At 43.9% G+C, this 123,200-nt stretch overlaps 4 protein-coding genes and 1 pseudogene across 9 annotated transcripts; 2 read left to right on the top strand and 3 right to left on the bottom strand.

Moving 5' to 3' along the window:
- Positions 1-11,777: 11,777 nt before the first annotated feature.
- On the bottom strand, positions 11,778-16,393 carry B2M (beta-2-microglobulin). The gene is made up of 4 exons (XM_080931067.1): positions 16,310-16,393; positions 13,394-13,672; positions 12,882-12,910; positions 11,778-12,021 (listed from the first exon to the last, which is right to left on the bottom strand). The coding sequence occupies exons 1-3, from the start codon at positions 16,374-16,376 to the stop codon at positions 12,897-12,899; spliced, it is 360 nt and encodes a 119-aa protein (XP_080787193.1). The 5' UTR covers positions 16,377-16,393; the 3' UTR covers positions 11,778-12,021; positions 12,882-12,896.
- Positions 16,394-19,413: 3,020 nt separating this feature from the next.
- On the bottom strand, positions 19,414-23,389 carry LOC308431435 (large ribosomal subunit protein eL19-like; annotated as a pseudogene). The gene is made up of 2 exons: positions 23,337-23,389; positions 19,414-20,007 (listed from the first exon to the last, which is right to left on the bottom strand). The product of its transcript is annotated as a large ribosomal subunit protein eL19-like (transcript).
- Positions 23,390-37,550: 14,161 nt separating this feature from the next.
- Positions 37,551-41,860, top strand: PATL2 (PAT1 homolog 2; the record flags this gene model as incomplete). The annotated part of the gene is made up of 9 exons (XM_080931068.1): positions 37,551-37,655; positions 37,997-38,117; positions 38,208-38,305; positions 38,477-38,536; positions 38,631-38,761; positions 38,886-39,045; positions 39,475-39,615; positions 41,131-41,225; positions 41,707-41,860. Exons 1-9 carry the CDS (start codon positions 37,566-37,568, stop codon positions 41,858-41,860), a joined length of 1,050 nt encoding a protein of 349 aa, XP_080787194.1. The 5' UTR covers positions 37,551-37,565.
- A 2,526-nt stretch (positions 41,861-44,386) lies between these two features.
- SPG11 (SPG11 vesicle trafficking associated, spatacsin) lies at positions 44,387-104,186 on the top strand (the record flags this gene model as incomplete). 2 transcript variants are annotated; one of them, XM_080931366.1, is made up of 40 exons in its annotated part: positions 44,387-44,634; positions 47,702-47,883; positions 49,257-49,481; positions 51,487-51,679; positions 55,923-56,060; positions 56,277-56,725; positions 59,847-59,992; positions 62,297-62,426; positions 65,850-66,005; positions 66,481-66,656; positions 68,301-68,477; positions 68,985-69,056; positions 69,942-70,069; positions 70,311-70,486; positions 71,008-71,218; positions 73,781-73,984; positions 75,024-75,130; positions 77,418-77,563; positions 78,809-78,970; positions 80,496-80,562; positions 81,827-81,992; positions 84,599-84,804; positions 85,499-85,607; positions 86,231-86,390; positions 86,683-86,937; positions 87,302-87,502; positions 88,242-88,349; positions 89,352-89,514; positions 91,966-92,180; positions 92,946-93,693; positions 97,611-97,750; positions 98,359-98,557; positions 98,808-98,945; positions 99,094-99,227; positions 99,770-99,877; positions 101,332-101,500; positions 101,627-101,715; positions 101,875-102,030; positions 102,785-102,936; positions 103,267-104,186. In XM_080931366.1, the coding sequence occupies 40 exons, from the start codon at positions 44,387-44,389 to the stop codon at positions 103,445-103,447; spliced, it is 7,290 nt and encodes a 2,429-aa protein (XP_080787492.1). In that variant the 3' UTR covers positions 103,448-104,186. The 2 variants fall into 2 exon arrangements, with proteins under 2 accessions (XP_080787492.1, XP_080787491.1); XM_080931365.1 differs by having other exon boundaries at positions 101,332-101,715.
- Positions 104,187-104,315: 129 nt separating this feature from the next.
- On the bottom strand, positions 104,316-122,560 carry EIF3J (eukaryotic translation initiation factor 3 subunit J). 4 transcript variants are annotated; one of them, XM_080931367.1, is made up of 8 exons: positions 122,424-122,560; positions 122,237-122,340; positions 112,443-112,497; positions 111,988-112,079; positions 109,986-110,100; positions 106,753-106,932; positions 105,622-105,719; positions 104,316-105,387 (listed from the first exon to the last, which is right to left on the bottom strand). In XM_080931367.1, exons 1-8 carry the CDS (start codon positions 122,470-122,472, stop codon positions 105,256-105,258), a joined length of 825 nt encoding a protein of 274 aa, XP_080787493.1. In that variant the 5' UTR covers positions 122,473-122,560; the 3' UTR covers positions 104,316-105,255. The 4 variants fall into 4 exon arrangements, with proteins under 4 accessions (XP_080787493.1, XP_080787495.1, XP_080787494.1 ...); XM_080931369.1 differs by having other exon boundaries at positions 105,622-105,695; XM_080931368.1 differs by having other exon boundaries at positions 106,753-106,914.
- Between the last annotated feature and the right edge of the window lie 640 nt (positions 122,561-123,200).

Below are 123,200 nucleotides of genomic sequence, written 5' to 3'. Positions count from 1 at the left end.
TTTTCTGCAACAACATTAAAAAAAAAAAAAAAAAAAAAAACAAGTGTGACTATGTATTCCTGTAACCTCAGTGCTGGCAAAGGAGGGGACATCCATGGGGCTTGCTGGCCACCAGGCTAGCCAGAAAGCGGTGGAAGACACCGTCTCAGGGAATAAGGCAGAGAACAATGGAACAACAGTAAACCTCCTCTGCCTGCCTCCATCCACACGTACACATATGTATACTCGAATACACACATACATATATGCATATATTCACATTCACACACACTGTGTCATTATGGCGGACTGGGAGTACTGCTCAGTGGTCAGGGTACTTGCCTAAAATTAGTAAGAACCTGGATTCAGTTGCCAGCACCACAAATATAATCCCAGAACAAATAAACAGGCTTTATACAAAAGATCACATATTTTATGGTTTTGTTTATATATTCAATTTAGGTAAACCTATTGGAGACAGAATAATTAGTGCTTTCTAGGGCACATGGGAGAAGGAAAAGTGGAAGTGACTGCTTAGTGGAAAAGGGATTTCCTCTGGGGATGAGAACATTTCAGGAAATGGAGGTGGCTGTTGTACATTGTAAATGTACTAAATGCTACTGGAGTGTACACTTTAAAATAATTTGTTATATGAATGTTATCGTAGTTTTTTAATAGGAGGTATTTGATTCCAAAGCCCGAATTTTTATGCTGAATGAGAATGTTGTATTATACACTACACCAGACATGCTATTATTTGATAAAGAGCCACCAAAAATTGCTTCAGTGTCGGCCCCTTGGTGCTGACACTGTTCATAAGCACCCAGGGCCAGCTGTGTCTTAGCTCCTGCCTTCCACTGTATCAGAGTGTCAGCAGCAAGCCACCTGGCTAGGGACTGGGGTTAGCCAGCGGAGTCTAGGGAGCCATGAGCCACCGAGCCACTGAGCTATGCTTTCAGTTTCTTTTCCTGAAATACCCACTGGGTGGGCATTGGAGAGCCTTGCTGACCTCCCATTCCCTTGTTCATGTTCTCTAGTACAGTGGCTCTCTTCCTTTGCTCTGAAAAACTTTATCCCTTTCTTGTTTTATAACTGCCACTAACTTTTTGTGTATATTGGGGGATGAGGGATGGGGTGGTGCTGAAAGAACTTTTAAGTGTCATCCTCAGGAAAGCAGTCTACCTTCTTGAGACAGCGTGCTATTGTCCTGGGGCTCACTGGTTAGGTAAGGATTTTGTGCACCGAGCCTTCCCTCCAGCCCAGTTTGTTTCTTCAAATATGAGTGAGGGAGGTGAGTTCTTCCTGAGCCCGGCTATTTAGAAAAGACTTACATGAGCATGGGGGCGGGGCTGTAGTCAGGGTTGTTGAGAGTGTGCACACGAGCTCTCCCCACCAGGACCAGGTACTGCCGTTTGGTTTATTGTGTCTCCTTCACTCCACCTCCCCACCAGGTAGACTCTTGCATCTTTGTGACTGTGGGTCTGGGAATGCAACTTGTCTGTTCTTATGGTTGTTAGTTACCTAGTGAGATGAGGCACTTCCTTTGGAAAATGGCGTCACTCTTTATGCAAGGTTTGCATTCCTCATCCCTCCCACATTTTGTTTGGCCTTTATTGTATCTGTAGTCTTTCCTAAGCTGCTACCCAAGCTTCTTAAAGTCGTAAGGGGGCTGTCTGGCATTTTGCTTTTTGTTTATCCTGTCTTTTTCATTCCCCTTGAGTTATTTGTTTGGTTGGTTGTTTGGGACAGGAACTCAAATTATAGCTCAGGCTTCCCTCAAAACTCAAAAGCTTCCTGCCTGTTTTTTGTCCAAGTGCTAGGATTACAGGCATTTGTCAGCACACAGGGTTCCCTCATCACAGTTTTAACTTTACAAAGAAAGGAGAGGTTCTTTTGAAGGGGAAACCATTGTTTTTTTTTGTTTGTTTGTTTGTTTGTTTGTTTGATTTGTTTTTTGTTTTACCATTCAAAAACAAAGGCTTAATTTTCACTAGCACTTTATCGAACATTTGTATCCATTTAGGGAAAGATATGCATGTGTGTGTACACATGCCTATGTGTTGAGGAGAGAGTGGTGGTGGAGGAGGGTGGATTTCAGTGTACTACACCACTTTGACAAGACAAGTAATGAAAGCAGGGCATCCAACATCCTTCTTCTAGCCTCTGTGTGAGCACACACGTATATGCACCTGAACACTCACATGTGTCTGTGTCATCATACTCTCTGTGGGCCGTTTCTCAAAGAATATAAACTGAGTTTCTTTGCAGCCCATAGGAAAGGAGGCTCAAACCCAGCATTTATATACAGAATAGTTATAAACAATTCTATGCTATTCTTTGTACACCTGACTTTTAAAATTAAGATTTCTATTCAACGTCTACTAAATGTGTTAATTTAAAATAACTGCCATCCCCAGAGTACATGCTAAAGGGTCAGGCCTGCATATGCCAAGTGGCTTCCACTTCCTTTCCCAGGCCACAAGCGGACTTCGCGCCATTTCATAGGCTGTCCAGCAACTGTTACCTAATGCAAAAGGTGACTTTGCAAACCACAGTTTCCCATGACTCTGAAAACAAACAACAGAACGACTGCTGAAGGTCACCATGAGATGCGGGTAGGACACATGCTTGTCTCCAATCCTGACGACCCAGATTCAGTCCCCAAGAGCCACATAGTGGGAGGAGTGAACCTAATCCTGCAGATTGTCCCCTGACCTCCACACATGTGCTATGGTATGCATGCCCACACCTGTACACAAAATACACAAATGTATTTCTTAAAAATGTTTAGCTGCACCTCTGTTGTAAATATAACATACCAAAACCTATAGTGTAAAAATGTTTGTGATTAATAAATTTTCATCTAAAGATAATAAAGTTAATTAATAAGGAGGTAAACTTTTGCATAATGTTTGTCTTAATTATTTTCAAAAGGTTATGGTGGACTTCCTTACTTTCTTACTCACATCTCTTCTGTTTATCCAAAGGCCTAGAGAGAGTATGGAAGGTAAAAGCCATTTGTTAAATATTTTCTTGGTTTCCCTTCTTGATCCACAACCAATACCCTGTTCCTGTTTTCCACCCTGTGTCTGGAAAACCTGCTTGGTTGTTAAGAGGAATAACTAACCTCCATGAAGCTTGGCCACCAGGAGGCAGAGTCAGGCAACTTGGCTTTGCTCAGTGAGCCCAGGATGGCTGCAGACCAAGAGTTCTGGGCCTGTTCGTATGCTAGGAATGGACTCGGAGCCCATGAGAGGAGGAGAGAGAAGAGAGTTCAGGAGCTGGAAAAGACAGGCAACGCCAAAGAGAGAGATCGGGCAGGTTCCGTGACAGTTTGTCAGTTGCTTTGATCATATTGGAGTAAGAGATAGACGAACTTTGAACGGATTGGAATGGCCCAGCAACCCCTTTTATTATTTTATTTGGGATGGGGTTCTTTTAAATTTCAGGTGGTAACCTAAATTTTCAGTGTTTAATCTTGTGTGTGTGAGTGTGTGAAAGTGTGTGTGCATGCGAGTGTGCTGGCACTCACATGTGTGTGTCACGTGTGGAGGTACCCACAGAGGCCGGAGAGTTGGATCTAATTCCCTGGAGCTGGAGTTACAAGTAGTAAATTACCTGATATGGATCCTGGGAGCCAAACACTGTCCTCTGCACGAACCATAAAGCTCTCAATGGCTGAGTCGTCTCTCTGGCCCTGGTAATGTAATGTTAAGGTTTTCAGATCTCACTTCAGAATGAGGCTGCTCGAGGAAGGAGGGGAAAAAACAAAAAAAGCAACATCAGCTGTACACCTGACTCAAGAAGCAGTACTTTATCCTAGCTGGACCTGTCATCTCCAGACACTGAGCCTTCTTTGGGTAGCTATTTCGCTCTCGATGGCGCCTCTTGGCATCTACGGAAGCAGATCTGACCAGGTAGCAGGGTCCGGAGTTGGGCCCTGAGGCGGCAGGGGGGAGATGCTGTTCACACAGCTTTCTCTAGCACTTTTAGCTTTTAGCTTAGAGATTCGTAGCTTAGAGACCATGCATGCTCAGTTCTTGGAGCCAGCAGGTTTGATGTTTTGCTTACAGTAATTCTGACTTGTGTGGTTAGTGTCTGTCTGCTACCCAGCCTTAGCATGTACAACAGCATACCAGAGTTAAGGACTACCCACATATGCCTTGCTGCTCTGGCTTTGCACAGGCTGTCCCTTCTGCTAAGGGGATGGCATCTGCCAAGAGAGTTAACTGAGAAGTTAGAGCGAGCTCTAAGCGGCAGCACCTAGCAGATGTTTCTATCATTGCTCTGGTTATATTGTGTTATTTCTTTCATTAAACCTATTTGTTTCTAATCTCTTTCCCTAGAAACTGAGCTCCTGTGAGGAAGAACCATCTTCTTGACCCCCAGGCCTACAACAATATCAATATGAAAGAAACACTGGCTGGGTTAGTGAGAGGCCCCCATGGGTGATCTATACATTCTCCTTCCTGTTTGCTTGTTTTATTATATTTCAGGGGTTTTGTTGTTATTGTTGTTGGTTGGTTGGTTGGTTGGTTGGTTGGTTGGTTGGTTGGTTGGTTGGTTTGGGTTGGGTTTTGTTGTTTTGGATTTGTTTTGGATTTCTGTTTTCAAAACAGGAGTTCTTACATAGCCCTGGCTGACTTAGAAATCACTATGTAGACTAGGCTGGCCTCAAATTCACAGAGATTTCACCTATATCTGCCTCCCAAATGCTGGGATTAAATGTTCTGCATGCATGTTTTGTTTCTGTGTTTGGTGCTAAGATTACTACTTTGTATGTGCTAGAAAAACACCCTAATCGCTGGCCTACCCCAGCCTTCTCTCCAGCGGAAGATTGAACAACGGCTGCTCTTCTGGCTTGTTAGGGATAAAAAAGATGAGAGTGGTTCAGTCACAAAAAGCAATCTCCTAGCAGGAAAGCCAGGGTGCATGGTAACACCACACTGCCAGCCCCTCTGTCTTCCATGGACAGGGCCAGGGAGACTGGTGAAGCCACATCTGAGGCCTCATGGCTTTTGAATTTCACAGAAGAAAGGGGTATGAACCCCAGGAACTGTTCATTTACTAAAAACTAGGAGGGGAGGAAGGCTCTTCTCTCCAGTGCTGCCTGATCAATGTCTTCTGTAATTCAAGGGTTATCATGACACTGGACCATACAATAAGAACAAAACTCCACATTTTCTCAAAATCAGAATCGACCTTCATGATACCATGGCACTGAACTGTGAAATTAAAGATGCAGGAAAGATGCACAAGGCTGACTTTAAAATACTATGCTCTGCTGGCATAAAATGCTATGGGCTGCTTGGCGTGGTAGTGTAAAACCTATAAAGCCAGCACCTGAGTGAGAGAGAGGAAAAATCACAGTTCATGGCTAACCTCGAGTACAAAGTGAAGGGGCTCAAAAATTCTTGAAACACAACAAAAAAACTGCTGCCCCTAACTTCTAACACTTGTTTTCTGTCTTTCTGTCTTTCTATCTGAACTACCCAGTGAAAAGCTGAACATGGTGGTTCATGCGTATAACCAGCACTTGGAAGTTGGAGAAAGAAGGATCTCAGTGAGTTAAAGCCAACCTCCGCTATAAGACCCTATAGTAAAACACGGTGTCTGGGGAAATGACTGTGTGTGAAGGGTGGTCACCCTGCAAGGGTAAGGAAGTACCTTCCCATGCAAACTGAACCCTTCATGTAGCCAAGTAACATGTGACTTATTGGAATCCTGTGAGTTAAGTCACCTGCTCCAGGCAGAAGATGCTCACAGGTAAAGCCAGATGCTTTACTCTCCCAGGGCTCTGTCAGTTACATCCAAGGCCATGCCAAGAGTTAGCATTTTTCTTTAGATGCAGGAACTCTTGGGCTTGTCTGGAATTCATCCACGGGGCTGCTGGAATAGAAATGCATTCTTGTATTTATTATGGTTTTGGATTCGGTAGGAGATTTGCACCAAGGTTTAAAGCCAAAGTAAAGGCCCCTGCATCTCACAGCTGATGGTCAGTCCCCGCTGATTTACAAAAGAATGTAGAGCTCAGGCTTTATGCAATATTTGAACTCTGGTTCTGGTTCCTGAGCTCTCTCCACCTCCACACTCATTGCACTTCAGCAAGGCAAGGCCAGCTCAGTGTGATTCTGCTTTGTTTTCGGAGACAGGGTCTCACTGATCTGATCTAGCCTAGGCTCCACTCACCTTCTTTCCTCTCTGTCTCCCTAGTGTTGGGACATCAAGAAAAGGGGCATTTGCTCCCCAGAACCCACATGATAGAAGGAGAGAACTGACTCTCTCAAGTTGTCCTCTGCTCTACACACACATGCTGTGGCATGTGCACCCATGTATGCACACTCAAGAAAAAGCAAATAATTAAATAATGTAAGACTAACAACAGAAATGGTGACTGGCCCCCAAGGAACAATATCCTACGTCATCCTTCAGCCTCCATGTTTGTGCTCACATTCACATAAACACTTGAGAAATAAGTGTAATTTAAAGCTAAAGATTTAAGATTGATACTAGTATAAGGTGTGTGTGTGTGTGTTTGGTATGGGAAATGCATATTCAAAAATTTTAGTCATGGATTTTAAACTGTGCCTCTCCTACTTCATGTTGTGGAGGTAGTGGGAAGACCATGAATCCACAGACACTTATGTGAAGAGGACTACAGCTTGTTTAAACACTGGCAAAACAGTCTAGATAGCATTTTGTTTATTTTTATTGCTAACAGAAAACAGGCAGGGTGGCTGAGTAGGTAAAGCATTTGCTGTTAAGCCTAATGATCTGAGTCAGACCCCTGGGTCCCACACAGTGGAAGGAGAGAAGAGACTGACATGAATGCCTATATTTCTATACTCAGGAGGCAGAGACCAAAGAAGGAGTGCAAAGCCCCCGGAGCCATCTCTTCAGTCCCCAGACAAAACCCTGTCTTTAAAAAAATAAAATCTTTAGGGCCTGGAAAGATGGTTTGGCACTTAAGAGTTCGTACTGGCTGTTTCCTCCTGAGGACCTGGGTTCTCACATGGCAGCTCACAGCCTGTTCTAACTCCAGTTCCAGGGGATGCTCTGGTCTCTTCTGGCATCTGAGGGCATTGCATACATGTGGTACACGTAAGTACATACAGGCAAACACCTGTATACAGAACATGAAATTGTTAGAAAGCTCTTTATGTGTCTGAATTTCTAATAAGAAAAACTATGTAGTGTATTTGCTGTTTCACTAGCCCAGAGTTCTCTAAGAGGGGTTTTGAAGAGTTTTATCCGAAATTTTGTTCTAGAGAGTGAGATGAAGTTTGAGCCTTAGCTATACCACTGACCCTCTTGGGTTCCATCCCCAGATCCTGCATGAGGGCAGAAGTGTTGGCTCCAGCAAGATGTCCTCTTACTGCCACGTGTACACATGCCCCCACTCAAGTAAATGAACACAACTTGGATAAAGGGAATGTCAAGATAGGAAGATTCAACAGACTGAGGAATAATGGTTTTCTAGGACTAGAGGGTTTAGGGGGAATGTGGAGAGCCCGCTAACTGGAACAGGATTTCAGTGGGGAGGGCGTTTCAGTGTACTGACTGTGTGGTTGTGGCAGGGATGCTGCACAGCAGCGTTACAGAAGCAGTCTGGGTATAAACCACAGAGTCTCGTAGACAGTTGGAAGCCTAAGAAGGAAATTAGTGGATCCCAGGTGTGGACATTGCACCTAGCACTTCAGCATAGGCACCCACCCATGGATCCAGACAACAGTGGCAGGCTCTCTTCTCTCTACCCTGCATCTCACAATCATAGGCCATGGCTATAGTACACTTTCTTACTCCAGCCAGGGAAAGGGAGACCCACCAGTGAGGCCCGGCAGCTCCAGAAAGCAGAGCCCACCATCACCTGGTCTCCATGCAGGCTCCAGTAGCCCACGTGAGACCTAGGTATTGTGTCCTTCTCATCTACTTCCAGGGTAGCTCATGGGTAGAACTAGAAGCATGCACTGAACATGTGCTGAGCTGGCTACTCTGGTGGGACAGGAGGACCTCACAAGGCTGCACAGATATTGAGAAATGTGGAAAAAACTATCACAGAGACGCCCCAGGTTGCAGAGTGGAAGCCATAGCGCAGGTTGATAAGGTACAGACTCCATCTGGAGTTCCAGTCCTGCTGTTAGACCCTGTTGCCACTGTTTCCCAAACAGGTTTCACTGTGTATGAGCTACCCACTCAAGAGGGTTGCCACATCACCAGGCTGTGGGCAAAAGGGACTCCCCTCTGCCTCTTAGTTTCCTTTTTTTAGCCAAAGCCCTTTACAACAAAGGGGAAGAAGAGTGGTGGTTCTCCACATCTACCTGCCCACAGAAATTAGATCAGCAATCCTTCCATCTAGTCAGTCTCCTAGTGAGGCTTTGAGAATTAATTAGGACACTCTGTCTGCTCTGATGGTGACATTATTTGTCTGTCCAGAAACTGAAGGCTAGCGATACACAGGTCTTTAGAATCAGAATTTACTATTCTTGAAAGTTGACCACTTGTTATGCTAGGCTAATTAATACAGCTGAGCAAGAGTGAATCAACTCAAAGGGTGCAGTTGGGGGTTTCTGTTTGTTTGAGGAATTTTATATAGATTGTCACCATTTCGGAAAAGCATCACAGACCCAACAATACTACATTTGAATCAGAGCCATTGTTAGGGCTCAAAGCAATCTGGCAGTCTGGCAGTGTGGTGCTAAACACACACACACACACACACACACACACACACACACACAAAACCAGGTTTACTGTTCAAGGTTTAACCAGTAGATACAGGATGTAGGGACAGGAAGTTGGAAATATCCTTGGTCCCAAGGGTTCTAACAAAGTTCCATCTGGCCAGAAGGGAAGGGTTCACTTCTCCACATCTGTAACTCAGCAGCCTACCCTAAGGTCCTTTCCAAGGTGGAGGGTGGGATTCTTTGTCCAGGTCCCTCACCCAGGTTCTTCTTGAGCTCTTGGCTGCTGCAGGTTGGAGGTGCAATTCTCATCTTCTTTCCTTCTACTGAGTTCCTAGGCTACCAGTGCAGTCTTGTTCTTTTGATGGCTCTGTGCCACAAACCTTTGCCTGTCTTGTAGGTTATAGAGGAGCTTCCTATGAAGTTTTCCTTATGCAGCTTATGCCCAGTAGTAACACAACCATCTTCAGCCCTAGTGAAACTTCACTAACCAAACAAGATGAAACTTTTCACAGACGAGACTGAAAATCAAACACTATATGTAGGACCCCAAGGAACTTTACCCCAGGAGGTTGCTGTCTCCTGTGCCCATCTACATCCCATAAATGTCATGGACTGGGGACCTAGGATGCCTCAGTCTTAGGACCTAAGGACCTGTTTCAATCCTCATCACTCCCAGAAAAGTTGGGTGTGGTGCTATGTGCCTATAACACATAGGCACATAAGTGCTGGAAAGGTAGTAACTAGAAGATCCCTGAGGCTGGATGGTCAGCTACATCTCCAAGCTTGAGGTTCACTGTCACTCTCTCAAAATGTAAGGTGGAGAGTGAGGAACAGCAATTGGGGAAGACATCTAGCAGCAACTTGTCTTCCAATCCAAACACACATTCATGCACATTTGCAGGGGCCCGACATGGGCCTCCATTTGTGGTGCCTGCACCACGAACAGCTACTCTGAACCTGGCGAAGGCCTAAGGGTTTGAAAGAAAGACACAAGTCCATTATTCATGTTACCAGAAAGTTTATTCCATCTTGGACTGCAGTCTCTCAGGACTGCCTGTAGTCACACTACACAGACTGCGGTCCCAGTATTCTGCACTCAGGTAATTACAGGGGAGGTATGCAAATTCCCTAGCTGCTGGGTGTACAAGTCACCCCCTAGGGTGGAGTCTGTAATTACCTTTGAGCAACTGGGAACAGGAAGGCCAGGTGTGGAGTGGCTTGTGACTGGGCCAATTAGCATAGCAAAAGGGGGCTGTGTATCTATCTCTCCCAGAGTTGGGACACAGAAAGCAGGCAGTGTAGCTAACCCTCAGTGGATGGGGGGATTGGCATGGATATTCCAACACACACTCACACATAACTCTCACACACACAATACATGCACAACTCACCTATACACACACACACACACATGCATAAACATACATGCACCGCTACGTTCACACCCTTACATACAAACATATATACACATGCATGCCCCCACACATATGCACCTCACATACACACACGCGCACACACACACACACACACACAATAATTGGAAGGCTTAGCAGTTAAAAGAACTGGCTGCTTGTCCAGAGGACTCAGGTTGAGTTCCCAGCACCCACATGGTGGCTCACAACCATCTATAACTAGTTCCAGGGGATCTGACTTCTTCCAGATTACCTCTTTGGAACTTCATAGGCAACAAGCATGCATGTGACATGCATGTGTGCATGTGTCATACACAAAAATAAATGAATAAATCTAAATTTCCAGTAATAACAATTGTGTGAAATAAATAAGCTTCGGGATACAAGGTAGATCATCCCAGTTCTGGGTTATGGCTACTATTAATCAGTAATTGTTATGACAAAAATGTTTGATACAAGCTACCTAGTAAGAAGAGATTTATTTAACTTAAGAGTTCGGAAATTTGAACATGTTAATGATAAACACAGGCTCTGTGCCAAAGGTTCCTCTTTCCCACCAACAGCAATGGAAGATGCGCATCAGAAGTGAGCAAGTACTTCCATGCTCGAGCAGCAGAAGGGCAGAAGAGGCCAGGCTCGGAGAAGGAGCCTCACCCCTTAACATGACCTCCCACTAGACTCCCTCTTATAGCTCCCACCACTTCTCATTGTCACTACCCTGGGGACTAGACCTCCAGCCACAAAAGGAGCTTTGGGGACATAATTAAACTATCAAAACTAAAAGCTCAAGTCAGGAATGTTATAGTAACTTTTGTAAGATTAGGATTCAAACTTAGTTCCAAATTGACTAGCATTCCCTCTATAACATTAGCTGAAACGCTGAACGTGGAGTGGGGATTTTAGACTGTGTGTGCTGCAGACCCAACAGAATTGAACAGGAAACACAGTAGTCCCTGAGGCTCCACCTACATCCAGCAGGAAGAACCAGATTCTAGCCTTTGCATAACATGCCACCAGTAACCATAACCTGCACCCCAAAGTATCTGGGCTTGCATCCTAGCTTTCAGTCCTGTGGAGCCGGCATCAAGCTGTGCACCTTGCCAAGATAAACTTTACGATGTGATCTTTGTTCTAGAGCTCCCTGTGGGAGCAGCACACCTAAAACTCCTACTCTTCTTTTGGTTTCTTCCTATTCCCTGCCCTTCGTCAACTGCCTCCTACTGTTTTCTGCTTTGGAGTCCTTTCTTGGTCACTTTCCACTAGATGCTGAGTTGAGGAGCCTGCTTCTACGAGAAGCTTCTAACAGCCACTAGATCTTCAGGTGATAACATCCACACGTGGACTGGCAGACATTTAAGGCTACCTAGAACCACTTCCTGAAACACTCTACCAGTGCCTGGAAGCAGAAAGTTTTTGTTTTCTATTTTTGTTTTTTTGTAAAAATAACAAAGCAGAAGTAGCCATCGGGTTGGGGGGTTAAACTGCTAGGCTACTAGGTACAGTGACAGACTTTAGTTAGGCCTCTTTGTGTTACCAAAAAGAAAATACCTCAAGTTTCTTCACTTGATCTTAGCCAAAAGGCCGAGAAGCAATCTCAAGTTTCTTAAATAAAAAAAAAAAAAAATCACTTGTGTTGTGATAGACCAAAGATGAGTAACTGTATCCAACTAATGAGCAGGACAGAGGGTCTGACATATGATCAACCATTGTTCTTAACTACTTTTATTGTTCTGATCAAAATACTCATTGAAGCTTTTAAAGCTTTATTTTTTTTTAGACATCTAGGAATGTTTCATCTCCAATTTTTTAAAAACATGCATAAAACATTTGAAGTAAGACATAAAGAAGATGATGTATACATTGCTATTTCTTACTGTGTGCATAAACTTTATGGCATATTAGAAACTGCAATTGAGAATTAAACTGGTCCAAATGGATCTTCAGAGCTGAAAAGAAAAAGGGAAGGGATGGAGGGAAGGAGAAAATTAGTGGAACATTACAAACCTCACCATCAAATGAGTTTGTCGTATGACCACCTTCTTAAAGGAGGTGAGTCCTGGCTCCACCATTTGGTAACTGCCTGTTTGAGCAGATCACCCATCCCCCCTTCATCAACTCCCCTTTCCAAGACATAAATACAATACAAGATTTGACTGAGCTTTTGGCCCCAGGGTCCCTGGATTTCACTTAAAAGCTGGATTTTCTAACATGAGACGCTCCATCTAACAGAGACACTCGCATTCCCTTTCACGCTCCTCAGCTTCTAATACACCAGTGGCGGTCCACGTAATGCTGTCATTTCTTTCCTTGAATGTCTGGAGGCCTCCAGAAGGTAAGCTTGGTAAACCTAGCACCTACCAACTAGAGACTAAAAGGGCTGAGATGTGCTGCAGAGCTCTGTGACTTCTGGCTGAAGAGCAAGGTCATTGTCCAAGGCCTTCTCAGCAGAGCTGCCAGGGTGGAAACAGGTGGACCAAACCCACCTCCTGCCGGCCTCGCTGCATACACAAAGGTGCTGTTCTCCCTTTAGAGGGCTAGCAATATGGCTACATGCCTCCTTCCTGCCAATCCACAGGATAAAGGAATCGGATCCCAAAGGATTCTTCTGTAGCTACTGACAAGTTACCCCAGTTAATGTCTTCCATACAGTGATGCTTATCGTGTCTGAGCTGTCTATAAACAGCACCTAGGACAGTGAATCAAACAAGTCTCTTCCTGCAGTGCTGGGACCAGAACTCAAGGCCTTATGCACTAGGTATATGCTCTACCCCCCAAAAGGTCCATTACTTAAAGTCAAGAAACCTACCTCCATGATGCTTGATTACATGTCTCGATCTACAAAAAAAAAAAGGAAAAGAAAAAAGAAAATGAAGACAAAACATTACTTTTATACTGAGTATTAACAGACATCCAAATGTTGTAAGCAATAAGGCTGGTAGACTAGGTTGTTGTTGCTAGCCCTGAGTGCTTGTTGAGATCTACCCAGAGATCCACTTCTGTCTACAAGTTTCTAGCCAAGGCACTGGAACAGGAGGGGCTGCAGGCCTCGGCCTGTCCTACCCAGCATGCTCTTTGGCACTGAGTGTGCATCAGGCTGCCAGGAAAGCTGGAGGAAACACAGAGAAGAGGTCTGGGACAGTGGGTGGGGCTGCTGTTTCTGTGCTCGCCCACAGCAGGGAACTACTGGTTCAGGGCTCACTGTGTAAGTCTCTGCTGGCACCACCCATCTGGGGGTATTCTCTAACAGTCTCAGTATGCAAGTTTGTGAAGTAGCAAAGCAGTTTTAAGCTGAAAGTAAGGAGGAACTTGAAGGCTCACCCCAGGTGACAATCTTGGGCTCCTTCAGAGTGGGGTGTGTAACTTTGCAGGCGAACGTATCGGTCGCAGTGGGTGTAAATTCGGTGTGAGCCAGGATATAGAAAGACCAGTCCTTGCTGAAGGACAGATCCGACATCTCTACTTTAGGCATCTTCTCTCCGTTTTTCAGCAGCTCAATCTCGATTTGAGGCGGGTGAAACTGTGAGACGTAGCAGTTGAGGAAGTTCGGCTTTCCATTCTCTGGTGGGTGTCGGGAGTACACCTGGACTTGAGGGCTTTCTGAGGGCCACAGGGAAAGACAGATGACAACTGTAGCTCAGTCCGCGCCATGCACCATCTTACATTTGTTCCTCTGTTTCTCCCCGTCCCATTTCTACTCTGGACAAGTGACTTGCTTCCCCGAAGGGCTACCTACATTTTGAGAACTTAGTATCTTTTCTTCAACATCCTGAGCACACCTTCCGATTTTCCTACCTAGCTTTTAGCAGTGTCTTCTGTCACTGGAGACCTCATTCTGCACACCCTCAACAGCATCCACATCAAAGCCTGCAGTTCTGGTGGGCTGTGTCAGCCCCTCTCGCTTTTCTTCATTTTTATTTCCTTTTGTTTCGCTTATTGCTCCTCCCTGGACTTCCCAACACATACGTCTGTGCAGAAAGCCGAGCAATTACCCCTCAGGTGGCAGGTGTTGGTATCGGCTCCTCCCTAATGAGGTTCCTAAGCAAGTCAACCCAGGGCACAGTCCTATCACATAGTTTCCAAAGACAAACCTCTGCTTTCATGAACTAGAAAACAGACAAAATGTAAATACCACCGAAGCTAGCAAAGGCTTTAGGTGACTGAGTAGGGAGAAGTGAGGGCCGTGACGGGTGAGAACGCACTTGGCTAGAAGTAAGGGGAGCAGTGTATATGAGGGGAGACTGTTTTCTCCTTCTGTCATGGGTTCCATGAACTCAGGTGGTCGGGTTACATGGCAAGTACTTTTAGCTGCTGAGCCACGATGCTGCCGCCATCTTTGAGTTCTGTCTCTGCTTCTCATCCAACATGACAAGAAGTACCACTGTGTAGAATATGTAGATTTAGGTATCACTAACAGATAAATCTATTTTCTTTAAAAAAAAACTATTGTTTTCCTGAGAGTACGTGTGCATGTGTGACTGCGCATGCACACACTGTATGTAGCTCATGTGTGGATTTAAGAGTCAGTTTTCTCCATCTGCCAAGTGAGATCTGAGATTAACTCAGGCTTAGTGGCAAGTGCCTCTACCTGTGGAGCCATTGTACCGACTCTTTCTGCTTCCCCCTCCATCTCCTTACATACTTGTTCATTATTTATTTGAGATAAAGTCTGACTCTGTTTCCCAGACTGGCCTCAAACGCCTGTCTCAGCCTCAGATCACAGGCATGACTCACCACACGTGACTTGTAATATACTTTCTTTCTTTCCTTTTCTTTTCTTTCTTTTTTTTTGGGGGGGGGGGTCAAGATAGTATTTCTCTGTCCTGGACTCACTGTGTAAACCAGGCTGGTCTTGAACTCACAGAGATTTGCCTGTCTCAGCGCCTCCAGAATACTGGAATTAAAGGTGTGCACAACTATGCCCAGCTATAATATACTCCCGGATACACATCTCTTCAGTGTGCATGGTCTCTAAAGAGCAGACACTTATCCGCCCATGGAAAGCAGTAGGGAATGAAGCTCTGAGAGGTGTGGCCAGCTAGAGTAAAGGTCTCAGTAAAGCTTTGAATTCTTTTGTTCCTGTAAAGTTAAAGTAAGGATAAACCACAGATTTCCTTGCATTTGAGGTTTTGGTAACAAGAACAGGCTAAATACCACAGAGGTCAGAACCCAGGTTCATCCTGCCTGGAATCCTCTGGGCAAGAACCATCTCTTCCACAATTAAGACCAGTGTTGGGCCGGGTTTAAATCTGGATTCTGCCATATTTTTACCTCCATGCATAAGGGAGTTACTACTTATCCTCAGGGGTCTTGGTAAACCACACTGAAATGACCTCTGCCCCAGCGTTCACAGCCTCCTGACTAAAGAAGACAACGTCTCCGGTTTTTCAAAACTGAAAGCAGAGGCTCTATCTCGGAAAGAACCAGGCAGCAGTGCCAAAAGGGAAGCTCTGTGTGAGGTGCCAAGGGCCCAGGGCATCCCAGACCGCTTCACAGACTATGACCCAGGAAGGCCTGGGCACTTCTAGAAACAAATGGAAGTTACAGCCCAATAGCTCAGCCTCATTTCCAGCCCCGACTGCCATTAGTCCATTGTGTGAAAAAGTTACTTTAACTCTCATTGCCTCCTCTAGTCCCCTGTCTTAAGACATGAGGAACCATAACGTTTACATCATAGATGTACTTTCAAACTCAGGAAGCACACAAGGTTCTGAGCATTGTAAGCTATCATACCTAGCAGCCTTTACGGTTTTTACTAAAAGCAACACAAACAATACAAAGTTAATGGTCAGAAAGCTTTGGAAACATCGCAGAGTCTGGGACCCATGCCCATTTCTCCCACCTTCCAGCTCGGTAGGACCCTAGGCGCTCTGCAAGTGCAAAAGAAGCTGCGCCGCGGTGTTCTGACTTCCCGATGTCCGGGCCCCCCCCCCCCCCCCCCGCTTGCCGCGCCCATAGCCCTCCACCCTGCACTTTCGGGGCAGCCCCACCCTCCTGCTGTGCTCAGGGAGCCTGGGGGCTCGCGCAGGGAGAGGAGCAAAAGAGAAGCCTTCCCCACCTTCAGCGCTAACAGTCCCCACACTGAGCCATTTCCACCCTGTAGCCTCGAAGCAGTAAGAACCGAGCGGCGGGACGCCCACTCCTTTCCCGAGAGACCAGCCCTGGCCAACCCCGTCCGGGAGGAGAATTAAGGAGAAGTCAAATTTTAACGCCAAGAGAGGGGGAAGAGGCACTCACTCTGAATAGCATACAAGCCGGCCAGGGAAACAAGCAGCAGAAAGAGGACGGACACCCCGCGAGCCATCGTGCGAGCGTGCGCTAATCTGCTGAAATGAGAGCCAGCCTGGGCGCGCACTCTTATATAGTCCCTGATCTTGCAGCCAATCCGAACTCAGATCCGGAGACCGTCACCAGTCTCCTAGCTCATGATGCCAAACTAGGTTACAGAGGGACTTTCCCATTTTCAGTTTCGTGTTCTTATAAAGTCCCGTGATGTTTGAAACAGCCTAGGCTGAATGGACCCTTCATGCCCTACGATCTTGGGTGTGCTCTTGAGTTTGGTGTATCTGATCGTTCATCCTAGAGATTTCTAGCTGAATAAATTAATTTTTTCTGGATGAAGAGATAAACCTTGAGATGCATCCCCTTGGGGTTCCTGCTTATCGGTTCGGAAGACAAAGGCTACCGTAGTTTTACTCTGAATGTGAATTACATCAGTGGACCCAGCAGAGAAGCTAAACTCCTGGCCAAAAGCCAGGACAGAGACAGGCTGTGAGTGTCCCGAGACACTACCACCACAAGCAGCCAAGGTTAGTATGGCTCTAGTGAGGAAGGGGAGGAAGAGGACATGGGGTACAGGGACATGAAGAACAATCTTAGAAATCACCATGCTTTCTTTCAGTTGAAGGGACTTTGGCCATGGCTTCCCCGAGGAGAACAACAACATAACTTCTGGGTTTCTTGAACATATTTTTAAAACCTTTAACAATCTCTAGTGTGGAGGCTGTGTCTAAACTAGAGAAAACAGACCTTCATGAGCTAATAAACAGAGACCCGATCCTACAGTGTCTGCCCAGCATATAGTATTTTTATCCACTAATGTTCAAGAATTATTAACTATGTTATTTTGTTGTCCATTTCTGTAACTGAAATATCAAGAGTATTTTATGCAGAAAGTTGTGAGTTAAGATAATTCATCTAATTAAAAAGAAAAACTCATTTAATACATTAAAGAGCCGAGGTGTTAATATTAAATTATGCTAAACCCTGTGTTGAACTCTACCAGGAAATGCCTTAAGAAGATAGAACACTGCACGGCTGTTTTGTTTTGTTTTGTTCCCGATTTACTACATCACAGAAAATAAAACTAAATTTAAGTTTATTAAGGATAAAGCCTGTTCTAGTCACTTATAAAACCAACTTTAAAACCAGAAAGAAGTAAAGCACAACGGAGAAGCCGAGAGGTGGTACATACTCTCCTCCCTGGCACTGGGGAAGCTGAGAGGTCTGCTTCAGACCAGAGGGTCAGGAACGGCCTAGACAGTAGAGAAAGGCCCTGTCTCACATAAGAGCCAGAGGCGAAGACGTACTTCCAGCTCTCTGCATGTGGGGATTTCTGTGTTTTCTTGGACTTCCAATTATGACTTATCTGGGTAACAAAAATGAAAGGAAAACTAAATTGTCAAGAGTGCGGGTGAGACTACAGTCAAGCCTGACAACCAGAATTCAGTCCCCGAACCCACATAGTGACAACTACACACACACACACACACACACACACACACACACACACACACTCAAGCATACACAGCCAACAAATAAATTTAAAAAGAACAGACAAGAGTCCTTTAGTCCTTAGACAAGTGTGTCTAAGGGGACCAACTTTGGCAATCTACAAATATGACAATTTAATAATATTGTCTCTCCCAAGAGAATAATTAAATAGTAAACTGGAGGCTTCCTTCTCTCTCTCTCTCTTTCTCTCTCTCTCTCTCTCTCTCTCTCTCTCTCTCTCTCTCTCTCTCTCTCTCTCTCTCTCTTACCTATATGATTGCCTAAAAGGGTTTCTTTGCTGTCAACACTTCAAAATAGTAAATACTGCTAAGAATCCTTTCAGGGGAACTAGAATTTTATGCTCTCCTGGAAGCAATGTCAATGATAAAAATACTTTGAAAAACAATATAATATTTTTATTTAAAGCCAAACGTTTGGGGCCAGTGAGATGGGCCAGTGGTTAACAGCACTGGTTGCTCCTGCAGGAGATCGGGGTTCAATTTCTAGCAGCCGTATACATGGTAGGTCAAACCACCTGTAGCCCCAGTTTCAGAAGATCCAACATGTACACACATAGTGTGCATACATACGAGTAGCCAAAATGTTCATACAAATAAAGCAAAATAAGTAAGTCTAAAACGGTATTTTTAATTAAACCTTTAAATTTAAACTTGTAAAAATTAAAAGTATTTTTAATTAAATGAGATCTATTCTCTGCACTCAGTGACCCCCACAGAGAAAACAAATGCTTTTTTTGTACAATGGCTTCTACATGAATGTTCACGGCAGCTTTGTTTGTAAAAGCGGTAAACTAGAAATAATCCAGACAAGTTAGACTCCTTGTGAGGTAGACCTGTCAGTGGAATACTTACTGTCAAGAACAAACAAGAAATCAGCCAGTGATACAAGAACATGGACTGAGTAACAATTCTAGCAGAAGCCACACAAAAGAATATACTCTGTCTGAGTCTGTTTACATAGAACTCACGAAACATACATTAGTCTTGAGTGGAAAGCAAGTGAGTGATTTCCAGGGAACAGAAGGAGCATCAGAGGGAATTGTTGGGGACAAAAACTATTAATTATTTAGAGTTTGATGGCAGCTTAATAGATGCGCTCATGTATTATTATTCACTATATACTCTTATACATCTATGGTGTAGTAATTACCGTGGTTACAAAGGTAAACCCCGGGGCTGGAGAGACAGATCATCCCAGCACTGGGCAAGTGACAAACACCCATAACTTCATGTCCAAGGGATCCCACACCCCATTCTGGCCTTTGCAGGCACAAGTACAGACACACACATACAAATAAAGAAACTTTTTTAAAATTTAACTTGTATTTGTATTGGTGTTATAAGACATGGCTTTCCTGGGTAGCCCAGGCTATCCTAGAACTTGCTCTGTAGTCCAGGCTGGTTTCAAAAGATCTGCCTGCCTCTGCCTTCTGAGTGTGGGGCTTGTGCCACCCCTGCTCGGCAGAACTCTTAGAAAGACCAACTCTGAAAGCATCGATCCTTATATCATTGCTATATTTTATTTTATTTTTTAAGGCTTGTTTTATTTTAATGGCTGATCCATGTGAAGCCACAGCCAGGCCACTCTGTACCGACATGAGGGAAGCTTTGTTTCTTGGTCTCTTCCTCCTTGGACAGATCCTCCTCAGCCTGGAGGTGCTCCTCCCGGCGCTTTCGTGCTTCCTTGGTCTTAGACCTGCGAGCCTCAGCCTGGTCAGCCAGTAGCTTCTCCCAGGCCTTGCCTGCCTTCGGTTTGTGGATGTGCTCCACGAGAATCCGCTTGTTTTTTAATACATTCCCTCTGACCTTCAGGTACAGTCTGAGATGCATACAGCAGTCAGTCTTCTTAGATCCCGCTATCTCCTGAGAAGTCAGCGAGCGTTGGCGGTACCTTCCCCTTCCCTATGCCCATTTGCCTGCTCTTCTGTCAGGCCAAGGTGTTTTTCAGGCAGCGAGCCCGGGAATGGACAGTCACGGGCTTCCGGATGATCAGCCCATCTTTGATCAGCTTCCTCATCTGCCTTGGCAATTTCGTTGGTCTCACTGGGGTCCAACCAGACCTTCTTTTTACCACAGCGGAGGACACTAGAGGCAAGCCTCTTCTGTAGCCTGAGCTGCAGGCGAAAGGAAAGAGCTCCATTGCTAGATTTAAAAAAGAACTAAAGTGTTTGAACAGAAGGAGAAATAAGCTATCAAAGGAGAGACAGAAACAGGTTAAAAGTTCACTTGATTGGACCTCTCTGTGGTCAACTGTGCCAAGATCTTCCAGATTTTGTCCTGAGTCCCTTGCCATTCAAAGTATGATCCAACATCAGCACCATCAATACCTGGGAGCAGTTAGACATGCAGGCTCTTGGGTCCACCTCAGACAAACTGCAGCAAAATCCCCTTTTACCAGCATCCCAGTTGGCTCATATACACACGAACAAATGTAAAGCTGGCGACCCAATCGATAGGACTGCCTTGAAGGTAGGCATTTTCATGTACAGATAGAACACTGAAACAGGAATAGTACATATATGGGGGAAGAAGTTCTACAACATTGGGATAGTCTCATCTATGCTCCTTGAATTTGCTTATTTTTACTTTATAAAATTAGGTAGTCTCCCATGTCGTTCTGTTATCTGTAAGCTGGCTGGAGCTTGCCTCTGCTCAGGCAAAGGCAAGGAGTAGCATTTCCAGTGTTGGTAATCCCAGACAGTCGAATGTCAATGACTAATTCGTGGGCTAGGCCACCAGGTTCAGAGACATGCACTTCGAAGCTCTGAGAGCTGGAGACTTCCGCCTGTGGCTCCAGCAATGTGCGGCTGAGAGCTCAGGGTTCTCATGTTGAAAGCTTAATGCTCTGGTTTTTCATTGTCAAAGGCTGTTGTACTTAGCATCTAATGAAACCCTTGGTTTACAACAGCAGCAGCCACCAAGCGTTCCCAGCAGCATGTGATGGTTCTTAAGCCTTTGGTATAGGGAGGTTCAATCTTGAAGGCTTGCAGTTGGCTGGAACTCTTTCCAGTGACCGGGGCTCATCTTAGCAACACAGGTCTCCTTCTCCATGCTTCCTCCTCATTTGTCGTTTCTGCCCACTGCTCTCTGGAACTCTCTAGCACCTCCTTACAGCAGTCACACCACCACTACCACTGTCTTCGCTTCATAGCTTTCTTATCATCTTGGCACAAGCTAGAGTTATTTTGTGACTCAAGAAGAGGAGCCTCAACTGAGAAAAATCTACAATGGATTGCCTGCAGGCAAGTGCCAGGGCCTTTTGATTAATGGCTGATTTGGTTGGGCTTGGCCCAGGTTGTGGGGCAGTGTCACGCAGGGCAGGTTGTTATGTAAGAAAGCAAGCTGAGCTAGCCCTGAGAAGCAAAGTAGGAAATCTACAGCCCTCCATGGCTTCTGCTTCAGTTTCTGCTCTGAGTTTCCTCATGCTACACTGTTGCTTTGGGAGTATAAAATGAAATGAACCCTTTCTTCCCCTAGTTGCTTTTGGTCATGGTCTTTATCTCAGCAATAGTAACTTAATTAAGACAATGTTACCAGTTCAACCTGCTCCGCCCACAAAAAAAGACCTCAAGAAGGTAAGGAAAGACCATTCAGAAGAGGTCTTCTATTAAAGCTCCCAGTGTTACAGCACCAGGGAGCAGCACAAGAAAATGGCTCCTGGCCCACTCAAAAACTGAACCACCTGGTTATATATCTGAGGGGTGTGGCTTGCAAAGGAAGCATTTATATTAATCACAGCACAGCTTTTGGTCCCACCCATCACAGCCTCACACAGGGACACAGGACAAATCACCAATCTCATTGCCCCAATCGCTGCCTTCTTAGTGAGTTACTGAAATTCCTCTCTCCACTCTGGAGTGCGAAAAGCTTCAACACTACTTAAAGCTCCCGGCTGCCTTCCTCCTGACATACATTACCTGACAGCCACTGGAGCAAGGCCTTCCAAAACAGAGCTTATATCTTTGGCAGCTGCTCTCCTTGGAGTGCTCTCAGAACAATTTTAAAGTGTCCAAAACAATTGGGTTACCTTGAGGGCAGTCCAGCCAGTTGCCAACTGCTCAGCAGATAGCTTTCTATGCCAAGCAGCCAGGTAGAAGGGAGAAAAGTAGGACAAATGGCAGCTGAAGAAGGAAACCAGGTGTGGTGGCTATCTTGGTTGTCAACTTAACTAAAACCTAAGGAGTGGGTACATCTTTGAGGGACTTTTCCTTATTTGAGTCATTTTTTTTTCTTTTTTTAAAGATTTATTTATTTAATGTATATGTATACGAGTACACAGTGGCTGTCTTCAGACAGCCCAGATCTCATTACAGATGGTTGTGAGCCACCATGTGGTTGCCGGGAATTGAACTCGGGAACCTCTGGAAGACCTTTTGGTGCTCTTAACCGCTGAGCATCTCCGATCTGGATTTTTTTTTTTTTTTTTTTTTTTTTTTTTTTTTGGGACAAGGTTTTTTTTTTGTGTATCCCTTGCTGTCCTGGAACTCACTCTGTAAGACCAGGCGGGCCTCAAACACAAAGATCCAGCCGCCCCTGCCTCCCAAGTGCTGGAATTAAAAGAATGTAGCACCACCTTAGCTCATCTTAAGTCTGTATCTTTTAAGGTGGAAAAATCCACCTTTAATCTGGCTGGCAGCCTTTGTAAAGGACATGGAAGAAGGAAGCTTGTTCTCTATGCCTGCTTGCTCTCACTCTTGCTAGCAAATCTATTTCTTCACTGACATGAGAGCCTACTTCTTCAATATTCTGGTGTATACTGAAAACCAGCTAAGATTTCCCACCTTGTGGACTGAACAACTACTGGATATTTGGATCTCCTGTTGGTAGACTGTCTTTGATGGACAAGCTGGACCAGAGCCTGTCTATATGTTCATTCTATACATTCCCGTTCCTCTGGAGAGCCCTGACTAATACATCAGGCAACAACTTAATCTCTTTATAGGAAAATTATATATCAGAGGATGTTTACAGCCAAGAACTATTGCCCTGTCTTTAATTCATCCTAGTACTTAGGAGGCAGAGACAGGTGGCAGATCTTTGTGAGCTCAAGACCCACCTTGTCTACACAGTTCTAGGCAAGTCAGGGCTACACAGTGAGGCCTTGTCTCAAAAGTACACACACACATCAGCAAGGACAATAAAAATAACTTGTTAGCTTTTCATTTTGTTTTGGGGGGCAGTTGTTGTTGGTGGTGTTTTGTGATTTGGGGAGGGATTGTTTGTTTGAAACAGGGTTTCACTCTGCAGCCTAGGTTGTCCCTGAAGGTTGTAGATCAGGCTGGCCTCAAACTCACAGAGATCTACCTTCCTCTGCCTGCCATGTGCTGGGGTTAGAAGCATGGGCTACCACACTGCTTTTAGCATTCTTAGCAGCCCAGTACCCTTCAGGAGCATGGGCTCACCTCTGTATCATTTATACACAGAACTGGATTCTAAAGAATAATGTCTTTGGACTATTCCCCACATCGTACCTTGTCAGACAGAATAATGCTCCCCGAATCTCAGCAAATACATCTGTCCCCATATCTGGAATCTGTGACTTTGTATTCTAAGATATAAGGAATGTTGCTGATATAATTAAGGTTGAGAACCTTGACATGAAATTACTGGGGCTGATCTAAGAAAATCTATTTTCATTGCGTGGATCCTCAAAAGAAGAGAGGACTTAGTGGTTAGGAGCACCGGCTGCTTTTCCAGAGACCCCAGGTTGATTCCCAGCACTCACATGGTGGCTCACAACCATCTGTAACTCCACTTGCAGAGGTTCTGACACCCTCTTCTGGTCTCAGCCGGCACCAGACACACACCTGGCAAGCATATATACATGCAGGCAAAACATTCATAGGCATAATCTAAATAAATCTAAGTTGTTAGTTTTAGTCAGGGAACTATTTTGTGACGATGTTTAGTAGGGAAACAGCTACTAACATGATCATCAGTCACAGAAGCATCAGGGAGATGCCCTTGGCATTGTTAAGACAAAGGAAGAAGCCATGAATCAAGAATCGAGGTAAGCCTGAGGAAGGCTGAAAATCCCCTAGAGTCTCCAGAGAGCACTGCTTCCCACCAACACCTTGGTTTTGGCTCCGTTAGTCTTGTGGTAGACTTCTGGTCTACAGAAGTATAATGCATGTTTTTGAATGAATGAGTTTTTAGAATAGAAAGCTAATCCGGCCCTTCCTTTCCAGAAGCATACAGATTCGGACCTACCTACCAAGAACTTAGTTCAGCACAAACGTTTGCGTTTCCAAAGTCTAGTTTGCCTTTTGACCAAGCAGGCTTTGGCTTCGCAGGGCATTCTGGGTACTCTGTGTTGAAAGCAGTGAGTAACCTGCTTTGTGCCTGATGGGGGTTGGAATCTTTTGTTAGAAGCTTGGGTCCTTCCCTTCTCCCACCACCACTCTCCTCTGAGCGGGGTCAGCTGTGGTAATGTGTGCCCAGCGTGAGAAGGAGATGCCCAGGCAATTCGCCTCATGTACAATAAATACTTCATACACACCGCATTCCAAATGGACCCGCATCTGTGCCTTACGTGAGGTTTACAGCGTGAAGAGGAGCCTGAGAGTTATAAGAGGGGACCTCTAGACCAGGACAAAGGTTTCCACCGCTTTGCCTTTTTTCTTAGTCTGTACCAAATACCTCCACCGTCTGCCCCAACTCGTTCATCTAATGCCGGTGCCCACACAATCAATCAACAGTTCCTTACTCAGTTCTGCCACCTGCTAGGCACTGGGGAAATTTTCCCCAGAGGAGCTCAGGGACTGCAGTTTATAGACCTGTAAATAGGTCGTGATACCAGGACAGCAACTAACTCTCCTGGGAGTGAGTAAGAAGGAGCCAGCTGAGGACCTTTGAACCAAGGGAGAGAGGAGTGTGAACTTTTCCCTTTGGACTGTGACGAAGTGCGGGCAGAGGCGCATAGGCAGGTTTTTAAGATTAGGTTTTTCTATATAGCCCTGTCCTGGAACTCACTCTGTAGACCAGGCTGCCCTCAAACTCACAGAGATCTACTTGCCTCTGCCTCCCTCAAGTCCTGGGATTAATGTCCATTAATTAAAATCCATGGTGTGTGCCACCATGTCTGGTTGAAACAGGATTTCTTACTTGGTGTTTTTTGCTTCTGGTCTTTGAGATTTTTCTTCTTTTTTTTTGGGGGGGGGGGTGTTGGGAATCAGACTCAGGGTCCCATATGAGCTAGCTCTACCACTAAGCCACATCTCCATACCCCTTTTCTCTAATTATAAAATCCACAGCCATAAGAAAATTATAGACAGTTTAGCTAATATTAAGTATAATATTATTAATATTAATATGATAATATTCTAATAATTTTCTACCTTCTAAGATATCCACAGCTAGTACACTGGTATATTCTGATATATTTACACCTGGATTTTATCTACCTATACAAACATGTGTGTATGGATACATGTTAACAAAAATCTTATCTTGCATATATTTCTCTGCAAACTGGTTTTTTTGAAGCCATATGTCAAGGATAACTATATCTGTTTGTATGACAGTATACAGATGTGTCTTCATATTTTCATAATATTTTATTATGTGAACACGCCATACTTTTATTTGGAAAAGATGGCTTCTCCTATGGAAGGCCATGAATGCTCAGTCTCTCTGGTGAGCCACCTCAGTGCTGGGGTCATGGCTCTCTGCACCACACACAGGTCATACCACGCTTTTTACTCAACCCTGCTTCTCCCTGCTAAAGACCATCCTATGGGTCATGAAGCTGTCTTCCATAGAGTGTGCTTCAAGCTACGTCTCCCACCTTAAATGAAGAGGTCTACTTATCTCCTCACACCTTCCCCTGAGGTGGTTATTGCCATTGAAAATTGTCTTATTGTCAATCTTTAAAGATGATTGAGTTGAGCAACTTCTATATACTCTGTGTTTCTGTTTGTGAATTCTCTATCTGTGGTACTGTTAGCCAAAATCCTTGGGTCCTGGAAATGGACACTGGTGTGTGTGTGTGTGTGTGTGTGTGTGTGTGTGAGTGAGAGAGAGAGAGAGAGAGAGAGAGAGAGAGAGAGAGAGAGAGAGAGAGAGAGAGAGAGAGACTCATACAGTACAGACTGGCTTTGAACTGATCTTCTAGCCTTCATCTTCCAAGTGCAGGTTGTGCATGTCTCATCTGGCTCAAGTAACTCTCCTTTTCTTCTTCTCCTCCTCTTCTTCCTCCTCCTCCTCCTTCTTTTTCTTCTTCTTCTGAGACATAGTCTCACTGTGTAGCCTTGGCTGGCCTAAAACTTGCTGTGTAAATCAAATTGACCTCAAATTCACAGAGCCCCACCAGCCTCTGCCTCTGCCTCCCCAGTGTTGGGATTAAAGGCAAGCACCCCCACTGTTGGGATTCTGTAAACCCCACCCCACAGTTACCTGGCAATAGCCAAGTATGCTCTGTCCCAGTTACCTGACACTATAAAGGGGGCTGCTTGCCCTCTCCTCTCTCTCTTGCCCTCTTGTGCTCTTGCTCTTTTGGCCTCTTGCTCTCTCCCCCTTATCCCTCCTCTCCCCATCCCCCCCCCCATGTGCTCATGGCCAGCCTCTGCTCCTCTCCTCTCTTCTCTCTCTCTCTCTCTCTCTCTCTCTCTCTCTGCCTCTACTACCCTCTTAACTCTCCCCACTACCTGAATAAACTCTGTTCTATACTATACTGTCGTGTGGCTGGTCCCTCATGGAGAAGGGATTCCCAACATAGCCCCCCCCCCAGGCATCTCCCTTGCCCCCATGCCTCACCACACCTCTGTGGGCCATGCCCCCTGCCCTTCATCTTTTTCCTAACATTGGTGCCAAAACCTGGGACATCATCTCTTTCCTTTTTATATACACATCAAACACACCCAGCAAGACACTGTGATATAGCACAAAAAGAGTTTATTTAGAGCATCAGCGATGACAAGAAACAGGGCGGGGTACGGAGGAGCACTTTCGTTTTCTGTGCTTTAAAGACACACTTGTTCTCTGTATCTTAATGGACGACTGTTTGCTGAACTAACCACCCACAAAGCTCAAACATCCACAGAATGAGAGAAGAGCTCAAGGGACAACAGCAAGACAGGCACAGACATCCCAAGTCTTAGAAATGTTGCCAGCCACCTGACCAGGGCATGAGCAAACTCTAGAATGTGTGGCTGCCTCTGTGAGCCTAGCCACCTGACCAGGGCATGAGCGAACTCTAGAATGCTCGGCTGCCTCCGTGCCCGCCCACCTTCTCTCGTGGACTCTGCTGCCTGGAGGTAAGAGATAGGACAGTTTTATGGTCTTAACCTACTGCCTTCTCAAACTGCTGATTCTGAACAAAGCCTGCCCTAATAAGTCCTGCCTCTGCTCATTAACTTCTGTGCTATCAGGCGTTGTGAGCCCTAGTCTTCAGGTTCCATATTCTGGAGACTTCTGGTAGGACTCTGGGATTTCTCCAATAAGTTACTGAGTTAACAGAGAGTCCTGATCAGTACCTGGACTTGGGGTTTCTGGGGTTCCAGGTTGTAAAGTTACCCAGTGATTTCCCTTGAGGACTTTCCTTTCCTATACTCTCTGACACTTGACATGGTTTGCTCCTGACCAGTTGAATTATGACACTTTCAGTTGGTTCCTTGGGTAAGACTTATCTGGCTTCTGGTCTAAAAGCCTTTTCTGTTCTGTTCTCGTCCCTGGCTTTTGGCCTGTATAGCCTCCACTATAAAAATCCCTTTCTGTTCTCTGGTTTATTTCAGAGCTCTGATAGAAAGGATGGTGCAACCTCCCTTCCTGGGGACAGTCCCTGGAGGCATGTTCTGGCTCAACCGAACATTGTGGTTGTGCTACAGTTAAAACAAAAACAGCTCCTCTTCACCCTCCCTTTGCCCAGCTCTGGGGGGGGGGGGGGGAGATTCCTTTTGTGCCACACAGTCCGAGATTAAAGAGTGTGTTTCTCTCCCTCACCCCACATATGTATATTTATGTAGTTGACTGTGTGAGTTCAGATACACGTACACATGGGTGACCACTAGAGTCCTGAGGCGGGGGTAAGATACCTCCATCAGTCTCTCACCATATTACATATCCAGGCAGGATCTCTTATAGAGCCTAGAACTCATCAATTCCAGCTAAGACTAACCACCCAGTGTGGTAAACTCTAGCTCTTGAGGAAATGTAACATTTTATACCCCTCAGGCTTCTGTGAAATGAAGAAAACATATGTAAAAGAGTCTTTTTTTTTAAATCCAAGCAATAATGAAGTCTGCCTAAAAACTGGAAACGGATAAGAAATGTATAGCTTAACAATGGGCAGACAGATAACCTTAATTCGTTATAGTGTGTCATGAGTGTTTTTGGATCCCACTTGCATTCTGTCTCGACTTATTTCAGACAGAAATGTTTTGGAGATGACCCACCAAGTAACTGCTGTTGTTTGTATGATATGCTCTGATGTGCATAACCATGTACCGTAGAATTCCCTCACTGGTAATAAATGACACTGACAATCATCTGAGGGCACGGTGGCAGGATGGCACCTTTCCAATAATACAGAGATTGTAGCTATAAGGGTTAGGGGACAGGAGGGACTAAATATGGGCATGCTCTGTATTATAGAGACCCAATTGTACTCCATATTGAAAACAGTATCTGTACATACATGTTATCTCTAGGTTAACATCTACATACTGTTAACAGTTTATTCAGAGGTAACCACTTCCCAGTCCAAATGTTCCTGGAGGAGTACAAGGTTGGTACCAGACCAAAAGATAACTATAGACTCACATTTCAAATAACGCCTGACCCGAACATCCACAGAGTGAGGGAAGTGGCTGACCACCTGTCCAAGGCAAGACACAGATCTAAACATGATCAATTGCCTCTACCCCCACCATCATCCACCTTCTCCCTGTATACTCTGACAGGTCAAGGTGAAAGCCATACCTCTCTATATTGCTGTGATAAAGCACCATGACCAAGGCAACTTAGAAAACATTTAATTGGGCTTATGGTTTTAGAGGGTTAGAGTCCACGATGGTCAAGTGATGGAGTGACTGTACTGAGGTAGGAACAGCTGGAATTTTACATCTTAAACCATGAGCAAGAGGCAGAAAGCCCCTGGGAATAGCATACCTTTTGAAAGTTTAAAGCCTGTTCTCAGTGACATACTCTGTGGGCATCTCTGCAACCTCCTTAGACAGTGACAAGACAAGCTGTAGGCTGCAGGAAGGGGACGCAGCAGGCGATGGTCCAGACTTTGGAAGTCTGACCCTGAATTGTTGATTTAGGTATGTTTGAGCTCATTACAATTTAGTGAAGCGCACAACAGTGCATATGTAAATCTACTCCAACAAAGTAAGCTAAATACAAACTAGACATAAATACATAGAACTCTTCGTAAAGTTCATAAAGATAGATTATGAGAAAAACAAATTTATGATGAGAGTCTGGGAGGGATCCACTGCTGGAAAATCTCCAGCCACACAAAGCTTATCAGGCTGGTCAGCATATCTGTTCCAGTCTTCTGGGCACAGAACAGGTTTTGCCTTCCTTCCCTTGACATCCAGATTTTCCCAGTGCCGTGGTTCTCAACCTTTTTTATGTGCAACCCTTTAGTATAGCGCCTCATGTTGTAGTGACCCCAACCATAAAATTAGAAAACTCTCAAACCACCACAGCAGTTTTTAGGATGGTAACCTGCCTACTCAGTGTTGCTGCCTCTGCAAAGGGTAGCAAAAGGTTTAACTCCTGTCTTTGCTCATTGCCTTCTGTGGCAACAGTCCTCATGAGCTCTATCTAGCATTCTGATTACATTAGGCTGTTAGAATTCGATGTAAGCGGGGTGCGAGCTGGGGAGAAGGCTCAGTCAGTAAAGTGCTTGTGGCTAAAGGATGAAGACCTGAGTTCAGATCCCAACACATACACAAAAGCTGGGTGTTGCAGGGCATGTCTCTAACCCCAGGGCTGAGGGTGTAGAGATGGGCATGTCCAGGATGCCTGCTGGCCCGGCAGGCTAGCCAAAATAACAAGCTGCAGGTTCTGTGAGAGACTCTGTCTCCGGAAAAAAAAAGTAGAATGTTAGATGTCAGCCTGTGGTCTCTACGAATGCATACATGGGCGTGTACCCACCATCCCCCTGAAACTCATACACATGCCCCAGAATCATAAACATGAAGGCGGGGAGCAGTTCAGTTGTAGAGTACTTGCCTAATATGCATAAGACCCTGGGTTTGATTCTTAATACTAAAAAGAAGAAAAAATAGGTTAATTTAATCACTCAGTTTTCTGTAGAACTAAACATTTGGAGGAAGAAGGCTTTAAGGAACAGAGGTTGAGGAGGCCATGATAGTCTATGATTTAACTCTGATTTTAGCTGGTACTGTGGACTAAGAGTTCTCTGTCAACTTGGGCAAATCTACCTCTTCTAGAATAGGATCAGCTGGCAGATGGACCATGAGAGCTGCTTCTCCCTGTGACAGTAGTTTTGTCCCTTTGCCTGCCATGGTGTTCTAGAACAGTGACTCCCACTGGCCAGACCTCCCACAGCCTCAGTGGAGATTAACTACCAAGTTGTAGGTAGAACGAATGGGTTTCAAGATTTCTATGTCTGCAGAAAGCCAAACTTCCAGGCCAAAGTGGTGGTGGTATGTGCCTATAATTCAAGTATTTGGAAGGCTGAGGCATGAGAGTCCTGAGTTTAAGGCCAGCCAGGGCTACATAGGGAATTACAGGTCAAAGTCAGATCCATGTCAAGACCCTCTATCAAAAGCAAAAGATCCACGTGCCCAGGGCTTTTGCAAACATAGTAATTAAATATTGATAATAAAAAGTTTTGGGGCTAAAGAAATGGCTCTGTGGTAAGAACATTGTGTGGAAAAGTAAGAGGATCTGAGTTCAAATCTAAATAAAATGTGGGCATGACTGCATGTACCTATAACACCAGTGTTGGAGGTTGAAAGAGGAAGATCCCAAGAGCTTACTGGCCAGCCTAGCAGAAATGCCTAGCTTCCGGCTCAGTGAGAGACCTTGTCTAAAGAATCAGAGAATGAGAGATAATGACACCCAACTTCCTCCTCTGGCTTCCCCATGAGCACATGCATCTGAACACACTATACAAATACAATTTTAATATGTTAAGCTAAAAATCATAAGAGAATTACATGATTGGGTATTGATTCAGGTTTGGAAAGCAATACATCATTTTTTATCAATATATTCACCTTTCCTATACTATAACTAGAAGCATGTATTGAGGAAAACAGTATCACCTTTGGTGGCTTTGGGGGGCCCGAGGCACATTGCTTGTTTGTTTTGAGATACAAAATGTATCTCAGGCTGTTCCTCAGCTCTCTGTCTAGCTATGGTGACCTTTTATTCTCAATCTTGCCTCCTCTTCCAAGTGCTGGGATTATAGGTGTGGACCTCCATGCCTGGATTTGAGATTTTTATAACTCAGGCCATGTGGGTGCTAGGCAAGTGCTCTAACAACTGGGCTACACCTCCAGCTCTTTGTTAATTTTTAAAAAGAATGTTTAGTGCTTGCATGCATGCCCTGGTGTATGTGTGAAGAGATCAGAGGAGAACTTGCAGGAGTCCTTTTTTACCTTGTGGAATTCAGGGACTGAACGGAAGCGCATCAGGTTTAGTGACAAGCACCTTTATCCACTGAGCATCACCGTCCTCCCAGAGTTTAGTGTGCTTGAGGTTTTATTTATTTAAAATCTTTGCTTTATCTGGAATTTACTTTGACATAAATATCTTCAATGTTGGTTCCCTTTTAAAAATGAAATCTGTTTGTTTGTTTCTTTCTTTCTTTCTTTTGTAACTTCTTTATACTGAAGGATCATCATTATGTTCTTAGAATGCCCCGGGGAATCACAAAGAGGGAGCTGTGGCTGGAGTATGATGTGTGTGTGTGTGTGTGTGTGTGTGTGTGTGTGTGTGTGTGTGTGTGAGTGTGTGTGTGTGGGGTGCAGTTGTAAGTTGGATAATAGATTCTCCAAAGACCATGAATTATCTGGGAGTAACTTTGCAATAGGAACTTTCAGACCAGTGTAAATGATGTGAGTGTTTAAGAAGGCTGAGGGAAAGGGAAGAAGGCAACATACAAGACACTACCTATGTATTAAAAAGCAATCCTTACCTACAGAGATCAGTCAAGCAGTACATTGGTCCACTGTTGGATGGACAGTTGTTAGGCATCTCTGTGCTGGGTTGTGGTCCAGTCAGAATCTTTTGGTATAGTTAGTTTCTCTTCTTCCTCTTCCTTTTCCTCCTGGCCCACTCCTCCATTTGCTTGCTTTGAGACAAGGACTCACTTTACTATGAAGCTCAGGCCTAGAACTCACTATACAGTCTCAGCTTATCTCAGACTAGAGACAATCTTCCAGCCTGAGCCTCCCAAGTGCTGGGAATGTAACTCTGGTAGCAGAGCACTCAGCTAGCACATATAAAGCCCAGGTCTAATCACTAACACACACGCACAGTAACAAATTATAGAAAATACAATATAACAGATAATAATAGTAATAAATAACAAATAATGACAGTGCTGTGGCTACAAAGAAATAAAAAGCCATAAGGACCAATGAGCCCACATAAGGAGAACACATTCTGGAGCCAGGAAGAGAGTGTCTGAGATGTCCTGGATAAGGCAAAGTTTAAGCTGAGCTTTATTGTTCCATCCGAAGAATTATTGTATTAGAACGAGACAATTTAATAAAGCACATGAAATCACATTCCAATTCAGACTACTTTCTTTGCTCTTGAGTCACCGTGAGCAGCATATGTTACTTGCTAGGATAGTTTTAATATCACTGGAAAGAACGAATAGTCGGGGCAGTGTGTGTGGCATACCTACAGCCCAGCAGTTTCTGTTAGAGTAGCTGAGATGTAAGTTTGTGTTGTCATGTGCAAAGGTATTCTTTGAGATCTGGCTTCTGAGTCTACAGGGCCGAACATGAGTGACAGCTGGGTGAGTTAGCTAGTTGATGCAGCCCAGTGCGGTTCAAGCATCCCCAGGTGACCTTCCCAGAGGCAACCTCTCCAGGATATATCCAGAACTTTCCTCTCTAATTAGGCTGGAGTAAAACCAAGGCATGCAATGAAAGCAAAGTTATTCACAAAATTCCTAAACCTTTCTAAAAGGATACCTTTTTAAAGCATGTGCCCCAAACATCAGCCCTAATAAATTGTACTCACGGGATTAGGTGCTTAAATGGACAGTTTATTTCTCTTCCCCAATCAAAAAGGATTTCGTTTGGTTTGCTTTATTTATTTATTTATTTATTTTAATCTTTTAAAACAAGACCAAATTCTTGAGAACAAACTAACTTGGAATTCACTATGTGACCCAGGTTAGCCTTAAACCCGAATCATTCTTCATTTCCTAGCATCCCAAATGCTGGACCACTATACTCAGTTAAGAGTTTTCTTGTTTGTTCTTGTTTTGTTGTTGTTTGAGACAGCCTTGTGAAGGCCAGGCTGGCCTTAAGTTTCCTAGGTAGCTAAGGCTACCCTTGAACTCCTGAGCCCTCTGTCTCCATCTCTCAAGTGCTGGCATCACCGGCACAAGCTGTGCTTCCACACCTGACTAAGGATTTTCCTTATTAGAGTTCTCATGCTTCTACCCCGCCTCGGCAGTGAAGTGTACTGGCCCTTTAACAGGTGAGCAAGAGGCAGACCTGAGCCTTCAAAAGCTAGGAGAAGCAAGCAGGCTCTGGCTCGGGCTGCCATGGTTAATCTGTGGGAAGGACAGCAGCAGTCAGGTGGTGGGTGCCCACAGCAGGGTGTCACTGTGCATAGAAAGTGGCTGGCTGGATGCTTAGCCTAATCCCTTACTTTTGTCCTCCTTGGAGCTGAGTTTGTGGGATGAGAGGGCTGGGGGTTGTGCTGATCTGAGAGCCCAGACTCTCACTTCTTGGGGTCCGATATTCTCTGCGCACTCTGCTGAAAGGAGATGTTTTAGGGGCCATCCCATCTTTATTGGCTGAGAGAGAGAATGGCTCTGGGTCTCTTCTCTGTCCCAGGTCCCCCCTTCAGAGGCTTCTCTATCTGTGGAGGACACAACTGGCAAGGGAGCCCACAGGCTGCCAGGATGAAATGCCTTGAAGGTATTACCAAGTGGGCTGGGGTCTACAGAAAATGCCCAGAGGTTCACAGGCAGAAGGGATGCATTGGCGTGGTTAAGAAACCGGGCTCACTCGCTGTGAAAGCTCTTCTACTTGCTACCGAGACAGAGTTTTCTGGGCTTTTATTTTCGTTGCCCCTGTGGGAAACTATCAGTAATGGTCCTGACTGCTCTGTGTGACTTTCCAGCAGTCGAACAATGTCAAGTATCCAGCACATGGGGTTAAACCACAACGAGTTGTGTCAGCTGAGACTAGTTCCTTTAAAGAGGTAACGGAAGGGCTTGTTGGATTAGGAGGAGCAGGTGAAGGAAGAAGCCTGTGGTATCCACTCAGATCACTGAGATGATGTGAAGTGAAGGCATTTGGTACCTGCCAGGTGCCATTGTGGATCATTTGGGAGATTCCCGGAAGAGGCGGGGCTAAGAACGGCACAGAGGTAGTTTTTACAAATGGTTCTAGAGATAGCTTCTGAATGGTGTTTCCGCCGAGTGTCAGCCTGTCTAGGTAAGATTTCTCTCACCAGCGTCTCCATCTTCCCTCAGGTCTGTATTTTCAGCCAACGCCGAGCAAATTCTCTGTTCCCTTGGCTCCCGAAGAAGGCTTAGTATATGCCTTCCAACTGGAGGGAGGCGAGAGGGAGAATGAAGAGGAATTTGTGTGTTCAGAACCGGCCCCAGAAGTGAAGGAGGAAGGGAATGATCTCGGGGATCCAGCCATATTGAGCACCATCCAAAATACCCGAGTACCACAGCAGGTAGGGACAGAGAGAGTGGTCCCAAACTTATGCCACTCGAAACTCCTCATTGCCTCTACTTTGCTAAGACCCATTTTGAATTAACATGTTTTATCCCAGGTATGACGCTGACTTAGGGCTTTCCTCCCGTCTCCCAGGTTAAGTTTCTACAGTTGTCTTTTACCTCAAATCAGATCCCAGGCCAGGTACAGAGATGCACATTTGCAATCCTAGCACGAAGGCTCCTGAGGTAGAAACATAAGGATCATGACTTGTCTGTATTAGATAGAGACCCATTCGCAGACAGACAGACAGACAGGTTGAACAAAGAGGGCAGACAGGGCAGATGGACAGCAGACAGGAAAGAATGGATCAGATTGGACTGGACCGGACAGATGGATGAACAGATGGACAGGACACACACACACACACACACACACACCAAAGCAAAGTCCCACAAGACTGGAGTGATGGCCTATTTGGTAAAGCCCTTGCTTTGTAAATGTCAGGACCTCAGTTCAGATCCCCAGAACGTGTGTGGTATCCTGGATCCAGCAGTGTGTGCCTGTAATCTCAGCCACTGCTTGGTGGGGAGGTAGAAACAAAAAGGTCCTTAGAAACTTAAGGCCACCTCTCCCAGCCTATGTGAAAAGTTCCAGGCTGATGAGAGAAGGCAAAGGTGGAAAGAGCTTTGTAAATCAACATCAGAGGTTATCCACATGCACGCCACACATGATAATGCATGTGGATATACAATGCCAGCAGGACTATAGGGTCCTGTGTCTCCCATAGGTAGTGGCACCACTATTGGTGAGTCACTTTTGTCTCCGCCAGTGTATCGGCAGCCATTCCTTAAACTCCCATTGCCAGCGGGGGAAAGGCAAGGCCTTCCCGGTATAAGTGAGGTGATTTAACCCTCTTGTGACCTATTCCTAAACTGTTAGTCATCTTCTCAGGAAGAAGGAAGATCCTGGCCTTTTTAGCCTTGAGGATAAAGGAGGAGGCCAGGCTGCTCCTGTCCTGGTGGTTGAAATGATTGGCTTTTGCTGCTCCATCCTTGTTCCCGTGGAAACAAAGGAAGAAGACCGTGTGGTGGTCATGGGGTGGTCCACTTGAGTCTAGCAGTTCTTCCTTCTCTGTTCCAGAGAGGGCAGCACAGTTCCCCCAGAGCCAAGGCCTTGGGGATGTCACCAGCCTCCCTGCATTGCCTGTGGCAGGTGAGTTGGCTCTAGCCTCCATCCAGAGAGGAGGTGATTAGGTGATGAAGAGCATTGTGCTCCTGAGGTCGAGTGTCCCTTGCTTCCATTATGTTGTCTCCCCTTCTTCTTGCCCTGGAGATGAAGAACCCCAAGAGAGGTGTCGGTACAGGGTGGGCAGCCACATCATGGAGAAGAGCTTGGTGTGTGTCAGGTGGTGCAGGACGACCTTAATACGGGCTTCTAGAACTGCCTCTCATACTAGAGGGGACATCCTTGATCCAACACCCTAAAATATGTCGGCAGATGATCAGCTTTGACTTAGAGCAGGAAGACAACCGCCATCCACGAGTTACATTAACTGAGGGGAGAAAAAAAATGAAGAGCAGGGAATCCTGTAGGGGAAGCAAAAAGGTAATTAAGCTCCGTTAGATCTGAGGAGAGAAGAGGCAGAGGAGCCTGCCCTCAGTGGCTAAAATCAGAGTACCCCTATATGGTCCCCACCCCTACTGTAAATCAAACACTGAAAAGGCATCTCCTAAGAGGTAGCTAACTGTCAACAAAAGCAGGAAACAGTCTCCATAACGGCCTTGAAGATGCCCCCAATGAAGCAAAATATTGGCTGAAATTATTGAGGGGAAAGAGGCAGGTGAGAAACCCAGGGACAGGAAGTGACCTGAGCCAGGCAGCATTCTCTCCTCTCTGTGGAGTGTCCCCCGTCCCCTGGACTGTGTATTGCCAATTCCTTTTCAGTCTGTGTTTCCAAGAGCCAGTTCTCCAACCCATCATTTTGGACCTCAACAGCCTTTGCCAGATCCTTTCCTGTTCTACGGCCCACTGACCACGTGGCCTCCTAAAGTCAGGTACCAATGACAGGCTGCGTTATCAGGGCAAGCTGAGCTCTTCCTATAGTTTATAAGACATTGTGGCCAAGGACCTGCCTTTTACCAGTTGCCACAGAAAAACACAGAAATTTGCTAACAAAAATCAGAAGCATGGTGGGGTCTCTGCTCCCTCACAGATAAAGAAACAACCAACTTTGGGAAATTAAAGGGGTGAGGTCAGCTAACCTGACAGAACTGAGAACTGCTAATCAAGCCAAAGGTTGTCTATTGTGCCTAGATTGTCTGCAGCCGAACTGTATCTTGGGCTGGGTTGGGGGAATGAGGAAGGACTGTGGAGTTTTCTGCTTTTTGATTTCGGGGAGGCATATAGATGTGCCATAGATGCTAACCCAGTCTGAATGAACGGGGGATTGGGGTGCAGAGTAGATGGTTTCCACTCTGCTGGTTTCCTTTTAAGCCTTCCCAGTCATCTGACCCAGCTCCATCCTCAGCACCAGCAGATCCTATTGCAGCAGCAGCAGCAGCAGAGTCAAACAGCAAGGTAAAGCCCCAATGAGAAGTAGGGTTGATGGGGGGGCAGTCTATGTATACTGTGTATTTCCTTGTGACTAGCCCTCTTCCCCAAACCACTTTATAAACAGTACTCCATCACTATTGCCCAACACTGCATCTGTTCCAGTCCTTCCAAGGACACCCCTCTGCCTCTTCACCTCTCCTTTGGAAGTCACTATGACAGGGCTGGCCTAAAAGGATGTTTCTGCTGGCTAGAAGTGTCCCAGCCCAGAAGCCTTGGTCTCGCAAGCCAGATGCCTATGCTAACCTCATGACCCAAAAGGAAAAGGACTGGGTGTTAAGAGTGCAGATGGTGCAGCTTCAGAGTGAGAACCCCCGCCTGGATGACTACTACTACCAGGTGGGCTCCCGTCCCTAGTCCCAGCTTTTGACCTTGACCTTCTCTGACCCCCCCCCCTTCAGCCCTCAGAGGCTACATCTGTTTAGGTGTTGGCACAGTACTCCAAGATAAGAATCCATCTCTCCTAAAGCTAGTATCCCAGGCTCCTTCCCTTTTCTCCTACACTTTGGTCAAATGGGGTTATTTACTGCCTTCTAAGTACCCAAGATTTGTCTTCATTCTTTGAGACTGTTCCTTACCTATCCTGGGGATGTAGGCACGTCCACTTCTGTACACTTTTTTTGAGTCTTAGAAATACCTTGTAAGTGCCCACACACTTTGCCTGTTCCCCGGACTCTCAGAAGTACTATCAGAATCTAGAGAGGAGACAGGCAGGCAAAGAGCTGCTTGGACAAAGGAACCAGGCTGAGTCTCTCAAGCTGGTCACGCCTCACATCCAGAAGCCTGAAGTTTATGAGTCAGGTATGGCCAGGCTGCTGGTTTGGGCTGGATAATCTGGGTGGGTGCATGCACCTATAGGAAAGCGTGTGCCTTCTGGCTCTCTTTATACAGTGGTACGAATTGAGGGTTCCCTGGGCCAGGTAGCTGTATCAACGTGTTTTAGCCCCCGCAGAGCTATTGATGCTGTATCTCACGGAACTCAAGAGCAGGTAGGAGTATGTGATCATCCTAGGAGGTTTTCTGCCCCTCTGTTGTCTAGCACACATTCATGTTTGGGCTTAGATCGTGAAGTAAGAATGAGGAAGCAATGTAGTCAGATTGTGTCTAGCCTTTTCCAGCTGCACTGATGTGACTGACAGCCAGGGCCTCTCTGTGCCTAGGACACAGGCACAGGAGCTGCGAGCAGCCAGAGGCTTCGGGTATTATCCCAGATTGAGCAGGTGAGCTAAGCTCACGGGGAGGTACTCTCGACCAAATTCTCAAGGATAGAACATTGCTCAATTAATTCCATCCCCACCACTGTCGAATTTCCAGATGTTCCTTCAGTTACTAAAAATAGAGGAGGGCCAGAATGATGGGTTCTCACAGCGCTGCCACTCGTGGGAACAGAGCAACGAAGTTGAGAAGCTTTTTCAGGCCTTAAAGACCCAGAACAACAACCTGGAGTGAGTAAAACAGAGTCCTGCCTCAGCCTCAGAAGAGACGGTCCAGCAGGTGTTGGCCTTGCTGCTGGCATAAAGCCTCCTTTCCTGACCCAACTCTCACACCGTTCTCCCCTCTCCCTCATAGGGAGGCAGCAGACAACCTTCTGCAAGTGCTGTCTGTGAGGAAAGGGAAATTTTTGGTGGCTCGGCTGCTCCCCTTCTTGCCCCAGGATCAAGCTGTTAGCCTCCTCCTATATATCACCTACCATCTGCCTCTCCTGATCCAGAGGGACATGGCTGACCAGGTGCTGTGGCAATAAGTAGCAAAAAAAAAAAAAAAAAAAAAAAAAAATCTGGATGGGTTTGGGATCTGTCCACCCCTCCCTTCCCTCCCTTCCGAGGGATGCCAGTAAGATGGAACAAACAACCATAGGAACAGCAGAGCATCCTCAGGTATGATGAAGGCTGTACAGGGATGAGCGTCCCATGAGTCTGAGGGGAGATGAAGGGTCCTCTGAAGGGTGGGTCTCACATCTGTATCCTACAGAAAGCCAGTGTAAAGTAATAGGTCAGTATGTTAGGCCTGTTAGAGAGAGTTATGAGCAGTGTTAGCCCTGGCAAGGAGCCTGACCAAGAAGATGCCTACGCTGGTCAGACAGGAAAGGAATGGAGAGGCAAAGTATGAGATGGAATGACAGTAGAGTTGGGAGGAATGATTACTGATCTTCTTGCAGGGTCTACACATGCTGTTCAGACCTCTGGGGAAATATATCAGTCATTTGACCTTCCGTCAGCTCCTCCATGCACTGCAAGGCCTAATGTTGCTATCGCCTGACTCCCCAGAGCGGCCAGTCTCTGTGGTACTTCAGAATCAGGTAATATATTTGGGACACCTTTCTTTCCACGGATGGCTTTTTGTTTGTTTTGATTTTCTTGAGACAGGGTCTCATTTAGTTTAGCCTGGAGTAGAAATCTCCATATAACCAAGGGCACCCTTGAAGTGTGAATCTTTAGCATTTAACAGGTACATGCTGGTGTGTGTTGCTATGAGCAGCCTCCCATAAATGGCTTCCAAATGGCACCACTAGGAAGAAATAATAAAGAGAGAATGGTCTCGTCTCTACACAAACCTTATTCTCGGCAGCACTTCCCCGTGGCTAGTGAGAATTGGTCACGGTGTACTCCTAGTACTTAGGAGGCTGAGGAATTATGAGTTAAAGATCAGCTTAAGTTGCATTGCGAGTGTTAGACCCCACTCTAAACCTGTCTCAAAAACAAACAACCCCTGTGTGAGCACAGGATCGTCTGGAGAGAGCTTATTAAACACCAGCTCCTTGCGTGGTAGTGGGGGGTGTCTGCTTCCCCCCATTTCCTCTTTCTCTTCTCTCTCTGTCTCTTTGTTTCTTTGTCTCTGTCTCTCTCCCCTCCCTCTCTTCCTTTGTTTCCCTCTCCTTCTTTCCTTCCTTCACCTCTCCATTTTTCTTCTTTCTTCCCATACTGTCTGGCACTGTTGCTCAGGAACATGTAGTGAGGCTTGTGGCGAATGCCACGAAGGGAACGGCATACAGTACAGGACTTGAGGGGTGGGGAGGGCATACCTCAGTTAATAGCATGCTTGTGAGGCATGCATGAAGTCCTGGCTTTGATCTCCAGCACCTCCCAAGTTGAATGTGGTGGTTCCTACTTGTAAGATAAAGTAGAAGCAAGGGTATCCGGATTTCAAGGTCTTTATGGTGAGTTCAGGGCTAGCCTGGACTACCTGAGAGATGGGGAAGCACATCTTTTCTGACAAGACTCCCTGTGGCTGCAGGTGGTGTGAGCTTCCACATTGGAAGTCTCCAAACTTTTTATTGTGTACCCCTTAGAGAAAGAAAATGAAATAGACACCCCATGTGTCTATAATATTAGGTCCTTACTAAAGGAAAGACAGTCTTTTTTTTTTTTTCCCCTTTGTGCTGAGCATTCAGAAAAGGCTCGTGTCTACTTAGCACTTTCTGTACCAGCCCACAACGGCACGTTTTTAAGTATGCTACTCTACATTTGATCATCTCTGTCAATCTCTAGGGCGTTCTCTTGTGTGCTCTTGTGTGCTTAAAGCGGTACTTCTGAGACAGTGGCCCACAGACCACCTGCACCACAGTCCAGGCTCCTAGTTCACTGACTGATTCCCTCATCTTGTCAGCTCCCAAAGAACTCATGGGAAGTTCAGAGCAGTGGTTCTTTGAGTGTGTTAGAGTTCCTTGTTTAGCTCCAAAACCTGGCTGCTCTTGTATATTGCTTTCCAGCTGTACTCTCAGGCCTGTCCTTTGAGCTGGAGGGAGACCACAAAGCCAGAGGAACACAAAAGGCCTGGAGAACTCATTTGGTCTTGAACTGTCTTTCATCCATAGTTTGGGATATCTCTGCTGTATGCCTTGTTGAGTCATGGAGAGCAGCTGCTATCTCTGGATTCTTCCCTGCGGGCCAGCAGTGACTGGGCGGCTTGGTAAGATCATAAGGGCCTTATCCATACATTCCGATACCCTGGGTGTGTAGACACCCTATGAAAGAGCTCCTGAAGAACATATTCAAGTACCAAAAGGACATTGGGCAAAACTGTATCTTCTCCCGCCCTACACAGTGTCCTGTGTTGGAATGTTGGTTTCCCACAGGGGACAGGGTCATAGTAGTTAAAGAAGATACATTTAGAGTCAGACATATCTACCTATTGCGAGGTAACTTTGACACACTTCACTTCTTAGTCTGTCTCTTCATCTGAGAGTAGAACTGTTAACTCCTCCCTAGAGTTAAAATCAAATAGGAGGGAGGATGAATAGGCATCATCAGGTGTGTACCAAATGGATAGATGTTACCTCTCAGTTGCTGTCTGGGGTGGGATCAGTGGTGGAAGAGCAAGACTTTGCCTGGGTATCAGTTTCCTGAGTAAATATAAAGGCTCTGTTAGGCTTCTCGTTTCTGTCCCTTAGGACAGACTTGGTGATTCTGATTGCCTGGGAGATAGCTCATTTGCCTGCAGCATCCTTGGCGGCACCCCTAGCCTTCCCCAGGAATCTGCTACCCCTCTTCTGCCACCACATGGACAAACAATTAGTTCAGCAGCTGGAAGACAGAATGGAGTAAGTGCTTACAGAGACAAAGTCTCACACTTGTCAAGCCCAGCCCAGGTTTGGAACACATCTCTTGTAAACTGGGATCATGGAAAATAATAAGCTTTAGAGAGAGTTCTATGAGCCAGGCATGGTAATACATGTCTTTGATCTTTGATCTTAGTGCTTAGGGTCAGAGGTGAGTTCCAAGCCAGTCTGGTCTACATAGCAAGTTCCAAGCCAGCCAGGACTACATAGTGAGATATGAGACTCTGTCCCACAACCCCCCCCCCCAAAAAAAAAAAACAACAACAAAAAAACACAAAAGCAAAGTTCTTGGGCTAGTGAGATGGCTCAGTGGGTAGACTATATGATGGAAAGAGGAAATAACCTCCAAAGGTTTACCATGGTTTGTGTGTGTGTGTGTGTGTGTGTGTGTGTGTGTGTGTGTGTGAGAGAGAGAGAGAGAGAGAGAGAGAGAGAGAGAGACAGAGACAGAGACACAGAGAGAGAAAATGTAATAAAAAATATCAAAGTTGCTCTAGACACTCAGGTATTTACAGTTTACAATCTGGACTCATTAGGGTCCTGAGGACTGTTCGGCCACAACTTTGTATTTATTCCCAATGTTTGGTCATTTGGAGGTGCTGTTTCAGATCTGTAATCTGAAAAGTTGGATAACTAATTCATTCAAACAATAGTTGAGAGACTATTTCAGGCTATAAGAGAAGTAAGGGAACATCACTGTCCTCAGAATTTATCAGCTGTTAGAATGAGCCAAGCATGGATTAAACCATAAATATTTGTAAAATGGAATTGTGTTTGCAGTTAACTCTTGTTCTTTGTAGGCTTGCCTATATCTACTGATGTATTAGTTCTGGAACTTATGTGAGAAGTTGAAATATCAGAAATGAAACTCCGTCACCTGTCTACAGTGAAACCGTTGAGGCCATTTCCTATGCTTTGTTATGCTGGAGAACCCTGCCACATTGTCATATCCTTTCTTAAAATCTAGGTGATTTGCCTAAAACTAAGGCATGACTACTTTAGGTATAATTAAAGGAATATCAAATATGTTGAAACTTGTTTGTAAGTTTGGAATTACAATGAAGGCCATTTTGCTGTGAATATGTTGAATATCCTTCCTAATAGGAGGAAAGGCCTTGTTCTATTTAATAAAAGTCTAATCTGGGATGTTGCTTCAGTGTTGCCAACTTTATGTAAACTAAATGGTTTAGCTAAGGCTGAGAGATCTGGATATAAGCATCTTCCTGGGCACAGGAAAATACGCAGCTGCATTTTGTCAAATGAAGTCTTGCATTCGTCAAGGCACTAAAAGTAACTTTTATGAGCTAGGCTGGGTTTTAGGCAGGAAGATAACATGGTACACAAGTTTACAGGTTTACATAGAGATTGGTCAGTCAGTAATCGACCTAATTAGTCATAATTACTATGGGAAACATGGCGTGATTTGAGAGTGACTGGAGTATAGAGAGCCTTTAGACCGAGTCAAGAAGGCATGTTAACAGGTGGCAATTAAGCCAAAATGTTCAGACTGTAGAAGTGGTGTGTTACAAAGGCACCGTTAACCAGGCGTGGAGGCATAACCTGTATTCCTTAGTACCCAGAAGGCTGGTGAGGGAGATCAGGAGTCTAAGGCCACTAGGGAACCTTTATCAAAGAAGTAGCCTTTCAACACCTCTTCTGTATAGGATTGTACTTCCCTGAGAAAACCAGAAGAAATTGAAAGGTGAACTACTTCCCCATATCTCCATTGTATGTATCCAGGATATCTTTTGATGGCTATACCCATGTTAACCTTCATGATTGTAAGAAAGGGTCCTTGGTGGAGGTCCACAAAGAATAGATTGCTCAAAAGGAGGTCTGTTGGTCTGAGAAGTTGGCACCCTCAAAATCCTGTTGGTACCCAACCTCGAAGGGTCTAAAAATCAGTTTTTTGTAGTCAGGAGGAGGAAGAGCTTGGCGAATGCCTTTTCAAAACTACTTGATTGGGGAGATGAGTCAGATTGTCTGTTTTTTCAAACTGAGGTCCCATGCATCTGATGGAGATGGCTACTTTGCTTTCCAAACTTTGGTAGGGGCAGATTTCTCAAAGCCGGGGATGGGGGTCTGTTTTGAAACTCCGCATCTTTTTTTTTTTCTTTTGGGTCGTGTTTCTTGTGTTTTATTTATGAAAACAGTGGATATGGATAGAGGGTTCTTTAATAATTCGAGGCTGTTAAAAGAGTACTTGCTACCAAGAAAACCTCACGACCTGTAACCAAGCAGCAGAAAAAGGAAAGAGTCAGCAACAGGGTTTCCATGGAGTAAGAGGCACCAGGCTCAGACGCCTTTGGAAACAAGGTCAGGAAAGGCTCCGGGGTACGTAGAATAGAGCTGACGGGGAAGGCGTGGTTTTGCAGGATTTAGTTTAGAGCCCCCCACCCCCACCCCAAGCTAAGACCGCCTTTCCGTTCACGTGAGAGTCACAAGGTCCGAATCACTGCGCAGGTCCGTGACGCATTCTGGTGCCTCTACCGGAAGGAACGCCCGGGCCAAGATGGCTGCCAAGCCAGGGCCCGGAAGTGCTTCCTCCCCCGGCTGTGCGGGAGCCATGGAGCGGGTTCTCCCCATGCTGCTGGTGCGGATCCCTGCCGAGGAGACGGCGCAGCTGGGACCGCGCGCGCAGCTGCACCGAGAGCTGGAGGCCCTGGGGAGCCTGACGGCTGCGGGCGGTCTCCGAGTGCTCTCCTTGGCGCCGGGCAGTAGGGGTGGAAGCAGCTGCTGCCTCCAAGGCCCCTTTAGGCAGTAAGTGCTGCGGGACAGCTGCAGAGTGTGGGAGGAGTCTGAAATTCGAGCTGCTCCGGAGGGCAATCCTCTTGCCGTGGGTTGGAGGGAGAGGATGGACCACTGGGGAAACTCATCTGGATCCAGCCCCTTTCCTCTCGGAACCTTTCCCAGACTGAGGTGAACTCACTACCTCACTTCCTGGGTGGACAGAGATGTCTCACTCCTCCATAGCCCCTGCAAACCCTGGATGGGTCTCAGCACAGGTTCTGTTTCTTTAATTCAATACAGATTGTCACCGAAAGTTCTGAGTCTGCCTTCCTCTAACACTTCCTCCTCTTCACTATGTAACCCTAGCTATTCTAGAACTCGAAATATAGACTATTCTGGCCTGGAACCTGCAGAGATCCACCTGCCTGTGCTACCAGATTGAATACTTTGTTTTAAAAAACAAAACAAAAACAGATAAGCCTTATTTCTAAATCATTCCAAATGCCATTTCTTTTTTGTCTCTAAAATAATCACTCTCACCCCTGCTCCTCTTTAAATTTGTCCACTTACTTATGCAAGTGCTCTGAGGTCACTAAACTATATTCCAGCCCTACCTTTTCCATATTTGAATCATATTCTCAAGATATATCCTGACTGACTTGCAATTTATGATTCTTTGGCCTTACCCTTTCTAATGCTGAGATTACAGGCTTGTATCTGCACACCTGGTATGCCTGCTGTTTCTAGACATGAGGCTCCCGTGGATTGAGAAGGTAGAGAGACAGTTGCAAGAATATACTGCTTTCCACTTTTCATAAAAGTTCACATCATAAAGTTTAGAAGTACCCTGAGTAGATGCTGATCTTTTTAATAAAGAAGTATTTCAGGATCAGTCTGTATGGAGACCACAGGTATCTCAGTCTGGAATATCCAGGTTCTGCAACAGCTCTATATTCACAAGACTAGTTTGCTAAATCAGCAGGTATTTTGACACGTCTTTTCCCCTCCTTGAGGTGAGGTCTCTTGGAGCTCAGGCTGGCCTAGATCCAAGAATGACTGTGAGCCCCCGACCCTCTCACCTCCACCTCTCCAGTGCTGGAATTATAAGTATGTACCCCGTCCCCAGTTTTCTCGTGTTCTTGTGTCTGGCGTGTTTAGAGAGCCTGTGTGTTTCTTCCGGGTATATAGAAGGTGGAAGTAGGAATTGTCAATCTTTCTAATAAGGTCCTAATAAAAAAAAGTTTAATATATATAAAACGTACTATTGTAGAAAAGCAAAGTTTTTTTTTTTTTTTTTGTTTTTAAAGAAGATGAAACTATTAGAGTGGGGTAGCCTCATCTCTCTTAACTATAGTGTTTGCAGAGTTGGGCCCTACTGACTGATCTTCAGATCTTTCTCCGTAGCCCAGGCTGGCTCCAAACTCAATCTTCCTGCCTCAGCCACAAAGAAAGCTACTACTATTGGGTCATCAGATCTGGATCAAGTGTATTAATGGTAGTCTTGCTCTGCTGCTTAGGCTGTCCACCTCATGGGCTTGAGAGACCCTTCCTCGGCCTTCTGCATAGCTAAGACGATGGGTTTGTGTTGCTATGCCTGGCTTGGACCGTTTTATTTTAGTTTTTAACGTGTGTGTGAATCTGTGCATATGTGCATGTGGAAGCCTGACGCTGACATGGGGTGTCTTCTAGATTTTCCTCCACGGTAATTTTTAAATTTCATTTATTATTATTAATGATTGGGGTGTGCATACATGCTCACAAAGATGGCAAAGCACAGATTGTGGAGGCCAGAAAACAGCTATGGAATTGGTTCTCTGCATCCATGGACTCTCGAGATCCAACTCAGACTGCGAGGCCCATGCAGGTGCCTTTCCCTGCTGAACCATTGCTGCCCCCCCAACCCCCATTTCTGGAGTCAGAGTCTTTATCTGAAACCAGGAGTTCACGGTCTTCAACTGGTCTAGCTAGCTTGTCCCCAGGATCTTTTGTCTCTTTTTGAATGCTAGTATTACAGGCAGTCAGGCCACCATGCCTCACTGGCTCTTACGTGGGCTCTCAGTATCCAGAGTGCCACTCTCAAACCTATGGAGCTAGCTTGTTAGCCCCTAAGCCACTTCTGTGGGCCTCGGGTTTATTTTTAAATGTGATGTCATGTAGTTAGTCTCTCTCCATCCTTGTTATCCATTGGTGACTGTGCTGTCTAGTATGATAGTCATGAGCCACATGTGGCCAAAATGGGCTCTTTTTACTGCGGCCGTTCTTTGTGTAGTACCCACAGTGGAGGCGCCTGGGAGTCATATTGCCCACTGGTTGTTAGCTCTCTTGAGCAGCAGTGAGGTAGAACATTTGTGTTATCACAAAGTTCAGTTGAGCAGGGCTGTTCTGTATCCTAACATTCTGGAGTATTCAAAGGTTGCAAATGTAAACAATTTTTAAAATCTGAAACAATTCGATTCAGCCAAAGCCCATTTAAAACATTATTTATTTTACACATGTGAGTGTTGGCCTACATGTATATACGCACATCTTGTACATGGTACCAGACCAGCAGAGACCAGGAGAGGGTGTCAGATACCCTGGAACTCTGGTTAGAGTTGTGAGCAAGTGCTCTTAACCACTTAGTCATCTCCAGCTTTATAAGCTCATTTCACTGATTACAGTAAGTAATATATTTACTTTATAAATATACAACTGAGCATGGTGGCCCACACCTTTAATCCCAGCACTTAGGAGGCAGAAGTAGGTGGATCTCTGAGTTTGAGGCCAGCCTGGTCTACATAGCAAGTGGCAGGACAGCCAGGGAGACCAAGAGTAAGTAGATGTAAAAAAAAAAGATTTTTAAAAAGCTGAAGGTAACAATTTCTTGCTGTGTTCACTTCATACTCCCACTCTTAGTGCAGAAGGGCAGAGTGGGGACAAGAGAGGTGACAAGAAGGGAAGGAAGAGTTGTGACGTGGTTTTCATTCTCTTAGACCGGATCATAGCATTGTTGCTGGCAGTGAACTAAGCTGTTCTTGTTCCACCCTTTGGTCCCCGTTATTGTGGTCAGTGGGACCGTGGGTATAAAAACACAATAAATGTAAACTTTTTTTCTTAGGTTCCTATGGGAGGAGTCTCAGAGCAGCACATCAACAGACAAGCCCAAACTGCTTGTTGCTAGAGAAGATTCTGAACTGCTTGTGTATGAATTTGACCTGAGAGATGGGAGATGTGACGCAGCCTTATTACAAAGCTGTGGTGGGAGGACACTGCAGAAGCTCACTGAAGATCAAGGTGTCAGTAAGTGTCATAGTTAAGTCTGGGGCTTTTGCTTCCCTAAGACAGTGTGACTGTGTAGTGTAGCATAGGCCACCCTCAATCATGTTTTCGTCCTTCATGAGCTGCACAAGTGCTGGGATTTCAGGAGTGTGTCACCATGACCAGCTATTGATGGCCTTTTATGAGAAGTTCTCATCGAGGTGAAATCAGAGAGGGCAGGCTACACTGCTTAATACTATAGCCAGTAGCCGGGTTGGGTTGTTGAGCACTTGAAATGTAGTTAATATGAATAAAATTGTGCCTTTAATCTTTGAAGGTCTGGGAATCAATCCTAGAGCCTCACAAATGCTAGGCAAGGCCTTGGTGCCTGAGCTGCATCCTCAGCCTAAAAATGTGCTTTAAATAACAGAGGCAAGTGAGGGGACAATAGATACCTGTAATCCTGGTATTTGTGAGGCAGAAGCCAGAGGATTTCAGTTTGATGCTAGCCTAGGATACATAGTAAGACTGCCAAAAAGGAGGGAAAAGGTGAGTGGTGAGGAGGGGGGACTCTTACATCCATCTTTCTTTTTTAGAGAAATACTGGGGGTTGAACCCATGGCTTCATGCATACTGGGCCATTGAGCTACATACCTAGGTCTCCAGGCCTTTCTTGCTCGTATTTGAAGACAAGAGTATCACCAAGTTACCTAGGCTGGCCCTGGATTTAAAATCCTCCTACCTCTTGAATAGCTGGGACTATAGGCCTGCACCTCCAGTCTAGTTTTACACACCACGTTTTGAAGCCTTTGCATAAGAAAAGTAAAGTAGCTCATTAATACTCTTTGTGTGAACTCCATGTTGGAGTCATATTTTGTATGTAATGAATTAAGTAAATTAAGTAATTAAAAAAATTAAATTGATTTCACGTGTTTTTGGCTGCTGGTCACGTTGAGTCATATCTGTCTGATGGATTGATGAGGCATGTATTTTAATTGGACAGTGCAGACCTAGCTAGACTGCTTGCATAGCTGTTGAGTGTCTTAGCCTGAGAATCTGCAGAAGGGAACAGAAATCTTAAGCTCCTGGACCTCCAATTTTAATACAGTAACGCCCTTTCTAACCGTGACTATGAGGTTCCTGCTTTTTCCATAAGGAAAAAAATCTGATTGTTTTTACGTGAGTCCACGGGTAACTTGGCGTTCTTGAATCCTCCTTCTGGTGTGCTTTCAGACTTGCACCTTAAATAAAAAGGACCCTGGGACACTGTCTGCCGTCTTTGTTCACCTTCACCTACCTCATAACAAATGTTCACACAGATGCGTTGGAATAAGTGCAGTTTCCGTTTATAAGGTCACATTTACCAACTGTGAAATTGTGGACGATGATTAAGATAATATTCTTTTGCTTAATAGGTATTTCCTTCAGGTCTTTGAGGATCCTGTCATTTGACAACAACACGTCCTTACTGCTCATCAGTAGCTGTCTCGTCCTACGCGTTGTGTTTCTGGGGAGAGAAGCTGGGATTCGAGTGCTGGACTGCCTCTCACTGCCCTTGCCTGCACAGGCGGCGGACTCCATTATTGATGTGCAGCTCTGCAAGAGACTTCTTTTTGTTCTGAGTACATTAGGCTGGATCTGTATCCTTGACTGTAAATGCTGGTTAATGTGTAGGGGGAAGGACTGTGTAGAAAGGCGAACTTTCAATTGAGGGAACTTGAGCAGAGGGAGAGTGGTTAGATCTCAGTAAGAATTTTCAGGGGAAAACAATCTCAAAATGCTCAACTATATTAGTTTATGTTTTTCAGTGTGTAGAAATATTCTTATTCTCATAATAACCTTGTCCATATTTGTATTCTTTATTTATTTAAACTATACCTAAGTGCCTATTAAATACATCATTGCTTATAATGTGACCTAAGTCTTTTCCACATGGATATGACTTATTTTGTCCAGCGATGTTTCCATCTTTTCCTTTCTTTTTTTTAAGGCCTCAAACACCCACATACTAGAATCACCGGTACGCATTACCAACCCATATAATTCCACCATTTTAGTGAATGTTTTGCATTAACACTTTTGAATATATTATACTTTGTATCTAGCAGTAAAATTATTTTGAAGTTTTGAAAGCCTCTTATTATGGTTTTGAGTACTTTATTTACTTTATTTCTGAAGTAAAGGGATGATATTTTCTTTCTTTATGGTTTTGGGTGTTGGACCAGAGGCCTCGTATGTGCCATTCAAATGTTCTGCCACTGAACTGCAATCTCTAGCCATGTATTTGTCTGTCTGTTTGTCTGTCTACCCATCTACCTACCTACCTAATAAACTATCTCTTTTTGAGGCAGGTTCTTACTATGTAGCCCTTGCTAGTCTAGAACTCACTATGTAGACCAAATTGCCTCCAACTCACAGAGATCCCCTTGCCTCTCTCTCTTGAATATTGATATTAAAGGCCTATACCACCATGTCCTCTTGTTTTGAGCTTTTGAAACAGGGTCTCTGTAGCTGAGAACTCAAATTTTTAGCCCAGGCTAGCCTCTAACTCAATCCTTCTGAGTCAGCTTTCATAAAGTAGTGATTTTTCTTTTTTAAATATAGTTTTTGCACAAAAATACTATGAAATACTAAATTGAGTTAATTTTTATTGCCAAATTATAGAGCTTTCCTGTCTACTCCAGTAGATGTCATGCATGTGAGGCTGCAGAACATTTGAAATTATCTAGGCATGTGAATACATAATTTTATTTAATTAGGTTTAAAATTTGATACTTTGTTCAGTTATTAGAGAGCTTAAGTATATTTAGAATAAACTTAACTTGTCAGACTTAAAGAAAACAAACAAGCCCATCTCATGTAGCCGAGACTGGACTTGGACTCAGTATTTAGCCAAGAGTGGCCTTGAAAACCTGACCTTTAATCTTCCAAGTCCTGATGACAGGCTGGTGCATTATAGGAGCTGAGCCCAAGGTTTCATCAAGCAAGATAAGCAATCTACTTAGTTTTATCTCCTGCCCAGTTTCTCTTAGCATTCCAGCTGTCACTTTGTGGGGTCTAAATAGGGGTCAAATGTTTCTGATGAAAACTTAGGATTCAAGCACAGTGGTGGCAAGCCTTTAATCCCAGTGCCGGGAGACAGAGGTAGGAAGATCTCTGTGGGTTTGAGGCCAGCCTGGTCTACAGATAGAGTTCCAGGACAGCTGGGTTATACATAGATCCTGTCTCAAAAAAAAAAAAAAAAAAAAAAAAAAAAAAAAAAAGAGAGAGAGAGAGAAAGAGGGGGAAGAAAGAAAAGATAATTCTAAGTATAACTTAGATCTTATATTTTGGTGGCTTACAAGAAATGAACTATCTCAGCTTTTAATGTTGGTTTCAGGTTGAGACAATATTTGGGTATTGGCTGATATATAATGTTAAATTGGGTTTGCCCTGGGATACAGTATCTTGAGATCTGGAACAGCATGGTATGCAGCGGATTGGAAGAACCGTGCATCAGCCTGTTAGTCTTGTGCTTACTGCACTGGGGAGTGCCTCAGTTTCCAGCCCTCCCATTGTACCTACCAGGTAGTAACAATCAAGACAACTTTATGACTTAAAGGTCCTGTATATTTGTAAACTGACACTTCTTTAACTCTGACTCAGATATTTTTGACACGGTGAATGGAATGCATGTAGCACACGTGGACTTGGCTCTTCTCAGAGAAGATTCTGAGCAGCAGGAGCCCGCCAGCATTTCTCCCTTTGTGTCACTCAAAGTGTCCCGGGACTTAGATGTTTTGGTACTTGTCAGCTCATCCAGTACTGCAGTTGCTCTTAACCTACAGTTGTATTTCAGGTAGGCAGATGGCTAAAATTTCTTATTTGAGATAAATAGACCCATAAAAGGGTTAAAATATATTCACTAGCGTTTTTTTAAGCCTCTTTTTTATGCACTTAGATCTCATTATGAATCCCATAGTAAAATGCACAAGATCGCGTGTAAATGGTTGAGTCTGCCTTTGTATTTTGGCTTGTGTATCAAAGGTTTGGTTTTGACTTACATGGTATTATATGGTGTTCTATCATATAAATAATCAGAACTGTACAGTTTAAAAGCCTCACTTTTTATATACCACCCCTACTTCTTGCAACTTTAAGAGCAGAAGAGAATGGAATTTACCTGTTGTTGGATTTGCTGGGCTTGTGGCTTAGGAGCCTTGGCTGCACTGGGGCTCATGTTCCTCTTAAAGGAGGCTGAGAAGATACAGTTAGCCAGCTGCTCCCCCGGGGATTCCTGTGGGCATTTCCCTCTGAGGAACTGACCCTGTGGCTACCCTAAGAACCTTGGCAATGCTGACGGTTTGCCTATGTGGCTTTTCCATTAGCTTGCTTGCTGCTCTTGGTTTTATAAGCTCCTCATGTAATTCCATGTTATGGAAATAGGCCTTTCAGCATTTTTGAGCTGATAATGTATACAGTCATTCAAAATCATTTAGTCTTTCAGTTTCACCTTGATATGAATAAGTAAGTCTCTGAGTGGTTGGGGATGTTTTTAATAAGTTTTATTGCTTATTGTTTGGTTCATTAAAAAGGGCAGGTTTATTTTTATATACCTGCCAGGTGTCTTCACAGTTATAATGTTTTCTCTTGGGGCTAGGGATCAAGACCAGAGCCTCAGTCCTGGTCAGCAAGCCAGCAGTCTACCACTAACAGACCCCGAAGCCCAAGTTTGTTTTAAACAGCTATTTATGTATTTGTGTTTTGACTTTGTTTTGAAAACAAGTAGACATTAATGGAATTTCCCCTGAGGGAGATGGTGTGATCTCATTTACTTTTTTGTTTGTTTTCGTAATACAAGGTCTCACCTGTGTCTTCCAGGCCTGCTCCTCAAACTCAGATCAGCCTCCTGAGTGCTAAGATTACAGGAACAGCCACCTGCCTGGCCTTGGTTTTAAGTCTTTGAACAGGGAGCTTAGTGTTTCTGTCTTATTTCCTGACTTTCTTCTCTTCCAACTTTTGTGGCACTTCTGCTCCTGAGCCAAAGTTTAGTTCTTAACTGTATACTTTTAAATTATTTCCTGTTTCTCTCTTTTATTTTCTTTTAAATAAAGTTTGTAAATGCTCTTTGAGAACTCACCTGACAGTTTGTTTTTTTAGTCTTTCTCTCTCTTTTGGAATGGGACCTTGCTGTGTTATTCAGTCTGGTCCCTGAGCTGGGCTCAAGTGATCTTCCCAGCTCAGCCTCCTGAGTAGCTGGGTCTTGTTCTTTGGCTTCACTGTGAGTGACTTTTCCTTCAGTTTTTATCTTAGCTGTCCACTCTCGTAGTCACACTCTGGGCTTTGTCAGCATCCTAAATACTCCTCCAGATCATTACACCACATGGAGCAACGTAACTTTCCAAACTTTTTAGCTGGTTTTCTCAATTACGTGTCGTCTGACCTCACTGGGATTTCCACCTCTGACCTTCTGTGCTTTCCTCTCTGCCTGTCCCCACTTCCCACTTCCTGGGCATGCACTTCATGATCCATTGTTTTAGTCAGTTTCTTGCAAGCACTCTGAAAGTACACTTTTGTTCCATGGTAGCACTTGGCCTGCCAAAATACCAACCCTGAATGAAATGCTGATTCTGCCTTCTCAGTGCCTACATCCAACACTTGTGAGAAATCTACAAAAGCACTCCTTGCCAACCCCCTTTCTGTGGTGTTTTTTGAGACAAAAGGTTTGCTATGTAGTCCAAACTAGCCTTGAACTCCAGGGCTACCTGCATCTGCCTCCCAGGCTAGATTGTAAGTGTATACCACATACCCAACCTTATAAAAATGTTACCCGACATTTCCTCAAACCTGCTTGTCTCTCTATTCTTCCCTTTTCTTAAATGGCCTTGCCTCCTGCATTTTAAGTGAAACAGAGCCATGTAATGTCTAGTGAGACACCTTTAGCTTTCTGGTTCCCATCTTTGATGATGTCTCATCCCTTCCATTCTCCCCAGGGACCTTTCCTTCTTTGTCTTTTTCGTATTGGGTCTGTGTGCAGCTAACGGACAAGTGGCACCATGCACTCCTTGGTGCTCCCTCTCGCTGTGGGCTTTTCTCCCCTCTGTCTCTACCCCAAGCCTTGGCTCTTGTCTTCTTACTGATCCCCAACCCAACTTCTCCAAAGTACTTAGAGTGACATTGTATATGTGCCTATGCTAGGAGGTCAGATGCCTCCCTCTCCCCAGCTATATTCTGCATATGATCATGTTGCACTTCTGCTTAAAAGCTTCTTGGGGGCTGGAAAGGTGGCTCAGTGGTTAAGAGCACTGACTGCTCTTCCAGAGGTCCTGAGTTCAAATCCCAGCAACCACTTGGTGGCTCACAACCATCTGTAATGAGATCTGATGCCCTCTTCTGGTGTGTCTGAAGACAGCTACAATGTACTTATATATAATAAATAAATCTTTAAAAAAAAAAAAAAAGAAAAGAAAAGAAAAGGAAAGCTTCTTAACTGCCCATTTCTCCTAAAGATGAAAGTTAAACTTCCTCGACGGCCCGCAAGGCTCTGTCTGTCTGTCTGTCTTCTGCCAGCTTTTCCAGCCTGGTCCCTCGCACTGTGCTTCTCACGTGCTGTACTCTGGTTGCCACAGTCCTCTTTCTTTCTCTAATGTGACACCCTCAGTCTACACAGCCGGCATCCTCACTCACACACTTTGCTCGGTCACGATCCTGGCTTAAATCTTCTTTTGTTGTGGGATAATGAGTTATTAAAACCTTAGCTTTGGGCTGGAGAAATGTGATTTCCACATGTCTTCTGTGGAATGCCTGAGCCCTTCCTAACCCCAATAAGTAAACAGATGGAAAAAGAAAATTCAGACCCCCAAGCTTTATGGTTACTTTAGACTGGCTCAGTGTTTCTCTTGAGCTTTACTGTGTTTCTGTAAAGTGGGTTGTACTTCTTTCTGTAAGGTGTTGAAAGGCTTAGTGGGTTGTACTTCTGTAAGGTGTTGAAAGGCTTAGAGTTCATGCAAGTCAGCATGGCCCCTGCAGCACGCTTTCACTTGGTGAAACAAACTGCTCTATACAGTCAGATTCTTTTTGTTGTTAAAAACGCTTTATTGTTTTTGTTATTTTTGTGTATAAGGGTGTTTTGCCTGCTTGTATGCCTGTGCAATGTGTGTGGGTGTGTGTGTGTGTGGGTGTGTGTGTGTGTGTGTGTGTGTGTGTGTGTGTGTGCAGTGCTTGCAGAACCTGGAGTTATAGACAGGTACAAGCCACACTGTGGCTGCTGGGAATTGAACCCAGTTCTCTTGGGAGCAGTCTGTGCTCTTAACCACTGAGCCATCACTCCAGCATAGAGTCAAATTCTTTTTATTCTTTTTTAAACAGGACTTTTTTAATTCCTTTCACAAAGTGGAAGCTACTGTGAGGGTGGGGTCTTGCCCTAAGTGTCACATTCCCCCTGTTCCAGTTCATATCAGGCTTCTCTTTAATCTGTTTATCTCCTTGAACACAGGACTTAGCTCTGGCTAAGGTACACCACCAGCCTTGAATTATTTTTTTAAAGATTTATTTATTTATTGTATATGAGTACGCTATTGCTGTCTTCAGGCACCAGAAGAGGGCGTCATATCTCATTACAGATGGTTGTGAGCCACCATGTGGTTGCTGGGATTTGAACTCAGGACCTCTGGAAGAGTTGTGAGTGCTCTTGACCACTGAGCCATCTCTCCAGCTCCATAGAGTCGAATTCTTGATTTTTTGACTTTTTCACTGTTCTACAAGGATGCTAGAGAGACTGCAGTCTTGAAAATATTATATTTGTGCCATTCCTCTCTGTATCCGTGTTCATTTTTATGAAAAAATTTTATACAATATATTTTGATCATATTCCTTCTCCTTCTCAACTCTTCCCAGATCTGCCCCACTTCCCTACCCACCCATTGCATGGTCTTTCTCTAAAACAAGAACAAAAAACTTTCACAACAAATTTTTTTTTAAAGGATATTTAAAAAAATACTGAAACAAAATAAAAAGCACACAAACCCCAGAAGTACTTGTGATACGAATTTGGAGTTGTTCATCATCCTTTTTGATATGACTATCATTCTTTTTCAACGTAGGCAACACCCAGAGCACCTACTGTGTGAAGAAACACTGGACGACCTTCCTGTTGAAGGGCCTGCAGGAATAGATGAAGATGACCTTGTCAATTCTGTCCACAACATGAAACTGACCAAGGTGTCCTTTCGAGTTGATAGGTATAAGCGTTCTTAAGATCTCCTTCACTGTTTGTTCATGTTTGCTGACAAGGTCTTACTACGCAGTCCTAGGCTGCTTGCAGCTTGCTGTGTAGAGCAGGTGGCCTTGAATGCAGTGACCCTCCGCCTCTCGTTCTAGAGGGGTGTCTTACCCCAGCTTGTGCTTGACTTGTTGCCCTTACTGTAATGGGTGCCAAGTGTTGCCTTGTCTTCCAGGTCCTGGAGAGCCCAGCTGTCATCATTGAATGACTCAGTGAGGAGCTCAGAACCAGATGTTTCCTGCTCTGCTCCGTGGTTCCAGGGTGCTTTGCGTTTGGAGTCCCTAGAATCTGATAGCCAGTCCCGCATTGTACCAAACCACGGTTTCATTCCAGGGGATGTCCCGCATGGCCAGTATGCTTTTCCTCAGAAGGAGAACAGCAAGACCAGTGATCCAGGAAGGCCGTGGAAGACAATACACCTGAGGGAACAAAAGCTGCCTGCAGAGCTCAAGTGTCTGTCTGTGACAGGATTCACTGCACTGTTTACTAGGGCAGTAGGAACGACCAGCTGCACCATCGTTCTCTGGGACTTGGAGACCCAGAGCATGCAGTGTTTTTCTCTCGGCCAGAAGTGTACGCCTGTAGACATCAGCGGAGACCAACAGCTGTGCCTTGCTTTGACAGGTGAGCATGCAGTATCTCATTGGAATACTTTTCAGAGAGGTATGACTGCTTTTTAAAATTATACTTACTTGTTTCTCACACAGCCTCGAGTGAGTGTGTGAGTGTGTGTGTGTGTGACCGAATGCCTATGCAAATGCAGAATGCCTAAGCACTCTTGCAGAGGTCAAGGACAACTTGTGAGAGTTGGTTCTCTCCTGCCACCATGTGGATGGATCCTAGGGATTGAACTCAGGTTCTTCAGCCTTGGAGGTCTTTTTCCCCACTGAGCTATCTTGCCAGCCCAAAGTGTGACTTCCTAAAAAAACTCACTTCTGCTGCCTTGATACCAGCACCTGCCTAGTCTTACTGCCAAGTGGTGCTTATTCTAGGAGGAAAGTTGGTGTTATTCTTTGTAACATTGTCTTGTGTGTCTTAATTTATTTGATGTGGGTGAGTGTTTACTTTGCATGCATGTCTTGGGCCTGCAGAGGCCAGAAGAGGGCATCAGATCCCCTGGATACAGTTTCTGAACTGCCATGTGGTGCTGGGAATCAAACCCTGGCTCCTCAGAAAGAGCAGTTAGTGCTCTTAAACACTGAGCCATCTCTCCAGCCCTGTGTTTAATTGAAATAATTTCGATTCAGCTAAATGTTAAGATACCAGATAAGATAGAGTAATAATATAGGCTGAGTTTTTAACTTGGAAAAACCTCATTTGACTTTAGTCTACACATGCAGAGGTTTCAAGCCATCTGGTCATGGGCCATACATACGCTGCATATTTATCTTAGTGGGAACTGACTAGGATTTTGTTTTATTTGGCTTTTAAACATAGCCCCTGCTGACCTCAAGCTTGCTGTGGAACTGGTGCTGGTCTTAACCACCTGACCCTACTGTCTGTGCCTTCCAACTCTTAGAACTGCAGGCCCCGCTACCACACACCTAGTGCAGGCTTTTAAAAAGAGAACAGCATGAATACAGAATGCGAAAGTGGGAGAGATTTATTCAAAATCTAGATTTGTAGCTGGCACCCTGAACCTGCATCTCTGCATAAAAACTTAGGGGTTGAAGTGAAAGTTGGGTTTCTCTTCAGTAGGCTGTTGTGTTTCTGGCTTGTGGTTTTCCAGTAGGCTGTTTGTTGTTTTTCCGTTTTGGGGTTCTCTCTGGGTTGGTATATATCTCGTTTGGGGTTCTCTCTGCTGGGCTGCTGTATGTTGGTTGCTGGTTAGACTTTTGTGCACTTCCCTGACCTCTCCTGCCCCTGTGCTGCAGACATAGAGCAATTTCTATACAAGATGCATGCATTCAGTACAGGTGCTAGAACTTCCTCCAGTGGTTGAATGTGGGAGGGACTCAACAGCTTGTTTCTTCTTCGGTGACTAGTTTTGTGCTCTTGCTTTTTAAAGACAGACTCTCGCTATTTAACCCTAGGCAGTCAGGAACCTGCTATGTAGACCAAACTATTCTTCAACTTGTGGCAGTCCTCCTGCTTCTGTCTCTCTAGTGCTGAGATTACAGAAATGTACTACTATACCTGCTTTGGTTTTTGTTTGTTTCATTTTGGACAGGGTCTCTCTGTATAGCCCTGGCCAGCCAGGACTTGTTCATGATCTTGCTTAGCCTCCCAAGGTATGAACCACCATTATCAGGAAATGGTGACTCCCTCCCTCCCTCCCTTCCTTCCTTCCTTCCTTCCTTCCTTCCTTCCTTTCTTTTTGTATTATGGCTTGAACCCAGGATGTTGTACATGCTAGATAAGTGCTCAACCATTGAGGTACAGTCTCAGCCTTAATATAAATCTTATGTTTTGTGTATCCAGAGACATGTTATTTACTTGTTTTATTTTAGTAAACCAGATCTGACATTTCTATAAATTATTAAGGTTTTCAAGTATTAAATGTGCAAGACAACATAAAGTATAAATGCCAAGTGTAGTGTCATTTCATAGTATGCAGTTTTTGGTGTTTTTAACTGTAGTTTTTGTAATGCTGGGACTCTAATCCAGGGCCTCATGCATGCTAAGCAAGTGTTTTATTACTACGGTACATCTCCAGCCCTAATGCACTGTTTTTATAAAAATGAGACTTGTGTGATCAGTGTTTTAAATATAAAATTCTTGGGCAGGCAAGATAGCCTGTTGGGTAAAGACTTTGCCACCAAATTTGATAATTTGAGTCCCATCCTGGGAACCTACAAAGTAGAAGCTGGGAACTGACTCCTTCCTGTAAGTTGCCCTCTGCCCTCCACTCAGTGCACATGCGCACACAATAATAGATAAATGTGATGCAAACAGAAATCATCAGTCCACTCACACCATAACAACTCAGGGTGTGTCCAGGTTGATTTTTTTTTTTTTGTCAGCTTGACACGGCTAGAGTTACCCATTGTGAAGTTGTTCTACAGAATTGCTTACAGGCAATCTGGTTGGAGGCATTTCCTCAACGATTGATTTATTTGATGGGCCCAGCCCACTGTGGGTGGTACCTCCCCTGGGAAGGTGGTGCTGGCTTGTTCAGAAAGTAGGCCAAGGGGTGAAGTGATAATTCCAGTTCCAGGGAACCCAATAGGCCGGCACATGGTGTGCAAAACGTGCATACAGGCAAAATCACACACATAAAATAAACTAAATCAAATAAAATTAGAAAGTCGGGCTGAGTAAGTCCTGGGGAGCAGGCCAGTGAGCTGACTCCTCCACGGCCACTGCCTCAGGTCCTGCTCCAGGTTCTGCCCTGGCTTCCTTTCATGAAATGAAGTATGGTAAATTTTAATGTAAAATAAACCCTTTTCTCTCCCAAGTTTGGTCATGGTGTTTTATCACAGTGTGTGCACACATGCACATGTATACACACACACACACACACACACACACACACTAAAAAAATTTTTTTTTGAGATAAGGTTTCACTATATTACCCCTGACTGGCCTGGAACTCACTTTGTAGACCAAACTGGCCTAGATTTTGCAGAGTTTCGCCTGCCTCTACCTCCCATGTGCTGGAATAAAAGACATGCATGCCCATATCCAGCTCAATATATGTATTTTAGGTATGGTATGGAAATATTAGGTGATTAGAAATTACTTTCTAAGCCATAATTCTAAGTCCCTACTAATTTACTAATGCTGACTTTTATTTTTTCCATAGAAAACGGTCTGTCTCTGATTTTGTTTGGCTTAACTCAAGAGGAGTTTTTGAACAGACTGATGATCCACGGCAGCGCCAGCATTGTGGACTCGCTCTGTCATCTCAACGGCTGGGGACGGTGCTCAATCCCCATCCACGCCCTAGAGGTAACGAATCTGTCTCCCCTTCACTTGTGGGTGTGTGCCCTGTGCCATGAGGGACAGAGAGAATGAGATGTTCTCGCTGTCTTCTCCGTTCCTCTGTCCAGGGCTGACTGTTTATCTCCTTATTACTCTTACTGGCTCTGAAGATATGCGATCACAACAGATGTTATTTAGGAAAGGTGATGTGGCAGAAATGAGACAGCGGTAAGCCAGTCTGATGAGAAGCCAGCTGCAGAGAACGGAGCAGAGACACTTCATTTCTGTACCCTGCCGTGCAGATCTAGAAGACAGAATCTGAGTTTATACAGCATTTTATAGTTCACACACACTTTCATATGCATTATCTAATTCAGTACTAAAACAATCACATGAACTACCATCACTGAGTAAATTTTTTTCTTCTCTCTCTCTTCTTAATAGATGAGAAGTAGACAAAGAGTGGCTGACCCAGTAACCATAGCGCACAAGTAAAGAAGGGACTGGAGTGAAAGTCAGGGCATCTCTGCCTCACAGTGCAGCCTCTGAAAGGCTTGGCCTTGTTTGTTCAGACAAGAGTGCCCCAGGCTGGTCTCAGACTTGATGTGTATCCAAGCAAAAGTGTGTGTGTGTGTGTGAGAGGGAGAGAGAGAGAGATTTGTGTAGTTATATGAATAATGTGTGTGTGAGACACACGCATAAATGTATGTTATATTTAATAACTCAGTTTATTTTAGAATCTTTTCTCACATATATCTCTGAATTTAAGGTCAGTGTAACTGTGAAAGTGTACTGAAGTCACCTATGCTTGTCAACAGGTTTATGAAATGTTTGATGAAAGAGTACTAATGAACATATCATATTTAAGCACACCAACATAGTAGGCCTTTTCTCCCAGTTTTTAAAAAAAAACTTTTTACTTCTAATTTTGTGTGTGTGTGTGTGTGTGTGTGTGTGTGTGTGTGTGTGTGTGTACATAAATGAGTTCAGTTGTCTCTGGAGGCCAAACACAGATATCCTATCCCTGGAGCTGTTGTCCCAGGCAGTTGTGAGGTGCCGTGCGGTGCTGGGAACGGAACCTGGGTCCTTTGCAGCCCTCTCTGCAGCCTCAACCCCTGAGCCCTTTTCCAACCTTTTAAAAATTTTTAGTTTTCATACCTCACCCAGTTTATGACATTTGTGTTGCCTGTACATGTAGAAGTCCATATTCATCCACTGATCACAAATAAAGTACATTCAAGGTTTCTGAAGATCATTAAACTTTTAGAGGCAAAGTCACTCAAATGAGAACAAATACGCTGAGGAAATGAGGGGGAGTCAAGAGTAGAAAAGATGATTGACAGGTTTCTAGCTCTTGTCTTTTATGATTTTGTTTGTTGAAGCAGGGTCTCTTTTCTTAGCCCAAGCTGGCCTGGAACTCACGATCCTCCTGCCTGGCCCTTCCCACTGCCTGGCCCTCTCCAGTACCTGACCCTCCCCAGTACCTGGCCCTCCCCACTGCCTGGCCCTCCCCACTGCCTGGCCCTCCCCAGTACCTGGCCCTCCCCACTGCCTGGCCCTCCCCACTGCCTGGCCCTCCCCACTGCCTGGCCCTCCCCAGTGCTTGTATCAAATGTTACCACAACTACCTCATCTCTTGAATATACAAGTGTGTCTTTAAGGTTCCTCCATTTTTAACCAGAGGGCTGCCAGGACAGATTGCTGTGACCCTAAGAGCCTGGGGTAGAGGGCTGTAAAGCAAGCAGAGGGTACCATTGGCACTGGCCACACACCCACTACAGGCAGAACAAAGTCAGTGCTGAAGGGCTCAGCAGCTGATCTGGGTCTGGAGGTCATTCCTACCTAATTGTGTTCCATTTGCTTCGCATTTGCTCACTACGCCACTTTATAGTTAGAGCAGACTAAGAAGTTCATTTGGTCCCAGAATGCTCAACTCTACTTCAGATTGTCTGACTCAAGCATTCTTATTCTTCTGAAAATACAACCAATTTCCTCCTCTCATTATTTTTACAATAAACAGTAAGTCAGCTGAAGAGATGGGTGGGGTTTGGGCATCACCACCTTTGGGCACAGGCTTGTTGAGTGAGTTGCCAGCTTGCGGTGGACAGGAGCAGGTAGTAACCCTCTCCAGAAAGGACCTGCAGCACCCAAAACTGGCGGTACAGCAGCTCAGCGTTGGAATCACATAGGGATCATTAATAAGGAGTTGTTTCTGTGGTTCATAGCTCCCAGACATCTCCATTTTAGCTTTGGAAATTGAAAGAATCTGCGCTCCCAGCCCCCAGGCCACATGGGGGACTCTTCTTCGGCTTCCTTCCTCTCCATGCTTAGGCTGGCATAGAAAATCGTCAGCTGGACACAGTAGATTTCTTCCTGAAGAGCAAGGAAAATCTTACTCCGTCTTCAAAATCTCCTGCTCCTGACCAACAGCACTGCTTTTCATCCCATCTATACCTGAGGCGTAAGTAAAATATTGCACACTTACCATTTTAGGCATTTTCAGTTTGTTACTGTTTGTATAATTTATGCATGTTTGTGTTTGTGTGTGTGTTCCCACATTTGTACAGATGCCTGGGGACACCCTAAGAGAGATCTTCTGAAACTAGAGTTACATGGTTATAAGTCACCTGATGTGGGTCCCGGGAACTGAATCCCAGTCCTGTGAAAGAGCAGTAAATGCTCTGAAGTGCTGAGCCATCTCTCCAGCCCATTACTGTGTCTTCTAATGGCTTCCTGCTTGTCACACTCATTTACATGCTTATGTGCTTTGAGGAAAGTTGTCAAAGTCTATAAATGTTCTTCCTGTCGGGGCTGGAGGAGCTCAGTGCAACAGCCCCTGTTTGTTACTAGAACAGCACCACCCCATGGTGTTGACTGTTGTCACCCTGCGCTCTGCTCCGATGGTACTCAGAGTCAAGAGTGTGATGTGTGAGGAGGAGTGAGTCTCCTGGAGTCAGCCATCATCAGACTGAGCTGAGTGTGTGACAGTCTGCGTCTCTGAGTTATACAGGATTGTAAACTGGGTTTGTTAGGAAAGTTTTCACTGACTTAGGTTCTTTGCTCCTTTAACAATTCTTCAAGACTTTGGCTTTCTTTTTAAAAAAAGATTTATTTATTAATATTTATTATATATTAATATATGTACACTGTAGCTGTCTTCAGACATCAGAAGAGGGCATCAGATCCCATTGCAGATGCTGGGAGTTGAACTCGGGACCTCTGGAAAAGCACTGCTCTTCACCACTGAGCCATCTCTTCAGCCCGATTTTGGCTTTTCTTAACAAATAGAGAGCCTAACATTTATTCTTGAACCAGGCGGACAAGTTACTGCTTTCTTTAGAGCAGTGGTTCTCAACCTGTGGTAGCCACACCTTTGGGGGCTGCATATCAAATAATCTGCATGTTAGATGTTTACATTATGATTCATAAAGTAGCGAAATGACGTCTATGAAGTAGCAATAAAATAATTTTATAGTTGGGGTCACCACAGCATGAGGAACTGTAGTAAAGGGTTACAGCATTAGGAAGGTTGGATGCTTTAAAGGAGCTGTGTAATGGTGTTTCCCCTGTATCTAGGATTACAAGCTGCTTGTCTTCCTCTTATCTTTGCATAATAATTAGGTTATTGTAGTGGCCTAGGATTTCTTTGTATAAATGATTATTGTGACTTACCCAGCCAGATTCTTATTAAACATTTAGATTGATTGCAGTTTTTTGAGATAGACTGTGTCTCCTGAGCTAGCCTTGAACTCAGGAAATAGCCTCTAGCCTGTGCCCTTCATGCTCTAGCCTCTGCGGCCTGAGTGCAGGAGCGCGCCTGTCCACACCGGCCCTTTGTCTTCTCAACAGTATAGTATAAGAATTCATTCTCTCTGTCTGTGTGTGTGTGTGTGTGTGTGTGTGTGTGTGTGTGTGTACTTATGTAGAATCATTTACTTGGGATAAATTCTAGATGTGGAATGTTTAGTTCTAAGAGTATTGCTATAGTTTGAGGCAATATGCAGCTAAAATTGCCTTAATAATTAGTCTTCAGGCAAGTTTTATGAATCTGTACTCTAGTTACATGGAAAAAATGACAGTCTTTTTACTGATGTGTGCTCTTGTGAGAATTGAAGCTTTTCTTTGTAAGCTTAGACTAGAGAGATGGCTCGGCTGTTACAGAGCATATCCTTCCAGAGAACCTGAGGTCAGTCCCCAGCACCCATGTCAGGTGACTCACAACCACCTGTAACTCCAGCTCCAAGAGATCAGACACCTCTGGCCTCTGATTAAAAATAAGAAAGAGGGGCTATAGAGATGGCTCAGGAGTTAAGAGCACTCAGTGCTCTTCCAGAGGTCCTGAGTTCAAATCCCAGCACCCACGTAGTGGCTCACAACCATCTGTAATTCCAGTTTCTAGAATCTGCTGTCTTTGTCTAGATGCCTTTGTGTATGTCCACATGGTGCACATGCACACTTGAAGGCCGTGAGGAAAGCCCTCATAAAATAAAATGAGGTGCTCTCAGAGCCAGACATGGGGCCGTATGGCTGTCATTCCAGCATTTCTAAAGGTGGGGAGGGAGGACCTCAAGTTCAAAGCTAGTTTGTGCTGAAGAAAGCTTGTATAAAAAGACCCTGTCTCAAAATAAAATCAGGCACAGGGCTTTAATTCCTGTACTTGGGAAGCAGAAGCAGGCAGATTGTTTACATTCAAGGACAGCCTGATCTACATAGTGAGTTTCAGGCCAACCTGCAGGGCGAGAGAGGGAGGGAGGGAGGGAGGGGGACAGAGAGAAGAAGGAAATCAAATTCATATAAACATTTCCCTCCCTCTCCTCATCTCTCCCTCCCTCTTCCCCTCTCCCTTTACTTCCTCCCCTCTGTTTTCTTTTTGCACTGAGGAGCTTGCGTGGACTGGGCGGGTACTCTGCCGCTGAGCTACACTCCTCACCTGCTTTTGTTGTGATAAGAAGGCTGGTTTTTCTTCTGCATGGATTTTTTTTTTGATACTTCTCAGTTTAAATATATATATAGTTTAGCTGGGCAGTCGTAGCGCATGCCTTTAATCCCAGCACTTGGAAGCAGAGGCAGGTAAATCTCTTGAGTTTAAAGCTTCTATACAGAGCAAGGTTTCTATACAGAGAAACCTTGTCTTGAAACACACACACATACACACACACACACACACACACACACACAGTGTAATTCATAGGAAAAACCTTGATTTGTGATGTTGAACGGTGTTCATCTGCAGTTGTGTGACTGCTGTCCACTTGTCCTGTTGGATAGCTTTTCCCACCTCTCCCTTCTTCCTGCACTGCTTTTGCTCAAAGGTAGACGTGGATCAGAAAGAAGCTGTGTAAGCCTCGCTTACTGTCTCAGACCCATAGTTCTTTCAACATGCAGCTGCAAAGTTGGGCAGATGCTGAGATCAGCAGTTGTCCCATGAGGGCCCTGAAGTGCACAGAGGTGATTCAGGACATGTTACACTCCTGTTCTCTACATGCATGTTGGAGTGGCTTTGGATTCACATAGGCTTAAGTTCAGATTTTGGCTCTGCCATTTTATATACTTTCAAAATTAGCTTGGATAAGTGACTTTTTCTGAACCCCAGTCTCCTCTCATCTATGGAAAGGGAGTAAACATTTATTGGGTTGTTGAAAAGAAAAAAAAAAAAGTTTATAAAGCACCAAGTGTGCAGAATAATGGTAGTAATACCAGTAAATGTTTATTTGTGGGTCCAGTCATTGAAGTTTGTAATAAGCCTTCATAAAGGCACGTGAGCTTGTGAAATACAACATTAGGCCTGTTTATATATTTAAGAATACTGCAACCAACGTTTTGGATGTGTCATTGCAGGGGAGACAGTCTGATGTTTCCTTGTTAATTCTTCCTTTGTTCTCAGAGGTGGAAGAGATGACCCCAGCCCTGGATTTACTTTGCTCAGCAATTAGAGAGAGTGACTCCGAAACCCAAAGCAAACACTTTGCAGAGCAGCTGCTTCACCTCACACTATCTTTCCTTAACAAGCAAATAAGGCAGCTTTTTGTTCACACTGAAGGTAAGAACAAAAGTGAAGGCGGGGCATGCCATTGGTCAGAACAGTGAGGGCGGGGCATGCCATTGGTCAGAACAGTTGAGGGCGGGGCATGCTATTGGTCAGAACAGTTGAGGGCGGGGCATGCCATTGGTCAGAACCAAAGCAGAGCTCACAGGACATACTGCTGTGAAGAAAGCAGAGTGAAGGAGATGGTTTGACCCTGGGAGCACCAGCAGAAAGATCTAGGGATAAGGTGTGGAGAACTCTGTGCTAAACACAGCTACTTGTAGGAAGGAAAGGCTTATTGTTTGAAAATACTTGTTTTGAAATTTGACAATTTCCAGAATTCCTTTCAACAGGTCATGGTATGTTCTCCTTCCCTTTTCTTTCCATGTCTGTTTACACATGCACACACATATGCTCTTCCTCATGCAGCACAGACACACAGGCACACATGCCATGCACATGCAAATTGACACACTGATGTTTTTCTCAGAGCTAGATGAGCACTTACAAAAAGGAGTGGACATTTTGACCCGCTACATCAATGAACTTCGGACTTTTATGATAAAGTTTCCTTGGAAGCTAGGAGATGTCATAGATGAGTCTGATGTAAATGAAGATGTCCTCGCAGTGAAGGAGGGCCAGGCTTGGGAGGAACTCAGCTTTGAGGTAAATCGATGCATCAGATCTCCGCCAAATACAGCGAGCCTAAGAGAATACCCAAGAAATGAGATTAGAGTCTGCACAGTGGTCTGCAGCCTTTGGCCATGGTCTCAGGTTTTAGTGATGTGGGCTCCTGGGCAAAGCTTTGGATCTACATTTCTGGATCCTGCTGATATAATGCCCCGTGTGCCACAGGATCAGCCTCACGGGAAGTGACACTCTCCCCGCAGTCCTGCCTTGGTGGCCTGGCTGGAACTTTGTTTTATTTGTTATGTATTTTGGATATAGCTCTCACTATCTGAGGCTTTCCTTGAACTTGTTTTATAACCTAGGGTGGACACAGCTCACGACCCTCCCACCTCGGCCTCCCACTGCTGGGGTTGTCTGCCTGCCTCTGCCACATCCTCTCCAGGGCGCTTTGGCCTCATACATTTTTTTGACTTCTGGATAAAGTTATTTCTGGCAGTCAGGTCTCGGGGAAGCTTCTGTGATGTCATCACCAGGTCGTGCACTTGATTTGAGTCCTGGTCATTATAAGATCTAATGAACACGTTTGCCAATTAAGTCCTCCACCTGTTTGCTTCTCTTTTCACATAGTAATTAGTTTAAAATGTGCTGCCATCTGTATGACTTGGGGACCAGAGGAGTCCCTTCTCCGTACGTGGACTGTGGTGTTGTAGAGGCAAAGCCAGTGCCTTGGTGCAGTCACTGAGATCAGCAGATTAAAGGGACAGCACAGATTTGGTGTGTCCATGACTGCTGCTGGGGCAGAGGGGCAGGGAAGCGCTCTTACGAAGCTCTGCCCAGAGGCTACTTTTCTTGCTAATTTTTGGCTGTCTTCCAGGCCTCTTCCTGTGTTCCTTTATGGTCCTTTCTCAGGATCACTGATCTCGCCCTCCCCCTTACCCCACCCTCTCCCCACTGACCTCATCTTGACCTTCAGATATTTTCAGTCTCTTCTATGCTTCCTAAAGTGTCTGATGATAAGAAATATGGTTCCATGTGAGCTTCAGGATGAAATACATAGGCTCGTGACCTAATCAGCTTTTTTTTTTTTTTAAAGATTTATTTATTTTGTGTAAGTACAGTGTAGCTGTCTTCAGACACACCAGAAGAGGGCATCAGATCCCATTACAGATGGTTGTGAGCCACCACGTGGTTGCTGGGAATTGAACTCAGGACCTCTGGAAGAGCAGTCAATGCTCTTAACCACTGAGCCATCTCTCCAGCTCCCCTAATCAGCTTTCAGCTTCCCCTCTGTCCCCCAAGTTCTAGCCAGTGCTCTCTTCTGTTATATTGAGTGCTGTGGAGTCTCTGAAGGCTTGCCCTGGTATTTCCTTTGTTATCTCTAAGAAGTCCCAGGCCCTGCCCCACCCCTGTTGTGGTCCTCCATCTTGCTCTGATGGATTCCCTCTGTCTCCCATAGCTGTTGCCACAGCCCACATCCCTGAGGACTGTAACCATGCTGTCTTTCTGTCCCCCATGGTTGTGAGGCTCTAAGCTGCTCACGTCAGCTTCCGTGAGCTCATAGAAGTGGATTTTTCAATCAGTCCCTTAGTGGGTATCTAATGCATGTATGCATTCTGGGTTGGTAATCATCATAATAAAAGTAAGAGGAACTTAAACTTCTACTTTTCTTCTTTTTCCTAGGAAGTTATTGCTGATGCCGTTTTAAATAACAGAATACCAGAGGCACAAACTTTCTTCAGGACTACCGGTCACTCCGCTCAACAACTGGAGGAACTGGTTAGGATCGGCCTAGATTTGGCATTTGAGAGTTTAAAAAAGAACAATGTGGAGGAGGCCTCCAGGCTCTTAAGGAACATGGTAAGTGTCGATAATCTTTTTGCCTCTGATGGCCTAGAACTTAAAGTTCATGCTGGCCTTAGATTCATTTTTGATGCTCCTGCCTCAGCCTCAGTGTGTTGAGATTACGTGAGCCACCACGCCGGCATCTGTTTTTGTGGACATGGTCTCACAGTGTAGGCCAGGCTGGCCTTGAACTCATTCTCCTGCCTCACGTGCATCACCACATCCCCAAGACAGTGCTTTCCATAGAGGAGAAGGGCTTCAGTTTCATAGAAGACTTGGGGTTTTGTCGTCTCAGGCTCGGGCTCCTGGGTTTACCTTAAATTGTTCTGTGTTACCTTTGCTCTGGAAAAGTTGTAAGGGCTTTAGGGACAAGCCATCAATATACAATACCTAGAAAATAAATATTCCCAAGATCACACAAGTAGGACATTTGTCTGCAGTAAAGCATTTTTGCATTTAGCATATTTATGTTCAAATAGGTTCATTGCAAATTTAAATTTTTAAATTTTCCATTTATTTTAGGGCTTCAGTGTGGAAGATGAGTTGCTTAAGATATGCTTTTATACAACTGATAAAAATATTCGGGACTTTTTGGTAAGTCAAGGTGACACTCACTTTGAGACAGAATCTTGATATGTTTATGTTGTCCGAGCTGGCCTCCCAACTTCTCATCCTGCTGTCTCAGCTTTCCAGAATTACAAGCATGCCTGGCTATGGTTTATAGTATTATTAGACCACTTTGCTGAATTTTTTAACTTTAAAATGAATAATCTTATTATTTAGGAAAAACATAAACAAACTTGACAATCCTTACTTGTTCATTTGGTTTGGTTTTTCGAGACAGGGATTCTCTGTGTAACAGAGCACTGGCTGTCCTCAAACTCAGAGATCTGCCTGTGCCTGCCTTCTCAGTGCTGGGATTACCTGTGTTCCCTTGTCTGGCACAATCCTTTTTAATGGCACCTGACATTATGATAAAGATTTATGTGAATATATATTAATGTAAAAGTACAGATTACAAGATTGGAAAGGTGAATCAGCAGATAAAGGCTCCTTCTGCCAAGCTTACAGCCTGAGTTCCACCCAGAGGACCCACATGGTAGAGGGAAGAAAGCAACTCCAGAAAGTTGCCCTCTTACTAATGGAATAAAAAAAAAATTAATACAATTCCCCCCTTATCCCCTCCTTCTCCCTTTTTTCCTTCTTTCCTCCTTTCCTCTCCCTTCCCTTCACCTTTTCCCTTCCCTCTTTCTTCCTCTCCCTCTTCTCCTCTTCTCCTTTCCCTAGTCCTTCCTTCCTCTGTCTTTCTCTGTGGTGCTGTAGATCAGGCCCAGGACCTGAGGCATGCTAAGTGAACACAGCAGGGAACTTCATTTTTAAAATAACTACAGTTATTAGATGGTACTTAATCACATACATTTTGTTTCACAGATGTTCTTGATTTTTGTGTGGTCATTGCTCTAATTGCTTTTATTTAAGGTGGAAATTTTAAAAGAAAAGGAATGTTTTTCTGAAAAAGAAAGAAGAACCGTAGACTTTGTTCATCAAGTTGAAAAGCTTTACTCTGTACACTTCCAGGAAAATGCACAGATACAGGCTTTCCCCAGGTAGGCTCATTAGTTCCTTGGGTGATAATAGGCAATAGGGTGATCATGGGTAACACTCCATTTGTAGTAACTGGACCTAAACATCAGGTGCACAGGAAGGTAAGATTCGTATGTTAAAGAAGGGGGGAATTTTCTGTCATTCCAGCACTTGTGTTAAGAGTTATACTCCACCTCCATCAGATAAAAAGAAATGGCTTTTTCCTTCAAAATTAAAAAAAAATATATAATGTCACTGTTTTAGGTATTGGATAAAGGAACAGGACTGTTTCAAACACAAATCTGTCTTGGACACATTCCTCAAATGTGATAAAAAAGATGAGTTTAACAAACAGGACCATAGAATTGCACTGAATTGGGCTCACTGGTGGGATCTGCAAACACAGGAATGTATCCTTCTCCCCAGAATAAGTCCAGAAGGCAAGTATAAGAAGGTCAGAAGTGTGAGCATATTAAATGGGGACTAAGTTATTAATGTTTTAGTATTTGAGGGTCTTCTCTTTAGGATTCTTTTGGGGGGAGGTTCAATTTTTTTTAAATCCAGTCATAGTATTAAGACCTCTTGCTTATAATGTTTTTGTAGTGGATTTACAGCGTGGTGCTGAAGAAACGTCACATGGTTAAAGGAATGGATATTGTCATTCTGGATCCACAGTGACAGTCTGAGTTTCTTATGTAAAGCACAGGGGCTCTGGAGCACAGCTGACAGGCCGAGCAGTGATAGGTCCTGGAGAAGAGAGCTGACAGCTCCCGTGCCCACTTCATTCTAACTCCCGGGAGTGAGGAACATGCCACTCTTCTGTCTCTAGTACTGGTTATAAACTGAGCAAAGCACAATAAGAAAAATAAAGCATAGAGGGTCTGAATAAGTCACACATGGTATGAATACAAGAGTCAGTAACCATAATTCACCGCTGTTTAAAAGTGTTCTCTTCGTGCAGAATATAAAGCACATTCCCCAGAAGCCCTGTGGAGATACCTCACAGCTCGACATGACTGGTCAGGCATCAGCTTGTGGATGGAAGAATTTCAGACCCAGGAGACCGTGTCACCTCAGCAGAGCAAGTGGCCCCCTCTGAGTGCTGACATCATTGAGCAGAGCACTTGCTGCAACAGTCACATGAGGAATGAGATTTTAGACAAGCTGGCCAGGTACTGTAGCTGCAGGATCAGAGCAGGTGGGAGAGCAGAGGAAGAATCAAACATGGCGTGAGGGGAGACTGCTTACCTGTGGCCTGCCGGCCCGGCTGTGTTCAGTATAATGACACGCCTGTGCTTGTTCCTATGAACTGCCACCAGTCCAGTGCAGAGTGGATACATAACGAACATTCAAGGGGGATTGATCTAAGCTGTTGTTTTGATATCATCTGTTTTTAATGTCCTGGGGTGGTGAACAGATTCTCAAATTGTACATGAGATTGTCCCTGAAACCTCTCATGCCTTCTGAGCTTGCTATGTGGTGTTCTCCGATGCAGGACTGTCAGTAAGACTTAGGTAGCCCTCTGTCAGGTGTCCTGTAGCTGTCTCCTCTTGTGCAGTCAGTCACCACACTCTGCACCTGCAGAGGACAGTGGGGACGAGGTAGAGGGCAGAGGGGCAGGGCTAACTCATTCCTAAACAGAATCCTACTAGTTCTAACTGTGGGAATTCGCCCGTCGTGTGGGTCAGCAGGAGCTGAGTAGTTTCTGTGGCTCAGTCTGATGTCTTCCCATGAGGAAGTTAGGTGTGCACGTCAGCATGCTTCCTCCACTCTTAGTTTGTACTTGCTGAGGTGTGCTTAAGCTCTGCCTGCCTCACAGCCTGCAGACTCGGAGCCAGATCCAGGGGAGGGAAGAGCATTGCCTAAGCCTCTCACTTACAGCTCGGGGCCCTTTAACATCTGGTTCTCTGGTCTCTGTTCTTCTCATTGAGTTAATGCTCTTCTTACTAAAAGTAAGATGTAGAATTTGTATAATCAAATATTTGCCTTAGTATTTGGTTGTTTAAAAACTAATTTATCTGGTTTAATATAAATTGAGAAATTAATTCATGCTGAGTATAGTGGCAGATGCCTTTAATTCCAGCACTCTGGAGGTAGAGGCAGGCAGAGCTTTGAGTTTTGAGTTTGAGGCCAGCCTAGTTTATATAGTGAGTTCCAAGACAGAGTCAGGGCTATGTAAAGAGACCTTGTCTTGAAAAACAAAACAAAACCCAACTAAACAACCAGAGAGAGAGAGAGAGAGAGAGAGAGAGAGAGAGAGAGAGAGAGAGAGAGAGAGAGAGAGAGAGAGGAAGGAGAGATCATGATATCTATTGTGTAAATATTTTTCTATTATGTAAATATATTAAAGGGGAAATAATGCCATTCTATCAGATCCATAAAAATCAGCATACATGAAAAATTCCTTACCCTAAATCATTCTAAATCATTGAAATCTAAAAATAATCATTCTGGCCAACATTATACAAATGGTAACAAAAATACAGTCATTCTCTTTAGATTTGGAACAAGAAAAGCCAGCAGCCAGTCCCTCTTGAAGTGTTCTTCGGGCACTGTGTGGCCTCAGTAGCAATCCCAGCAGGTCTTGGTTTGGGTTTCTAGAACAATCGATGAATTAAGATGTGTGTTTCATTCCAGCAATAGAAACTCTTAGAGAAACACAGCCAATAAACATAAGAAAAGATCTCTCTCTCTCTCTCTCTCTCTCTCTCTCTCTCCCTCTCTCCCTCTCTCTCGTTTGTCTTTTGTTTTATTTTTTGAGACAGGGTTTCTCGTTTAGCCCTGGCTGTCTTGAAACTCACTCTGTAGACTAGGTTGGTCTTGAACTCACAGACATCCACCTGCCTCTGGAGTGCTGGGATAATAAAGGCATGCACCACCACCCAGGTCTTTCTCAGTTGTAACCATGTAAATCTAGGAACAGCTGAAACGACCCACAAAGGTTTGACAAAAAGTGGCATGAAGGAGGATATTGCTGTGGGTGTCACCATGGATGAATGACCAGTGTCAAGTAAAGGAAAGGGGAGAGGATAATATACATTCTCTGTGCTTTGTAAAGTTCAGAGTAGACAAAGTTCATCCCTGTGTTCTTTGAGGTTGGTTATAGAACTGTGAGTTGAATTGTTCCCACAAGCAGCAGGCAGAGGGGCTGCTGTAGATACTGTGGGAAGGAACACACCAGTGGTTTCCAACACAGCCGTCTAGACTCAGCATGCCGGTTACCTGCTACATCTATTCTCAAAACATCTGTAGGTTTCAAATGATTATTTGTATTTCATGTATGTGAGTGTTCTGCCTGCATGTATATCTGTATACTACATGTGATTCTGATGCCCATGGAGGCCAGAAGGGGGCATTAGAATCAGATCCTCTGGAACTGGAGTTACAGATGGTTAGGAGCCGCCCGCCTTGTGGGGGTCAGGGATTGAACCCAAGTCTCTCCCTCCCACCCCTCCTCCCCCTGAAGAGCAGCCAGTGCTTTAGCCACCAGGCCATCTCTCTGGCCCTCATGCAGTGTTTCTTTTAAGCCTCAGTGTGTTTTTCATGTTCTTTCTGTATGGCAGTTGTGATGTGTTCTATAGTAAATATTTAAAAAGTAATATTGTGAGTGCAGGTTCCCATCTTTTTAGTAGTTGGTGTGTTTAAGTGCTGTGGCTTCTTAGCAGTTTGGGAGGAGTGTGTCTGACTTGAAACTTGTGCTTCTTTAATTCCTCATCTCTCAAACTGCCCCACAGAAGTGGCATTTTTCTTGCATCTGAGCTGGAAGACTTTGAACTTCTCCTTCTGAGACTGAGCCGGATTGGGGGTGTAATGCAGGACACCCTCCCCGTGCAGAGGTACAAATCCTCAGCAGGGTTCGACTTTGATTCCCGATTCATCCTCTACTGTTTAGAGCACAGCCTGCAGCATCTCCTCTACATCTATCTTGACTTTTACAAGTGAGTACTGAGCTGTGTTTTGGGGGTGAGTGGAGGCTTAAAGCAGGGTCTTAAAATAAGCTTGAACTCTCAGCCCGCCTGCCTGAGTGCCGGGCCATGTACCCTACATGAAATGCTGTGTTTCTGTGTGTTCTAAAGACAAGGTCTCACCATGTAGCCCCAGAACTCACTGTGTATACAAAGTTGGCCAAACATCACAGAGGCTTACCTTTGCCGCCTAAGTTCTGGTATTAAAGGCATCAGCTGAATTGAGAAACTGATCCTTTTAAAGTGGTTTTTCCCACTAACACCTGGCACATCACAGGTGTGAGTTTTATTGATAATGATTTCATATAGTGTCGATTAGGTTTTGAAATTACTGGAGTTTAGAATAAAATAATGTGTCTGGGGATGGCTGCCAGTGGCAGAGGCTTGTCTGCCATGTGCAAGCCCTGGGTTCACTCACCAGCATAGCACGGGAAAAAGAAAGAATGGAGAGCTTAAAGACAGAGATTTTCGAACTCACTTAAAAGTCTTGATTCTTTAAGAGAACAAAATACTTTAATTCACATAAGATAGATTAATTAAAAAACTCAGGTTTATACAGATTGATACACATAGAATAGAATTTTGTCTGTGGCCATTGCTCATTGTTATTCAATCAGTAATAGCAGTATTAGGTATAGTTTTTAATATATTAACAGTGTGTGTGTGTGTGTGTGTGTGTGTGTGTGTGTGTCTGTCTGTCTGTCTATGTAACCTTGGTGGGGAATGAGAGCTGTTTGTCTTACTCTGTAGTCCAGGATAGACTTAAACTTACAGCAATCCTCCTGCCTTAGTTTCCTGAGCACTGAGATTACAGGTGCTGGATTGTATGGGTTTTTTGCTTTGCTGGAATCCAACCCAAGGCTTACCGTGCCAGGCAAGCACTCTACTGCCGAGGACAGACCCATCTCATTGCTTTTCTAGAGCTAGCTGTCACCTGAGCAAATGTGCTCAGGACAGCCCTGCCACGTGTGCTAACCCCAAAGGTGTGTGTGTGTGTTTGTTTTAAATATAGACTTAATCCTGGAAATTGTCCTTTTTTGGAAAAGAAAGAACTACATGAAGCTCATCCTTGGCTTGAATTTTTGGTTCAGTGTCGGCAAGTTTCCAGTAACCTGACAGGTATTCTGTTCAGTATTAAATACACAATCTTTCTCTAGTGTATTGGTCAGGGTTCTCTGGAGTCACACAACTTAGGGGTAGTCTCTATAGAGGAAGGGAATTTGTTAGTGACTTACAGTCTGTAGTCTAACTCCCCAGCAATGGTCAGCAGCAGCTGTGGATGGAAGTCCAAGGATCTAGCTCAGTACCATAAGGCAGGCAGGCTAAGGTGTGTACCACCACACCTGGATCTCAGAGATCTCCTTGCCTTAGTGTCCTGACATTCATAGCCTCTGTGCCTCAAGATCAGGATCACAGGTGAGCCTTCCAATTCTGGATTGTGGTTCATTCCAGATACAGTCAAATTGACAACCAGGAATAGCCACTACATCTAGGTAAACAGAAAATCTATTGCATGGTATTTACCTTGGGAACTCTTTAAGTAAATCTTTGGCTGTGGTTAAGTATCTGACTGTGATCCAGGCTCACATTTTACTAAATGACATAGAAAACCAAGAAATGTTAGACTTTGGCCTGCCAAGAAAAGTTAGAACTGGAGCTGAGAGCTTCTGTGGCTAAGGCTCCTCCTTCACTCCCACCTTAGGCTCCGCTCTCCACGGTTACTCGCCAGCTGTCACAGGCTCAGTTCCTGCTGTGGTACATGACACCCTTCTCCAAGGAGTAAAATACGTCTGCCTTCTAGATACCAGCTAGGACCCTTCCCTCCTTCTCCCCTTCCTCCTCCCTTCCTTCCTCCTTTCTTTTCATTCATCTTTTTGCAGTGCTAGGGCTCCTCGTATGCTGAGTACATGCCTCAGGCATGTGTGTATGTGGACATCATGCTGAGTACATGCCTCAGGCATGTGTGTATGTGGACATCATGCTGAGTACATGCCTCAGGCATGTGTGTATGTGGACATCATATGCTGAGTACATGCCTCAGGCATGTGTGTATGTGGACATTATGCTGAGTACATGCCTCAGGCATGTGTGTATGTGGAAGCCAGAAGACAACATTGTGGAGTTGGTTCTCTCTAACTGCTGGTGGGTTTTAGGAACTCACAAATCTTTCAGTTTGGAGCTTCAAATTAGAAGGAAAAGAAACTCTGTATGTCCTTGGAGCTGCTAAAGCAGCTGCCCTAGTTATAATCAGACAGGAATGCCTTTTACCCTCAAGCATTCTAGCAATTAGTGTTCCCCAAATCCTGGAAAAAGATACAGGGCAAGCACCATATATACATCAAGCAATAGCAACTTATCAACAAGCAGTCTTTTATCTAGTGCCAGGTTTTGCTGGGGTTGTGGGTGGTGGCACACACTTTTAATCCTTGCACATGGGAGGCAGAGGCCAGCAGATCTCTGAGTTCAAGGCCAATTTGATCTACAGTGAGCTCTATTCCTATAGGGCTGTACAGTGAGGCCCTGTCTCAAACAAAAAGCAGGAAGCCACCTGTAACTCTCAAGTAGCTAACACCAGCATAGATATAGCCTGGGTTTACCGCAAGATGACTGCCCACAAGGGGCTGTTGGTAACCCAGTCAAATTTCCTTCTGTTTCTTTTTTGTCTTTCTAACTACTCTTACCTTGTTCTCCAGCAGGGAGCCTTAGCTCCTGCTTTGTATAGGAGTACTGGAAATGTCTGTGTTTGTAACTGCCTTTGTGTAGTAAGACTTCCCTTGCATCCTTAGACACAGTGATCATTTCAGTGTTGGCACAAGATTTCACTTAGTAAACAGGCCCCACTTAATTTACTATGCTCTCATTTTTGGACAATAAGCTTGTTTTTGCATTTTTTATTATTATAAACAATGGTATTAAATATATTTCAATATAAACCTTTGTTTCATATAAGCTCTTTAGTACATACAGGTTTCTACATATAAAATTACTAGCCAAAAGCTGCTGATGGGATTTATTGTTAGGCCACATTGCTGTTCAGTGAGCTTGTACCTTTGCCCTGTGTCCTATTTACACTGACCAAACAACAGTGGCACTGAATGTTTGTTTTCTAAATCACTGCTGGTGCAGTTGACCTAAGGCATCTGATTTTTGTTTCTTTTGCTCGTTGATTTTCTTTTCTCCTGACTGTTTATTACCTTCGCATTTTCTTTGTTTAAAATCTGTTATGAAGGTGAATACCCCACCACACACACACACACACACACACACACACACACACACACACACTTATACACCATGTCTTTTCGACGCTTTTAAACTTAGGAAGCCTTTTTACTGTGGATAGACTTAAAATTTTCTTTCTCAGAATTATGTCTCTTTATTTAGTGGTTATCCCTTTTATTTTCAGATCCTAAACTGATCTTTCAGGCTAGCCTTGCAAACGCTCAGATTCTGATTCCCACCAATCAAGCCAGTGTGAGCAGTATGCTGTTGGAAGGCCACACCCTCTTGGCCCTTGCTACCACCATGTATGCTCCTGGGGGTGTCAGCCAGGTATGGGTAATACTCAAAATTATTGTGGAGAAATAGGGTTGATTTTAAACTCAGCACAGATAATCCAGATTGTGTAAATCTCAGTTGGTGCTAAAGTGTGACCGATACCAAGTATCCCGGTGAGCATGAAACAAATGAATTTCACAATTGTGTGTCCTGAGCTGAAATGGAATTAGTGCATTGTCCCTTTGATGTATTGTCTATAACTCCAGGGTAGAATCAGGATCTGGCTACTTCTGGGAGTAAATGTATTTTAGATCTGTGGCTTGTGATACATCTTAGGTATTTACCCTTTTAGAAAGTTTTACCTTAAAGCTTAAGTTTTAGCTTTCTCTATAAACTCCTTTGAGGGACCATATGGGGGTATGCTCCTCTGCATTTTGAAGATACAGTGACTAGATAGAGTGAAAACACTGCTAACATCTCTTCCTCAGCAGTTTCTTCCTGGTGATAATTAACCCTTAGATTGCCGTGTAGTCACATGACTAAGCCCCTTACCCTGCTTTTAGTCCCCTGTCAGAGACTAGCCAGAATACTGTAGGTTAACAGAAAGGGCTAGAAATCATCTGTCTTCGCCTTCTTATTTGTTTGTTTATTTTTTGTATTTATTTATACAAATAGTATTTACTTATTTATTGGTTTTTCAATTTGATTTTTTGAGACAGGGCCTCACTGTATAACTCTAGCTGCCCTGAAATTCCATATGCAGACCAGGCTGTCCTCAAACTCACAGAAATCAGCCAGCCTCTGCCTCCAGAATTGGGATTAAAGGCATGTGCTACCACACTTGGCTATTTTATTTGTTTTCTTGAGGTGGGTTCACTGTACAGTCCAAGCTGGCCTGAAAGTCCCTGTGTAACCTGTGCTGGTTGTGAATTTTAGTGATTGTCTTGGCTCAGTCTCCCAAGTACTGGGATTTTGTGTATGCACCACCATGCTAATGTAATAGGTGTGTGAATGTATGTGTTGGGGTTCTTATGATATTGAAGACTGTGAAATATAAACATTACAATTGCTATACTAGTGAGGGCTTGTTTTTCAAGTGGCACAGGGCTTGAAAACAATCAGTCTAGCTCCCTTTCTAACCCTGCAGGAAGCTGAGATTTGATGGTAGACATGTGGTCCAGAGGCAGGCAGCCATTCCATCCTGGAGCAGGGGACTCTTTATCTTCTGATGACTAGTCTTTAAATCTCAAATCCGCACTATCCAGACACTATTCAGCTGTCCTGTGTTGTCTTGCATAGGTCATTCAGAATGAAGACGGCGAGAACTGTCTGAAGAAAGTGGACCCCCAGCTACTGAAGATGGCCCTAACACCTTACCCAAAGCTCAAAGCTGCGCTCTTCCCACAGTGCACTGCTCCTAGTACTCTGCCCTCTGATATTACACTCTACCACCTCATTCAGGTACTACATTAGAGAGCCGGTTCTTACGTGCATCAGCTAAGGCTTTGAAGGAAAACAGAAAACCCTATCTCCTTTAAACAGTGAATACAGAATAAGGAATTGTGGCAAAGAAGAATGGAACTATGTGCCTATGCCCAGAGGGACTACATGGGAACCTGTGGATTTGCTTCTATTCCAGAGGGATTTTTCAGACCCCTGAAGCCTATTCAGGGTCTAGATTAGAAGCATCCTTTGCCCATATCTCAGTTTAGCAGGCTTTCTTCATTACATATATTTTTATAGTATCTTCAACATAAGTTGAGTTGTTCTTTAAGAGATATTAAATCCAGATTCTCAGGATGGACTGATCTGCTTGAAAATGTGATTCACTGATGAGCCAGAACCGATTGTTTCTGCAGTGCCATGAAATTAGCAACTGTGCCTGAGGGCAAGTCTGTCACGCCACTCAGTGTGGTCTTGAGGTTAGTTTTCTGTAAAGAATTTCTCAAAGAATGGGGCTGTGGCTTAGTGGTTAAGACCACTGGATGTGATTCCAGAAAACCTGGGTTTGAGTCCTAGCATCCACATGGCAGCTCACAACCACCTGCATCCTTCCAGAGGATCTGCTGCCCTCTTCTGGCCTCCACGAAGACATACATACAGGCACAACATTCATACACTCAGTCTTAAAGAATTCCTGAGGAAGACAGCCTCATGCTGCCCCAGTCTGTGCCATGCAGAGCAGCACTGTGCTCAGCATCTGAACGAACCGGTGCTTCAGTGTGATGGTGCTTAGCCCAGATTTGGGTCAATGTAGTGATCCTCCTGTCTCAGTGTCCCAAGTGTTAAGGGTGTGGACAGTTCCTTACTTGTATAGTATTTGAATCAAATTCAGACATAAGTCATTTCATGTTATTGTTTATTCCCTTTTCAATTTGACTTAAATAATTTTATTTTGCTTTGTTTTACAAAGCCCTCAAACTCACTATGTAGGCCAGGATGGCTTTGAACTCCTGATCCTCCTCCTCCTACTGCCTCAATGCTGAGATGACTGGCTTGTATCACACCTGGTTGTTTATTTTAAAGCAGTGTCTTGCTGTGTTCCAGACTGACCTCCTTAGTCCAGTGCTCAAGTGATCCTCTGCCTCAGCCTCCTGGATGCTGGGCCTGTGGGCACATAACGTTGTGCCTGTGCCCAGGTAGCTCTGTGTGCACTTTTGTGTCCATGCAGATCTCTCTGAATGTGTGTGCAGGTGCACATGTGAGCCAGGATATGTGGAGGGCAGAGGTCAACCTTGAGTGATGGTCCTTTGGAGCTTCTCTTCTTTTTTGGGTGTGGGAGGGGACTATGTTCAAAGAATTTATGTTTAGAGCAAGAACATTTAATTGCATTTGGTTCTGAAGATTAGGGTCTTTCTTGTATGTCCTGGCAAACATTCTACCAAAGTTGTAAGCTGCAAGTCACCCCGGAGGTCTCCCTGACATTTTGTTTATTTGTTTTAGGGTCAGTAAGGTTTGAAGTCTGATTGCTTTTCCTCTTTTTCAGTCCTTGCCACCCTTTGATCCTAGCAGACTGTTCGGCTGGCAATCTGCCAACACACTAGCTATAGGAGGTAGGTCCTGAGTGGCTTTGCTTTGGAAGCATAGGCGATACTGAGGGTGGAAGGTTTTATATGCACAGTCAACCCCTTCTTCCCAGTGCTTTCTGCTGTAAAGTACTTCTCAGCAGAAGACACTTTGCTGAAGTAATTAAACATGTAAGTGGAGAATCCGCTCATTCAGTTCCTAGCACGGCACGTGCGTGGGAGCGGATCTGAACCTCTGTGGCTCTTCTTCGTCAGAAGCCCCACTTGCCACGTAGTGTCCTAAGTGTTGAGTGTTTGTGGTGACGGCCATTGAATGCTCACTCCACCTTGTAGTGGCTGCCTGACCTTGAGCACTTGTTTTGACCTTTTCATAAGTTTCCTTTAAAATAAGGTGACTAATAATGTCCCTTCCAGTGCAGCGGAAGAAAGAGGATAAGGTGTCTTTGGTGAGTTGGTTAACATGTTTTTGAGACAGGGTCTTATACAGCCCAGGCTGGTTTAGATTGACCTTAGATATCTGATCCTCCTGCCTGTACCTCGCTACTGCTGGGATTACAGAAGTTTTCCATCACACCTGACTTACATGGTTCTGGGAAGGAAAGCCAAGGCTTTATGTATATGAGGCACACACTTTACAATGAAGTTCCAGCCTCTGCCCTAAGAAGTTTATTTTTTTAAGATTTATTTATTTATTTATTTATTTTACATATGTGAGTACACTGTCGCTGTCTTCAGCCACACCAGAAGAGGGTGTCAGATCCCATTATAGATGGTTGTGAGCCACCATGTGGTTGCTGGGATTTGAACTCAGGACTGCTGGAAGAGCAGTCAGTGCTCTAACCACTGAGCCATCTCTCCAGCTCCAGACAAAGTGTTCTAAAGCTCTCATTTACTGGATCCAGGCCATACGCTCTGCCGTCTTCTGTGGGACATAAGAATTTTTGAGTTTAGGGTTAGTGTTCAGTATCATACATGATGTCTTTGTTTCCTTGCTTGTAATGTTAAATTCTATGTATGCTTATGAGAGTATCTCAATGTTTGACATATAGTAGATGTGTATCGAACATATTGACTACCTAAAAGTGAATTTTCTGACCAAGTGTTTTAGCACTGAGCCATATCCTCAAGCAATAAGAAATGAATTTTCTAGTGTGTTTTATAGATTGAAAATCGGATACATGTCTCATACAGTGTATAAAATGATTATGACAGGCTGTTTGCTGTGGAAAAGCTAAGCATTGCACATGCAGTTCTGGAAGCGCAGGAATGAGATGCTTTGCCTTTTCCCCAGACACAGCCAGTCAGCTCCCACACTTCTCCAGCCCTGACCTGGTGAATAAATACGCTGTAGTGGAACATCTGAATTATGCATATTATTTACATCATGGACGCCCATCATTTGCCTTTGGTACTTTTCTGGTCCAGGAGTTAATCAAGAGTAAGACTCCCAAGCAACTGTAAGTGATGAGAGCTTACTTTCTGCTCTTTCTTCAGAAAGCGTGTGTGACTAATGCATTTGTTTGCCTTTGTTTTGTTTTAAATGTATTCCCTGAGAGTTTCATGTGGTGCATTTATATCATTCACCCTTCACCTCGGTTCCTCCCCGGTCCCCATCTTCCTACTGACCCAGCTTCATATTCTGTCTACCTCCCTCTCTCACTGCGTCCACTTAGTGTTGGCTGACCACAACCGAGCCTGAGGCCTGCCTGGGGGTGCAGTCAGGACACTGGGTGTCTCCCACAGCAATCAGATGCCAGTAGCTCCTCAGGCCGGCATGGGATTCTGCACACACCTCCCCTCCTCCAAGCTGGGATTTGGTCTAGCTTGAGTTTATGCTGGTCTGTGAGTTTGTACGTTTCCTGCCATATCTGGAAAACCCGCTCTCTTGAAGTCATCCATCACCTGTGGTTCTTAAAATCGTTTGGTCCCCTCTCCACATAAGAGAGGAGTGTGACATAGATGTCCCAGTCGGGGTCTGAGCACTCGGAAGTCTCTTGGCTCTGCAGGTTGGTCAGTTATGCATCTTTGTGGTAACTGACATCTCGTGCCAGGAGAAGCTTCTCTGAGGAGGGCTGAGCAATGTCCAGATCTGGATTCAGACTTCAGGCAGCCCCTGAGGTGGGCGGAAGGCAGCAGATTACATTTGAATTGTGACTTTGTGGCTTCCATTATGCCCCTCTTTGTCTTCTTTCAAGTTTTTGGCTTTGTTGTGTATAATATTTTCTAATGGAAAAAAAGCCATGTTTAGTCACATGGCAGCTGCTCGGGCCCCAGCAGCCAGAGCAGAGGGTGCTGCAGATGGTGCATTTTGTATTCACGAGCTGTCTTTACTCCACTGCACACAGAATTGGGAGGACTCGATGTAATTGGCAGCTAACTATGTTTCAGTTATATAAGCAACACAGAGACGCATCTTAAACGTACAGTCTGATGCTTTCGTAGTTCAGAAAGGTGAAAGTTATAGACACACTCCAGCCTCCAATTCTTCATCTTAAAGAGTTGGCAATGTCTTGTAGGGCTTTCTAGAAAACTTACAAAGTATCAACAAAATAATTTCTGGTTGGGGGTCCCCACAACATGAGGAACTTAAGTGTCACAGCATTAGGAAGGTTGAGAAACACTGCTGTAGAGCAGTATGTTTCTGGCTGGCAAAATCCAGTTGGATCAGTGCAACTGGGTGTCAAGGAACGTTCTGTTATTTAAGCACAGTGAGAGTAGCTGGGCAAGCATCCCAGGACATTGCAGTGACATCTTTGTAAGGATGGGTGTAGTTTTTCTGCTTCTAAGACTTTTTTTTTTTTTTTTGGTCTTCTCCAGCCTTGGAAGGCTGTTAGCAGCATATCCTTGTGCCTTACATGGCATCTTTGACCTAATTTCTGTGACCAGAACTTGGTTTGTCTGGGATGTTGATCACAGTGACCAAATTAGCAAAATGGACCTTGGCACTCTGGGCCGCCCACACTGTTCTGTCATTGTGCATCTGTGTGATATCCACTGAAGTGCTGCTGTTTGGCTGCCACAGCTCCCACAGCTCCCATGCATGAGTGCTCTGTCTGCATGTACACCTGCATGCCAGAAGAGGGCGTCGGATCCTTTTAGCAATGGATGTGGGTGCTGGGAATCGAACTCGGGGTCTCCAGAAGAGAAGCCAGTACTCTAAATCAGTGAGCTATCTCTGCCCATAACTAACTTGTCTTAAGAAAAATAAAAATTTCTGTAACTGTGGTATTGCCATTTCATGCTTATTAAATTTTCCCAATTTAAAAAAAATTAAAGAACATGTAAATCTAAGGAAATGGTTTATAGTACCCCAAAATAAAAGGTTTCACTAGAACCCAAATGAACACAAAAGGAAAGGAGTTAGCAAACGACCAAATAGAAAGTTCTCTGTCATTAACATAGTTCCAGTTCCTTGTCCTGGTGAGAAGCAGCTCTTAAAATTTTGTTTGTGTGTGCGGTATGTGTGTGATGTATGATGTAAATGGTTTGTGTTGTGTGTGTATAATGTGTGTGGTTTCTGTGTGTGGTGTGTATGGTGTATTATGTACATGGTTTGTGTGCCTGTGAGTGTTTGTGTCTGGGTGTGTATGGTATACATGATTTTTATGTCTGTGTGGTGTGTGTGGTATGCTGAATATGGTTTTTTTGTCTGTGTGATGTCAGTGTGTATGTACATCCAGTTACCCATGGAAGTCAGAGGACAGCTTTTTAAAATAGATTTTATCTTATTTCTGTGTCTGGTGAGGAGAGGCTGTGCATGTAGGAATCCAGAAGAGATGTCAGGGCCACGGGGCTGAAGTTAGAGGTGGTTGAGGGTCTGGTGTGGGTGCTGGGAGCCAAATTTGGGTCTTCAACAAGATCAGGAAGCACTGTTGACTGCTGAGCCATCATCTCTCTAGTCTAGAGGACAGTGTTTGTGTGCTGGTTCTCCACCGTGAGTCTGAGAGAGCAAACCAAGTTGTCGGGCTTGGTACCAAGTATCCTTAGCCACTGAGCCTTGTCCCCAGCCAGTGTGAGAAATAATGCTTATGTCTGATATAATGTTGATTTCTTTATTTTTTAGGATCCAGCAAGTAGGCAAGGAGGCCTATACCCTAGGTCTGTCTTCCTTCCACAACCCTTCAGTAGGGGCTGCCTGTGTCTGCTTCTTAGAATTGCTTGGCCTCAGCAGCCTCAAGCTCAGAGTTGACCTGAAAATGGCAAATGTAATTTTGGGCTCCAAGCGTGGAACTGAAGATGCTCATCCCGGCAGCCTCAGAGAGTCTCTGGGTACAGCACCTTTCCACTCTGCCTTGCGTTGTGTCCACAGGAGATGAGGGTCAGGTCAAAAGTACTAAGGTAGAAATGAAAGGTCTCCCTTTTCTTGTACAGTTCATATTATTTGTCTCACTTGCTTAGAAGTCATTTTAATTGGGTTTGAATGACCCTGAGTTTTATTACGTTAACAAAAATACCCAAGTCTGACATTTTCTATTGAACATGTCACAGATATACACTACATGTACCCATATGTACATTACACATGCACACCACAAATATACATCACACACACACATATATATACTACATGCTCCCATATACATATTACACACACATAGCACACATACATAGCACACACACATACATCACATGCACACATTATATGTCACACATATATACTTCATGTCCCACATGTACACATTGCATACACACATCTGTTAATTTGGTCATGGTGGTGCTGAGGCAGGATAATCACTAAGAACGAGACCAGCATGGGCTACACAGGGATTTTACAGCCATGTTCCCTCTTAATGGCTTGATCTTACTGGGCCTTGCCTTCAGATTTTAGTAACTTAGAGATGGGTCCCACTGTGTTCTGTCAGCGTAGGCTGACCCTGACCTGAACCTCAGCAGTCCATCCGCTCAGCTGGAGCTGCAGCTGCGCAGCTGTGCCCACCTGGGTCTTTCTGCCTGTTTCTTACAGCTGAGAAGCTGTCTAAGCTTGCTGATGGTGACAGGGCGACCACAGAAGAGCTGCTGGTTCTCCTGGAGGAGAGCATCTGGGACAGCATTGAGCAACAGGGCTTGCACAGGTTTGTGAGTCACAGCCCCAGCCTTTAGGAAACCCGGCTGCTCTTCCTGCAGATAGCTTGTTCTTTCGGCCGCCCCTCCAACCCATGCTCTTTACTCCGCCAGTATGGAGTGGACAGACAGTAGCTACCCATGGGATCCCCTGTGCAGAAGCCTGTGGGCAGGAGATGTGGTGGGTTTTTAAGATTGTTTTTATTTTATGTGTATGAGTGTTTTGTCTGAAGGTATATCCATGCACCACAGAAGTGCGGTGTCCTCAGAGGCCAGATCCCTTAGAACTAGAGTTAAAAGATGGAAGCCATAGTTTTACATATTTTATGTACTTTTTATTCTTACCACATGGAGATCAAACTCACAGCCTTATACATGCTTAACGTGTTCTACAACTGGCTGATCCTGCCTACTCACGTTGAAAGGGTTTTTGTTTGTTTTGGGGATTTGTTGTTGTTGCTGCTGTTTTGGTTTTTCAAGACAGGGTTCTCTGTGTAGCCCTGCCTGACCTGGAACTCCCTCTATAGATCAGGCTGGCCTTAAACTTCGGGATATCCCCTGCCTCTGCCTGTGTGCCTTGGAGCTGACTTTAATGATTCCCTCCTCTGCTCTCCATCCCCGATCTGAATTACAGGTTGTCCAGTGAGTGCAGCAGCCAGTGGGTGTTGGTGCCCCAGTTCTGCGTGCTCCACGATCAGAAACTGAGCGTGTCCTACCTCAGAGAATGTGCCAAAGCAAACGATTGGCTGCAGTTCCTGGTTCACAGCCAGCTGCATAACTACCACCCAGAAGAGGTAAATGCTCTGCTCTGTGTAACCTGCTGTCAGGCAAGGGACAGTCACTGGAACAGATGTGGACAGATTTCTAGGACTCTAGGTTGAACATGGCCATTCACTCAAATTTCCTTAAAGACAACCAACTGTAGTGGCTCAGGTATGCAATCTCAGGACTATGGAGACTTAGGAGGCAGGATTGCAAGTTCTAGGCCATCCTGGGTCAGATAGCTAGATGTTATAACAAACAAGTTGGGAAAAGTTTGTAAAATTCTCTATGAAAGAACATTGAGTGTGTTAATCATCATCGTAGGTGGAATCTCTCCTTCAATATTTCAGTCCTGTCCTTCAGAGCCACTTGAAGCTGGCTTCCGAGAAACTGTCATCAGCGTGCATCTCTAGGGACGACAGCTGCCACCAGGAACCCCAGAAAAGGAAGGAAGAAATGAGTGATGTCTTTGAAATCCTTCACCGGTGCTCAGATGAGCCAGCCTCGTGGCGCTGGCTCCTGGCTGAGGCGGTGAAACGCCGGGTTCCCATCCTCAGTGTTCTGGCCTCATGTATCCAGGTGAGGGGCATGGAAAGCCTAAGAGCCAGAAAGCAGCAGGACAGGCAGAGAGGAGCTGCACTGCGGTGGGTGCTGTGGGAGGGAGCTCTGCCGAGCAGGCACCTTCTCCTCCTTAGCACCTTGTTGGGGAGGGATTCTCACAAGCTAATTGCAGCTAGTTAGTAGAGTGTTGTCCTCCTCTGTGGCCTTGGACTGCCACATTTTCAAGGACAGTTAATATATGCCCCTTGCTTGTTCATCAGGTTGTGTCCTACTTGGAAGCTTTCTGAGCCACTTGAACTAAGAAACAGGGTGACCTCTTTTAAGCAGGGAAGCCCATCTGTGCCCAGTTCCTTCACTTTACAACATTCTTATCCAATGGTAGGGCGCCAGTGCTGTCCCCTGTCTCTGTGTTTGGATTATCACCTCTGTGGAGGACAAGGTTGCAGCTGAAGCAATGGGACACATTCAGACCTCTGTAGAGGACCATCATTGGAACCTCGAGGACCTATCCATCATCTGGAGAACCGTATTGACAAGACGGAAGAGCCATACTCTCATCCGAGGTTTCCGGCTTTTCATTAAGGTATTTTACACACACACACACACACATTCACAAGTGCTGGCTCACACACACTTCAGATATTCCAGAACCACAGTGTGTCAACATTCCTTGGCTTTAAGTCAACAAGAGATGATAATGGTAATAGAACTAGTGTGTTTGTGTGTGTGTGTGTGTGTGTGTGTGTGTGTGTGTGTGTGTGTTTAGTATTTGGTATCAAGCCAAGGGCCTTTGAGATACGCTGCATTTATTTAGCAGAGTACTTTATATGAATTGGTTTAGTAAGTTCTCACAATTGTGTGTGTGTGTGTGTGTGTGTGTGTGTGTGTGTGTGTGAGAGAGAGAGAGAGAGAGAGAGAGAGAGAGAGAGAGAGAGATGAAATGGTATTACCCTTACTCTACAGACTAATAACTAAAGCTCACATAATACAAACCACACAGATCCAAGTGCTTTAGTACGTGGGCACACTTACATATCAGATTCATCATTTCTAATATAAAATTCCTCTTTTCTGGCCTGACAACACCACCAAAAATCATATAGTTGCTAACACAGGGACCAGTAAGGTTACTGGTGCTTTTTTGCCTCCAGGAATGTTTGTTGGGGCCATAGCGCTGCCTAGTGGAAGGTCGTAGAGTAACAAGAAATAGATTTGTTGATTTGGTTTTTTCCCAAGAGGAAAAAACACATGAAACTTAATTTGATTCTGTCCTTATTAATAGTATTTGATGTTCTAGATTTTCTCATTTTAACTCTTCAAAGGATTCCCCTCTTCTATTGATTATGGAGATGTATGAACTGTGCATATTCTTCAAGAATTACGAGAAAGCCAAAGTTAAGCTTGTGGAGTTCCAGAAGAGCCTTGAAGCGGTAGGCTGGAGTTGAGTGCTCTCCTCTCCCATAAGTTGGTTGGCAAACCTTCGTGCTGGCGGGTGGTGTGGGGAAGCAGCAGGCAAGTGGTTGTGCCACATGGAGTTGCCATAAACAGAAGTGTTACATCATGTGCTACTATAATCTGTGTCTGGTGGTGTAGCCAAACTTAGTGGGCCAAAGATCAATGGTCCCTGCTGTGGACACCAAGAAGAGAGGGGTGGTCCATGCCACATTTTGTCAAATGTAGGGTGGCTCTTGACAGTGAAGAACAAGGATGTCGTAAGACGCTGCTCTAGTTACTGTGAGAGGAAACTTTTTGTTGTTGTCTTGAACCATTAAGATGGCTCAGCAGGCTTGCCTCAAAAGTTTGACAGCCTGAGTTTCACCCCCCAGAACCCAGGTGGAAAGTAGGGGAGGGGCCTTTGCCCTAAAGCTGTCACATGACCTGCACCACATATCTCTCACAGAGTGAATAAAGTAGGAATATTTTTGATATTTTAAAAAGAAAGAAAATGTCTACTCAGGTGAGGGTTTGTGAGACATTGTGACCTAGAACTTGGAATTCTCATCTTACTCAGCAGAGACAATAAAGTCTTTCTTAAAAACTTTATACTATGAATTTAAAATTTTCTGGGCTCAAATATAAGCTCAGACCCCTTCTGGGAAGCTACCAAGTGAAACATGGGTGGTTAGTTTCACAGTAGTAGCACACAGGAGAATGGATTCTGTTGAGGAGGAATTTAAGCCTGGGAACTCAGTGGTCCCAGTGTTAAGGGTCCCAGAGCCCCTTAACCAGCAATTCCTGCAAAGTGTCAGAGCTGCCCTTTGACCCATCACCGCTTCCTTCTATTCTGTCAGATGCTCAGACACTCCTTTTGTGACAAGCCCATGCGAGTATAAGAAGCCTTGAGAATGATTTGGCTTTCTTGGTCCCAGATTTGGGGGTTCTGCTTTTTCATTCCTGCAAACTTCTCTCTGAGCCTTTGTTGTTTTTTCTAGCTTGACACAGCAGCTTCGAGGGTCCTTCCTGTCATACCTGTCACGTGGATGAAGGACCAAGTGTGTTTCCTTTTGAAACTTCTGCCCCAGCAGTGTGAGACGCAGTATGAACTGGGGAAACTCCTCCAACTGTTTGTCGGGACTGAGCAGCTCTTCTCTGATGGTAAGGCAGTTTTGCTCTGAAGCTGCTGCCAAGTTGTTACCTCTCATATCTTGGAATTATTTTTGGAGGGCAGTCAGAATATAGAATGCACACCAACTCCAAAACTGAATGTGAAGAGGTTTCTGTACCGGCAGCATCTACCATGATGCAACTGGTCCTTCTAAGCAGTTGACACATGGTCTCTCGCACACACATGCATGCACGTGTGCACTTAGAAGCCTCTGTGCATGTCAAGATCATCCTGTCAGACAGGAAACTGTAATATGTCCTCATCACTCATGGCCACAAACCCTGTTCAGAAATAATAACTGTGAGCATTTTAGAGACAGTTTTGTCTGTCTGTCTTTCTGTGGGCTCCCCCAGACACTGGCACTGACTGTTGCCGATTATATCAGACCGATGCTGCCCTTCTCTTTTCTACTTGTTTGAGACTTTCAAGTCATTGTTGAATGACTTGTCCTCCAGTTCTGCTGTTCTGAGATGCTTACCACGGTTAAGTGTCACATTTAACCTCACAGATGTTCAGCCGACCGGCACCAATCTGCACAGAGCACTGACAGAGCTGGGCTCAGGCCACATATTCCGTAGGCCCATGTTTTATGACTGAAAGTAAAAAGGGTGTTTCTGAGAAGCAGCATTATAGGATGGCACTGGGTAGTGAGCGTGTGCTGGCTAGTGACCGTGTGCTGGTTAGTGACAGTGTGCTGGCTGGTGACAGTGTGCTGGCTAGTACTGTGTGCTGACTAGTGACAGTGTGCTGGTTAGTGACAGTGACTGTGTGCTGGTTAGTGACCGTGTACTGGTTGGTGACAGTGTGCTGGCTAGTGTTTTTTCAACCTGACACAATCAAGAACCATCTGGGAAGAGGGAGTCTCAGAGTAATTGCTTGGATCAAATCAGCCTGTGGTCATAGCTGTTGATTGATGTGGGAGGGTCCAGCCCCCTGTGGGCAGTGAGTCCTGGGCTAAGAAAGCCAGCTGAGCCCAAGCCAGTGAGCAGCACCACCCAGCTCTCTGCCTCAGTTCCTGCCCTGACTTCCCTCAGTGCTGGAAGCTTACCTGGGAGTAATGAAATAATCCTTTTCTTCCCAGCTTGCTATCAGAATTTTGTAGCATAGAAAAACAAACTATAACTTAATGCTACAAGCATAGATATGATTTTTTAAGGCCTTTGTTTTACTTCTGTAATTCTTGTTACCTGAGAGGCTTGGGCAGAAAGATCTAAGGCCAGTGTAGTCTTCATAGCAATACTGTGCCTCAAAAAGAACAAGAAAAACACTCATGTTGATGTATGATGCCAGCAAAGATAATATACACACCTGACTGGTGGCTGTTGTGTGGTGTGTCCCTGTCTCTAGAACTACCTAAATCAGACTGCCATTCTGCTAGTAACGCTAGAAAAGTCACACAAAGTATTGGTGGAGAGTCCTTGCTGTGTTTGTCTGTTTTGCAGTGCTAGGCATCAAAAGGACACCAGGCAAAGTGCAGCGGGTCTCCCTGTGTTCAGAAAATAGCAGGTGGAGCTGACACTACTGCACCCTGAACAGTGTGCAGTAGCTGTCAGCAGGACAGTTGCAGCTCCACAGGCTTGCACTGAGGGAGAAAATGACCCAACCTGATGGAAGAACAAATGAGAGAAACACACACACAGAGGGAGAGAAGAGAGGGAGAGAGGGAGGAGCTAGCTTGAGCCATTGTCTCCAAGGTTAGCAGATTGCTGTGATGTTGAAGAGCACCAATGGCTTACACCTATAATCCCAGAGCCCAGAAGGCTGAGGTCGGAGGATTGTCAGGAGATGAAGGCCAGTCTAGACTGCACAGTAAGACCTTGTCTAATAAAAGCCACATGTGTGTAGTAGAGGCTGGTTTCAAGTGCTAATCTTACCTCTGACGTTCTTAGAGCAGGGTGGGCAAGTTAAGCCAGATTTTGACTATGAATATTGCTAGATATACACACACATTCACTCACACACATGTGCATACCTACACTCACATACTACATATACTCACACACATACACACACATAACTGAAAATGCTAAATGCTATATATACATACATATATATTCATATATACACAGGTATATTCATATACATATTCACATACACACACGTTGTCTAAACTGCATTTAGCATTCTGAGTATGTGAGGAACTTCCCTTTTGGCTTCTGTAGTCAGTCATAGGAAATTTGTTTTTGCAGGACCCATGGCGTACACCCGTAATCTTAGCATTTGTAGATATAGAAGAGTCAGGAGTTCAGGGTTTCCCTTAGCTATATAATGAGTTCTAGACCAGTCCGGGCTCTGTGCTACCCTGTCTTAAAAAATAACAAGCAACAACAAAAAAGAAAGGGAGGGAAAAGAAAGGCTTGTGTTTTTCCTTTAGGCACATTGGTGCCTCTTTGTCACACCACAGCACAGCCATGGAACTATGCATCCTCTCTCCTGCACAGGGCCAGACGTGCAGAAACTGTGTCTCCTCAGCCAAGTTCTGAAAGACACAGCTGCCACCATCAGCCCTGCAGTCATTTCCAGCTACAGCACTGAGAATTTTCAGCGTGAATGCACATCTATTTTGGAGAAGCTAAAGGCAGATGGACAGTTTGCTGTGGCCCGGAGAGTGGCAGAGTTAGCAGCCCTGCCTGTGGACAACTTGGTGATTGAACAGGTATGTCTTTTAAGTTACTCAGACTCCCAACAGAACCAATAGGATGCAGTCCGTAGGCAATGGGGCCCTTTCCACACATGGCTTCAGAAGTGAGTATGCTTTTGATATGTTAAGGAACATGTTTTGATGTAAGCACAGCCTATAGAATAGTGGTCCTCAGCCCGTGGGTCATGACACCATTGTGGTTGCATACCAGATATTTACACACGGCTCATAACAGTAGCAAAGTTACAATTATGAAGTAGCAATGAAAATAATTTTGTGGGGGCTGGAGAGATGGCTCAGTGGTTAAGAGCACTGACTGTTCTTCCAGAGGTCCAGAGTTCAATTCCCAGCAACCACATGGTGGCTCACAACCATCTGTAATGGATCCGATGCTGTCTTCTGGTGTGACTGAAGACAGCTACAGTGTACTCATATAATGAATAAATAGATCTTTTTAAAAATTAATATTGTGGTTGGGGGCAGTTGCCATAACATGAGGAACTGTATTAAAGAGCCGCAGCCTTAGGAAGGCTGAGAGCCTCTGCTGTAGGGTCGGCCCCAGCTGTTTGCTTTTGAATGGGATAGCTATAAGGTGGCTTGCCCTTGACTCTCAGATGTACTGAGAATTGTTTTCATACTAGCTTTCCACATTATTGCATTCAGCGCCCTCTGCAGTCCAGGCTCCTCCGTACTCATTGGATTTGCTTGTCCTTAGGAACATTAATGTCTGTAATGATTCTTGACCCAGGCAAGGCTGAAGTTTGCTTTGTTCACTTTCAGTTAACCCAGGAAATGCAAACACTAACACACACTCAGCCGTGGTCCCTGAAACAAGCAAGACTTGACTTCTGGAAAAAATGCCATGAAAATTTTAAGAAAAACTCTATTTCAAACAGAGCAGCCTCTTCCTTCTTCTCTAGACAAGCCCCTGTGGCGAGTGAGCACCCCACTGAGCAGGGCAGTCTTGAGGAGCGCCATCTGCTGCTAACTCTGGCCGGCCACTGGCTTGCCCAAGAAGAACCAGTTCCCGTGGAAGAACTGGAGGAGCTGGAGAAGCAGATTTGGATCTGCCGTATCGCCCAGCACACTTGTGGAAGGGTTGAAGAGGAAACCAAGCCCAGCCTCTCTCCACAGAAGTTGGCTGCTGCTGAACTTTCTTTTGATAGCTCAGCCAGTGAGTTCTCCTTCTCCAAGCTTGCTGCTTTAAACACATCCAAATACTTAGACCTTAATTGTCTTCCACCCGAGAGTATGTGTGAGAACAGACTGGAACACACAGAGCAGGAGTCACTCAACACTTTGATTGGACAGCTGCTGGATGGTGGCTGTGTGCATGAAGCAAGCAGAGTGTGCCAGTATTTCCGTTTCTATAGTCGGGATCTGTCGCTGGTGCTGCACTGCAGAGCCTTGGCCTCTGCAGAGGCCAGCGTGGAAGACTTGCACGCAGAGATCCGTGCCCTCCTCTCAAATGCCACACTGCCTGAGGACCTGGAGAACCCTAGCTTTTCACTTCGGAAAGTCCACAGCAGTAAGTAAAGGAGGCCACACTGTCCTCCTTGCCACATAGTGCTGGTGCTGTCTCCAAAAAGGAGAGACCTCTTAGGATGTCACTACACTGAGTTAAAGAGATAGCAACTTTCCCCAAGTCCATAGGTAGTCCACAACGTAACTCCTGCTTTGTCCTAGCTTAGAGATCGGGTAGAGCGGTTCCCTCCGCTGACGGGTCAGTGAAGTTATGAGTACAGGCCAGCCCTGGAGCAGAGTGTGAGGCCACGCAATGGCTACATCATCAAACTATCTCAGAACCAAACCAGAAACACCAGGCGTGCGAGCTCATATCTTTAATCTCAACACTCAGGAAGCAGGTGGATTTCTGTGAATCGAAGGCCAGTTTGGTCTACATAGCAAGCCCCAGCACAGCCAGGTCTAAGAAAAGAAAAAGTTGATATAAAACACACCTTACAGGGAACCAGTTTGGTTCCAGCACCCATCCAGCCAGGTAGTTCACAACAACCTGTGCCTGAGCTCCAGGGCATCCAGCAGCTTCTTCAACTTTATCCCTACTCACACACACACACACACACACACACACACACACGCACACTCCACACCCAGAATTAAATTCGAATCTTTGTTGTGCTCGGTGTATCATCTGACCTCCTTGAGCTGGGCTGGCTACGGAGACAGTATAGAGAAGTTTTGTCTTTGCTTTATGATGCTGGCTGGGCTAAAACTGCTGCTACTGATCTCAGGAGGCGCGCACTCGGCCTTTACTGCCTTCTGAGTCACCACGGGAAGGAGCTCATTTTGCTCTGAGTTTTATCATTATACAGACTTATTACATTGCGTGTTTCGGCATCTGTTGAGTCGTGTAGTGTCCTTTAAACTATTAATATGATTAGGCATGTTTAATGACTTGGCATTCCCAGGGTAAACTCTTCTTGACACTACCGTTTCTGATTAATATAGCTGTAATCGATTTAGCTCTTTTGTTGAGCTTTTGTTTATATTTATGTTCTTAAAAATATTGTGTAATTTATTTTTTTTACAGGGTTTCACTTTGTAGCCCTAGCTGTCTTAGAACTTATTCTGTAGACCAGGTTGGCCTCAAACTCAGAGATCCTCCTGCCTCTGCCTCCCTAAGTAACAGGATTAAAAACATGGGCCACCACACCCAGCTGTAATTCTTTTTTTTTTAAGATTTATTTATTTATTATATATATGAATACACTGTAGCTGTAGCTTCAGATACTCCAGAAGAGAGCACCGGTTCTCATTACAGATGGCTGTGAGCCACCATGTGGTTGCTGGGATTTGAACTCAGGACCTGGAAGAGTCATCTCTCCAACCCCTGTAATTTACTTCTTAATAGTTTTTGTCTATGTTTCCTCTAAAAATTGGGATAATACTGGTGTCAGGAATTAGAAACTATACCGTCTCTTATTTTCTGGACAACATCTTTCTCACACAACACACACCCTTAATCCCCTCTAAGATCTCATGTAGCCTAGACTGACCTTTAACTCCCTGCATACCTGAGGATAATAGTGGAGCCCTGGTCCTCCTGCCTCTCGAGTGCTTGGATTGAGGCATGAGCCACCATGACTGGCTTAATGTTATAACGCCAGTGTTTAGTAGAATTTACCAGCAGAGCCATCTGAATCTGGATACTTATTTTAGAATATTTAAAATTATGAATTTTTCTTCTTCGACTAGAAAGGTTATCTTTTGGATGAATTTTGGTAGTTTGGTAGAGGAAACCTTTTATTTCCTGCTTTTTGGATTAACTGGGCTGCTGTTTTCTACCTTTATTGTGGGTTTTTTTTTTTTTTTTTCAAAAGTGCATGTGTGTTTCCACTGTGCGTGTAGATAGATAGATAGGTAGGTAGGTGGGTAGGTAGGTAGGTAGGTGGGTGGGTGGGTAGGTGGGTGGGTGGGTGGGTGGGTGGGTAGGTGGGTGGGTGCGTAGGTGGGTGGGTGGGTAGGTAGGTTAGGTAGGTAGATAATCTGTGCACCACACATGTGCCTGGTGCCCAGAGAGTACTGAATCCAGTAGCAATGGAGTTAAGACAGATATGAATCACCGTGTGGATTCTGGGAATCAAACTTGCATCTTGGAAGATCAGCCAGTGTCCTTAACCACTGAGCAATTTCTTCAGCCCTTCACCTCCTTTTTGCCAAGAGGCCTGTCCTAGAACTCACTATGTAGACCACTTGTATATCTGTGTACCGCATTGTATCCGGTGCCCTCATTGGCCAGAAGATGGTGTTGAGCCCCTCGAATAGGAGTTAGGGTCAGTTCTGAGCTGCCATGGGAATTAAGCCTGGGTCCTCTCTACAGAAAGCAATATGGATTTACCCCTCCCGACCTGACCCACTCTCAGTGCTGCAGCCTCTACCATCACTGCCAAGAGATGGCTTGGATGGCAGGGCAGGGGAGAGTGGGCACAGGAGGGGCACTTCCTACCATCCAACTGGCACTAGAGCTTGGGTGCTCTCGTGTGCATACACCCTTGTAGTATCTCTCCTCCCTCAGGGCCCAGTTGTGGGTTTCTAGAGATTCCTAGCTAGGGAGAGAGCAGTTCTGGTCATCTTCAGTTTTCCTGCAGCTGTACTTCTCAGGCTCCTCATGCAGCTGCTGCATGTCTGGGTTTCGTACGGCAGGAGCTGAGTGGGAGGAACAGAGTGGAGTGTCTTACTAGTACTCGACTCATGGGGGGTCAGAGAGAAGCGCCGCGGTCTGAATGTGTGCTTCCTTTCCCTTCATCTGATTTGGTTTTTGTTCTCTGTGTTTTGAGATAGCCCTTGTTGGCCTCCAAGTGGCTAACCAAGGATGACCTTGAACTCCTGATCTTCCTGCTTCTAAGTGCTGGGATTCCAAGAGTGCTCTCCCACACCCTACTTTGCTTTTAAAGTGTATGTTTTTAGACTTAAGCTGGTTTTTTTTCTTCTGTTTATTTGTATCCTTGGCTGGCTTGGAATTCACTGTATGACTGGCAGTGCTCTTGAACTTACAGAGTTCTGGGGTTGCAGGCTTGTAACACCATACCTAGCTCTGTGAAGCTTGGACTAGAGCTCAGGACTTCATGCATACTAGGCGAGCACTCAACTGTGTGACATTGCTCAGTGTAGCAAATGAGAGAATGCTCATAAAGAATGAGAAAACTAAATTAAATGCTGCTTTTTTTTTTTTTGCTTGCTTGGTCTGTATGTTGGCATATGGTATTTTCTGCATGCCCAGCAAGCACATACATGTTTCCCCTGTCAGGATGCACCAATAGACTCTCCAATGGGGAAAAGATTATCTACTGAATAGATGTACCATAGATTAAGGATGCTTTATTTGACAGACAGTAAAATCCTGTGTTACACAAATAGATCTGGGATGGTGGCTCACAACTACAATCTAAGCACTTTGGGAGCTGAAGCAGGAGAATCATGTTGAAGTTAAAGCCAGCCTAGGCTACAAAATGAGTTCCAGACAAGCTAGAGCTGAGAATGAGAAACTCAGAGACACAAGGGAAGAACAAAAGGTGTTAACATAGTCTACTTTTGTTTTTCCCTGGTACACCTTTTACCAAGAAGTAAAGAAACATTTCTCCCATTTCAAACCAAGGCTTTTCTTGGGATTTTTACAGTGCTGGGTCTGAACCTAAGTAAGGCCTTTTAGAAATGCTAGGCAAGCACTGTGCACTGAGCTGAGACATCTTGGTACTGATCTCTAGAGCATGCAGAAAGCTTCAAGCCTGTGGTGATGTGAGATTACTGAAGAAATCATGGATGGATCCCCTGAGGGGTGGTGGTGAAAGACTGAAGTGGGGCTCTGTCAGAAGTGGCCTCAGGTCCAGATGTATCATGGGAATTCAGTTCAGGGAGCTTTTCAGAGTGTGAAGTCATGGGGAGAGGCCATCCTAGAGCTCCCCTCAGACTTGTGTTTGCTTTCAGCTTCAAGTTTGGACAGTCAGTCATTTGCAATGGTACCACCTACTGATGATGTGGCCAGGAATCTCCAAGCTCTCATAAGCAAGTGCCTCCATGGGAAAAATTACTGCCGGCAGGTCCTTTGTCTGTACGAACTTGCCAAGGTATGCGCCAGAGGGGATCCCCAAAGAAGCATTGTCTGAAAGGGAGGTGGGACATTGGGGAGAATGCCACTCCAGTGGAGTCTTGCCCAGAAAGGTAGGGCAAGATATTAACTTCTGTGGGTTCCTGGCTCTTTATAATGGTTTGAAAATGAGTTCCTTCTAGACTTCATGCTTATGATCTTACTTTATAACTTGAATATTACATGTAACATGTGATGCATACAAAGACAGGCAGCAGGTGTGGTTGGATTAGTCCCTCAATCCCAGCACATGATACTCAGAATTGCCAGGAGTTTGAGGCCAGCCTAGGCTGTGTAGCAAGACCCTGTCTCCTCCTTCAACCTTACTCAAAAAAAAAAAAAAAAAATCCAGAACAGACAGAATTTGTGTGTGGCTCTGTGCTGGTTGAGAAACAAAAAGTACAAGAATGTGAGGGAAACAAGGCCGAGCAGTATGTCTCAAAGAAGACTGTGGTGTCTGGAAGCTTTGGCTCCAGGGTGAGCGGTTCATTCTGCTCCTTTACTCTGTATAACTGTGAAAAGACCAGTGTTCCACAAGCAACTGACCTTACTTGGTGAAGGACAGGACTCCTGTTTTCTTCCTCTTAGGAGTTGGGCTGTTCCTATGGAGAAGTTGCTGCCAGGGACAGTGAAGCCATGCTCCGAGCAATCTTGGCTTCTCAGCAGCCTGACCGATGCAGACAAGCCCAGGTCTTCATCAATACCCAAGGCCTTGAACCAGACACTGTGGCTGAGCTAGTGGCTGAAGAGGTGACACGGGAATTACTGACCCCATCAGAGGGGACAGGTGTGCAGTTCTCCAGATCTCACCAACCTCTCAGTGTGTTTCCCATACAACTTGTATGGCTGCCCTTTCAAGGCTACTGTTATTATAAGAAACTCCTTAACAATAAGCTTATCGTTCTATGGTCATGATTATAGCAGTTCTGCCTCTGAAATAATGCCCCTGTCCCCTAAGGCCAGGGCACCATATTCTGGTCCTTTGGCCAGCTCGCTCATGGTAGACTAAGTACCTGTCTCCACATCTTTCTGAGCAGGAGAAAAGCAACCTTTCAACCCAGCAGAGGAAAGCCAGACACTTCTTCAGCTAACTGCTTTGTGTCAAGACCGTACATTGGTAGGCATGAAGTTGTTGGACAAGATCCCATCTGTCCCCCATGGGGAGCTGTCCTGCAGTAAGTCCTTATAAAACTCTTGTACTGCTGTAGTAGGAACATTAGACTGCTTCCAGTTTCCATCAGAGGATGTGTGCTCTCTAGACAGGACTTTCTTCCAGGCCTGTCACAAGTCAACAGTAGGTCTCATTCATGTCCTCCCACCCAGCCACAGAGCTCCTGATCCTGGCCCACCACTGCTTCAGCTTTACGTGCCACATGGAGGGCATCATCAGAGTCCTGCAGGCTGCCCGGATGCTCACAGAGAACCACTTGGCTCCCAATGCGGAGTATGGATTAGTGGTGAGTGGTCCCCTTGAACCATCACCCCAGGCAGCTTTGAAAAGAAACAGACATGGGCCCCCAGCTCACAGCTGATAGGGTCTCAGGATCCCTTATCTACTTGATTACTGGTCAGGAAGTCCAGCCCTCTGTTCCTGGTTGATTAGTCAAAATAAGGGTCTCAAAAGAGCATGATGTTCCCTGCCATATACCAGGGCTATTGTATCTTCTTGGTACAAAGGAAAGTCAACTTTTCTAGGGAAAGAAGGTTCAGGCATGATCTTGAAGGACTGAAGCTCCTTATGCCTCCCCAAATGCTGACCCAGGTTAGGTACGTAAAATGTAGCCCACTGCAATGAGGAATGAAAGGCATCATAGTAGTCCATTAAAGACAAGAGAGAAGGGGTGACAGCCAATGACATCCCAAAGGTTCATTCTAAATCATCCAGGAAGCCCCAGCTGGGCGAGTGGGAATGAGACCGTCTGGCCACTGACCTGCCCTCTGGGATATTGAGTGTTGGTAGTGGTTTGACTTCAACAGCCTCAAATGCTCTCTCCCTCAGGTACGCCTCCTCACTGGCATTGGACGGTACAATGAGATGACGTATATATTTGACTTGCTGCATCAAAAGCATTATTTTGAAGTTCTGATGAGGAAGAAGCTAGATCCAGTAGGTGTTTAGTAGTGGGATCCAGGACCTGAGTCTCTCCTGCTTTTGGAAACAGATGTGTGGGCTCTAGATGTTCAGAGAGATCAGAGACTTCCCCTGGGTGCACAGTATCACCAGTGACTTAAGCTAGAGTTCAGATGGCATTTATGCTAAATAATGAACTATTTGTCCTCCTTCACCTTAGCCTTTGACCCCTGACTTGTCAAGGTACCTCTTCTGACAAGGACATACCTCCTTGGGAAACATGCTGAAAGTAGCTAGACAGGGAAGTCCCTAGAAGTTAAGGAGGAAAAAGAATAGGAATAAAATATATTATATGGAAAAACTTTAGTTCCCCTCCCCCAAACAAATGGAAGCAAATGCATAGACTAGGGCCAAAAAAGACAAGGAACCATTACTGATGACGAGGAAGAAGCCTTGGCAACAGCCTGGCTTGCTCGGTCTTTAGGCTTCTCTATCCCCATTCTGTGCTGTGACATGAGACATGTGGTTGTAGGGCATGAGTTGTTGTCTTTGTTCATTCCCGTCAAAGTAGCTTTGTTTTGTTTTTTTAAATGGACACCTAGCATCTTTTTTTAAAATATTTATTTATTATATATAAATACACTGTAGCTGACTTAATACACACCAGAAGAGAGTGTTAGATCTTATTACAGATGGTTATGAGCCACCATGTGGTTGCTGGGATTTGAACTCAGGTCCTCTGGAAGAGCAGTCGATCCTTTTAATCACTGAGCCATCTCTCTACCCCAACCCTCAACCCCTGGAAAATAGTTATTTAAAAAACAAAAAACAAAAAAAAACAAAACAAACAAACAAAAAAAAAACAAACAAACAAAAAACTAGTGTTAGGCCTTTCAGGACAATCCTGCTGGGAGCAAAAAAGCAAGACCTTTACAGAAGGCTAATCTTGAGGATCCCTCAAATTTTGTTTAGAGGAACTTTCACATTTAAAATTATCTTAATAGCTGATTACAAAAGTAATACAACCTCCATATGACACTTCCTCAATGTTCCCCATCCAGGGACAGCCACTAATACATCCCTTTGTGTATGTACCCCAAAATAAAAAATCACCTTTTAGCAAAATTATATGCTTTAAAAATGAGATAATTGAGGTTCTCCTTTTATACAATGTCTATGTAATCTTGTGTGGCAGAGGCGGTAAAGGTGGTAAAACGTGCTTAGCCCTGTGTTCAGTTCCCCAATAGAGGGGAGGGGGAAGGGAGAGCAGTTTGACCACTATAAAATGCCTTTATTTGGGGCATCCAGGCTGGTTTTAATTAATGCTATTGAGTCTGTTGTCTGTCAGTCAGCTTCACACTGTACAAAAGTCTAGTAGATTATAGATAAGTGTGTTGTTGGGTATTTTAAGCAGTTTATAAAAATGGGCTCCGTTGATCCTCCTGTGGTCCCTGGTTGAGACCTTGACTATACTTTTTTTCCCTGGGCAGACTGGCACCCTGAAAACAGCCCTACTAGACTACATCAAACGCTGCCGCCCTGGAGACAGCGAAAAGCACAACATGATTGCCCTGTGCTTCAGCATGTGCCGGGAGATAGGGGAGAATCATGAGGCAGCAGCCTGCATCCAATTGAAGCTGATAGAGTCTCAGCCCTGGGGTAAGAGCGCTGGGTGGCAGAAAATGCTAAGGTGTCATCCATCAAACCATACATTTCTCACCAGCCTTCACCTGCTCGTGAATATTCCTAGGATGTTTCTCCCATCTAGCCTGTTTTATTCTACAGAAGAGAGTCTCAAGGATGGAACCCAACTAAAACAGCTCCTGCTTAAAGCCCTGACTCTAATGTTGGATGCAGCAGAGAGTTATGCCAAGGTAACCAGTGTTATTCTAGCCTGGCCTCAGCCTTAGCATTGGCAGTATTAGGAAGTACTTTGGCTTGGGAGTGTATAATGAATCGAGCGAAGGTCAGAGAACAGAAGGGATGGTAACAAAGTTCTCCCTTCCTGTGTTTCCTCCACCCTTGCCCCTCAGGACTCCTGTGTGCGACAGGCCCTGCACTGTAACCGGCTCACCAAGTTGATAACACTACAGATTCACTTTCTCAACAGTGGCCAGAACACAATGCTTATCAACTTGGGCCATCAGAAGCTAGTGGACTGTATCATGACCCTACCTCGGTTCTACCAGGTAACAACACTCTGGCGAGTACTGCCAATGTCATCCTGTGGTGATTCACTCTCAGCCCCAGGGGTTGAGTGACTATCTGACATTTCAAGAGCTAGGGACAGAGGACAGAAACAGTTCTTCCAGTTTAGCTATTAGTACCACGAAGAGTAATGGAGATGGATGTGCCTGTGTTTTTAGTGATTCTGATCAAACTGAAGTCTTCACAAATGCCAGGCAACTGCTCCACCATTTAAGGCACCATCTGATGTACATCTCTAGCACATGATTTGGACAAAGGCTGGAGAATTTTGATGTCTGGGAGTTGTGGGTAAACATCCTTTGCTTATCCACTTTCAGATTGTGTTCATGGATGAATCAAGCACTGAGAGTCAAGTCTTCCCAGAGATAGGTTTTAGCCCTTTAAAATAAAAGGGACTGGCCAGGCATAGTGGCACACTTCCCAGTACTAAGGAGCCAGCTTGGTCTCTACTCCGAACTCTAGACACAAGCAAGGCTATTATTATACAATGAGGCCCTATCTTGAAAAAATAAAAATGTCCCAGCATCAGCTTTCCCTGTTCCTCACAGTTGAGTTATAGAAATCACATCTCAGCAGTTTTACAGTCCATTTGTAAGGAGTTTTATGAGAGGAAAATGATAATCAACATGACTTTAAACAACCTGAGTGCCTTTAGCACTCTGTGCAGGAGAGTCTCCTAGATTCTGCCTTCAGTTTTCCACAGCATGGCTCTAATGGTATTCCCATCCTTTAAAGGCGGCCATTGTAGCTGAGGCCTATGACTTTGTTCCTGATTGGGCTGAAGTACTCTACCAACAAGTGGTTCTTAAAGGAGACTTTAATTACTTGGAAGAATTTAAGCAGCAGAAGTTACTAAAACCCAACATATTTGAAGACATTTCCAAAAAGTAAGTATTTAAAGTTGACTGCAATCCCAGCACCTGCCTCAAAAGCCTTAGTGTGTCCCAGGTCAGGGTCACATGTAGAGTTTTTTGTTTTTGTTTTTTTAAAAGAAAGGAAAAATGTTGATTATGAACCAGAAACCCTAGTAGAAGTGCCCTTTACAGTAGTACTAAATTTAGTGGGTTCTCACTAAATCAGTTCATCAAGGTCCAATACTAGTTTGACAATTTCCTAAACTACCAAATCCCAACCTCTGCAGATAGTGGTAATGGAGCTGATCCCCCTCAATGACAATACAGTATTTTAACCTGTACTTTATACATTTTCTTGTGTAGATATAAACAACACCAACCTACTGACAGGGTCACAGAAAACCTGAAGAAGTTACTTTCATACTGTGAAGATATCTACTTGTATTACAAGTTGGCATATGAACACAAATTTTTTGAAATTGTAAATATGCTTCTGAAGGACCCTCAAACAGGATGCTGTCTTAAAGATATGCTCGCAGGTTAGAGGGTCTGAAAGGTGCTTGTTTGTACCTATGTGGCTCTAAGGGATGTGCAATAAAGTGTTTAGAGGTCTTTATTCCCATTTGAGTTGAAAAGCCCAGAAATATACCACACTGCACCAGTTGTTTGTGGTTGGAGGGAATGGAGAAATTAGATCAAATTAGAATTATTGAGATCAAATGCATTTTGTTAGAATGGCTTCTACACCAGAGAAACAGTAGCAGTTAAAGAACACCTGTGCCTGCAGGTTACAGTTTCAAAGCAATTTAATCTTATTTACACAGTTAAGGAACAGGTGATACATTTTCATGAGTTAGAAACTGATCTTCCTATAATAAAATAGGTTTTGATTCAGCGTCATTATTACTGCTGAGGAAATCTTAGCCCTTGTCTGCCTTCAACAGTATTTACTGGAGTTACTGCTGTGTAGTCACACCTTCTATTCATTCATGTCACTTAAGATGGTTGTTTTCCACTTAGTCTACAGAGCTTTGAGGTTACTACTGCCTATGGAAGAGAAATTAAAAACATTTTTTGTTCTGATTGGGGGATGGGGTGCAAGTTTAGGTAAATTACTTAAGATGTAATCCAATTTATGCTTACAAGCAATAACTAAGTAATAGGCTCCATTACTACTAATAAATACTCCTAGGTACTTATTGGGCCTTAGCATCTAAATAACTAATTTCCTAAATAAACAAGAGTAGGAAGGCAGCCTCTGTTGCTCTACAACTATTAAAAGCCCAAGCATTCTTGCTTCAAAGCTGTGACTACATCAAGCATTGATTAGCTTTAGTGAGTACAGAGACGTCCACCCAAGAGTGGTGTTCTGTACTCTTAACTATCTCTTGGGATATAACACAAAATTTAAGTCCTCACAATAGTGATTTTATTAAATTAGTTGCTTTATAAAACATTGCAGATGTCATAATTGTTAACATAACAATTTACCAGACTGTAGTTAACTGGTGCAGTTTGCTGAGCATGTTTTATAAAGAAAAGGAAATGCCAAAACCCTGTTAAAAGTTTTTCCATTGTAGCCTAGAAGAACAAGATTTGTTTCTCAGACACTTGAATCAGGCAAACAGAAACAGAGTTCCCTCCCCCATCTGAAGTCCTCAGCAATATAAACAGGCTGATAAATAACTAGACAGTCAATGCACTGGAGAGTCCACCACTTGCACTGTAATAATGGAGAAGTTTACCTTCTTCAGCTTCAAAGTCAGAGGGTTTTGGTCATTAAAATCTTAAGTATCAAACTAGTACTTTTCAGCCACAGTATCTTCACTCTGAGATAAGCAGTCTTCTTCACAACAAGTTTTTAATATCCTCACCTCAATTTTAAGACAAAGCAATTTTAATACTAGGTGCATCCCACATGCCCTTGCTGCAAACTGCTTTTCTTGACAAGTTATGAAGTAGTTCAAGGAGGTATGGTTAAGGCTGTATTACTGAATGGTGCTGGTAAATACTACACTTTTTTTTTTTTTTTTTGTCTTGTTGCAACCTCTGCTTCCAATTTAGTGACTGCTGTTATGGAATCGGATAGCAACAATGACAACATTATTAGGTTTGTTTTGTTTTTAAACTATGATTTAGTAGCAACTGAGGTTCCCAATTTTAACCCCTTGGCAACAAGATCCAAGTTCCCTCATTTGCACATTAGCACCTGAGTGTCAAGGGGTTAAATAACCAGCACAAAAGACACTGCACTTCTGATTGTAGCATTTGGCAGAACTGAAAGGAAAGGAGGTTGTGCTACATGTTGAAGGGATTGTGGGCAACAGAAAGAAGACACCAGAAGATAAAATGTCACATGAAGTCTTCATAGTCTTGTACATATCCTCCATCATATCCACCATAATCAGCCAGATCGTCTTTCATGGTGGCCTTTAATCCCCCTCCAGGTACCACGCCTTTCTTCTTCTTTTTGGCTTTGTTTTGCTAAAAATGAAGAGTTAAATTCATGAATCTTTAGCTGCTTTGGGTGGTTCATCTGTCAAAGCAAGTACTCACAGAGGTCGGAGCTTCTCTAAAAGGCATAACCTACAGCAATACTGATTTTCTCAGAAAACACAAATGTCTGAATGAAGACAACAGGTACCACGTGGCTGCTCTCTTCTAACACAACTTCAACAGGCTCTTTAATATAGGTCCTTTCTCATACAGGTCCCTTACCTTTTCTTGCTTCTGTTTTTCACTGCAGAGCACAGTCAATGAGTTGGTAATCTTTTTCAAGTCATCAATTTCCACTTTAAAAGAGGGAGAGAGACATACTACTAAACTTCAGTTTTTCAGCATTTTGAAAAATAAAATCAAAATACACATCCTTTAACATATAAAAATTTATATGTCAATAAGCTCAGGTAACTTTAAAACTATGAATTTCCCCTTTACAGAAATCAGGTAAATAACTGTTCAGTCTATGGCTAGGCTTAAATTCCAATGGTGAACTTAATGGCTAGAAGAACTGTAATTATGGACTCTTTAGTATTCCCACTGCTTCTTCCCTCCTCAAAGAGGCAAGAAGACCACGGCCTCCTGTAACATGTCCTCACATCAGCTGTTAACACACAGATGACAAGCCTTCTAGCCCAAGAACCACAACACATTCTGTGGACAATCTGTCCTGTACTTACTGAAATGTTAGGCTTTGCTTAGAAAGTGCCTTCACCCCTCCAAGAAAAATAGTAAAAACCACTATGTATAAAATGAAAACCTTCCTATGGGTAACTGAGAATCCCTTGCTTAATGATCATTCCCCAATCTTCACCCCGATACCTTTGGTGTGGCATGTCAGCACACGCATGCCGGTTCTGCTGGGCAACTTGGGCAGCAACTTAGACTGCCATTTGTAAAATCTGCAGTTTTTGAGGGTTTTACTGAGCCCCTAGTCCATTCCTTTTAAAGACACTTTGTGGCTCCTTTAGGAGTTAATTGGGTTACCCAGTATTTTGTGACCTACTTTATTTAGCCTTTTGGGAAGCTACTATAAAACAATGAAAGCAGCCTGCCACCATGTGTTGAAGAACATTCCAAAAATATTTGCTAAAAAGGAAATCCCAACTCTATATTACATAGCATTAAAGCACTATTTTAAAACTATCTTCCAAAGTATGGTGTTCATAATACAGCTCCCCACTCCCACTAATTTGTCAAGACAGAGTTTCTCTGTGTAGCCTGGGCTGTCCTGGAACTCAGGAGATTGGCCTGCCTCTGATTCCCAAGTACTAGGATTACAGATGTGGAACACTACACCCAGCCATGATACAGATTTATCAAAACAGGCTAGAAATCAGAATCACTTACATGAAATACAGACGTCTCGAACTAAGGCTTCCAAAAAACTGGCATAATATAGTGATTTTTCATATTGTGTAATTTTATCTTTTAGTAACTTTCCAAACTCTGTGAAGTCATCTCTTGAAGATGGGTTCATAGCATCTATTCCATAAACTGTATTATTAACACCTATAAGAGAGAGAAGTCCTGAAATATTAGAAAAAAAGAAACATTTTAAGTTTATCAATGAGGGGCTCACTGAGTTACAAGAGCTGACCTGGAGCCCATGGAAAGATGGGGAGAGAACTGACTCCACAAAACTGTCTTCTGACCCCTACCCATGTTCTTCCCCATAACAAAAATTTTAAATTCATAAAGTTGAATTGCCAAAGTGTGTGTGTGTGTGTGTGTGTGTGTGTGTGTGTGTGTGTGTGTGTGTGTGTGCATGCACACACACTTAACCTACACGTAAAAATAAGACTTTTACTCCTTCCGCCAGTAAGGGTCATGGGGGTCAAACTCATGTTGTCACCCTCTGAGCCAGCACCCCAGCCCTCTGAATCCTTTAAACCTGGGTCAATTGGAGTTCTCAGACAGAATTCAGGAGGCTTCTAAGTCTTTTATATTCAAAATAGAGTTCTAGGCCTGGCAGATACAGAGACTGACACTAGCAACCAACAGACAAATTAATAAAATAATATAGGCTGGGAATGTAGCACAGGCAGTGCTTGCCTAACATGAATGAAGCCCGGAGTTCAATCCCCTGCATTAAAAATTAAAAACAAAATTCTGTGTTATAAGATTTGTTCTGTGATTTAATTTGTTGCAATTTAACAGATTTTCTTTGTTAAAAAATAACAAAGAAATACCACCTTATATATTTTAAAGACATAGTTGAAATCCAGTAAAACAGCTTTGCAAGATCCTCTGTGGGTTCAAGGTCATCCTGGTCTACATAGTGAATTCTAGACTGACCTGGATTAAACAGAGACCCCATCTCAAAACTAAAGACCCACAGAATTCATTAGCTTTCCAAAAACAATGCTCTCAAAGATCTGTTCAAGGACAGAAAGGATTGGGCAGAAGATGGCTCAATGGCTCATTTGCCACTAAGTGTAACCATCTAAAGTTCAAGCACCTGAATCCATATGCCAGGAGAGAACCAACTCTACAAGATGTCCACAAACATCTAGGGTATACAAGCACAATAAATGTCAAAACAAACCAAAACAACTTTTGCTTTGAGATGGGAAAGAATAAAAAAGATGGGTATTGAGGGTTAGAGAGATGGCTCAGTGGTTAAAAGCACTGACTGCTCTTCCAGAGGTCCTGAGTTCAATTCCCAGATGGTGGCTCCCAACCACCTGTAATGAGATCCCATGCCTTCTGCTGGTGTGTCTGAAGACACAGGACAGTATATAAAAATCTTACTTTAAAAACAAAAATGATGGGGACTAGAGAGATGGCTCAGCAGTTAAGAGCACTGACTGCTCTTCCAGAGGTCCTGAGTTTAATTCCCAGCAACAACATGGTGGCTCACAACCATCTGTAATGTGATTCGATGCCTTCTTCTGGTGTTTCTCAATACAGCTACAGTGTACTCACATACATACAATAAATAAATCTTTAAAAAAATGGATATTATAAAAATAATCAGCTGACTCCAAAAGCAGTTTTCTCTCAGTGTTAAAACCTGAGAGAGGACTTAATCTAGCCTAAAAGAATTCTGGGTTAAAAAGCATGTATGCTTCAAGTAAATGACCTAACAACACCACAGATTCAGCACTGCAGGACAAGAAATGATAGTTAATTCCTATTAACCAAAATAATTACTGTGTTAGTGTATTTTTTACTTAATCTGCAACTGGTATCTCAGATGAGGTTTTCTGCACTCAGCATATAAACATGGGTGTCATAAATATGTCAGGAACACCCACAGTCACACCTAAGGAATATGGTCATACTTTCCTAAAAGGGGGTTGGGGGGGGCAACTACAGCAAACCTCTTTTCATCTTTGAGAATGTTTTTCACACTTGGTAATGACAAGTTAGACAACTGAAATAGTCTTGATCTCTCTGTACCTTTAATTCTTACTTGTGCTGACTATTTTTAAGTCAACCAGACAAACTAGAGTCCTCGGACAACAGGGAACTTCAATTTGAAAAATGCCCTCAACAGATTGGCCTGTGGTGCCAATTCTCGATTTTTGATTCATGTAAGAGCACAGCTCACTGCAGGCAGTGATAGCCCTGAGTCCTGGGTACTGTCAGAAAGCAGAATGAAAAGGCCAAGAGGAGCAAGCTGGTAAGCAGCAATCCTTCATTCATGGCTTCTGCTTCACTTCCTGCCTTGACTTCTCTGGAGGATGGGCTATAAGCTGTAAGATAAAAATAACTGTTTCCTCTCCGCCTGGTTTTGGTCTGATATTTGATCACAGTAATATAACTAAGACACTAAGAATATATCCATCTATCTTGCTCACTAACTATAGCTGTAGACATGCCACACATAAGTGATGGCCCTGAAAGAGAAGGTATCAAAAAGGCCAGAAAAAAACACAAATTCAAACACAAGGCAAAGCTAACTACATGGACCAGCATGCTAAGCTCTAGACTTACAGCAGCAGGATGACCCCAAAAACAATTCAGCATTTAATTTCCAAGCTACAGATTGCAAAAGCTATATCCGGCTCATAAATTTTAGGGAAAGTGTACTTTACTGGACCTACTGATGTCTTTGGCATAGGGTTGGGAGGCACAGCCTTGGTATATAGACCTAGCTAGCTTCTGACCCTCCTATATCAGCATTTCAAGTGTTAGGATTATAGCCACGTGTTACAATGATGTCCTAAATTTAATAATCTTTAAGATACTCTATGCATGGGCTGGAGAGATGGCTCAGTGATTAGGAGCACTGACTGCTCTTCCAGAGGTCCTGAGTTCAATTCCTAGAAACCACATGGTGGCTCAAACCATCTATAATGAGATCTATTGCCCTCTTCTGGTGTGTCTGAAGACAGCTTGTGTGTGTGTGTGTGTGTGTGTGTGTGTGTGTATGTATTAAAAAAAATCTTAAAAAGATTTGCTAAGCAATTACCAAAAATCTGAACTTTTTTTTGTATTTGCTGTACTCTCATATATATAAACAAAAAGCTTAAAAATGTTTTATAATTTCAATTAAAATATGTGTCCTTTTACAGGTGGTAAGACAGGCAGAATATTTCATCTGGAGTAGCTCAACACTGCACCCACCATCTTACCAAAAGTTTCTTTTGCTAATTCAAGGTCTGACTCTTCCTGTAATTTCTTTAGCCGGAGTTTATCTGCTAATTGCTCTTCGGGTGTTAGCACTTTAGATTCTTCAGGTTCTTCTAACTAGAAAGAAAAAGAAATTTTTCTTACAAATGCCAAACTTATGGTGGACACAGTATATTTTTATATTGTATGAATTTTATGTCAGCACCTATATAAAGAAGCAAGCACATACAAAGTGATTACTGGTTCTCACCACTCATGTAAACACTTTAGGTGTTCTTACTTCAATTGTACAGCTAAAATACAGAAGCTGGGCAGTAGTGGTGTACACCTCTAATCCCAGCACCAGGAGGCAGGTAGATCTGTGACCAGCCTGGTCTACAGAGTGAGTTTCAGGATAGCCAGGGCTACAACTAGACAAAAAAACCTAGTCTCAACTGCCCCATCCCTACCCCAAAATTATGGAGACACAGAGAGGCTAGACTGCTGCCCAAGGTAACGGGAAGTAACATCTAACGGGTGGCATTTGAACCTAGGAAGGCAGATGGGCAGATGAAATGGCGTTCTCATACTGCCATAGACACTAAAGCACCTTTCTAGGGCAATACAGAAACATGTTCCAGGCATCTTAAAATAGTTCTATGTGCTTTCTGCAAGCCATTCTAAAATATTTAAGAAACATGAGGGCTGGAGAGATGATGTACTGGGTGGTCTTCCAAAGGACCTAGGTTCAAATCCCAGCACACCATAGCAGCTCACAACTGTCTATAATTTCAGTTCCATCTGATACCCTCACACAGACATATATGGAGGCAGAACACCAACATAAATAAAAAAATTTTTAAAGGAGAGATTGTCTATCTAAGAAAAAAAAAAAAAGAAGAAACAAACCTGAGGTGCTGGCTGGTGGCAGTGCACGCCTTTAAGTCCCAGCACTAGAAGCAGAGGCAAGTGGATCTCTGTGAGTTTGAGGCCAGCTTGGTCTACAGAGTTCCAGAACCTGTCTTAAAAAACGAAGGAAGGAAGGAAAGTTGATTAAAAGTATTTCCATGTTATGTATGAAAAGATCTCTACAATAAAGTAAATAAAAGCAAAGTGGAAACCATACAAGAAAAGAAAGCCACTTAGTGATGCATGTCTGTAATCTCACTTGGGAAGAGACAGGAAGAAATCAAATTCAAGGTCAGCCTCATTTACACAGCTAACACCTGTCTCAGAGAGAAGGGGAGAATATATACAGAAATATAAAGATATCTTGAAATGTTTACATTTGAGACAGAATAGGTGAGAAGGAGTTCGGAATATTTTATAGTAATTGATTTGTTTGATTTATGAAAATATTTCCTATTTTAAAAGATTAATTAATACTATTTCTGGATCCTGCTACAATGATGAAGAACAAGACCACAAGTGACACAGAAACAGAAACTTTAATGTTTTGCTCAGTAAGTGACTAGAAACAGCTGCAGGCAGGTTGGGGATACAGATCAGTGATAGAAGGATACTTATATGCACAGAGTCTGAATTTAATCCCAGCACTGGAAAAAGGAAGGAAGGAGAAGGAAAGAAAGACGGGGAAAACTGTAGGCATAGGCAAAAAACAATCTAACTTCTGAATATGAAACAAAATACTTTCACATAGAAGACTTCCAGGTTTTGTTTTTTACAAAAATCACCAATCAATCTGCTTCTGGGACTTGTCTTTTTGTTTGTTTGGTTGGTTGGTCTATCGAGACTCAGTTTTTCTGTGTAAGACCCGGGTGTCTTGGACTTGCTCTGTGGACCAAACTGACCTCAAACTCATGGAGATTCTCCTGCCTCTGCCTCTGGAGTGCTGGTATTAAAGGCATGCGCCACCTCACCCAGCCAGGATGCACTTATGATATATTTATTTAGTCTTTACAGGGCACTTAAAGTTGCTAGGTAATTATCTGCAGTCAGTTCAGGTACTTCACCACAACTGACAATGAATTCTGTATGCATTTTAAGGAAACTCACAGAACTTACCCTCTTTTTAATTTCTTCTTGCCTTTTCTTCTGCTGCCGTTCTTTCTCTTTAATCTTTTCTGCTATTTTTTTCTTTTCTGAAATTTTTACTTCTGAAAGAAATATTTTATTTACAATTATATTGAATACTTTCTAGTTTATGACCAAAGCGAACATGATGCTTGAATACTTGGGGAAAAAAAAAAAAAACAAACCTTCCCAGAGTCATATGGTGATATTCTGTAATTTCTGGTACTTTTCCTTCCAAGTTGGATCCCCAAAGATCCAAATCTCTCTTCATACTTTCTTTAGACAAGGTAAGATCATTCAAATAGCACCATTTCCTCTATTCTTTTTTTCTCTCCACAAGACCCAGCAAATCAGAAACCCAGCAGGTATATAAAATAATCTGATTGTTGAGAAGCCAGAGAGGAAGAGCAGGAAAAAGAAAGGGAAGAATAAGCAATGTGGCTCACCTGGCTTGACCTCTGCTTCCTCTTTATTTTCATCGTCATCATCATCCCAGTTATCCTGAAGACAAGACCCTCCGTTAGTGACTCTCACATGCTTGCTTTTCCATGTGACCTCTAGGGTTAACCTAATTCTACAGAAACAAGTTTGTTGGTATTTTTGGTATTACAGACTTTATAACACTAATAAGGCCCCTAGCCAAGGTTTATCTCTCCATTTTTCCAGTCTATTTCTATATCGGGAATGTTAGACACTTTACATGTGTCTCTTTGGGTTTGGTCCTCATATTGTGTAAATTCGAATGTTGTTGTCTCCTTGCCCCAGTCATGTCCTATAACTAGTTACTTGTATACAGCAAAGGCAACTAGGCTTTGCAAATTAGACTCATGTTCAAATTCAAGGCCTGCCTCTACAAAATGAGTTTAATACCAGTCTGGGCAACTTAGTGAAATCCTGTTTCAAAATTAAGTGGAGAGTGGGGGGAATAAAGACTAGGGAATATGGCTCAATGGTAAAATGCCTGCCTGTTATACAAAAGACCCTAGGCTCAATCCCTAGCACTAATGTAAGCAAGTAAATAAATAAATAAATAAAATTAACAGAAAATTCCAATCTCATCTATTGATGAGAATATTAAAAATAGTGTATAAAATTACCTTCCATCTATGTGTCTAAGATGTATCTAAAACAAAAGAATTTCATGTTTACTTGAGTCTCATCTCTAAGATGTTTTATTTCACATATACATATATATACCTCAAAATCTGAAGGGGGAAAATCCCAAAACAGAAATACTTCTGGCCTCAAGCATTCTGGATAAGGGATATACTATATAATCTGTACCACATTACCTGAAAACAATAGAAAGGGGTGCACTACTTCTTAGCTTTTGAGACAGTTTCACTATATATTCTAGGCTGGCCTCCAACACAGATCCACCTATCTTTGCCTCCAAGCAATGGGATCAAAGACATGAAGGTCCCCACCCCCAGCTTGACTAATCCTTCTAATTGAACTATCTCAATTTCTAGTACACTTAGTGAGCAGGAACAAAATAGGCACCCGTCTTTTTTCTCTTAATAAAACTGTCCCTTGAACATAGTAAAATCTATGAGTCATTGGCCATTGCTACCTCTGGATTTGCATTAAGTTACAAAATCTCACAAAGAGTTTGCCATAGTTTATTCTAGAATCTATATGGTTTCACTGTTTTGTTTTGTTTTTTTAAATTATATCCCTGATCCATCTAGATCAAAAAGGCCACAAATCTAATTTCATAATTTTCTAAATGGCTAGTAAGCTGCCAAGCAGTTATGAAAAAGTCTGCCCTACTGCTATCAAATACTAAAAAATATTGAATTGGCTTCCTATCTTATCCTATCATTAAGAGTCTCTTCATTTATCAGTAATACATTGTAAGTTTTTTAATGTATATTTTGAGATAGGGTCTCACTATATAGCCCTGGTCCTCCTGAACCTTGCAGTGAACCTCCAGCCTCTATGTCCTGAGTACAGAGACTGTAGGTGTAACTAACACCCCATTTAGTACCACACTGCTTTCATTACAGAAGTTTTATGGTATGTTTAATGTCTGCTAGGGGCCATTCCCCCATTCAGGATTTGTAATGTTTTCCAACATGCTTGTTTCTCCATATCCACAAATGCCATAAAAAGCTTATCAATTAAAATACAAGATAACCAAGGTAAATTTGAGTCTCAAAGTCAGGTGATGTCTTATTTTTATTTTGGATGTTGTCTACCCATGTGGCCCAGAATGGCACTGAACTCATGATCCTCTTGTCTTCCCTTACTGCATTTTGGGATCACAAGCATGTGTGTACTACCCCATTGGTTAGCAGTTTATTCATTTATCAAATGGACCAAGTATTCCACTCTCTAGCCAATGAGTGGTTTATTTCAAGTGTTGTTGCTTACACAGTCAATGAATCAAGTTACATAATACTTTTAAGTACTAAAGACGAGTCAATAACTAAACCTTTATAGCTCTGGCTCCCTAAGCTGGACAAGGCACTCTAAGATAGACCTATTATTCTCTGCTTCTTCTTCCCCCCAAACCCTATTCTGTTTTTTCTATGTCTAACTCAATCTCTGAGCTACATATAAACCTATTGTCAAACACCATTTTCTATAGAATTTAGATGATTCCAATTTAATAGGGAATCCAGCTCTCAATTTAAATTAAGCTACAATTCATAGGTAGAACAGGCTCAGCAACCAGCAGGCACAGTATGTATGTCATTTGAAGATGAGCCACCTGAGGGAAGGCACAAGGCAGGAAGCACTGATGCTAGTAGGTGAGGAAAGACTGACTAATATGCCACAACTATGACACACACAAGCTTCTAGCTTTATAACATTACAGATCACAGATCTAACTCAATGAAGGTATATACACTACACCTCAATTAAGACCAAATTTGTATATCCAGCAAAGAAATTAAAAATTCTCCTCCCAATTAAAGCTGCAATGGAAAACAAGCAGAGCAGGAATATATACACGAGTAAATTCCTATTTTCTGTGTCTGGGTATTCTTTCTTCATATATGTCTATACACCATTTGTGTGCCTGTTGCCCTGAGAGGCCAGAAGAGGATTCAGACTCCCTAGAACTGCAGTTACGGTTGTAAACCACGTAAGAGCTAGGAACCTAATCTGCATTCATTGCAAGAGTCAGTGCTCCTACCCAATAAACTAACTCTCCAGCCCCCAAGTAAATATATTTTTATAACCACTTGTCAATTTAAGCCATGATTTATACTTTTAATGACTATTAGTTATTATTTGAATAACTAAGACACCTAGAGTTAAAAATTAAAACATGTTTGTATAACCTTACTATTGTGCCTTACTTCTTACATCAAAACTGTAGTACAAAGAGAATCAAAGAGATAAAAACAAAAGTTAATTACCAGGTATTCTGCGGTCTGCAAATATGCTGCTTAAGCAGCGCTTCTGATAGGAGGCTCACTGTGTGTCTAGGAAGTGCAGAGTGGAAGCTCAGATAATAACAGTATATAGCACACATTGAGCATTTACTTTGCACCCATAATTATGCTAGGAGCTTTTTCATGTTGTAACATCAAGGTTAATTTTCATAATACTCCTAAAAGCAAGGCAACAGCATCTCATTTCCAAAAAGGAAAAATGTGGCCCAGACATAGCCAAAATGTTATCTCAGTGAGAAATGATATAGACTTGCTCTAGACCAAAGTGATACAGAACAAAACTCCCTCTGACACTTGAAATATAAAATAACTGAAAACTAAGTCCTTCCTGCTAAGATCTGTTCTTTCTATTAGTTCTAGAACAAGCTCCCCTATATCATAGGGAATTTCATTTAAAAATCAGTTATGGTACATACTAGTATGTAAAATAAGTCCAGATACATGCAACTGTATGTTACACAACCTTCAAATCTCAAGTTGCTATTGGTAGATTTTGTTTTGTTTGGAAATTTAAAGAAATTGATTTTCAAGCTTCTGTCTGGTACCAAAAAGTCACTGAGAAAATTTTCACTGAATATTATCAACACAGAGAAGCACCTTCTTAGTAGCTCATCCATACCAACTCAGTATCCTCCATTCTTATCACTCTCTGCTTTCCCCAACAAAAGATAAGCCCAGCTCCTATCCATGCAAACAGGAAGCTACTTAGAAATTCTCCATCTTATCACAGATTCCATTTCTTGGGATGTAGTTTTGTGGTGGAGTCTTACTGTGCAGTTTAGACTGGCCTTGAATTCATAATCCTCTTTGACCTCCAGAATGCTGTAATTTGTGGCATGTGCCATCATTCCAGCCAGAATAGATTTTAATACCAAAAAACACAGTTCCTGTAAATAAATTCCAGGCAGTGGTAACATCTGCCTCAGTGCACAAAGAACCATGAAAAGCAAGTCATTACCCTATGACTATTACCCTCAAACACATGCAACAAGCCTGCCCTGACATTACTACCAAACTATTATATTTCTCTTAAGAAGAGAACAAATATAGCTGGCACTATCCAAGAAGGCTAGGTAGCTTTCCATAGGAATTTTTAAAAACTTGGGTCTGTATGAAATTATCAAGACCTGCAAAGTAAATATAGGGTACAGAATGCCTACCACAACTACTGTAGGGAAACTGACCAGACTATTCTGTAAACATGAGGGCCTTGTAAGTGCCGGAATGTTTTCCAGATAAAATGACAAAATGTTGCAAGACACTTAAAATAGAGACAGTAAGCTTTCCTATCACTTCAAAAAAGACCTAAGTATTATTTGGTTCAATATACAACCTATTAATATCCTATTAAAAATATCATTCCCAGGAGCTGGGACTATAGCTCAATTGATGTAGCACTTGCATAGAATGCATGAGGTCTTGGATTCAATCTCCATTACTGAAACAGACATCAAACACTGCCGGAATTTGACTCAGGTATCCTAGTGATTTATGCGTGTAATTCCAGCACTCAGTGTGGAGACAGGAGGATAAGGGGTTCATGATCAACTTCTGTTACCTGTGGAGTTCTAGGCTAGCCTGGACTATAAGATAACAAAAATATTCAGGTTGCCTTCATAAAATGGCCAGCTTCTTTAGAGAAAGCTGTTTATAATTTACTCATGTATATAATACTCATGCCTTACAGATATTCACCCAACACCATTTGAATCATTTCTCTCAAAGAGAAGGATGCTTTTAAATTCAAAATCTATTTCTTAACCAAATACAACCAAGCATTAAAAAGAAAGCAAAAAAGTTAAAGTCATTTTTTAAAAGTTTCCTAATATGTACCTAACAGTTTGCTGGTTGTGCCATTTCATAATACAAAAATGTAGAGTCTCATATACAATGAGAGTAATGTATTTAAGGTTGAAAATGCTTTCCAACTGATGCAATACATATTTATATTGTCAAATGGGAATAGCTTCAAAAGAGCAATTAAAATTGTCTTGCCCAATAGACATAGTCCAGAAATTAACATATTCCTCTCCTCAAATAATTTGGTCTAGCACACCTTTTGATTTTACTTTATTTTATTTTATTTTTAAGGCAGAGTAGCCCAAAGCTGCCTCAAACTCCCTATGGTGATATGAATAGGTTTGACCCATGGGGAGTGGCACTATTAGGAGGTGTGACCTTGTTAGAGGAAGTATCGCTGTGGAGTGGGCTTTGAGGGCTCCACCTATGCCCTCAAAGTAGTAGAAAAGAGCCTCCTGGCTGCCTGTGAGACAGTCTCTGATTCTTGGCTCCTCCAACACCAAGTCTGCCTGCATGCTGCCATTTTTCCCACCATAATGGACTGAACCTCTGAATCTAAGCAAGCACCAATTAAATGTATTCCTTTATAAGAGTGGCCTTGGTCATAGTGACTCTCCACAGCTATAAAACCTAAGACACTCCCTACGAGTAGACGACCTTGACCTTATCCTGAGTGCTGAAATTATAGGAGGGGTACCACTAGCACACCAAGTTTACATAATGCTGGAAATGGAACAGTGGAACCCAGAGTTTCATGTATCTTAGGCAAGCACTCTATCAGCTGAGCTATATCCCCAGCCCACAAGATACCACTTAATTTCTTACTGGAAAAACAACCTTTCAGTACTCTTGTCAATTATGTAGTTTCTGCTCTAAGCAGTTTCAGAAAGCTAGCCTCATTAAAATTCAGTTTTTAGAAGAAAGCTAAATATTCTACCATCTTAAGTCAAAAAATAATTTCAGTAAATTCTACTCCATTTAATTAAGTTTTTTTTCCAGCTCTATGCCTTCTTGTCTTATATTCAATGATTATCAACCTACTTTAATGCCTGGCTAAGCAATATCAAGGGCAAACAGCTGAACACTAGGGCTGGAAAGATGGCTCAGTGGTTTAGAGCACTTACTGCTCCTATAGAAGACCCGGCTCACAATTCTACTCCAGTTCCACTGCATCTGATACCCTCTTCTAACCTCCATGAGCACCAGGCACACACAAGGTGCATACACTCATGCAGACAAAATATAATGTAAAATTCATCTTTAAAAGCCCCCAACCAAACACTAACTAAACAAGTAACTAGTTTATCTGCAATGACAACAACTAGAATAAGTACTTTTCAATGAAAAACATACTTGAGATAATCAATTCTCAGGTTGTCCTCTGACCGCTACATACCATACGGCATGTATATCCACACACAAAAAATAAAGCTAAGTAAAAACTCACTATTTTATAAAAATTATTAAAGTACTAAAATGATTGGAATTTTCTTCACAGTAATCTGTTTAAAGGCCAAACATGGCAGCTCCTTCACTCCTATAATCCAAGCACTTGGGAGGCTATGTCAGGAAGATTGCCATGGGTTGTAAGGCCAGCCTAGGCCAGAGTAGATCCTGTTCCTCAGAAGTGCTAATACTTGAAAGAGATGTCCTTAGTATAAAAGATTTACAATATTAGTTTGGATACTTCATAAAGTAAATAGCTAAGACATGGCTGCTTAGTGCATAGTTTTCACCTGGGTCAGCTCTGAGACCTTGTATAATAAATTCTACAGTGCAACTAGAGAAACACATAGCTGAGGGCTGGAGAGGTAGTTCATTTGATGGCTGGCCCTGGGTTCTATCCACAGGGAGGCAAAAACTGGGGTTAGTGGTACAGGCCTTCAGTGTTTGTTGGCAAGGTCACGAATTCAGTTGGCTAATAGGGTAAGGCCAGCCTTGGGCCAAGCGAGGTCCTGACTAAAATAACTAAACATAAAAAAACAGACAAAAACAAAAAATAAAACAAAACCCCTGAGATAACTAAACACAGCCAGAAGTTTTCTCTAAAAACATGTACACGTTTTGAATGAACCTTATTTGTAACCTGTTCAACTGTAATGAATTTAGGGAATCTGGTAAAATGGCTTTAAAGTAGTGCTGCCCCTGCTCTGAGGAGGAACTCACTCAACCCTCCATCTACACCCTGCAAGTCACTCCAGTTACAGATACAAAGTAAAAATTTCTTCCTGCTACCTCTGCAGGATAGTAGGAAAAAGTGTAAGTAAACACTAAGTACGAATAAGGAGATATACACTCCTTAGTTCTCAAAAGAACAGAGATACCAGATGCCCTGGAGCTAAAGCCAAACAGCTGTGCTGTAAACGCTAGGAATCTGACTCTGGCCCTCAAGAGAAGACTGCTCTTAGGCAGTCTCTCTAGCCACTAGGTTTCATCTTTTTACTGAGAAAAAGTCTGTCCTCACTTTAAGCTCATTTTTGCCACTGCAAGACAGCTACTGAAAAGTCATAAAGGTATAAAATACTAAAAAGGACAGCCAACTAGAACGAGTAACTGAAACAGACACTATAAGCAACGTTAATTATAAAGGTCAAGCACTTGATCCTCACATACAAAGAATACTGTCCACATTTTTCGCCATAGAACCCTCACTCTATTGCCCAAGTCGGTCTTAAACTCCTGGGCTGAGGTGATTCTCTCCCAACGTCTCCAAGGTGCTGGAACTACACTTGCCATCCCACCAATCTCCTGTATTTTACAATCTCCTATATTTTAACTTGCATATTGAACTGTTTAAGGACTACGATAATTTGACTTTATGAAAACTAAGCTTTGCACACTACCATGAAATGATTAAATGCTAAAATATCAGAATTCAGAAGTTTGGCAATATAACTAACTCACTGCTATGCAAAGTGACACATCTCAATTCTAACAAACTTTTGAATGGACAAAAATGTTTGATAACTATGACCTTCCAATAAAAACACAAAATTCATAGTAAATAGACACTATAAAAAAATACAATCCTTCTGGCCTTAGGAAATGATGAAATTCGGCAAAAAATAAACCTCAGATATTAGATTTTAGCAGCGAAAATATTTCTATTAGGATAAAAGAAAGACATCAATGAAAATATTTACCGAATACCTACCAAGTGCTAGGTAGCCCCGCTTAATGCTCATTTAAAACACAAAGTAATTCTGATAGTGGTGTACTCCTTTAATCCCAGAACTCATAAGGCAGAGCCAGGCAGATTTGTGAGGTTCAAAGACCACCTGGCTTACATAGTAAGACCCAGTCTCAAAACAAAACATACAAAAAAACAACAAGCTATGTAATGCAAGTCTCATTATGATTATTTACATATTGATAAAGTGTATCTAGAAAATGCCAAGGTAACATAATACAGTCTGTTTCTAAAACCCAGAGTCAAAAACTATTTTTATATACTGTATAATGAGAAAAGAAAGCAAAATTTCAACACTACAACAGAATGGACAAAACCAGCTTCCAATCTGAAACATCAACTTCAAACATTATGTATAAGAAGTGGTTGTGTGCACAGAAGTTTGCACTGAAGAGTGACTGGACAAAATTGGTCTCTATTTACTTCTAAGTCTCCCCAAAATAAGCTCTTAGACTTATGATGGTTCTCAACTTGTGGGTCTCTGACTATCCTTTCAGAGGTCAATCCGATATTTACATTACAATTCATAACAGCAGCAAATTTAGTTATAAAGTAGCAAAAAAATAATAATTTTATGCTTGAGAGAGGGTAATTACAACATGTTAAATACAAGTTAAAAGTTCACAGCACCAGGAAGGGCCAGAACTACTGTTAAGTGATAAGAATTATGAAGATCAGAATCAACACCATTTAGATTCCATAATGCTAGGTAGACACTACATGGCATCATTTGAAACAACTTTCTGGAAGTTATTCCATCTTCTTAATTTCCCCACTCTTGTTTTGTTTTGAACTTGTTCCCATCCCTTAATTTTAACTTCTTTAACTTTATAAGATGTACTAACCTCTTCCTAGGAATAGTGAAAAATCAAAACTGAGTATTTTTGTGGTGTGGTAGCAAACCATGTCCAAGTGTACACACACAACAGGTTCAAAGCATGTAGTGACAGTCAATACTGTTAGTCACTATTAACTCCAACGTATATAACACTCACTTCAGACCTCAAATTTAGGCTGTCTGGTAAAGTGGACACACACTTCAGCGAACTGCAGGGTAAAGTTGAAAAATCCAAACAGTACATCTAAAGCTGTATGATGAGCCAGTGGGAGTTTTTAAAAACAATAATTTTACAAAATAAAGAAACAAAACCAGTGGCCCCTGGTCTACCACAACCACCAACTCTTTGGTATTTTTCTAGGCCTGTCTGTCCCTGTGTAGATGTTTTTCACAGTTCACAGCTCTGTCCACTAACCCGATGGCTTATCTCCGTGCTCCCAGTTCATCCTCCTTACCACGGGGTGGGGGAAGGGAGAACTAAAAGTTGTTTTACTGCTCCAATTCTAGTTTAGAAAAATCAATGTATTTTCTCCATCTAATCGCTCGAACGAAGCTACCGGCCTTCACAATCATACCTAAGTTACTGACACTTGGTAGACCCGAACTAGGAAAGGCGGGTCTCGCGACTTTCCATATGGGACAAATACTGAAACCGAGTTCCCGATCTGCTCCGCTTGTTTCGGTGAGAGGTTCTGGACTGCGAAGATAGCACGTGGGCCGACCGGACTGCTGCTGTCACTCGTCGCCAGTTTGGTTCCAGGCCAGAGAGCGGACCCTCGGTGAAGGGCTGGGGTCCAGGCGGCCGCCACCCTCGGCAGAGTCCGGCCGGACAAGCTGCCGCCTGCTGCCCACATGGCCGTCCGGCCGAGGGAACCAGGGGACCTCTGGGCCGACGCTCACGCGGGACCCACGGCCCGCAGGCCCGGGCGGCGCCCCGGGGCCCCGAGTCTCCCCGCCCACAGCCGGCGCCCACCCGCGTAGCCTGGCGCCCCGGCCCGCACCTACCTTCACGTCCTCGTCCTCGTCCTCGCCTTCCCAGCGGTCCCCGCCGGCCGTGCCGCCGCCCGCGACCTTCCGCACCGGGTCCTCCATAGAGAACGTGTCCGCGTCTACGGAAGAGAGCGAGTCGCGTTAGTACACGCGTGGGAGCGGGGCCTCCACAGCCCGCACTCGGGCCGGAACTTCTGCTCACCCCAGGAGTCTGAGTCCCCCGCTGCCGCCGCCGCCGCCGCCGCCGCCATCTCGAGCCGGGGGGTGAGCGTGTGTGAAGGGAAGAGCTGCGAAGAGTTAGCGCGGCAGAGGTGAGTCACTGGGCTGGCTCTCGTTGGCCCGCGCGGGGCAGGCTGGGACTGTGGCTGACTGGGCGCCCGGTCGAGGCTCCGCCCACGTGGGCGACGCGCGCAGCGGGGCGGGGCGGGGCGGGGCGGGGCGGGGCGGGGCGACGCTGAGCTAGTGGACGCGGGCCAGCCTGGGGCCTCCCACCCCACTTCCCAGAAGGAAAAGGAAGTGCGCACGCCTGAGTAGGGCGGTGCGATCTTCTAGTGCTGGTAGACTGGGGACCAGCAGGTGCTCATTGAGAAAGAAGAAGACCGGGCAGTCTTCCCGCGGCCTCCTATCATTCGGACATGGAGATCGAAGTCTACCCCGAGTCTCCCGGGTTTTCCTTCCCTGTGGTCACCCGGAGCACAGCATGGTGATTCTTTGGCGAAAACATTTCGGGATTCCGCGGTCCGTGCCAGGCTTATATTCTAGTTTTTCCTCAACACAGTAGCAAAATAGTTATGTAAACAGATTTCGACACAGTGCAATGGCTGCAACCAAAAAAAGCATTATGAGGTTAGATGTAAAAAGGTAGCATTAACGACGAAGGAGGTTGCAGTTTCCTGCCCGCAGCAGGCACTGGTGAAGTTGGAGTTTGAGAAACCACGTGATTTGTGCTCCGGTGCGTTTCTGGTAGAGAGAAAGCTTG

This window comes from Micromys minutus (genome assembly GCF_963924665.1).
Source record: "Micromys minutus genome assembly, chromosome: 17".
In the NCBI taxonomy this organism is placed as follows: Eukaryota; Metazoa; Chordata; class Mammalia; order Rodentia; family Muridae; genus Micromys; species Micromys minutus.
This window is presented reverse-complemented; position numbering and strand designations above follow the sequence as displayed.

What these genes read in the sequence shown, in the direction of transcription:
- B2M (XM_080931067.1), bottom strand. Translation starts at nt 16,376, where the DNA reads ATGGCTCGCGGGGTGTCCGTCCTCTTTCTGCTGCTTGTTTCCCTGGCC. An exon ending in CGGCTTGTATGCTATTCAGA is followed by an intron (nt 13,673 to 16,309) that starts GTGAGTGCCTCT and finishes TGTGGCCCTCAG; the next exon opens with AAAGCCCTCAAGTCCAGGTG.
- EIF3J (XM_080931367.1), bottom strand. Translation starts at nt 122,472, where the DNA reads ATGGCGGCGGCGGCGGCGGCGGCGGCAGCGGGGGACTCAGACTCCTGG. An exon ending in GGAAGCAGAGGTCAAGCCAG is followed by an intron (nt 112,080 to 112,442) that starts GTGAGCCACATT and finishes TATTTCTTTCAG; the next exon opens with AAGTAAAAATTTCAGAAAAG. An exon ending in TCGAGACGTCTGTATTTCAT is followed by an intron (nt 105,720 to 106,752) that starts GTAAGTGATTCT and finishes GAAGTTTAGTAG; the next exon opens with TATGTCTCTCTCCCTCTTTT.